Consider the following 144179-nt stretch of genomic DNA (forward strand, 5'->3'; position numbering starts at 1 on the left):
AATGTCTATGCATGCAACTTGTATTGAGACTTTTCAGATTCTGCCCTCTGCTTAAGGTAGTTGAACATTTTTGACAGATGACTTTGCGCTGATCAATTGGATGTTGTTTAAAAAAATGCCAGACTGCACTCTTTCTAGCATCGGATACCTTTTCAGGCATTGCAGACTGAGCTTTAACCGGATGGCCACGCTGTCCTCCAACAGGTTTTGACTTTGCCACGCGTTTTGGGCAAGATACGGGCCCGGCAGATGGAACCTGTTGCGATGTTGATGCCTGCTGCGGCCCCTCCTCCTCCGCTTCAGAACTGCTGCCGCCTGCACCCTGTTCCCCCAATGGCTGCCAATCGGGGTCAAGAACTGGGTCATCTATTACCTCTTCTTGTAGCTCGTGTGCAACTTCGTCTGTGTCACCGTGTTGGTCGGTGGTATAGCGTTCGTGATGGGCAACATAGTCTCATCAGGGTCTGATACTTGATCAGCACCCTGCGAGGGCAATGTTGTGGTCTGAGTCAAAGGACCAGCATAGTAGTCTGGCTGTGGCTGTGCATCAGTGCACTCCATGTCAGATTCAACTTGTAATGGGCATGGACTGTTAACTGCTTCACTTTCTAAGCCAGGGACGGTATGTGTAAAGAGCTCCATGGAGTAACCCGTTGTGTCGCCTGCTGCATTCTTGAACAAAACATAGAAAAATGTTTTGGCGTTTTGTTCATGTTACTTTACAGACCAGGTTTTGCACCCTATTTTCTGATCTGTGCAGAGGTGCACCCCTTATATATATATTTTCATCGCCTGCTGCATTCTTCTCTGTTGTTGTTTTTGCTGAAGAGGACAAGGAAGCGACTTGTCCCTGACCGTGAACATCCACTAACGACGCGCTGCTTTACTTTTACCAGTTTCACGAGAGGAGGCAAAAGAGCTAGAGGCTGAGTCAGCAAGATAAGCCAAAACTTGCTCTTGCTGCTCCGGCTTTAAAAGCGGTTTTCCTACTCCCAGAAAAGGGAGCGTTCGAGGCCTTGTGTAGCCAGACGACGAACCTGGCTCCACAGCTCCAGACTTAGGTGCAATTTTTTTTTCCCACGACCACCTGATGCTCCACCACTACCACTACCCTCATTACCAGCTGACAATGAACGCCCCCGGCCACGACCTCTTCCACCAGACTTCCTCATTGTTTTAAAAACGTTACCAAACTAACGGTATTTGTTGCTGTCACACAACTTACACGGTGAGCTATAACTTCAGTACGATTTAGCTACCCCTTTACAGGTGGGTGAGACCACAACGAAAATCAGGCACAATGTTACACACTCTGTTGTTGGTGGCAACAAATGAGAGAGATGCCACACACGCAGGACTGTCACTGAAGCGCAAATGTAAATATTAATCTCCCACTGATTTGTTTGTTTTTTTTTAAGGGAGACTTTAGAAAAAAAAAATAATAAAAAAAAATGATTTTTTAAGGAAGAATTTATAAACCAAATAAAATGAAATGATTGTTTCTGGGAGAATTTAGAAAACAAATGAAAAAAAAATAGGCTTTCTACGGCCCACTGAGTGAGAGAGGACGCACACAGGAGTCAGGAGTGGCACACAAGCCCAGAGGCCAATATTTATCTCCCACTGATTGATTTAGTGATTTTTTCAGGTAGATTTTGGAACCCAAATCAAGCAAAAAAATTAATAGGCTTTCTATGGCCCACAATTGGAGAGAGAGAGATGGCACACCCAGGAGTCAAGACTGGCACACAAGCAGAAAGGGCAATATTAATCTCCCACTGATTTGATTTTTTTTTTTTTTTCAGGGAGACTTTACAAAAAAAAAATACAAAAAAATGAATTTTTCAGGAAGAATTTAGAAACCAAATAAAATAAAATGATTGATTCAGGGAGAATTTAGAAAACAAATTGAAAAAAAAATAGGCTTTGTAGGGCCCACTGAGTGAGAGAGGACGCACACAGGAGTCAGGAGTGGCACACAAGCCCAGAGGCCAATATTTATCTCCCACTGATTGATTTAGTGATTTTTTCAGGTAGATTTTGGAACCCAAATCAAGCAACAAAATAAATAGCCTTTCTATGGCCCACAATTGGAGAGAGAGAGAGAGATGGCACACCCAGGAGTCAAGACTGGCACACAAGCAGAAAGGGCAATATTAATCTCCCACTGATTTGATTTTTTTTTTTTCAGGGAGACTTTAGAAAAAAAAAATACAAAAAAATGAATTTTTCAGGAAGAATTTAGAAACCAAATAAAATAAAATGATTGTTTCAGGGAGAATTTAGAAAACAAATTAAAAAAAAATAGGCTTTGTAGGGCCCACTGAGTGAGAGAGGACGCACACAGGAGTCAGGAGTGGCACACAAGCCCAGAGGCCAATATTTATCTCCCACTGATTGATTTAGTGATTTTTTCAGGTAGATTTTGGAACCCAAATCAAGCAAAAAAATTAATAGGCTTTCTATGGCCCACAATTGGAGAGAGAGAGAGATGGCACACCCAGGATTCAAGACTGGCACACAAGCAGAAAGGGCAATATTAATCTCCCACTGATTTGATTTTTTTTTTTTTTCAGGGAGACTTTAGAAAAAAAAAATACAAAGAAATGAATTTTTCAGGAAGAATTTAGAAACCAAATAAAATAAAATGATTGTTTCAGGGAGAATTTAGAAAACAAATAAAAAAAAAATAGGCTTTGTAGGGCCCACTGAGTGAGAGAGGACGCACACAGGAGTCAGGAGTGGCACACAAGCCCAGAGGCCAATATTTATCTCCCACTGATTGATTTAGTGATTTTTTCAGGTAGAATTTGGAACCCAAATCAACCAAAAAAATAAATAGGCTTTCTATGGCCCACTATTTGTGAGAGAGATGGCACGCTCAGGACTGGCACACAAGCCCAGAGGCCAATATTAATCTCCCACTTTTTTTTTTTCCAGGGAAAATTTATAAACCCAATAAAAAAAATAATAAATACGCTTTCTATGGCCCACTATCTGAGAGAGAGAGATGGCACACTTAGGACTGGCACACAAGCCCAAAGGCCAATATTAATCTCCCACTGATTGATTTATTGATTTTTTCAGGTAGAATTTAGAACCCAAATCAAGCAAAAAAATTAATAGGCTTTCTATGGCCCACTGAGTGAGAGATGGCACACACAGGAGTCAGGAGTGGCACACAAGCCCTGAGGCCAATATTTTTCTCCCACTGATTGATGTTGTGATTTTTTCAGGTAGATTTTGGAACCCAAATCAAGCAAAAAAATAAATAGGCTTTCTATGGCCCACTGAGTGAGAGATGGCACACACAGGAGTAAGGAGTGGCACACAAGCCCTGAGGCCAATATTTTTCTCCCACTGATTGATGTAGTGATTTTTTCAGGTAGATTTTAGAACCCAAATCAAGCAAAAAAATAAATAGGCTTTCTATGGCCCACTGAGTGAGAGATGACACAGACAGGGATGGCACTCTAGCAGAAATGCCAATCTTAATCTCCCACAAAAAAAAAAAAAAAAAGGAACTGTCCTTCAATTGCTATCTCCCTGCAGTAATCTCAGCCAGGTATGGCAGGCAGCAATAAGGAGTGGACTGATGCACAAATTAAATAAAAAGTGTGGACAAACAAACAAGATAGCTGTGCAGAAAGGAAGGAACAAGAGGATTTGTGCTTTGAAAAAAGCAGTTGGTTTGCACAGCGGCGTACACACAGCAATGCAGCTATCAGGGAGCCTTCTAGGGCAGCCTAATGAGCTACAGCGCTGAGGAAAAAAAAAAATGTAGCTTCCACTGTCCCTGCACACCGAAGGTGGTGTTGGGCAGTGGAAATCGCTACAGCACAAGCGGTTTGGTGGTTAATGGACCCTGCCTAACGCTATCCCTGCTTCTGACGAAGCGGCAGCAACCTCTCCCTAAGCTCAGATCAGCAGCAGTAACATGGCGGTCGGCGGGAACGCCCCTTTATAGCCCCTGTGACGCCGCGGACAGCAAGCCAATCACTGCAATGCCCTGCTCTAAGATGGTGGGGACCAGGACCTATGTCATCACGCTGCCCACACTCTGCGTTTACCTTCATTGGCTGAGAAATGGCGCTTTTCGCGTCATTGAAACGCGACTTTGGCGCGAAAGTCGCGTACCGCATGGCCGACCCCGCTCAGGGGTCGGATTGGGTTTCATGAAAGCCGACTTTGTCAAAAGTCGGCGACTTTTGAAAATGTTCAACCCGTTTCACTCAACCCTAGTGGTGAGCACTTTGAACCCCCAACTGTTTCACTAAAGTTTAAGCAGAGATGTGAAAATAAAAAATCTTTTTTTTTCCACAAAAATGATTTTTTTAGCCCCCAGTTTTGTATTTTCCCATGGGTAACAGGATAAATTGGACCACAAAAGTTATTGTCCAATTCGTTCTGATATCCCAAATGTTGGGGTAAACCACTGTTTGGGAAATCGGCATAGCTCGGAAGGGAAGGAGCACCATTTTACTTTTTCAACGCAGAATTGTATGGATTGAGATCGGATGTCATGTTGCGTGTGCAGAGCCCCTGATGTGCCTAAACAGTGGAAACCTCCCAATTCTAACTCCAACCCTAACCCCAACACACCCTTAAGCCTAATCCCAGCCCTAATCACATCCCTATCCCCAACACACCCCTAACCCTAATCCCAACCCCAACACACCCCTAACCCAAACACACCCCTAACCCTAATTCCAACCCTAACCATACCCCTAACCCTGACACACCCCTAACCCAACCGTAAACGTACTCCAAACCCTAACCGCAACTTTAGCCCCAACCCTAACTTTAGCCCCAAACCTAACTTTAGCCCCAACCCTAACCCTAACATTAGCCCCAACCCCAACTTTAGCCCCAACCCTAACCCAACCCAAACCCCAACCCCTAACTGTAGCCCCAACCCTAATCCTAAGTTTAGCCCCAACCCTAAGTTTAGCCCCAACCCTAACTTTAGCCCCAACCCTAACCCTAACTGTAGCCCCAACCCTAACTTTAGCCCCAACCCTAACCCTAACTGTAGCCCCAACCCTAACTTTAGCCCCAACCCTAACCCTAACTTTAGCCCCAACCCTAATTCTAACTTTAGCCCCAACCCTAACCCTAACTGTAGCCCCAACCCTAACTTTAGCCCCAACCTTAACCCTAACTGTCGCCCCAACCCTAACTTTAGCCCCAACCCTAACCCTAATCGGAAAATGGAAATAAATACATTTTTTTATTTTATTATGTTTCCCTAACTAAGGTGGTGATAATGTAGGCTTGATTTACTATTTACAGCGGGTTTTTATGTTTGGCAGCTGTCACACACTAAAAGACTTTTTTCATTGCAAAAAATATTTTTTGTGTTACCACATTCTGAGAGCTATAATTTTTCCATATTTTGGTCAACAGAGTCATGTGAGTTCTTTTTTTTGCGGGAGGAGTTGACGTTTTTATTGGTATAATTTTCGGGCACAAGACATTTTTTATTCCGATTTTTGTTAGGCAGAATGAAAAAAAACAGCAATTTGTGATTTTTTTTTGGGGGGGGCGTTTATACCGTTCTGCATTTGGTAAAATTGATGAAGCAGTTTTATTCCTCGGGTCAGTACGATTACAGCTACACCTCATTTATATCATCTTTTTATGCTTTGGCGCTTTTATACAATAAAAACTATTTTATAGAAAAAATAATTATTTTTGCATCGCTTTATTCTGAGGGTTATAACTTTTTACATTTTCCGTTAATTATGCTGTATGGCAGCTATTTTTTTGCGGGACAAGATGACGTTTTTGGTGGTGCAATGTTTATATCTGTCTGTTTGATTGCGTGTTATTCCACTTTTTGTACAGTGGTATGATGATAAAGCATTGTTTTTTGCCTAGGTTTTTTTTCTATGGTGTTCACTGAAGGGGTTAACTAATGGGACAGTTTTATAGGTCGGGTCGTTACGGACGCGACGATACTAAATATGTGTACTTTTTTTTTTTTATTTACATTAAGAAATGTATTTATTGTAACAATATGTTTTTATTTATTTATTTAGGATTTTTTTTTTGCACATGTACATATTTTTTTTTTACTTTGTCCCAGTGCAATGCGCTGTGTCAGATTAGCGATCTTACAGGCATTGCAGGAGGCTTGCCGGCGCCTGCTCTGCAAGCCACCTCCCTGCAGGAACCGGAAGGAGCCCCACAGCCATCTTGGATCCAGGGCCTGCAGGAAAAAGGAGGGAGGAGATGCTCGGAGCAACATGATCACATCGCGCAGGGAGCCTCCTCCCTGCGCGATGCTTCCTTATGCTGCCAAAACGCTGCGATCATGTTTGATCGCAGTATTCCGGGGATTGATGTGCCAGAAACGGTCTGTAATCACTCCTGGCATATAGTGCCGGATGTCAGCTGTGATAGTCAGCTGACACTTGGCTGCGATCAGCCGCGACCCTCCTTGAGCGCTGCTGATCGCGTTAGACGTACTATTCCGTCCATTGGAATTAGGGCCCGGGTCACATGGATGGAACAGTACATCTAATGGCAGAAAGGGGTTAAAATACCATTTTGCTCCTACAATCTGATTAAAGAGTTCCAGGATCAGAGAAAGAGCGGATACGGATCCCGGACCGCGATCTGATTGAGTCTCGTTCTCTCCTTCTGAGTACACTTACCTAATGCTGCTATTTGTGCCCAGACATTTCATAGATGATTACTACATCTCAAACCACGAAGGATTTATGGTGACACCTACTGGTATTATGCTGCACTAGCACTTTAATTATTTATTTATTCAAAAACACTTTGCACTTTTTTGCTACATTTTGTGCTATATATACTTTCTGTGGTTTACACATCCCCTTGATTTATTCATTTTTTATACCTCTTCATATTAATTTCTGTGCATTATTTATCTAATATATGTACCTACTGACTTTGTTAAAATTTGGCACTTTAACATCTAGTTGCATTTGTTCGGGGTGTGCGTATTTGTTTTCATTAATTTTATTCTGTTACCAGCATTGTTTTTTCTGAATTTTTTAGCCGATTATATATAATCAAATACATTAACTTAATTTTTTACCACGATACTTTGTACTATATGGTTGGTTTTTCCTCCTCTGTTTTGACTTTCTTGCATATTCTCTGACTGTCCATATTTTCACTCTGGTCTGGATTCATGGTCACAGGTCATTACTGTTTCTTAATAAGCTAATTTAATTTTGAAGTACACTGATACCCTGCCATCATCATTCATTCCTTTGTTTCTGTTTTTCTGATTGACTTTGCAGAGATGTAGGCACCCTCCTGCAATCGTGGATGAGCATGGTCTGATATGACCCTTTGCCAAACTTTCCCGATACAGTCCTTCAGGGCCTGACTCTCTTGACCAGAGATATTATATAGTCGGCTTTATAGCAGCTTGGACCCAGGGGTTAGATTAATAGCACCATCATAAGGATGATGGGTTGGAAGTTCTTGGCACCCGTGCTCCTAAAACACATCCCCAAAGTCAGACATGTAATTAGGCATAGACTGGGTACTGGTCCTTGCAAGCCGGGTGTCCAAGCAGTGGCCTTGACAATACTCACTCCCCGTTACCACCACCTGAGATTGTCAGTCTACTACAGGGTTGTGCAGAGTGAGCCAAGGAAGTCCAAGAACCACAAGAGAGCACAGACCCTCTAGCACAAAACAGTCAAATACCTTGTGAGTGCATGGCCCCTACCAGTAGATATAACCCTGGGTCGGCTTAATGTAAAAGCTGTTGATTTTCACAGATAGAATATGTACTCATTAGAGTCTATGGGACTTCATGTCTGGGGGTTTTTTATGGGCCGTGTATTTGAGCAAAAATCACGGAAGCATGGTTGTTTTTTTATTGGCATTAGGGATGAAAAGTACCAATGCAAAATCTTGGGAGGAAACTCTTCATAGATTTTTCTTTAGATGTGTGAAAAAGAAAAAGCTTTAACCCCTTTCTGACATGTGACGTACTATCCCGTCGAGGTGGGGTGGGCCCGTATGCCCACCGACGGGATAGTACGTCATAGCGATCGCGGCCGGGTGTCAGCAGACTATTGCAGCTGACATCTGGCACAATTTGCCAGGAGTGGTCACGGGCCGCCCCCGGCACATTAACCCCCCCACACACTGCGATCAAACATGATCGCAATGTTCCGGCGGTATAGGAAAGCATCGCGCAGGGAGGGGGCTCCCTGCGTGCTTCCCTGAGACCCCCGGAGCAACGTTATGTGATCGCGTTGCTGCGAGGGTCTCTTATCTCCTCCTCCCTGCAGCAGGCCCGAATCCAAGATGGCCGCGGGGCTGCATCGGGGTCCTGCAGGGAGGTGGCATACCAGCGCTTGCTCTAAGCCTGCAGAGTGCACATCAGATCGCTGATCTGACACAGTTCACAGCAAAGTTTCAGATCGATCTTACACTATAACATGATGCCCCCCCCGGGGCAATGTTATAGTGTGAAAAAAATATTCACATGTGTAAAAAAATTAAAATAAAAATTCAAAAATAAAAAAATATATTTTTCCTATAAATGCATTTCTTTATCTAAATAAATAAAAAAACAATAAAAGCACACATATTTATTATCGCCGCGTCCGAAACGACCCCACCTATAAAACTGTCCCACTAGTTAACCCCTTCAGTGAACACGGTAAAAAAAAAAACGAGGCAAAAAACAACGCTTTATTATCATACCACCAAACAAAAACTGGAATAACACGCGATCAAAAAGACGGATATACTGTAAATAACCATGGTACCTCTGAAAACTTCATCTTATCCCGCAAAAAACGAGCTGCCACACAGCATCATCAGCGAAAAAATAAAAAATTTATAGTCCTCAGAATAAAGCGATGCAAAAATAATTATTTTTTCAATGAAATAGTTTTTATTGTATAAAAGCGCTAAAACATAAAAAAAGATATAAATGAGGCATCGCTGTAATCGTACTGACCCGAAGAATAAAACTGTGTTATCCATTTTACCAAAAGCGGAATGGTATAAACGCCTCCCCCAAAAGAAATTCATGAATAGCTGGTTTTTGGTCATTCTGCCTCACAAAAATCGGAATAAAAAGCGATCAAAACTTGTCATGTGCCCAAAAATGGTGCCAATAAAAATGTCAACACGTGCCACAAAAAACAAGACCTCACATGACTCTGTGGACCAAAATATGGAAAAATTATAGCTCTCAAAATGTGGTAATGCAAAAAATATTTTTTGCAATAAAAAGTGTCTTAGAGTGTGTGACGGCTGCCAATCATAAAAATCCGTTAAAAAACTGCTATAAAATAAATCAAACCCCCCTTCTTCACCCCCTTAGTTAGGGAAAAATTAAAAAAAATTATTTATTTCCATTTTCCCTTTAGGGTTAGGGTTAGGATTAGGGTTAGGGCTAGGGTTAGTGCTAGGGTTAGGGCTAGGGTAAGGGTTAGGGTTAGGGCTAGGGTTAGGGCTAGGGTTAGGGCTAGGGCTGGGGTTAGGGCTAGAGTTAGGGCTAGGGTTAGGGTTGGGGCTAGGGTTAGGGCTAGGGTTAGGGCTAGGATTAGGGTTAGGGCTGGGGTTAGGGCTAGGGTTAGGGCTAGGGTTAGGGTTGGGGCTAGGGTTAAGGCTACAGTTAGGGTTGGGGCTAATGTTAGGGTTAGGGTTGGGGATAAAGTTTGGGTTAGGGTTTGGAATACATTTATGGTAGGGAATAGGGTTGGGATTAGGTTTAGGGGTGTGTCAGGGTTAGGGGTGTGGTTATGGTTACCGTTGGGATGAGGGGTGTGTTTGGATTAGGGTTTCAGTTATAATTGGGGAGTTTCCACTGCTTGGGCACATCAGGGGCTCTCCAAACGCGACATGGTGTCTGATCTCAATTCCAGCTAATTCTGCGTTGAAAAAGTAAAACAGTGCTCCTTCCCTTCCGAGCTCTCCTGTGCGCCCAAACAGGGGTGTACCCCAACATATGGGGTATCAGTGTACTCAGGACGCATTGGACAACAACTTTTGAAGTTCAATTTCTCCTGGTACCCTTGGGAAAATACAAAACTGGGGGCTAAAATAATTTTTGTGGAAAAAAAAAGATTTTTTATTTTCACGGCTCTGCGTTATAAACTGTAGTGAAACCCTAGGGGGTTCAAAGTTCTCACAACATCTAGATAAGTTCCTTGGGGGGTCTTGTTTCCAATATGGGGTCACTTGTGGGGGGTTTCTACTGTTTAGGTACATTAGGGGATCTGCAAACGCAATGTGACGCCTGTAGACCATTCCATCTAAGTCTGCATTCCAAATGACGTTCTTTCCCTTCCGAGCTATGCCATGCGCCCAAACGGTAATTCACCCCACATATGGGGTATCAGCGTTCTCAGGACAAATTGGAAAGCAACTTTTGGGGTCCTATTTCTCCTGTTACCCTTGGGAAAATGCAAAACTGGGGGCTAAAATATAATTTTTGTCGGAAAAAAAGAATTTTTATTTTTATGGCTCTGCGTTATAAGCTGTAGTGAAACACTTGGGGGTTCAAAGCTCTCATAACAAACCTAGATGAGTCCCATAGGGGGTCTACTTTCCACACTGTTGTCACTTGTGGGGGTTTCAATGTTTAAACATATCAGTGGCTTTCTAAACGCAACATGGCGTCCCATCTCAATTCCAGTCAATTTAGCATCAAAAAGTCAAATGGCGCTCCTTCCCTTCCGAGCTCTTCCATGCGCCCAAACAGTGGTTTACCCCCACTTACAGGGTATCAGCATACTCAGGATAAATTGTACAACAATGTTTGGGGTCCAATTTCTTCTCTTACCCTTGGGAAAATAAAAAAATTGGGGGCGAAAATATTATTTTTGTGAAAAAATATGATTTTTTATTTTTACGGCTCTGCATTATAAACTTCTGTGAATCACTTAATGCGTCAAAGTGCTCACCACACATCTAGATAAGTTCGATAGGAGGTCTACTTTCCAAAATGGTGTCACTTGTGGGGGGTTTCAATGTTTAGGCACATCAGGGGTTCTCCAAACGCAACATGGCGTCCCATCTCAATTCCAGTCAATTTTGCATTTAAAAGTCAAATGGCGCTCCTTCCCTTCCGAGCTCTGTCATGCGCCCAAACAGTGGTTTACCCCTACATATGGGGTATCAGCGTACTCAAGACAAATTGTACAACAACTTTTGCAGTCCATTTTCTCCTGTTACCCTTGGTAAAATAGAACAAATTGAAGCTGAAGTACATTTTTTGTGAAAAAAAGTTAAACGTTCATTTTTATTTAAACATTCCAAAAATTCCTGTGAAATAATAAACTTCTTTAATGTGGTTTTGAGCACCTTGAAGGGTGCAGTTTTTAGAATGGTGTCACATTGGTTATTTTCTATCATGTAGACCCCTCAAAATGACTTCAAATGTGATATGGTCCCTAAAAAAACGGTGTTGTAAAAATGAGAAATTGCTGGTCAATTTTAACCCTTTTAACTCCCTAACAAAAAAAAAATTTGGTTCCAAAATTGTGCTGATGTAAAGTAGACATGTGGGAAATGTTACTTATTAAGTTTTTTGTGTGACATATCTCTGTGATTTAATTGCATAAAAATTCAAATTTGGAAAATTGCAAAATTTTTAAAATTTTCGCCAAATTTCCATTTTGTTCACAAATAAACGCAGGTAAAAATCAAAGAAATGTTACCACTATCATGAAGTACAATATGTCATGAGAAAATAATATCAGAATCCCCAGGATTCGTTGAAGCGTTCCAGAGTTACACCCTCATAAAGGGACAGTGGTGAGAATTGTAAAAATTGGCCCGGTCATTAACGTGCAAACCACCCTTGGGGGTAAAGGGGTTAAAAGGTTGGAATTTTTTAATGCAGCAAGATGTTTTGCAAAAAAAATATGCAACTTCTGGTGTCTTCACGCCATTCTCGACCCTGCTCCAACAAAGTGGATGGAGCTGGGGTGGGACAGGGGCATGAGGAGGACAACACTTATCAAATTGATGACGAACAGTGGCTTTTGCTATGGCCCAAATCTTACTCCATCAGAGGTGCACAACGCCAATAAATACCTCCCCTAATTCAATAAGAGCGGTGAGAGAATCAAATAGCATCTGTACTCAGTGCATAATTAACATCGATGATAAAATCTGACACTGACCAAACACTGATGAAATTCAGACTGTTGTTTCTTGTGTATATAAAAAAACATAGATGTCTGAATGAGACCTTGTATAGGGGACTATATGATGAGGCTCATAACACTGTATAAAGGACTATATTATGGGACCCATAATACTGTAAAAAGGACTATATCATGGGACTCATAATACTGTAAAGAGGACTATCTTATGGGACCCATAATGCTATATATAGAACTATATTATAGGGCCCATAATACTGTATAGAGATCTATATGAGGTCTATAATACTGTATGGAGGACTATGTGATGCCCATAATATTGTATGGAAGACTATGTGGTGCCCATAATACTGTATGGAGGGCTATATGGTGCTTGCAATACTGTATGGAGAGCTATGTGGTGCTCGTAATACTGTATGGGGGGTTATGTGGTGCTCGTAATACTGTATGGAGGGCTGTGTAGTGCCAATTATACTGTATGGAGAACTATGTGGTGCATGTAATACTGCATGAAGGACTATTTGGTGCCCATAATACTGAATGGAGGACTATGTGGTGCCCATAATACTGTATGGAGGGCTATGTGGTGCTCGTAATACTGTATGCAGGGTTCTGTAGTGCGCGCAATTCTGTATGCAGGTCTGTGTGGAGGGGGAATTTATACTGTGTGCAGGGCTTTATCGGGACCATCATAATGTTTGGAAGGCAATTTGGGAGCCATTAAACTCTATGAAAGCAATTATACAGTGTGAAGGTTTTTATGGAGTCCATAATACTGTGTAGAGGGTTGTGATGGGATCAGTATGCTGTTTAGAGGGCTAAGTGGGGGCCATTATACTATTTGGAAGGGTAGTGGAGGCTATTATACAAAGTGGATGGTTGTAAAGAGGCCATCATACTGAGTGGAGGGTTGTGGAAGCCATTATACTGTATGGTGGCCTATTATATTGTAAGAAGGGCTGTGTGGCGATTACAGTTTGGGCATCATACTGTGTTGGGAGTCACCATTTTTTGCTGGGGGAGGGTTGTACAGTAATGTCATCATACCGTGTGTGTGGAGGGTACTGTAGAAGAATTTATTGTGGGGGCATCATACTGTGTTTTGGGGGACACTATTGTTGACATCATACTTTAAGGGGTCAATTATATGGCTATCTAGGTGCTTCAAAAGAAGGAAAAATATTTTTGTAAGGGCTGCAAAGTTGTGAGATATACTCTTCTGCGACCCAACCAAATATTAAGGTATTTTGGAACTTCTGCTAAGGGGCTCCATGATTCCTATGTACGCCCCTGCCTTTCAGTAGTTCATTTAGAATTGAGTATTGAAGGAGAAGGTAAGACCAGCATTTGGGTGTGTGTACTGTAGAGAAAATATCATACGCAGGTAGCAATCCAGCAACTGATTCAGGAAGTGGCAGGAAGAGCTACAACAGCAAGCAAGTTGAGGTGCCTATAAAGGAAGAAGAATAATAACTAGAATGCAATGTGTTGGCCAGACCTGAGAGCCTTGGTGAAAAATTTCTACTGTAGACTTGCCAGTAGGTATAAGCGAATCCGAACTGTAAACTGGAAACATTGGTTTCCTTATCGGAAAGCTAGTGTCCAATACTGTAGCCTGAACACGGACTTTTAACAGGATATCTGGTTTTCTGTTAGGGGTCAGATGCCTAAATAAGTTTCTTCAGAAGTGCTTTTATGCTATAAGCACTTCTGAAGCCATCACAGTGATTCCAAGTATTGGCGTGGCTGTGATTGGCCAGCACACCACGTGACCCGGCCTGTATAAATGTTGGATCACGAGTGTCACCACCGTTCTGCTCTAATTAGTGTAGGAACGAGATACAGCTGGAGTGATGGAAAGATTTCCACTGCACACTGTGCAAGAAAGCCACTCTGTGTACTCTGCACTTGTCTCAGTGGGAGTACTGTGCCAAAAATCGGCTGTGTGTCCTGTGCAACCCCGCTTGTGGGAGTACTGTTCCAAAAAGCCACTGGGTTATTCTGCAACCCCAGCCTGTGAGAGTACTGTGCCAAAGCCGTGGGAGTATTGAGCCAAAATGCCGCTGTGTGTACTCTGCAAGCCTGACTGCGGTGGAGTCTAACAATGGCTGGGTGCGGCTGATATACTTCTATATTCAGCCATAAAGTACAAGTCCTGTGAGATCCATGCCTGGTTCATTTTAAAGAATGTGAGCTCACCCACATGGTTTGTGGACTGGCGCATCCGCGTTTCTATGATCACACGACCTGCTGCAGTAAGCACACGTTCCAACAGTACACTTTTTGCAGGGCAGACCAGCACTTTCAAGGTGTAAAAGGACAAGCTCAGGCCATGTGTTTAAAGGGACACTGTCACCTGAATTTGGAGGGAACAATCTTCAGCCATTGAGGCGGGGTTTTTGTGTTTTTGATTCACCCTTTCCTTACCCGCTGGCTGCATGCTGGCTGCAATATTGGATTGAAGTTCATTCTCTGTCCCCCGTAGTACACGCCTGCACAAGGTGCAATCTTGCCTTGCGCAGGCGTGTACTATGGAGGACAGAGAATGAACTTCAATCCAATATTGCAGCCAGCATGCAGCCAGCGGGTAAGGAAAGGGTGAATCAAACACACAAAAACCCCGCCTCCATTGTTGAAGATTGTTCCCTCCAAATTCAGGTGACAGTGTCCCTTTAATTGGAGACCCATAATCCACCATGTTGTTGAAACTGTCTAGCTCATAGATTTGATCCCTTGAGTTTGTGTTTTTTGGTTGACTTCTCTTTCTACCAAGCTACAGGAGACGCACCTTTTCTCTGGGTGCTTGGGTTTTGTTTTCTGGCTGCAGTCTGCCTAGCTTAACACAGCTGTTTTTATTTGTCCACCTATCATCTTTTGGGTGCAGCTTTATGTTCTGTCCTTTAGTGGGCGTTCCCTGCTGGTGATAGTGGAACGCCTGCCAGGGCCGTGTGGTACTTGGTACCAGGTCCGGTACTTAAAGGGATGTGTCACGGTGGCTGCGACCCGGTCCGTGGCCCTGGGAGCCCAAGTAAAAGGGATAGTCTTTTAAGGGGTTTTGTGAATAAAGTTTGTTCATGACGCCACCTGTGGTATTCGGTCAGGGATGACCGATGTTGCTTAAAGGGGTCTGCCGGGGTGATGTTTTGGCAGCTAAGATGGTATAACTTCCCTCTGGTGAAGCTGGGTCCCCAGGACTTTGGTGTGGTGGACAAGGATGGTGTAGCAAGAAATGGAAGACACAGGTTTGCAGACTTTTTACCTGGTTTACTGATGAATTTAGGCAGCCACAGTCCAGGGTACAGATCACGGATGGTGGTGTGGTCCGGCCGGCTTGGAAGCGAGTTGGGAATCCCCCTTACCAGGTGGGGTTAGAAGCCTTCCTTCTAGTGTTGTGGTGTAGTCACTTGCTGCCTTAGGCCTCTCACAAGGTCCTCATATATTCTCTCTGTCCTCCTTGCAGGTAGGACACTACCCGTACGATAGGTAGCTCCAGCCTTTTTACAGGATCTCTACCATGACCCTGGCTCTATGCGCTACTGTGTCCTAAGGATTCAGTGGCGGACAGGTGACTTGTAATCCAGCTGTCCTGCGGTTTCTGCTGTGAGACGTAGAGTCCTTCACAACCCCGGTCTTCCGGCTACCGGTATCTGCGCTCAGTAGGGAGGTAGCTTGGTGACAGCTAACCCCCCAGCTCTTCACTCTAATGCGCTTCTCTTCCCCTTCATGCTCTCTACAGCTTATTCTGCTTTCTTGTCTATCTCTTTTCAGGAGCTGCAGCACTCTCATGGCTGCACAGCCCCTCTTGTCCTCTCTCCTCTGTTCCTCTGACAGACTGCCTGACTTCAGTTCCTGTCTCTGGCAGACTGACTCTCTTTCCCTCCCGACCAGAATATATATAGAGGAGCCATCCACAAGCTGGATCAGAGCTCCCCTTCTGGCCTGGAGTATGAAAATGTTGCATGCTTGAGAATACCTGATAAAAGAGATTCTTCCTCGCTTCCAAGCATGACATCACTCTCCCCAAGAGGAAAGCAATGCCTCTGCAACAACCAGGAGCCTGGGGTGTTACAATAGATTTACTTACATGTTCTGATATTGCATTGATGTTTGGAGCCAGTCTGTGAGCTTTGAGAGAAGGATTTTCACATTTGTTTTTTCTTTGCTATACTTTTCACCAAAATTCTGTTTATGTCTAGCAAGTAGGCTGTATATTTGTTAACAGTAAATTCTATATTCTTTGGTATTTCATTATTTACTTTACTCACTGTAACATTTCTCCTTTCTTCAGCACATTTCTCCTATGGTAGTTAATTCACACTCTGCTCTGCCCTCTAATTCTTTAGGAGGAACTTGAAGCAACTCAACGGCCGCTTAGGTGTAAGTTGCCATCTAAGAGTTCTTTAGTTAGGGCTATCTACCCACAGACACCACTAGGGACTGTGGTCTCAGGAAATCTAGTATGTACAGGAACCGGCAGGCTCTGTTACATTTTTTAGTGTGTAACCCATTAATCCCGAGTGAGTTGCTACACAGGCATAACCTAAACCAGGGGTGTCAAACCGCATTCCTCGAGGGCTGCAAACAGGTCATGTTTTCAGGATTTCCTTGTACTGCACAGGTGATAATTTAATCACCTACACAAATAATGAGTTGGTGATTAAATTATCACCTTTGCAGAACAAGGAAATCCTGAAAACATGACCTGTTTGCAGCCCTCGAGGAATGCAGTTTGACTCCCCTGACCTAAACGCTGCCCCTGCAAATACAGACCATTTCCGACGAGGTGGTAGATGTTGCGATGTTCTGAGTAAGGTTTGTAACATTTCTGCCATGCTAACCCTCCCTTGTGGGGGGGTACTGGTGCCCTAGCTGCATTGGCGACTTCCTACTCCCCTGCCTTGTGCTTCCACTGAGCCCCCGCTGTCAAATGAGGACACCATCAGTACAGTGTCTATCAGCGTTCACTTGTATTCCCAAATTTTTCAATCACTTAACAAAACTAAAGATGGCACATTGTGCTTGTAGTTGGGATCCAGGAGGATGGCCACACAATAATCAGTACTTGTAACAATCCAGGCAACTTGACAATCATTGCACAGACACAGCATGCATTGCCTCATATGTGCCAGGTTGTCAAGAGGCAACAACAAGCATTCCTTGGTGGGAGATGTATTGTCCGGTTCATCCGTATCCTCTGTATCCCCCCATCCAAGCTCCAGTGATGTCCGTGAATTGCTTAGATTGCCACTCTAATGTGAACATGGTAGATACTCATCCTCCCAAATTGTCCCCTGGCTGGACGCTTGTGTACTCGGCTGCTGTTTGTACAGGAACCCATCATCTAAGACTTGTGTGGATGACTGGCCTGATAATAATGTGAATGGTCCCTGTTCCTCCTTCTCTTCTTCCTCCTGTACCACCTCCTCATCCATCACTGTGTGAACCTTCTTTTTCTAGTAGGCATAGAAGTTGGATAGTAAAGCTGATCATGGTGTCATTACTAGGCGCTGGCCATGTTTGTAGAGTACTCGAAGCAGCGCAACACGGCCCTCATGTTCCGCATGGAGGTCCACTCATTGGTTGTGAAGTCGTGTTGTTCTGCAGAGCGGCTCATCCATGCGTGCTGAAGCTGAAACGCCACTATCGCCTGCTGCTGTACATACAGTCTCTCCAGCATGTGAAAGGTGGCGTTCCACCCAGTGGGTACTTCACGTATGATGTGGTAAGAGGGAAGGCAGAAGTTGATATACTGTGTAGCTGTCACTGTGAAATGTACATAATATAATAATATTATTTTTTAAAGGAAGAATCCAGGTAAAACTACTAGGCTGTGCAATGCCTAGTGCTTTGTCTGAGGGATAAAGCATGACATAAGGATTTAACTAATAGTTACACTGTATGCCTTTAATGATAGGGACAAAACATTATGTTTTTCTTTCATTACTCCGACTATTCAAAGTTGCTGTTTGCTTTACAGGTAGACACAGTTTGACCGCTTTACCCAGAGCTGTTATTTCCTAATATCTTATCATGTCAACTTTCATCTACAGGCTAAACGAGGGTCAACTATTACCTGTCTATCTGTATTACACAATCCGCTCGGCGTCTACAGTATATTCATTATCACAAAGATCTCCAGCCTCCGCGATCTACACTGTTATTGCTGGGATGTAACTACTGTTTATACCGCAACAGAAATAAAAAAGAAATGCACGACTCCAGTAAAAAGGATCAAGGTTTTCTTCACTCCCAAAGGGAACGTTCTTTACACTTTATAATGGGCCTGATCTCGAATCTGTGGAATCTCCGTTGATCCTGAGAATGAAAGAGATTTAGCCCTAGTTGCCTACTGCTTCTATTTATTTTCCCTCTACACAGCTGTCCTCATCCGCTGTGCAGGGAACTGCAAGGCTGCAGTGCCAACCACTGAGCTGCCCTGTTGGATCTTAGAAGTCAGACTCCCAGAAACCATGAAGTGATGGCATATCTCAGCAAATCACTTTTTAAATTATTGAAAATAATATATTTTTATTGTGGTTGTTAAACCAAGTATCAGTAATAGAAATATTCAGCACTGACAATTCCCCTTCTTTTAGTCTTCATTCCTTTTCTGTTTCAACACTTCTGTCCCACCTTTCAAAGACACCGAGGCACAAGAAACCTTCTTGCATTGCCTATTTACTTTTTTTCCGTGAAGGTATGAATATGACCTGGTCAAAGCATGTAGAGTTTCTGACCACTTTCTTTCATTGCACGAAAAGAAGAACCGTGCCATCTGTAGTAAAATCATCTTCTTGTATGACCATCTCATGCTGCATAGAAGACCTCTGAGTCATTGATTGCTATGTGCATAAACGGAGAGAAACTCATGGGGTGGCCACCATCTTCACCTGACCTCAACCCTACTGAGAACCTTTGGAATATCCTCAATTAAAAGATCTATGAGGGTAGGAGGCCGTTTCCATCAAAACAACAATTTTGATGCTAAGCAATTGTAACAATTCCATCTCTCAATCATAATGACTCTATATAAATCAATGTGGAGACATAAATCTTTTTTAGAGGCTCTTGGCATGGAAATGGACTAATGCAATCCAAGCAGGTACAGTACAGCAAAAACAGTGTTACAGTTTGCTTACCAGACGTTGTCTACCATGGAAAAACTCAGCTTATCTACTCTTAGTTTTTGGGAAACAATTATGCCACATCTTACATAGTCTTACTATTGCCGTGCAACATTTGTTCTGGAGGCACACTGTTCATCCCCAATTTGTAGCAGGCCATAGTATCTCCTGGCTGTCTCAGACCACAGAAACCTAACTGATGGGCCACTTGTCAGTCTATATCTCCGGCCTTTTGAAGAGCTTGTCACTGATAGCAACAGCTCAGTTCATCCCACTGTCTCGGGTTGTAATTAGTGATGAGAGAATATACTCGTTACTCGAGATTTCTCGAGCATTCTCGGGGGTCCTCCGAGTATTTTTATGTGCTCGGAGATTTAGTTTTTCTTGCCACAGCTGAATGATTTACCTCTGTTATCCAGCATAAGTACATGTGGGGATTCCCTAGCAGCCAGGCAACCCCCACATGTACTTATGCTGGCTAACATATGTAAATCATTCAGCTGCGGCAAGAAAATCTAAATCTCCGAGCACTAAAAAATACTCGGAGGACCCCGGAGCATGCTCGAGAAATCTCGAGTAACGAGTATCTTCGCTCATCACTAGTTGTAATACTACTGAGCCTCAAGGTCTCTCTATCTCTATCCATTAACACTAGTGGCCAAAACTGTTGATACACTTGAAGTTTTAAATCATTTTCGAGGCTTCTGGAACTTTCTGTGATCTTACTTGCTTGATTACATAACTATGTTTAAATCCCAGGCACGCAATCTGTTACTAAATTTATCGGGAGACTTGTTTTTGATCTTTTGTCGATAGTTTTTATAATTTTGACAAGAAATACTGGACTTCATTCTCTGTGTGTAAAATTCATACATTTTTAGTTATATATTAACTTTTCTGAATGCCCGCATTAAATTAAAAATAGTGTTTAAAAGCTACAGTCATCAATAGATTATTCCAGTATAGGTCATACAGGCTTTAATTTCTTTAGAAACTATTAAGAATTTTTATTTCTTGTATTTTATTAATATTTAAATTAAATTTTTCAACTGAATAATTATAAATGTCTATTTTGAGCTCACAAACTCCTGAATGATTGTTTTTTTTTTTACATTTCAATCATGCCAGCCATAAAGAAGTCTGGTTGGTCTCCAAAAAAGAGAGCTATGGCTATTGTTTTGAGGAAGGAGGGATACAGTTTCAGAGGAATTTCTAGGAAGATGGGGGGCGAAGTCACTGCTTCTGGAGTGTAAAAGCTGTGTTCACATTTTGCTGATAGTTGCAGCATCAAAACTAAGAGTGGAATAGGAAGGAAACAGGCAACAACTCCAAAAACAGACAGAAGAATTGTTGGGTTAGCCATGCTACACAGAAGACAATCAGCCAAGGAAGTCAACCAGTTCTTGCACAATGGAGGAGTTTCGTTGTCGGATAGAACAGTATGTCGCCGATTACTTGATGCCGGTCTTAAAGCACGAACACGAAGGAAAAAAACATAACTAAATCATAAACAGAGAAGTCAGAGAATTTCCTGGGCCATAGAACATGTTAGCTGAACAACTGAGGATTGGAAGAAAGTAATCTGAAGCGATGAAATTAGAATATCAATTTTTGGTAGCGACGGAGTGCGTTATGTTCAGAAAAGGCCACAGGAAGACTGTCTTCAATAGTGTATTGATTGCAGCTGTTATCAGTTCCTGGTGCCATGTTATAACCGCAGAGAACCTGAGAAGTCTTGTTGCATCAATGCCAAGCTGAAGCAAAGTTGTTATTGATGCGAAAGGATACCCTACACGCTACTAAAGAAAGAATACATAGGGATAGCATGAAATTAACATATTAGGACTAGTGATGAGCGAATGTGACCACTAGTCGTAACTCGCCAGAGTATCACTATGCTCGGTGTACTCGGCAGACACCGAGCATTTCCGGGATTACTCGGCGGTAACTGGTGTCTCCACCCAGCATTTTTGGCGGACTTTAGAGACCCAATCACGGTGCAGGGATTGTCAGCCAGGCCATGAAATGCCGCAGCCATCTTTGTTGTGGTCGTGCAGTGATTGGCTTGGCCGCACAGCATCATCCCGAATATAAGAGACCTGGCGCCACCCTGCTCGCCGCATTGTGCTCCGGATTCAGCAAGAGTAGGGAGATCTGTTGCCGAGATAAGGTCAGAATCGTGGTTTTTAGAGTTAGTGTAGGTCTGCAACTCTTACATCCACAACTCATGAGAAACCAACAGTCCCTTTTAGGGTTAATTCGTGGGTCCCGATATTGCAGCACTAGGCAGGCAGGGCACAGCATATCCACATCAGTGCAAGGCCTGCAGGCACTGTATGTGCATCCATTGGTCCCACTGCATCCCTCCAAAAGCTCCATAACTGTCTGCTGTTGCTGCTGCTGATTTAATATACCGTATTTTTTGGACTAAAAGACGCACTTTTTCCCCCCAAAAAAAGGGGGGAAAATGGGGGGTGCGTCTAATAGTCGCAATGCAGGCTTACCTAGGTGGCAGAGGTGCGGTGGCAGAGGTCCGGTGGCAGAGGTGCGGTTGCGGGGGTGTGGCGGCAGAGGAGGCGCAGTAAGCGGGGTCCCTTTCCCCGGTATGGTGATGTAGCAGGCCCGGTATGCAGCAGAGCCGGGTGAATCTTCTTGTTATCGGTGGTGGCGGCCATTTTCCGGTGGCCGCGCGTGCGCAGATGGAGCGCTCTGCTTCCCGGGGCTTCAGGAAAATGGCCGCCGCGATCTCCATCTGCGCACGCGCGGCCTCCCGCGGCCATTTTCCTGAAGCCCCGGGAGCAGAGCGCTTCATCTGCACACGCGCGGCCTCAGGAAGATGGCCGCGCCCACCGATAACAAGAGGATTCACCCGGCTCTGCTGCATACCGGGCCTGCTGCATCACCATACCGGGGAAAGGGACCCCGCTTCCTGCGCCTCCTCTGCTGCCACACCCCCGCCACCGCACCTCTGCCACCGGACCTCTGCCACCGCACCTCTGCCACCTAGGTAAGCCTGCATGGTACGCCAGGGACCCCTCTCACGCCATACCTCTCACTGCACCTCCTGATCCCAGCACCTCCTGATCCCAGCACCTCCTCATCCCAGCACCTCCTGATCCCAGCACCTTCTCATCCCAGCACCTCCTGATCCCAGCACCTCCTGATCCCAGCACCTCCTGATCCCAGCACCTCCTGATCCCAGCACCTCCTGATCCCAGCACCTTCTCATCCCAGCACCTCCTGATCCCAGCACCTCCTGATCCCAGCACCTCCTGATCCCAGCACCTCCTGATCCCAGCACCTCCTGATCCCAGCACCTTCTCATCCCAGCACCTCCTGATTCCAGCACCTCCTGATCCCAGCACCTCCTGATCCCAGCACCTTCTCATCCCAGCACCTTCTCATCCCAGCACCTTCTCATCCCAGCACCTCCTCATCCCAGCATCACCCCACCTTGCCTCCTGTGACCCTGCTCTGCCACCGCCATAAGATACTGTAAATTCGGACAATAAGACGGACCCCCATGTTATAAAAAATCTTTTTTTCTGCAATTTTCACCCCAAATTTGGGGTGCGTCTTATGGTCCGGTGCGTCTTATAGTCCGAAAAATACGTATATCTAGCTGCAGTTTTCTTTTTTTCTCTTTTTCTCTTTTTTTTTTTTCCCAAAATTCACCCCCCCAAAATTTTTTTATACAGTCTGTTGTGTCAGACTGACGCCTGGTGTATGTGTTTGTCAGGCATACGTAGCATAGTTGTGTGTGCTAGCCTTGTTCTATTCTTTTTTTTTTTTTTAAATTCAGCCAAAAGCAAAAAAAAAAAATGTAATACAGTCTGTTAGGTCAGGCTGAGGCCTGTTGTATCGGTGTTGGAAAAATCGTCACTTGACAGGCATAAGTTTCATTGGTCTGTCTGCTAGCCTTGTTCTTTTTTTTATTACTTTAAAAATTCTACAAAACCCTAAAAAAATTAATATATTACATTACATTGCATTCCCAGTCCTCCTTCCAAGCTGATATAGACGCTTATCATGAACATTGTCTGTTGGATCCTCTGGTCCCTAAGGCTCCCTTGAGGTTAGATAGATAGATAGATAGATAGATAGATAGATAGATAGATAGATAGATAGATAATAGATAGATAGATAATAGATAGATAGATAGATAGATAGATAGATAGATAGATAGATAGATAGATACTTGCTATGCGCAAACTTTTTCCCCGTTCTCTTGAGCGGGGTGCACATAATTGTTGTGTATATTAATAATATCAATAATTTATTTTCATCTATATTTTGGTTTATTACAACATTCATGTCCACTATAATAATACGTGTATGGCTAATTAATTTATACCATCCTTGCCTGAAATAGTTGCATGTCCCTTAAGTCTCATTGGTTAAGCGGTATGGTGATGCTTTACCTATGACCTTATCGGTTTGCGTTCCATTGTTAAATGCTTTTTTTTACCAAAAACTGCTATTCATCATCCGCTCCTATACGGACAGGCAGCGCAGCATTGGATACTGACATGCGCAGTGCTGTGTCCGCATTACATCGCGTTCGCGATTACCCGCTTCCTGTCATGTGCGGTTGGGTCAGGAAGTGTATCTGCGGCTCAGCTGACACGCACGCCGACCATACTTGAGGCTCAACAGCGGGTTAAGGTATGTCTACCAACGAGGGACTATTAATCTCTAAAGGCGCAAACGAAAGCGCATGAGGGGGGCTTAAAATGGACGCAGCGTCTAATACTGTTTGACCATTCCGGCCCCATTTTAATGGCTACTACAATTTACCTCTACCATTTGAAGGAAGTACTTCCCCCTGGGCTCAGGGGTAATCTATATATTTAGGGAAACATGGGTGGTTCCAGGCAGCATCCACATATCTGAGCCTCCTGATGATCCGAATAGGTGAAATGCGTTGAGGCGTGTCTGGACAACAAACATGATGAGTGTCTTTCCTCACTTGCTGGTATCATATTTATGACATAATATGTAATACCAGTCTTTAATCAGTGCTGTATGTTGTTTGTTTTCAAAATCTGCTTTTCTTGTACAATATGGCCACCCACTTGGAGCTTATCATATGACATGTTTTCAATGATATTACTCGATCTGCAGGGTTTCCAAGGGTGAGCCATCGCGGAGTGGGGGCGCCATATCCGCTGAACAGTAGGGTGCCAACTCCCACAGCCAGGCAGGTTTGTGTATCAGTAGGGAACAGTATAGTGAGGCATTATATGTTTACAATCACTATTGCACTTGGTCCTTGTGTTTTTCACCCGGTCACGTTTATTTAGTATTGCCATAAGCCATTCAACATCCTTTATTGGCAATCCCTATTTTTTTTCCATTTTTTCTGGTGATGTGTAAAGGGTGGCCCACCTGTGACACCAGTCTAGGGCGCACCCAAGAGAGCCACCGAGGAGCGGGGGTGCCAGTCTCGTACTGAGTGTTAGGGTGCCAACCTCCGCTGACAGGCAGTGTTTATCATGCTACAGTGGTAGGGTTATTTAGTCAGCACGGTTGTGTGTTATGTTGATTGTGGCTGTACTGATGTGGCACACGCATGCCGCACGTGTGTCGCAAGTATTACACATATGGACACTGACATCTCCGGTACCGGAAATATCAGGACGTGTGAAAGAGGCCTTATAGCGGGTTTTTATGTATGGCAGCTGTCACACACTAGACGCTTTTTATTGCAAAAAATAGCTTTTGCATCACCACGTTTTAAGAGCTATAATTTTTCCATATTTTGGCCCACAGAGTCAAGTGAGATCTTGTTTTTTGCGGGTCGAGCTGACATTTTTATTTGTATCATTTTCGGGAACATGACATTTTTTGATCGCTTTCTATTCCGATTTTTGGGAAGCAGAATGAATAAAAACAAGCAAATCCATGAATTTCCTTTTTTGGGGTGAGGGGGTGTTTATACCGTTCCACGTTTGGTATAATTAATAAGGCAGTTTTATTGTTCGGGTCAGTACGATTACAGCGATACCTCATTTATATAGTTTTTTTTTATGTTTTGGTGCTTTTATGGAATAAAAACTATTTTATAGAAAAAAAAAAACTATTTTTTGCATCATTTTATTCTGAGAGCTAGAACTTTTTTATTTTTCTGCTGATTGAGCTGTATGGTGGCTTACTTTTTGCAGGACAGGATGACGTTTGCAGTGGTACCCTGTTTAATTATATCGGCTTTTTTGATCGTGTTTTATTTTACTTTTTGTTCAGCGGTATGATGATAAAGCATTGTTTTTCACCTTGTTTTTTTATTTTTTGTGGTGTTCACTAAAGGGGTTAAATAGTGGGACAATTTTATAGGTCGGGTCGTTGTGGATGCAGCAATACCAAATATGTGTACTTTTATTGTTTAGATTTTTTTTTCATTCAAATATTTATATAGTGATAGAAGATATATTTTTTTTTTTAGAATTATGATTTTTTTAAAAATAGTTTTACGATTATTTAAAAAAAAAATGTTTTTACTTTTTTCTAACTTTTTTATTTTGCCTCACTATGGGACAATCACTTTTTGCGGGCTGATCGCTTCGATAGCATGCAGATGATGCAGAATCTCCATGCTATGGAAACTGTCAGCGCTGCACTGACAGGGAGACTTGCTGATCATGCGCTGCGCATGACCAACAAGTTTCCTTGCTCTGGTGACCTGGAAGTAGTTATGACGACATCCACTCACCATGACATTGATCGGGACTCCGCATCACGCCGTGGAGTCTCTGATCCAAGGGCAGAGGGGCTACCAGCCCTGTGTCGGCTTCCGGAATGCTGCAATCGTGTTCAATTGCAGTATTTCGGTGGTTAAATTGCCGGGAGCGGTCTGTGACCGCTCCTGGCACCTAGTGTCGGGTGTCAGCTGTCACAATCAGCTGACACCTGGCGGCAATCATCTGTGCACCACCTTTGAGCGCGGCCAATCGCTGAGACATAATATTCCCTTCATGGTCAAATAGTCCCAGGTCACATGGATGGAATATTACGTCTGATGTCAGAAAGGGGTTATTGAAATAACATGCAATTTAACTATTTAAAAATCATACAATGTGATTCTCTTTGTTTTTTCAGTGTATCAAATACTTATTTTCCCCGCTGTATATGTATGTGGATATGCACAGCTCTGACAAAAATTAAGAGACCACCACATCGAAACCCTGTCGTGGGCAGCCCAATCTCCAGACCTGAACCCCATTGAAAACCTCTGGAATGTAATTAAGAGGATGATGGATAGTCACAAGTCATCAAACAAAGAAGAACCGCTTACATTTTTGCGCCAGAAGCAGTGTGAAAGAAAGGTGGAAAGCATGCCAAGACGCAGGAAAGCTGTGATTAATAATCATGGTTATTCCACAAAATATTGATTTCTGCTCTTCCTGAGATAAAACATTAGTATTGTTGCTTCTACATGATTATGAACTTGTTTTCTTTGCATTATTTGAGGTCTGGTTATTTTTCTTTATTTTGACCATTTCTCCTTTTCAGAAAAAAATACAAAATTTTTTGCTTGGAAATTCGGAGACATGTTGTCAGAAGTTTATAGAATAAAAGAACAATTTACATTTTACTCAAAAATACACTTATAGTAAAGAGAAAAATCAGACAAACTGAACATTTTGCAGTGGTCTCTTAATTTTTGCCAGAGCTGTGTACATACATACACTGCATATGACGTGATGGAGCAGGTGGGGTTTATCTGCCAGTTCAACAGAGATGCACATAAGCAGATGTGCGATGCCTAAACGGCAATGTTCAATCTTACTTGCACCTTGTCCTTTCTCGGGCACATAACCACTGAGATCTGGGTCAACAGACTGGACCAGGGGCAAGAACTGGCACAGTTTGCACTGTCGTGCCCAGCCTCCAGTATCATATCAGAAAGGGTGTTCACTATTTGGACAACCCTTTCTTAAAGGTAACTTGTCACCCCCAAAATCAAAGGTGAGCTAAGGCCACCAGCATCAGGGGCTTATCTATGGCATTCTGTAATGCTGTAGATTAGCCCCCAATGTATCCTGAAAGATGAGAAAAAGAGGTTAGATTATACTCACCCAGGGGCAGTCCCGCTGCGGTCCAGGGCCTCCCATCTTCTTATGATGATGTCCTCATCTTGTATTCATGCTGAGGCACGGGCGCAGGCGTACTTTATCTGCCCTGTTGAGGACAGAGAAAAGTACTGCAGTGTGCAGGCGCCAGGAAAGGTCAGAGAGGCCCAGCACCTGCGCACTGCAGTACTTTGCTCTGCCTCAACAGGACAGGTAAAGTACGCCTGCGCCGGAGCCGGAGTGTGAAGAAAAGAAGAGGACGTCATCCTTTGAAGATGGGAGGCGCCAGACCGGACCGCGACGCCCATCGGACTGGACTGGGACCGCCCCTGGGTGAGTATAATATAAACTCTTTTTGTCATCTTTCAGGATACATTGGGGGCTCATCTACAGCATTACAGAATGCTGTAGATAAGCTCCAGATGCCAGTGGGCTTAGCTCACCTTCAATTTTGGCGTGTGACAGGTTCCCTTTAAATACTATATTCTTATGTAAAAGCATAATAATCTCAGCACCCATACCGGCATCAATCCAACAATATCAACGACAGGTATACCAATTCTTATGTGACATAATAATGTCATGTGGGATCCAGCAACGACATCACATGGATTGTACCCATGTAGGAGATGAGCATAAGGCCTTTTTATTTCACAGGGGAAATGTAGTATTTAAGAAGGGGATGCCTGAGTAGTGAAAAACCCTTTCTAACGCAACTTTTTTTTTCACTCTTTATTTCAGTCTTCTTAGGGGACTTGAGCAAGAAATACATTTTTATATTTTTTTATACGTTGTTTTTATTTATTAATTTTTTTATTATTTTTTTAGGAAACTAAAACCTGCAGTCATCTGATTGCTTATGTACTGTAATTCTACACTTTAACAGTGTATAGTAAAAATCATAATCTCCTTTGAATCCCTGTTGCTCGAGTAGAATCCGATCATATTATGATCATAGCGCAGGTTAACCAACCAGCCAAAAATTCCAAGGATCGTAACAGGACTCTTTTTTTCCCATGTCCATAACAAAAAAAAAAAAATATTCCATCATTTTTTGAGGCTTAGGAAACTTATACAAATTATTTTTACTGTAATTATCACTTTACAGTTAACAGTGAATGCAGATAATGCTCTGATATCAGAATTATTGGCTGCGGACATGTTTCACTTATAAGCATAATGATTGTTTATGGTTCTCCAATGTGTCGATATAAAAAACATTGCCTATGATTTTTGGTAAGCTGCCTAGAAAAAAAATAAAAAGTCAAGTTGTCAACCATGTCATCGCGTTCAAATTCGACTGCGCTCTTTTAGATAATCGCATAAGTTGAGCTGTAGAATTCTTGGGAGCATTTGGATGTGCTTACATGAATTCTTTTTCCTTTGTTCGCTTAAAATTTTTAGGAGCAAAATCAACGAAAACAATAAAATACATTTAATTTTTACAAACATTTATTATAAAAAAAAATAATTTCAGAATATACAGTTCATTTAAATAATTTTTAATATTCACATTCAGTGACATTCTCCGCTTCAGGATCTACAGGGATCACCAGAAAACCAGCATGGACTTTAAAAAATTAGACAAACTTATTTTTAATTTATAACATATTTTGCTCTTTCACTACTGTCTTAAAATTTTACACAACCTCTTCACCTGTGAGTCTACCTGCAGCCACCACTGGAGGAAGAATTTTGTACGCTGTAAGCTCCTTAGCTCCCTCTAGAGGCAGTTGTAGACAGTCAGAACTTTATATTATAACTAGTGTTGAGCATTCCGATACCGCAAGTATCGGAATTCCGATACCGAGATCCGATACTTTTGTGGTATCGGGTATCAGTATCGGATCCATAGTGAGGTGCAAAATAAAGAATTAAAATAAAAAATATTGATATATTCACCTCTCCGGCGGCCCCTGGACATTACCGTGGGTAACCGGCAGGCTTCTTTGTTTAAAATGAGCGCGTTTAGGACCTGAGGAATGACGTCGCGGCTTCTGATTGGTCGCGTGCCACCCATGTGACCGCCACGCGACCAATCAGAAGCCGCGACGTCATTCTCAGGCACTAAACTCCTCATTCTAGGAATTTAGGACCTGAGGAATGACGTCGCGGCTTCTGATTGGTCGCGTGGCGGTCACATGGGCGGCACGCGACCAATCAGAAGCCGCGACATCATTCCTCAGGTCCTAAACGCGCTCATTTTAAACAAAGAAGCCTGCCGGTTACCCGCGGTAATGTCCAGGGGCCGCCGGAGAGGTGAATATATCAATATTTTTTATCTTAATTCTTTATTTTACACATTAATATGGATCCCAGGGCCTGAAGGAGAGTTTCCTCTCCTTCAGACCCTGGGAACCATCAGGATACATTCCGATACTTGGTGTCCCATTGACTTGTATTGGTATCGGATATCGGTATCGGCGATATCCGATACTTTTCGGGTATCGGCCGATACTATCCGATACCGATACTTTCAAGTATCGGACGGTATCGCTCAACACTAATTGTAACTCCATATTTATGCAGGAGATTTAGAACTCTGTACCGAAAATGTTTTCTATCTGTAATTCCAGAAGAAGTAGTAGAGCGGAACAGTCAGCCGCTCTCCAGCTTAAAATGACAAATGACGAAGAGCAATCGATTCCAATTCTATTCACGGCACATGCAGACCAGATACAGTAGATTTTCATTAAAATAATTAGTGTAATACATGCAGCATGTCTCATGTTAGCAGTAAGAAAGTGTAGTCTATTTGCGATATATGGCACAGATCTCAAAGGGTTTGGGGGCATTTGTAGCCCCAAGTGCAGGGGTGAGGTCCAGTTTGGCTCCAGGTATGGGCTTGAAAGTGAAATTTTGTAATAATGTTGTAAAGAACAGGAACAGCTCCATTTTAGCCAAGGTTTCCCCAGCACAGCTTCGCTTACCTGTGAGAAAGAACAGACAACATTAAAAAAAAAAATGGTCGAGGACTTGAGACCACAACTAGAAAGTAATAACATTTTATAAATATTTGTTTTTTGGCTTTGGGGCTTTGATCTGTTGCGATTAATACTTTGCTTCTATTTGGAAACCCTACTAAAATTACACTTTTTTTGCCCCAATTGGTATCACCGACCTCTCAATAACATCTCACCATAATTCCTGAATTTCCATATTCTGTAAGGGGAGCCTGAGGTACAAACATGAATTTTAACAGAGCATCATTAAATGTTCCTGTATTGTATGCCACAGTTTAGTTGTGGTCATGTTGCATTTGTGCCTATGGGAAGGGGTTCAGGAAGGATCGCTCCAAGTTCTCTCTCCATCTTATGATGCTTGAGGCAGAAGGGAACTGGCTGTGTCTCTGGCTAGAAACACCAACTATGTCCTTCTCTCAACTCCAGTCTCTGACATCATCTTGCAGCCAAGCCCTGGCATCTATAAGACCCTGCGGTATTAGGAGCTTGGAATATATTACTTAAACAATAAGAGACAAACTTTACTTTTGGCTAAGAAAAATACCATCTCACCTAGGGATATTATGAACCACCATACGAAGGCCTCAAATGCCCCAATAACAGTGCATCAGTCACGACTTCCATGAATTGTAGTATCAGCCTCCTCGTAATACTGTGTCAACCACAGCTTCCCAAATAATATCAGACCATAATATCAGGCATCAGCCATAACATTACATGTGAAATTATGGCGCTATATAATTAAATAAAATAAATAAACCTCAGATACCCAAATAACATTTTGTCAGAGGGCCCCGTGTATAGTTCTAACCCCTGCACACTAGGACACAGGGGTCTCACCTCCTGTCTGCCAGTCATAAACTCTGCTTTATGAGCACATCCATGGTGGGCTGATAGGGGAAAAAGAACAAGTGTCTTCTGTACCACTGAGTCATATTTTGGAGTAGGAAGCTGAGAAGAGGACTGTGGACAAGTCTGACAATTACAGCCTTTGCTCAAAAATTTGGAAGATTTTTTAACAAAATAAAGCTTATTTTATGTTAAATGAGTTGTTCACTACTTGAAAACCCCCTTCTTAATCTGAATGTTTGATCTCAGTAAAATAACTCTTATGTTCATCTCCTGTGCCTGCACTGTTCCAGCCATGTCGGCACTGGCTTTCGCAGGGCTCACGTGAGATTATGTCATGTGATCCCTGAGGCCAATCACCACTAGTTTGACTCTCCCTTCGCTCGGACGTAGCAGACCCTAAGAGGAAGTAATTGGCCGAACGCAACACTGATTTCCTCCTGATGTCTCAAGAAGTAGAGTAAAGCCAGCAGTGATTGGCCAAAGGGATCATGTGAGCCCCGGGAGAGCCAGTGCAGACACCGTTGGAATGGCACTGGCACAGGAGATATTTAGAAATCCAGGGTCACATGGCCGTATGTTCTCTCATGTGAAAGAATTGGGACAATTATGCTAATGTCACTCTGATCAAACCTTAGTTGGTCCTATTTTCTCTCATGAGAAAATCATATCACAGTTTCAGAGAAGACAGAGAATGTAATATCTCTATCTTCTCCATTGCCTATGTCTGCGGTAATTGGACAGTCAATGCTTCACATCCACCTCTTGAGTTGTGTGGGTGCATGGTCCAAATATCAGAGTCACTTGTAGCATGCCACAATTTTTTTCTGATGCCGAATCGGCATAAGAGGAAAGGTGCGGATCAGCACTACCCCACAGTACTCTTCCGAGTACTATCTGATAAAACATCAGATAGCTCTCGGCCTCGATTTACGCTTTTGTAAGCAAGCCCTAAGTGTTATTTTTACTGGGGGGAAACATGCGGATTTAAACAGGGTTGTCCCCAATTATGCAGGTATCAGCACATTGTGCATGTACAGGTACCCCAGTTTTGGCATCTGTCTTAGTCATGTTTCTCTGGTCTTATATAGTGATTTACACTATGAAGTAACTCTAGTTTCACCCACACCTTCAAGTGGCCAGCTTTCAAGGTTGTATGAAACTGAGATATCATGGAGTCATCAGACCAGGGGCTGTAAACCCCTAGAATAGAAAAGCCACAAGGATTTAGATCAAACCACCACAGGCAGAGTTTCAGTAATCCTTAATGTTTTACATTGACAAACTGCACACATATAGAGGCTTAGAACTGTTTGTGAAGTGAATAAACAAACATTTCTCAAGATTGTGTCACAATGAGCATTGTCTGTCACATCTGTAAATGTTTTACAAGAAATGCAGCTATGTGATTTTCTGAATGCATTCGGTATAGAGTATTTTAATCTGGATTCCAAATCGCCATTTGTATATTCACCATTTGTACATTTGAGGCAGCCAAAGTTATGACTCTCAAGGAGAGAAACTAATATAGTCACCAAATAAATATTTGTAATGAACTACTGAGCCAAACTAACAGCATTGATTTACAAATTTATATGAAGTGTATTGTGTCCAATGTGAGCAACCAGGCAACACAAAAAGGAGCTTTTCAAGTGAGATCTTTAAGGTACACAAATGTTATGAAGTCTTTGCCCACAAGGATGTGGTTTCCCCAATGGGGGGTACCTTTTTAAAAAAAATATACTATTGCCATCACAGCCCCCCTTGCTCAAAATTATGGGGCCTATAAAAGTACAGAACACATTCACCCAGGTCATGTCGTCAGAGTTAAGGAAGAGACATTGCAGGAAACAGAGTTAAGAAGTAGGCCCAATGTAGGGGTGTGGGTCTCTAAGACTTGTAATGGAGGGCATGAGCTGACAAACAATTCCCCAATGTGGGGTCCTTTCTTTGCTAAATAAAATAGTGCCATCACAGCCGCCTTGCCCAAAATGCACCGTACAGAGCATATTCACCCTGGTGATCTAGTGGCAGTTAAAGGACACATTGCAGGAGACAGAGTTAAGAAGTAGGCCCCCCTGTATTATCATGCCCAATTCCCCAATAGGGAGTCCTTTCTTGACTAAATAAAGTAGTGCCATCACAGCCCCCTTCCCCAAAATGCACCAGCCTATAACAGTACAGAGTACGTTCACCCTGGTCATCTAGTGGTTCTGGATGATGAGGATGAGGATGACGATAAGGAGGAGGATAACAACAAAGGGACCAAATCTGGAAGCATATACCCATGTGTGGTTGTGAAGAGGTGCATGAGAATACACCTCCCCAAAACAGAGAATGTATTTGAGGCTATGTTTCACTGTTTTCACTTGGTGGTGTACAGAAATCTTTCCCAATCCAGCCCTTGTTCATTTTTATAAGAGTTAGACTGTCAACATTTTCAGTTGACAGGCGGATGGACTTATCTCTTATAATTCAACCAGCAGCACTAAAACCCCGCTCTGACAGAATACTAGCAGCAGGTCAGGCCAGCACCTCCAAGGCGTAGAGAGCCAGTTCATGCCACCTGTCCAGCTTGGATACCCAATAATTAAATGGCACAGAGGAATCACGGAGGAAGTTTGCACGATCTGCAAAGTACTCCCTCACCATCTTCCCAAACATTGCACTTCTTGTGACAGCACCCCATGCCTCTGTGCTGTCATGATTGGAAGGTCTGAGAAAACGGTCCCAGGACTTTGCCATTGTTCCGCTGCCTGAGCTGGATTGTACTTCTGTCTCTCTCGCTTGGACTCCTTGGTTGTACAACAAACTCTGACGTCTGATGCCAGCATTCTCACATGGGAATTTTCTAAGTAATTCTGCTACAAGGGCCCTCTGGTACTGCAAAATTTTAGTACATCTCTCTGCCTCTGGTAGAAGAGATTGAAAGTTCTCCTTGTAGAGTGGGTCTAGAAGTGTCACCAACTAGTAATGAATGTCACCCAAAATTTTTATAATGCAAGGGTCAAGTGAAACGCAGCGCAACATAAAGTAAGCCATGCGTGCAAGACTGCTAACAGGCAAGACTTTTGTGTCCTAACCAACAGGATGACTAACCATGCTGTCCTCCTCATTCTCCTCCTCCCCGTCCTCAGGCCATCCCCACTGAACAGACGATATGACAGCTGTGTTTGTAGTACTGTCTATAGTGCATGAAAGTAGTTCCTGTTCTTCCTCCTCCTCTTCCTCCTCATTGCCTACCAATCCACGTTGAGAAGACATGAAGCTAGGCTGAGTGTAATCCCCCATATGGTTCCTTGCTCCATGTCCTCGTGCTCTGCCTGCAATGCATCCTCTATAATTGTGAGCAGAGAGGTTTTCAGAATGCTGAGAAGCTAAATGGTGATGCTAATTATGGCATCATCGCCGCTCACCATCTTGGTGCTGTCCTCAAAGTTTTGGAGGATGGTACATATGTCAGACATCATGTCCAATCCTGAGGTCTTATGTGTGGAGTCTGAACTGAATATCGACGGCAACTGCCCTCTTCTGCTCACAAATCCTTTCCAACATAAGCAGCATTGAGTTCCAGCACGTGGGGACATCACACACCAGCCGGTGAGCTGGAAGCTGCAAGCGTTGCTGAAGCATGGCAATGGCGGCTGAAGCTGTAGCTGACTTTCTAAAATGGGCAGACAGATGGCATACTTCCACTAGCAGATTCGGCAGCTCCGGGTAGCTTTTCAGAAAGTGTTGAACCACGAGGTAAAGCACATGGGCCAAGCAAGGTACGTGTGTGAGCTCACCTTGCCTCAGAGCCGTCACCAGGTTATGGACATTGTCACACACGACCATGCCTGGCTGTGGATTCAGCAGTGTCATCCAAACATCTCACTGCTCTTTCAGCGCTGTCCACAACTCTTCTGCGTTCTGCAGTTTGTCACCTATGCAGATTAGCTTCAGTACAGCCTGTTGCTGCTTGGCTGAGGCAGTGCATCCAGCTTCTGACTGATGTGTTGATTTCAGAGATGGAGGATGAAGAGGAGGAGGAGGTACAGGAGATGTAGACTTTGGGGGCAACCCTGATTGACGTAGGGCCAGCAATCCTCGGCGTGGGGAGGATGTGTTCCATCCCAAGGTCCGACTGTGTCCCGAAAGCCACTATGTTAACCCAGTGTGCCATCAGTGAGATGTACCATCCCTGCCCACAAGCACTTGTCCATTTGTCCGTGGTTAGGTCTACTTTCCCTGTAACAGCATTGCTGAGGGCACTGGTAATGTTGTGGGACACATGCTGGTGTAATGCCAGTACGGCACACCGGGAGAAATAGTGGCGACTGGGGACCGAGTATCTTGGACGGCCGCCGCCATCAGGTTGCAGAAAGCTTCCATCTCAACAAGCCTAAAAGGCAGCATTTCTAGCACAAGCAGAAGAGAAAGATTAGAATTTAGGACTCTGGCCTGTGGGGCGTTGGCTGGGAATTTCTGCTTGCGTTCCAAAGACTGGGTTATAGACAACTGTAGGCTGTGCTGGGACAAGGATGTGAACGGGCTTGATGATGGTGCTGCTTGACTGTGAGCCACAATAAGTGCAGGGATAGCGGCATCTTCTCGTGCATGGTGTACTGGGGATTGGTTTCTACGCAAAACAGTGGAAGAAGCAGTGGTGTGACCTGCAGACAGTGGTCCTGGAGCCTGGGGTTCGGCCCACAAAGTTGGGTGCTTTGCTGCCATGTGCCTGATCATGCTGGTGGTGGTCAGACTAGTTGCTTTGCTACCCCTGCTGATGCAGGCATGGCAGGTGCTGCAAATGGCCTGTTTAAGGTTATTGACAGAGTCTTTAAAAAATAACCAGACTCCGGAAAATCTAACAGTTGGAATGGCAACTTCCCTCATGTTGGTGTTACGGGGAACGGATGCACACCTTCTATCTCTGACCACCACACTGCTTCTTCATGCCTGTTGGGGGGATATGCCTCCTTCCTATGTGTGCTGCTGCCCTCGCTCTGCATATCCTCCTGCCAGGTTAGGTCAGTCACATAGTCATCCACCACCTCATCTCCCACATTCGCACCCTGCTCCTCTTCCTGACTTTCTGGCAATTGTGTCTCATCATCGTAGACCTCTTGTGACACTTTCCCACCATCACCTTCGAGTGACCGGGGCTGGTCAAAGCTTTGGGCATCTCTACATGCAATCTCATCTGTCCCCACTTCAAGTTAACCAGCCGAGAGTTCAGAATCTTGAAATGGAAAACTGAACAGCTCTTCAGAGTGTCAAAGTGTGGGATCAGTTGTCTCAGGGCACTCGGCATGATGGGAGGAAGGAGGATCAGGGTGAGGAATATCAGGGCCACACTCATGGCTACTCAGACTTGACCGTGTGGAAACCATGGTGGTGGTGGTGGTGGTGGCTAAGTGACTGGAAGCATTATCCGCTATCCAACCAAAAACCATTTCACACTGCTCTGGCTTCAATAGTGGTGTGCTGCGATCTCCTAGAAACTGGGACATGAAGGTCGAGCGAGAAGATGTGGGTCTTTGTTGTTGCCCACTTTCACCTAGGCCACAGCCTCGTCCTCTGCATGCACCATCATCATCACGTCCACTTCCCCATCCCTTGCCTTGGCCATTTTAAATGGACTAATACTGTTTCAAATGCTCAACATTTTATTAGTAGCAAAATAATATCTGATCAGTATGCCTGCATATCTACGATTTTTCAAACCCAAACACCAGGCAGGCCTCAGCCTGACATAACACACTGTATTCAATTTTGGGGGGCTTTTTTGTGAAGTTAATTTATGCAAAATAGTGCTGTATATAAGTAGAGTAACAAACAGCAAAAAAGGGGTCCACCGGTCTACAATGCACAAACTTGGAGCTCGCAGATATATGAGGGCTTGTACAAAAGAAAAAGAGAAAAGAAGCGCAATAAATGTGCACACTCAGCTGCAATTTAGAAAATGTGAACAATGCTTTATTGAGGCCGAAAAACACAGTGCCTATACATATAAAAACATTTAAAACAGCATGTAAAAACATACCCAAACATGTTACTACCGTACCCTCTGGATAAAGGAATACGGTCAGAAAGGGGGTTTTCTGCTTTTATATATCTCGCCGCTCTGTTACAATCTGGAGGAACAGCCCCACTTCACAGCGCATGTGCCCCTAGCTGCACTAGGTAGGTTATCTAGACACCTGCGGTAAGAGTAGAGCGCACGCGCGGCACCATAGAATCACGGCACATCCTGTGGAATCCAGCACAGCGCAGGTGCTTGGAACAGCATTTCAGGCTGGAATGGATTATTTCAACAGCTCTGAGTACTAGCGGCGGCGATGGGGGCGTGTCGCTTAGCAGCGGCCGCTGCTCACGCTGGCACATGCACGTGGGTCAGTCACCGCTGATAGGGGGATAGGACATTGCAAGTTTTTTATCTGTCCTCTGACCGCCATACTGGGACTTTCATTACATCATGTGGATTCCCCTGATTCATTCTGACAGACTGCTCTCATAGGTCAATGTCTGCCGGACGCAGGTGCCGGCAGTCAATTGACTAATCACATAAGTGCACTTATGACATATATACCTAACGGGACTGACAGTCCATCACTTCCCCTGACGAAGCTACCGTGAGTAGCGATACGCGTAGGGAGCCAGTGGATTCCATACAGACTAGGGAGTATCACCATTTATGCTGTCATTATGTTAATGTGCTGCAGGCACTCTGGTGGGGCTATTCCCAGCAGTGTCACGGCTTTGTTAAAACTTCAGCTTCATTGTTTAGTCAGCTGAGCCTCCATTCAGTGAATCATCCACTAGCTGTGGCAGTGTGTTATTTTATTATATTTTCTCTATTGGAAAGCCCTGATCCTTATGCCTTGCAAGCATTGTGTGTGCACTGCCTATTACAACGTTGTTTTTTTTTTTCTTTTCTCATACACTCACCATTTAGTCTTGGGAGCCATTGGGCCCCATTCAGACTAGTGAGCATTATTATTCACGCTGTCATTTTGTTATTGTGCTGCTAACATTGTGCACACGATATGCTGTAGGCATTGTGGCGGGGCAATTCCCAGCAGCGTCACAGCTTTGTAAAGCTCTTGCTTTACTCACTAAGTCAACTTAGCTTCCATCTAGTGAATCCGACACCAGCTGTGACAGCGCTTTATTTCATCATATCTTTTACCATTGAGAAGCCTTGATTTTCATGCCCTGCAGCATTTTGTGTGCCCCATTTATTAAAACATCTTTTCTATATACTCACCATCTAGTCTTGAGGGATTATTTCTCCCTATGGGGTCTGCTTTTTGACTGTATTGCTTTATCCAGAGGGTACGGTAGTGATATGTTTGGGTATGTTTTTACATGCTGTTTTAAATGTTTTTATATGTATAGGCACTGTGTTTTTCGGCCTCAATAAAGCATTGTTCACATTTTCTAAATTACAGATGAGTGTGCACATTTATTGCGCTTCTTTTCTCTTTTTCGTTTGTACAAGTATTTATTAGCGCATATGTAGCACCTGGCATCTATCATAGACGTTATTTCAGTGGTGCCCGCTCACATATTCTTTTTTTCGATATATGAGGGCTGTCACGGAAATAACACACCAGCAAATAGGTGGCCTTTTTATGTTTTTTATGCTAAATAGTTAGTGCTGTATATAATTACAGTAACAGACAGTAAAAAAAAAAATTGGTCCACCGGCCTACAATGATCAAACTTGGAACATTCAGATATATGAGGGCTGTCACGGAAATAACACACTGCCAAATATGTGGCCTTTTTATTTTTTTATGCTAAATAGTGCTGTATATAACTAGAATAACAGACAGCAAAAAAAATGGTACACCGGCCTACAATGACCAAACTTGGAGCACGCCGATATATGAGGGCTGTCACGGAAATACCAAACTGGCAAATATATGGCCTGTTTTTTTTTTTAAAGCAAAATAGTGCTGTATATAATCAGAGTAACAGACAGCTAAAATAATGGCAAAACGGCCTAAAATGCCAAAACTTGGAGCACGCAGTTATATGAAGCTTTTTTGGTGAATTTAAAACACCAAAAAAAAAAAAAGAAGTGTCACAACAAGGCTAGAACACACAACTATGCTACGTATGCCTGACAAACTAAGAAACCACCGGAGACTAGACGGAGGTGGACATGACTTGGGGATGGGTGGACTGAGAACTCCTGCAGCCTTTGTTTGTATTGCAGTGTAGATTTTAAACAAGAGTGTTGTTGCTTTAAGAGGAAGGAGTTTAGATGTTTGTGCCTGGTGTATTACTGTGAGGAGGGTGGGGCTTATATAGGGGAGGCAACTCTGGCTCTCCCTCTTTCTCTCACACGATGGACAGGAGGAAACATTGGAGGAAACATGTCTGCAGTTTCAGGGAGTATAATACTGGGATTATCACCTCACATTATAGCTGATAGGAGCGCATTCACATCACACATCATGTATTAGTGTAGTATCAGCTCCTACATCCTATATGGGATCAATTTTACCTCAGAAATTCATGTAGCCGCCATGTTCCCTCATGTGTACCTCCCTGCAGACATGGCTGATATACTACTCCACATTCATCATGTATTAGTGTAGTCTCAGCTCTTACATCTTATTTGGGAGCAATATTACCTCAGAGATTCATGTAGCTGCCATGTTCCCTCATGGGTCTGTTACAAGTTGCCTCACACACTGCAGAGACAGCTCCTGTGTGACCTCCTTACAGACATGGCTGTTGTGTCTTATTTCTGCTGTATTATACAGAGTCTTCATGAGCTTTGGGTATCTGTGTAGTGGGTCAGAGCATTGGCACATACAGTGTCTGCTATTGGTAGCGTGGAGCTGGGCAGTTACAGGGAATAGTCACTGGTGAGAGGGAGCAGTAGTAAAGGGATGGTATATATATACCTTATATATATGAGGGTAAGCGGCTTCATGTCTGTGCATTGCATGCTGCTTTCTGCTGATTCCTCCCTCTCCATTTATGGAGTCTGGTGACCTGTATGTGACCTCATCTCTGCTGCAGTACAGTCTGATGATGCTGGGTGAAAACCAGGTTACTCTCACTATCTAGATGTGATATATGAGTAAAGGCTCCATCTCCGCAGTATGCTTATCATGTATACAGACTTTGAGTACATGTTAGATCACGGGTCTCCAGGTTATTTTCCTTGCTGCACATATAATCTGTACATGACTTCCAAATCCGTGCTTTATTTCTGGAGATATGGCAGCCTTTAGTCCTATTATGTTGCATGCTGTCCTGCCTGATATATCCACCCCTTTTTCTGTATATACTTATGGCTGCAGGCAGCTTATCACAAGCCTGAGTGGATTACCTGGAGCCTTGCTACATATATTTTATCAGGTGTCAATAATTATTCAGGGAGTAATTCAGCACAAGGTGGGGTGGAGAGTGGGCACTAATAACTCAGCACATGGCGGGGGCAGTGAGTGGGCACTAATAACTCATCACATGGCGGGCAGTGAGTGGGCACTAATAGCTCAGCACATGGTGGTATGGTGAGTGGGCACTAATAACTCAGCACATGGCGGGCAGTGAGTGGGCACTAATAACTCAGCACATGGCGGGCAGTGAGTGGGCACTAATAACTCAGCACATGGCGGGCAGTGAGTGGGCACTCCTAGTGTGATGCTGCACCTTGCTCTGGAGAACACATCATGGGCCCAGTTTTCAGCCCTGTCTCTCGTCTAGTGTATGTAGGTAGTGTGACTGACTGGGGACACAGACCTTGCAGTTTTCTGCACATACACTTATGGCTGCAGGCATCTTATACTAGACCTACATATTATATTTTCTTACGATGTATGTGCAGCTGGTGATTAGAGAGCCTGTCTGTAACTGCTGTAGAGGAGCAGGCGGCTTCTTTATTGTTACAGCATATAACAGCATTGCCCATCATCGAATGTATCTGACCTTATGATGGGACATTTTCCAGGATCAACTTGTAATATGCCTTGGTTGTAAACTTACATGGTGTTTTCATCTTCACTTATCCCACATCTTGTGCAGTTGGGGGGCGGTCCTTGAAGTTGGTTATAAATTGGTTTGGGGGATCCATTGGGATATGGATTCCTCTTTTTGGAATTTAATTTGGTTCTTGATCTGGTGAATGGTAGAGGGCATTTTCAGCAAGGGTTTGTTGAATCCTCAGGAAGTTCAAGTGAACATTGGAAACCTGTGGTTATGGTGCTCCCGAGCTAGTGGGGTAACGGCTGGGAGTAATTGCTGGTACATTTTATGTTCACTTTTTGTTTGGTAATCACCAGATCTTATGAGCTTCAAGGACTCCTCCCAGCATGTTAATGATGTTCTTTATGCTTTGATGTTTTATTGTATGCTGTTTTAATTCTTATATTGTCTCCTTCATATATTTGCAGGAATGGTGTATATCCACTGAGTGCTTAATTTTATATTACCTAAGATGGTGGATAGCACAGACTAAGTGGATTACCTGGAGTCGGGCAGTTGGGGGGGGTCCTTGAAGTTGGTTACAAATTGGTCTGGGGGATCCATTGGGATATGGATTCTTCCTTTTGGTATTAAATATGATTCTGATCTGGTGAAATGTGGATGGGAGTTTCGGCAAAGGTTTGTCGGATCCTCAGGAAGTTCAAGTGAACATTGGAACCTTGTGGTTATGGTGCTCCTGAGCCAGTGGGGTAACGGCTGGGAGTAATTGTTGGTACTTTTTATGTTCACTTTATGCTTGGTAATCTCCAGATCTTATGAGCTTCAAGGACTCCTCCCAGCTAGCTAAGGTTATTTATGCTTTGTTGGGTTATTTTATGTTTGTATTAATAAAGGTGTGTATTAAAAAAAAAAAAAAGCACTGATTTGTTTCTATTTTAGTGGGTCCTTGAAGCTACTTATAATTTGGTCAGTAGGGGTAACTATCTCAGGTATGGACCCTCTGTTTAGGGGGGGTGTTCATCATAGTATCACCCCTTGTGTGGAGGAGTAAACATCTCGGGTGTGGCCCCTGGATGAAGGGGTGTACATCATAGTATGACCCCCTGGAATGGAGGGGTAATCATCTTTGTTATGGCCCCCTGCTGTGGAGGAGTGACCATCACGGTATGGCCCCCTGGTCTCCAGAAGCATTTATATCTTACAAGACCCTGTTAGGGTAAAGTCCCTGTGGTCATGGCAATCATATTCTACATGCATGCAAACTGGGTGTTGGACAAGGTCCTGTATAGTACCTGGACAGGTTATATGCCTGGGGTGTTGGACAAGGTCCTGAATAGTACCTGGGCAGGTCATATGCCTGGGGTGTTGGACTACGTTCTGAATAGCACCTGGACAGGTTATATGCCTGGGGTATTGGACTGACATCGTGAATAGCACCTGGACAGGTTATATGCCTGGGGTATTGGACTGACGTCCTGAATAGCACCTGGACAGGTCATATGCCTGGGATGTTGGACTGATGTCCTGAAGCACCTGGACAGGTCATATGCCTGGGGTGTTGGACGAGGTCCTGAATAGTACCTGTGACTTGAAAATGCTGAGGCACAGATTTTGACTGTTTATATTGACCAACTCCTATTTCTTTCAAGGTTGTTGTCTGGACAATGCAGTAATCTGGGGCATTAACCTGAAGAGCAATGTACCTAATATGGGTGCCCTGGAGTCAGTGGGAGTGACTAAGAGAAAAGTAATAAAGTACATCCCGATGCCCTTGAGCCAGTGGGAGCGGCTAGGGGTGAAGACATCAAGTGCATTAACACGAAGGTCAATGTGCCGATTCCCAATGCCTTTGTCCCAGTTGGAGAAGGTTAATGGTATATGTTATCAAGTGCCTGTAAAGCAATTAACAATGGCGTGGCAAGGTTATTAATAGTGTCTTTGTAGACTTTTCTGCTATAGGCTTATTTCATTTACTATGTCCAAATATTGCAGAAATTATTTAAATTATTTAATGATCGGTTATATTGTCGATATTATATTGTGTATGGCTTTTAATTACTCCTTGTTTATAGTATCTTTCACTTTTATATACACTCATCACTTTTTTGGTAGTAATAGTAAGTGGGTTTAGGAATTGGTTACTGCGCAGCCCAGCTACTGTATGTAATGGTGGTTTCTTGAACTGAAATCTGTGAATTAGTGAGTTATTAGAGCGGGCTACAATACATGCAGTATAATAGTTTTTGAGGCATCACAGATGTCATTATACAGGTAGTCAGACTGTGGCTACCCCTTTGTTATGGTTTAGTTTCTGCATTCCCTATTATAGGATCCACATTGCAGGATGTTTAGCGGCTGGTATTTTGCTGTAGTTACCATATTATCGATCATAATTTGGTAGTGTTGCATTGTTAAAATTAATCTGTTGTAGTCCTGGAATTTTGTTCCTTATATACACAGTCTTTCCATAGCATGCAGATCTGGTTGATGACTTTATTAGGCATGGGTGATGGGGGTCGAGTCCATTCAAGGTGTCAAATGGCCTCGCTGGTGGCGGTTTAGGAGTCAGGTGGAAGTTGCAGACAAGTTAAGGTGGACTCATTTTAACTAATAGAGGATGTAAAACCTCATGGTGGTGAGCAGGCTCGGCTTTGGTGGCCAGCCTCAAGGACGTTGTAATGGTAACATCAATCAGGGGCGGGCACAGTGGTTAAGCACAGGAGTGAGGATAATAGGGTCATTGGTGCCCTGAAAGTTTACTGGCTCTGCTTGAATGGCAAGCCAGTGCATGCCGCCCCTTTATGGCTGTCTGTCCTGGTGCTGTATGTCAGACAGCTGGGGATATCGCAGTACTTGTGAATCCCAATGTACTAGCACTCCACCTGACTCCTACTGTGATTATTTAATCCTGTGATTTGAATAAAAGCTGTGGCCATTTTGACAACCAAAATAATGTGTGTTGTGTATTTATTTTAGTACCTAGGTTTACAGTAGTTATGGTGGTTTTAAGAAGGAGTGGGGTCCATCCCATATCCAAAAGTCATGATTTTTAAGCAGGCCTCAGTCTGACAGAACATACTGTATATTTTTTTTTTTAGGGGGGATGAATGTTTGGGAAAAAAAATGCAACTAGGTATATAGTAAAGAAGCTGCAGCAGCAGACAGTTATGGAGCTTTGGGAAGGAATCAGTGGGAGCAATGGACGCCCATATAGTGCCTGCAGGCCTTGCACTGATGTGGATATGCTGTGCCCTGCCCACCTAGCGCTGCAATATTGGGACCCACAAATTAGCCCTAAAAAGGACTGTTGGTTTCTCATGAGTTGTGGATTAAAGAGTTGCAGACCTACACTAACTCTAAAAACCACGATTCTGACCCTATCTCGGCACCAGCTCTCCCTACTCCCACTGAATCCGGATATGAATGCGGCGAGCAGGGTGGCGCCAGGTCTCTTATACTTGGGATGATGCTGTGCAGCCGAGCCAATCACTGCACGACCACAACAAAGATGGCTGCGGCGTTTCTTAGCCTGGCAGGCAATCCCTGCAGCGTGATTGGGTCTCTAAGGTCCGCCTAAAATGCTGGATGGAAACACCAGTTACCGCTGAATAATCCCGGAAATGCTCTGTGCTCGCCAAGTACACTGAGTACACTGATATTCGGGCAAGTAACGAGTAGTGGCGAGCACGTTCGCTCATCACTAGTGTTGAGCATTCCGATACCGCAAGTATCGGGTATCGGCCGATACTTGCGGTATCGGAATTCCGATACCGAGATCCGATACTTTTGTGGTATCGGGTATCGGTATCGGATCCATAGTGAGGTGTAAAATAAAGAATTAAAATAAAAAATATTGATATATTCACCTCTCCGGCGGCCCCTGGACATCACGCTGGTAACCGGCAGGCTTCTTTGTTTAAAATGAGCGCGTTTAGGACCTGAGGAATGACGTCGCGGCTTCTGATTGGTCGCATGCCGATCAGAAGCCGCGACGTCATTCCTCAGGTCCTAAACGCGCTAATTTTAAACAAAGAAGCCTGCCGGTTACCAGCGTGATGTCCAGGGGCCGCCGGAGAGGTGAATATATCAATATTTTTTATTTTAATTCTTTATTTTACACATTAATATGGATCCCAGGGCCTGAAGGAGAGTTTCCTCTCATTCAGACCCTGGGAACCATCAGGATACCTTCCGATACTTGGTGTCCCATTGATTTGTATTGGTATCGGATATCGGTATCGGCGATATCCGATACTTTTCGGGTATCGGCCGATACTATCCGATACCGATACTTTCAAGTATCGGACGGTATCACTCAACACTACTCATTACTAGTGTGGACCTTCATATAATACTTTATTAATAGCGAGGGCTGGTGAGTATTGGTGCTAAAGCACTTCAATTTACTTTGAAGCTCTGACTAGGGTTCTCTTTTGGGTATAAATTGCTTCATATTTTATAACCATATTCTGGTCAGAGTTTTGTTAAGTGCCTTGCATTAATGGATGGGTTGTTTTTGGCAATAACTACAGCATAAGAATGTTTATACAGTAGTTTCCTGATTATTACTATTGTTGATTTATTTTGTGCAAGATCTTTAAAATTTTCCCATATTTTAATCTATTTATTATTGATCTAAAATATTTATTACTCTTTTTGCCTTGATCACTGCCTTTCATTTTTCGTTGATGATAAGAGCTTACACTTCACTGCAGAGAGAGAGAACCACGCTGGCCTTAAGAGCTTACACTCTACAGGAGAGATAGGACCTTGCTGATTATAAAAGCGTACACTCTACGAGATAGAGGACCACACTAATCTTAAGAGCTTACACTCTACATGAGAGAGAAGACCCTTCTGACCATAAGAGCTTACACTCTACAGGAGAGAGAGGACCCCACTGACCATAAGAGCTTACACTCTACAGGAGAGAGAGAACCCCGCTGACCATGAGAGCTGACACTCTACAGGAGAGAGAGGACCCCGCTGACCATAAGCGCTTACACGCTACAGGTGAGAGAAGACCTCGATGACCATGATAGCTTACACGTTACAGGAGAGAGAGGAACCCTTCTGAACATAAGAGCTTACACTGTACAGGAGAGAAAGGAACCCTCCTGAACTTAAGAGCTTACATTCTACAGGAGAACGAGAACGCACTGTTTATAAGAGCTTATGGTCTACAGGAAAACAAGGACATGCGGAACACAAGAGCTTACACTCTACAGGAGAGAGAGATCCCACTGACCATAAGAGCTTACACTCTACAGGAGAGAGAGAACCCCATTGACCATAAGAGTTTGCACTGCACAGTTGAGAGAAGACCTTGATGACCATGATAGCTTACACTTTACATGAGAGAGAGGAACCCTTCTGAACATAAGAGCTTACACTCTACCGGAGAGAGAGGACCCAGCTGACCAAAAGAGCTTACACTGTACAGGAGAGAAAGGAACCCTCCTGAACTTAAGAGCTTACATTCTACAGGAGAACGAGAACCCACTGATTATAAGAGCTTATGGTCTACAGGAAAACAAGGACATGCGGAACACAAGAGCTTACACTCTACAGGAGAGAGAGGACCTCACTGACCATAAGAGCTTACACTCTACAGGAGAGAGAGGACCTCACTGACCATAACAGATTACATTCTAAAGGAGAGAGAGGACTGCTTTGTCAATAAACGTTTACGCTCCACAGAAGAAAGAGACTTATCCCAGTGACACAGGAAATGTCTCTGTCATTCATAATGCGCTACACTGGGGACCACTGATCTGAGATGTCCAAGGTACTGGCCACCATTGTACACTGTGACAAAACACTCTGGGATCGCCTTTGCTGGTGTCAAAGGTCACGTGGTTTGTGCATTGAATCTGAGGCGTACAGCAGGTTTCTGAGCAGGCTGACCTCAGGTCAGATTTATTAACGTGAAAGCAACATGAACAAAACAAAACATAAAAATAAATCCTAGCCTGTCCGGCACTAACTAAACAAATACGTTGCAATCTCAACAACTGGGGGGCTTCTCCCACCCAGCTAACAACACACAGATCTTGAGCACAGCTCTTCACTCACGTTTGTCTCACACAGGCAGGCAATCTGTGTGCCCCAGGCTGACGCTGGAAACCCCCAGCTGGTCATCTTTTATTCCTGCACTTATTAACCCATTAGCACCCTGAAGATACTGAGTGGCCTAATTCACATAGGACAAATACCTGGGCGAGATATACCTGCCTCCAACTACCACACCAGCACGAGTCTTACATATCCCCCCCCCTTGCTCAGACCACTCCGGTCGAGCAAGAACACTCTTGAAACAGTGCACTCGGGATAGGGCATCGGCGTTCCCCATCTGCACCCCAGGTCGGTGCTCCACCGTAAAAGAGTAAGCCTGCAGGGCAAGGAACCACCGGGTTACCCGACTATTACGGTCTTTGTGGAGGTGCATCCACTTGAGAGGGGCATGGTCTGTGACCAGCCTAAACTTCCTACCGGCCAGGTAATACTTGAGGGAGTCGAGAGCCCATTTAATGGCTAGGCACTCTTTTTCAACCACCGCATACCTCTGCTCATGTACATTCAGTTTCCGACTGAGGTAGAGGCCCGGGTGTTCGACTCCGTCCCTCACCTGGGAAAGTACAGCTCCGACACCAGTATCAGAGGCATCAGTTTGTACCACAAACTCGCTGCTGAAATCAGGAGTCACTAGTACGGTCTGAGAGCACAAAGCCCGTTTCAGGCTGTGGAAGGCCTCTTCAGCAGCTGAGGTCCATTTTACCATGACGGAACCCTTCCCCTTGGTAAGATCCGTCAAGGGAGTAGCCATGGCTGCAAAATTGGGTATGAACCGGCGATAATAGCCGGCAATCCCCAGGAAAGCCTGTACTTGTTTTTTGTTCACTGGTTGTGGCCAGCCCTGAATTGCCTGTATTTTGTCGATCTGGGGTTTAACCACTCCTCTGCCAATCACGTAGCCCAAGTATCGGGCTTCTTCAAGCCCGATGTGGCATTTTTTGGGGTTTGCCGTTAAGCCTGCATCTCGCAGGTCATCAATCACCGCTTGTACCTTCTGGAGATGAGTTTCCCAGTCCATGCTGTGAATTACGATGTCATCCAGGTAGGCAGAAGCGTACTGTCTGTGAGGCCTCAAGACTCGATCCATCAATCTCTGGAACGTTGCGGGAGCTCTGTGAAGTCCAAACGGCATATAGACATACTGGAACAGACCTTCCGGTGTAGCAAATGCCGTCTTCTCTCTGGCCGCCTCGGCCAGAGGAATCTGCCAGTATTTGTTAAATCCAGGGTCGTAATGTATTGGGCTTTACCAAGCCGGTCGATCAACTCATCGACCCGGGGCATAGGGTACGCATCAAATTTAGAAACTGCATTCAGTTTCCTAAAGTCATTACAAAACCGGATGGAGCCATCCGGTTTAGGTATCAACACAATTGGACTGGACCAGGCGCTGTGCAACTCCTCAATGACTCCTAAGTCCAACATTGCCATCACTTCCCGGGAGATGGCTTTCCGGCGGGCTTCCGGAATTCGGTAGGGCTTCACATGAACAGTGACGCCAGGCTCTGTGACAATCTCATGTTTCACCAACTTAGTCCGGCCAGGTTTTTCGGAGAAAAACTGTCGGTTCTGTAACAAAAATTGCTTAACATCAGATTTTTGTCGTTCTGAGAGTGTCTCGGCAACCTGCACCTCCGGTACGGTAGGTGAACAAACCGGACGGGGCAGATCCGCCGTTAGGGCAGAGCGGTCTTTCCAGGATTTTATCAGATTCACATGATAAATCTGTTCCGGTTTTCTCTTACCCGGCTGGTACACTTTATAGTTCACTTCACCAACTCTTTCTCGGACCTCAAATGGGCCCTGCCATTTCGCCAGGAATTTACTATCCACCGTAGGGATTAGGACCAACACCCTATCGCCGGGTGCAAATGTACGGACCTTAGCGCCTCTATCATAACTTTGCCTCTGGGCTCCCTGGGCCTGTAACATATGGTCCCTAACAATGGGCATGACAGCGGCAATACGATCCTGCATTTGTGTTACATGGTTGATCACCGTTTTAAAGGGAGTGACTTGACCATCCCAGGTTTCTTTTGCGACGTCCAGCAGTCCCCGGGGACGACGGGCGTACAACAGTTCGAAAGGCGAAAACCCTGTGGAAGACTGGGGAACTTCCCTAATGGCAAACAGCAAATAGGGTAACAAGTAATCTCAGTTCTTCCCATCTTTGTCTATCGCCTTCCGGAGCCTCTGTTTTAAGGTTTTGTTGAAGCGCTCAACCAGGCCATCTGTTTGAGGGTGATAGACAGACGTACGCAATGGGTCTATTTGTAAGAGCCTGCATAGCTCCTTCATTACCCTCGAAATAAAGGGAGTCCCCTGGTCGGTGAGTATCTGTTTTGGAATTCCCACCCGACTAAACACTTGTACCAATTCCTTGGCGATCGTCTTGGTAGCTGTGTTACGCAAAGGGACGGCCTCCGGGTAATGAGTGGCATAGTCCACGATGACGAGGATATGTTGGTGCGGATCGGGGAAGGGGCCCAACCAAATCCATCCCAACTCTCTCAAAAGGGACCCCAATGATAGGAAGGGGTACAAAAGGGCTACGGAACCGAGATTTTGGAGCCGCGATTTGGCACTCTGGACAGGACTCACAATAGTTACGCACATCATAATGTATTCCAGGCCACACAAAACAATGCAATATCCTTTCCGTGGTTTTCTGTACCCCCAGATGTCCCCCCATTATATGTCCGTGGGCCAAATCCAGTACCTTCCGTCGATAAGGTTTGGGTACCACTAACCGTTGCACTGTGTCTTCCCCTTTTTTCTCTACCTGGTAGAGCAAATCATTTTCAAGAACCATATACGGGTACGTTAGCCTAGTGTCAGGTTCTACGGGTACCCCATCTATCATTTATACATTTTTCCTAGCCGGAATCAGGGTAGGATCTTTCATTTGCTCGCTGTGGAAGTCATCCACCTGGACCCCCAAATCTGGCAGGCAGGGTGCCGGATGGCTATCTGCCACCGCCTCTCGCTGGGGTTCCTCAGTTTCCTCCGTTTCGCCCGCCATGACGGAAAAGGGGTACGGAAGGTTAGATTCACTAACCTCCCCAGCAACATCTTCCTGTGGGGTCTCCTCTAGGGACTCGGGACCTCCAGATGGCATGGGAGAAGATTCACGGGTACAGCTACCGTGAAGGAGCAACTGATTCTCCCACAACTGCCAGAAGTAGGGAAAATCCCTGCCCAGGATTACATCCTGTAACAATGCGGGAACGAGTCCCACTTTGTGCTGCACTGACCCATAGGGAGTGGAAATCCATATGACCGCTGTTAAGTACAAGCAGGTGTCACCATGCACACACGTTACAGAAAACTTGTCAGACGGACCAGATGGAAGTGCCACCAGACTAGCTTTCACCAGAGTCACCACACTTCCAGAGTCTAGTAATGCCACAACATTTTTCCCATCAACAGATAATTCACACAGGTGTTTCGCTGTATCATTTTGACCCGCATTCACACTCACTAGCTGTGTAACCAAAGACATGCGTTTTTTAGAGTCTATAACGTCGCACTGCATGGGTTCAGCGGTAACAGGACAGTTCGCAGAAACATGACCCTTCTCATGGCAGCGGAAACACCTAACAGGTCCCCTACTGAGACCACCGTCCAATACTCTTGGTCTCTGAGTGCGAGCAGTCCCGGGCTCCTCCCCCACAGTTTTAAGTGATTTTTTCCTTCACCCGTAGTCCCTTTAACAGTCTTACCCGTTCCACGAGGAGGAGGCACAGACCGGGGGTTGGCAGTGTCGTCGGGAAGTCCTTCTGCCACGGAATAACGCTCGACCAACTCCACAAGTTGATCCGCTGTCGTGGGATTTCCTTGGCTTACCCACCTTTTCAGCGCTGGGGGTAGTACTCTCAGGTACTTGTCCAGGACAACCCGCTAGATTATTTCGGGTATTGTCAGTACCTCGGGTTGCAGCCATTTCTTTGTCAAGTAGTTCAGGTCGAACATCTGAGACCGCGCCGGTTTATCTTGCAGGTATGTCCACTGATTTACCCTCTGTGCCCGGACAGCCGTCGTAACACCGAGCCGGGCCAGGATCTCAGCTTTCAGCTTCTCTAAGTCCTGAGCGACCTCTGGGTCCAAATCATGGTAAGCTTTTTGGGCCTTGCCAGAGAGAAACGGGGCAATCAAATCGGCCCACCGTGCCTTCGGCCACTTCTCTCTCAATGCCGTCCGCTCAAACGTTGTCAGGTATGCCTCGACGTCATCTTCTGCAGTCAGCTTTTGCCAGTATCGACTCACATGGATCCTTCTGGACTCGGCTTCCGGGTCAGCGTCAGGCATGCTCGCCAGACGCTGCGCCACCTGTTGGAGAAGTTGGCGGTCTGCAACTGTCATGTCTACTATCTCTTTCAGCTGTGCGGCCATCAAGCGATTAGCTTCGTGCTGTGCGGCAGTGGCCTGCTGCTGTACGGCAGTGGACTGTACTAAGGCTTTCACCACGTCTTCCATGCTGTCGCCTGTGCCACGGTATGCCCGCGTTCTCCACCACAATGTGACAAAACACTCTGGGATCGCCTTTGCTGGGGTCAAAGGTCACGTGGTTTGTGCATTGAATCTGAGGCGTACAGCAGGTTTCTGAGCAGGCTGACCTCAGGTCAGATTTATTAACGTGAAAGCAACATGAACAAAACAAAACATAAAAATAAATCCTAGCCTGTCCGGCACTAACTAAACAAATACGTTGCAATCTCAACAACTGGGGGGCTTCTCCTACCCAGCTAACAACACACAGATCTTGAGCACAGCTCTTCACTCACGTTTGTCTCACACAGGCAGGCAATTTGTGTGCCCCAGGCAGACGCTGGAAACCCCCATCTGGTCATCTTTTATTCCTGCACTTATTAACCCATTAGCACCCTGAAGATACTGAGTGGCCTAATTCACATAGGACAAATACCTGGGCGAGATATACCTGCCTCCAACTACCACACCAGCATGAGTCTTACAACACTGTATGATAATCCGTAACATGTCATTGCTGCAGGGAATTATGGAGAGGCCACGAAAAAAGAAATTAGGCCGCTCTCTGATGATTCAAAAGTGTCAGAAATGACAATTTCTTACGAACACAAGGTAAAAAGAATTTCCTAAAATGTGTGGTTTCATGCAAATTCAAACACACTTGATCCCCCACAGAAAGATCAGCTCATCTCTCTTGTAACACAGATTTATCTCCAAAGGGATGCAGTTGTCTGGACATCCATGATATCAATCCTTATGAGAAAAAAATAGTTTATTATAAATGTTACCTATTGAGAATGGGATGAAGGACTCATTCTTTTTGAAATTTCCTTTAGAGTCAAGAAAGTGTTCTGGATAAAACTCATCTGGCTTCTCAAAGTAATCTTTATCTCTGAGTATGGAGTGTAGCAGTGGGAAAACAACAGTGCCCTGAGAAAACAAAATGAGTTATGAGGTATAAATCACATTGCAAAAAAAAAATTATGCAAATGATAGGCACATGAAACAATAGCTTATAAAAGATAACAATTGTCCTTCTGCACATTAGGATTGAAATTGCATTGTAAACATCCAAACCTAGAACTCCATATGGAGAAAAGGTGCTTGCGTCTTTAAAATTATCTGTCAACTCTCCTGTGTGGTGTAGAATATAGAGGGACTGTCAGCTCTCCTGTGTGGTGTAGAATATAGAGGGACTGTCAGCTCTCCTGTGTGGTGTAGTATATAGAGGATCTGTCAGCTCTCCTGTGTGGTGTAGTATATAGAGGATCTGTCAGCTCTCCTGTGTGGTGTAGTATATAGAGGATCTGTCAGCTCTCCTGTGTGGTGTAGTAAATAGAGGATCTGTCAGCTCTCCTGTGTGGTGTAGTATATAGAGGATCTGTCAGCTCTCTTGTGTGGTGTAGTATATAGAGGATCTGACAGCTCTCCTGTGTGGTGTAGTATATAGAGGATCTGTCAGCTCTCCTGTGTGGTGTAGTATATAGAGGATCTGTCGGCTCTCCTGTGTGGTGTAGTATATAGAGGATCTGTCGGCTCTCCTGTGTGGTGTAGTATATAGAGGATCTGTCGGCTCTCCTGTGTGGTGTAGTATATAGAGGATCTGTCAGCTCTCCTGTGTGGTGTAGTATATAGAGGATCTGTCAGCTCTCCTGTGTGGTGTAGTATATAGAGGATCTGTCAGCTGTCCTGTGTGGTGTAGTATATAGAGGATCTGTCAGTTCTCCTGTGTGGTGTAGTAAATAGAGGATCTGTCAGCTCTCCTATGTGGTGTAGTATATAGAGGATCTGTCAGCTCTCCTGTGTGGTGTAGTGTATAGAGGATCTGTCAGCTCTCCTGTGTGGTGTAGTGTATAGAGGATCTGTCAGCTCTCCTGTGTGGTATAGTATATAGAGGATCTGTCAGCTCTCCTGTGTGGTGTAATATATAGAGGATCTGTCAGCTCTCCTGTGTGGTGTAGTGTATAGAGGATCTGTCTGTTCTCCTGTGTGGTATATTGTATAGAGGATCTGTCAGTTCTCCTGTGTGGTGTAGTATATAGAGGATCTGTCTGCTCTCCTGTGTGGTATAGTATATAGAGGATCTGTCAGTTCTCCTGTGTGGTGTAGTATATAGAGGATCTGTCAGCTCTCCTGTGTGGTGTAGTATATAGAGGATCTGTCAGCTCTCCTGTGTGGTGTAGTGTATAGAGTATCTGTCAGCTCTCCTGTGTGGTATAGTATATAGAGGATCTGTCAGTTCTCCTGTGTGGTGTAGTATATAGAGGATCTGTCTGCTCTCCTGTGTGGTGTAGTATATAGAGGATCTGTCAGCTCTCCTGTGTGGTGTAGTATATAGAGGATCTGTCTGCTCTCCTCTGTGGTGTAGTATATAGAGGATCTGTCAGCTCTCCTGTGTGGTGTAGTATATAGAGGATCTGTCAGCTCTCCTGTGTGGTGTAGTATACAGAGGATCTGTCAGCTCTCCTGTGTTGTGTATTATATAGAGGATCTGTCAGCTCTCCTGTGTGGTGTATTATATAGATGGTCTGTCAGCTCTCCTGTGTGGTGTAGTATATAGAGGGTCTTTCAGCTCTCCTGTGTGGTGTAGTATATAGAGGATCTGTCAGCTTTCCTGTGTGGTGTAGTGTATAGAGGATCTGTCAGCTCTCCTGTGTGGTGTAGTGTTGTGAATTCGGATGTCGGGCTCCCTCCTGTGGTCATGAATGGTACTTCGGCTGGTTCTGTCCATGGACTTCTTCTGGTGGGTGTTTCTGAGTTTCACAGGTGACGAGGTTAATTCTTTAGCTGCTGCTCTATTTAACTCCACTTAGATCTTTGCTCCATGCCACCTGTCAATGTTCCAGTATTGGTCTAGTTCACTCCTGGATCGTTCTTGTGACCTGTCTTCCCATCAGAAGCTAAGTTCCAGCTTGAATTTCTTTGGTTTGCTATTTTTCTGTCCAGCTTGCTATTTAATTTGTTGTCTTGCTTGCTGGAAGCTCTGGGACGCAGAGGGAGCGCCTCCGCACCATGAGTCGGTGCGGAGGGTCTTTTTGTGCCCTCTGCGTGGTCTTTTTGTAGGTTTTCGTGCTGACCGCAAAGTAACCTTTCCTATCCTCGGTCTGTTCAGTAAGTCGGGCCTCACTTTGCTAAATCTATTTCATCTCTGTGTTTGTATTTTCATCTTTACTCACAGTCATTATATGTGGGGGGCTGCTTTTTCCTTTGGGGAATTTCTCTGAGGCAAGGTAGGCCTTATTTTTCTATCTTCAGGGCTAGCTAGTTTCTTAGGCTGTGCCGAGTTGCATAGGGAGCGTTAGGCGCAATCCACGGCTATTTCTAGTGTGTTTGATAGGTTTAGGGATTGCGGTTAGCAGAGTTCCCACGTCCCACAGCTCGTCCTTATTATCAGTAACTATCAGGTCATTCCGTGTGCTCTTAACCACCAGGTCCATTATTGTCCTGACCACCAGGTCATAACAGTACAGGTGGCCCAAAGTAGTAATGCATCTCAATAGAGGGATAAGTGTCATGATCCCAATGGCAGGGGATCAAAAAAGGACAAGCACAAAAAACAAAACAAGCTCTAGGGTGATGGAAACTGAGCTGACCGCGATCCTGAACCTCAACACACAACTAGATGTAGCCGGGGAACGTGCCTACGATGATTCTAGACGTCTCGCGCCAGCCGAAGAACTAACTTTCCCTATTAGAAGAAACACAGACCTCTCTTGCCTCCAGAGAAACACCCCACAGAAATAGCAGCCCCCCACATGTAATGACGGTGAAATGAGAGGAAAGCACATACGTAGTTATGAAAACAGATTCAGCAAAATGACGCCCGCTAAAACTAGATAGCAGAGGATACAAAAGTGATCTGCGCGGTCAGCGAAAAACCCTACAAAAAAACATCCTGAAATTACTTGAACTCATGTTCCAACTCATGGAACATGAGGAGTAATATCAGCCCACTAGAGCAACCAACAAAAAGGAATCACATATCTGCAAGCTGGACTAAGACAAAAATTAAGCAAAACGTGGAACAGGAAAATCAAACACTTAGCTTGTCCTAAAGAATACAGAAGCGGGAAGCAAAGGTAACAAGACACACTGATTACATTGATAGCCGGCGAGGAAATGACAAGAAAGCCAGGTTAAATAGGAAACTCCCAATCCTGATAGAACAGGTGGACACCAGAGACCGCAGAGAACACAAGTCACCCAGTACCATCTGTAACCACCAGAGGGAGCCCAAAAACAGAATCCACAACAGTACCCCCCCCTTGAGGAGGGGTCACCAAACCCTCACGAGAACCACCAGGGCGATCAGGATGAGCCCTATGAAAAGCACGGACCAAATCAGCAGCATGAACATCAGAGGCAACCACCCAAGAATTATCCTCCTGACCATAACCCTTCCACTTGACCAAATATTGGAGTTTCCGTCTGGAAACACGAGAATCCAAGATCTTCTCCACAACATACTCCAATTCTCCCTCCACCAGCACCGGAGCAGGAGGCTCAAGCGAAGGAACAACAGGTACCTCATACTTCCGCAATAACGGCCGATGGAACACATTATGAATAGCAAATGATGCCGGGAGATCCAAACGAAACGACACAGGGTTAAGAATTTCCAAGATCCTATAGGGACCGATGAACCGAGGCTTGAACTTAGGAGAAGAGACTTTCATAGGAACAAAACGAGAAGACAACCACACCAAGTCCCCAACACGAAGTCGAGGACCCACGCGGCGACGGCGATTAGCAAACTGCTGAGCCCTCTCCTGGGACAACTTCAAATTGTCCATCACATGACTCCAAATCTGATGCAACCTATCCACCACCATGTCCACTCCAGGACAATCAGAAGGCTCCACCTGACCAGAGGAAAAACGAGGATGAATCCCAGAATTACAAAAGAAAGGAGAAACCAAGGTAGCAGAACTAGCCTGATTATTAAGGGCAAATTCGGCAAGCGGCAAAAAGGTAACCCAGTCATCTTGATCAGCAGAAACAAAACACCTTAAATAAGTTTCCAAGGTCTGATTAGTTCGTTCCGTCTGGCCATTCGTCTGAGGATGGAATGCAGACGAAAAGGACAAATCAATGCCCATCTTAGCACAGAACGTCCGCCAAAATCTAGACACAAAATGGGATCCCCTGTCAGAAACGATGTTCTCCGGAATCCCTTGCAAACGAACCACGTTCTGAAAAAACAGAGGGACCAACTCAGAGGAGGAAGGTAACTTAGGCAAGGGTAGCAGATGAACCATCTTAGAAAAGCGGTCACACACAACCCAGATGACGGACATTTTTTGAGAGACAGGGAGATCCGAAATAAAGTCCATGGAAATGTGCGTCCAAGGCCTCTTCGGGATAGGCAAAGGTGACAACAATCCACTGGCCCGAGAACAGCAAGGCTTAGCCCGAGCGCAAACTTCACAAGACTGCACAAAAGAACACACATCCCTCGACAAGGAAGGCCACCAAAAAGACCTGGCCACCAAGTCTCTAGTACCAAATATTCCAGGATGACCTGCCAACGCAGAAGAATGGACCTCGGAGATGACTCTACTGGTCCAATTATCCGGAACAAACAGTCTTTCAGGCGGACAACGATCAGGTTTATCCGCCTGAAACTCCTGCAAAGCACGTCGCAAGTCTGGGGAGACAGCCGACAAAATCACCCCATCCCTAAGGATACCAGTGGGCTCAGAATTTCCAGGGGAGTCAGGCACAAAACTCCTAGAAAGAGCATCCGCCTTCACATTCTTTGAACCTGGCAGGTATGAAACCACAAAATCGAAACGGGAGAAAAACAGTGACCAACGAGCCTGTCTAGGATTCAGACGCTTGGCAGACTCAAGGTAAATCAGATTTTTGTGATCAGTCAAGACCACCACACGATGTCTAGCACCCTCAAGCCAATGACGCCACTCCTCAAATGCCCACTTCATGGCCAAAAGCTCCCGATTACCAACATCATAATTCCGCTCAGTGGGCGAAAACTTTCTAGAAAAGAATGCACATGGCTTCATCACTGAGCAATCGGAGCTTCTCTGTGACAAAACCGCCCCCGCTCCAATCTCGGAAGCATCAACCTCAACCTGAAAAGGAAGCGAAACATCTGGCTGACGCAACACAGGAGCAGAAGAAAACCGGCGCTTAAGTTCCTGAAAGGCCTCCACAGCCGCAGGAGACCAATCAGCAACATCAGCACCCTTCTTAGTCAAATCCGTCAAAGGCTTAACAACACTAGAAAAATTAGTTATGAAACGACGATAACAATTAGCAAAGCCCAAGAACTTCTGTAGACTCTTAAGAGATGTAGGCTGCGTCCAGTCACAAATAGCCTGAACCTTGACGGGATCCATCTCAATAGTAGAAGGGGAAAAAATATACCCCAAAAAAGAAATCTTCTGGACTCCAAAGAGACACTTTGAACCTTTTACAAACAAAGAATTGGCCCGCAGGACCTGATACACCTTCCTGACCTGCTGAACATGGGACTCCTAGTCATCCGAAAAAACCAAAACATCATCCAAATACACAATCATAAATTTATCCAGATATTCACGGAAAATATCGTGCATAAAGGACTGGAAGACAGAAGGAGCATTAGAAAGTCCAAAAGGCATCACCAAATACTCAAAATGGCCCTCAGGCGTATTAAATGCGGTTTTCCACTCATCACCCTGCTTTATCCGCACAAGATTACACGCACCCCGAAGATCAATCTTAGTGAACCATTTAGCCCCCTTAATGCGAGCGAACAAATCAGTCAACAATGGCAAAGGATACTGATATTTAACTGTAATCTTATTCAAAAGACGGTAATCTATACAAGGCCTCAAGGAACCATCTTTTTTGGCCACAAAAAAAAAACCTGCTCCCACAGGGGACGAAGATGGACGGATATGTCCCTTTTCCAAGGACTCCTTAACATAATCCCGCATAGCAGTATGCTCTGGCACTGACAGATTGAACAAACGAACTTTAGGAAATTTACTGCCAGGAATCAAATCTATAGCACAATCGCAATCCCTGTGAGGAGGAAGCGAATTGAGCTTAGGCTCCTCAAAAACATCCCGATAATCAGACAAAAATACCGGAACCTCAGAAGGAGTAGATGAAGCGATAGAAATCGGAGGTGCATCATCATGAACCCCCTGACATCCCCAGCTTAACACAGACATCGTTTTCCAGTCCAAGACTGGGTTATGAGTTTGTAACCATGGCAGACCAAGCACTAAGACATCATGTAAATTATACAGTACCAGGAAGCGAATCACCTCCTGATGAACGGGAGTCATACGCATGGTCACTTGTGTCCAGTACTGAGGTTTATTCATAGCCAAAGGTGTAGAGTCAATTCCTTTCAAAGGAATAGGGACTTCCAGAGGCTCCAGACTAAACCCACAGCGGTTGGCAAATGACCAATCCATAAGACTCAGGGCAGCGCCTGAATCCACATAGGCATCGACGGAAATGGCTGATAATGAACAAATCAGAGTCACAGACAGAATGAACTTAGACTGTAAAGTACTAATGGCAACAGACTTATCAACCGTTTTTGTGCGTTTAGAGCATGCTGATATAACATGAGCTGAATCACCACAATAAAAACACAACCCATTTTTCCGCCTATAGTTTTGCCGTTCACTTCTGGACTGAATTCTATCACATTGCATTGTCTCAGGTGCCTGTTCAGAAGACACCTCCAAATGGTGCACAGGTTTGCGCTCCTGTAAACGCCGATCAATCTGAATAGCCATAGTCATAGACTCATTCAGACCTGTAGGCGCAGGGAACCCCACCATGACATCTTTAATGGCCTCAGAAAGGCCATCTCTGAATCTTGCAGCCAGGGCGCACTCATTCCACTGAGTAAGCACCGACCATTTCCGAAATTTCTGACAATATATTTCTGCTTCATCTTGCCCCTGAGAGAGAGCCAATAAAGCTTTTTCAGCCTGAATCTCTAGGTTAGGTTCCTCATAGAGCAAACCCAATGCCAGAAAAAACGCATCCACATTGAGCAACGCAGGATCCCCTGGTGCCAATGCAAATGCCCAATTCTGAGGGTCACCCCGCAGGAAAGATATAACAATCTTGACTTGCTGAGCAGGGTCTCCAGAAGAGCGAGATTTCAAAGAAAGAAACAACTTGCAATTGTTCCTAAAATTCAGAAAACTAGATCTATCTCCAGAAAAAAACTCTGGGATAGGAATTCTAGGTTCAGCCATAGGAGCATGTAAAACAAAATCTTGTATATTTTGAACCTTAGCAGCAAGATTATTCAGGCTGGAAGCCAAACTCTGGACGTCCATGATAAACAGCTGAGGTCAGAGCCATTCAAGGATTAAGAGGAGGTAAGACGCAGCCAGGCTGCAATTAAGGCTAAGCAGCAAACTCTGAGGGGAAAAAAAAAAAAAAACTTCCTCAGACTACTTTTCCTCGTACTTCAGCCAATACGATTACCACTTTTCGGCCGGCTATACTGTCATGATCCCAATGGCAGGGGATCACAAAAGGACAAGCACAAAAAACAAAACAAGCTCTAGGGTGATGGAAACTGAGCTGACCGCGATCCTGAACCTCAACACACAACTAGCTGTAGCCGGGGAACGTGCCTACGATGATTCCTAGACGTCTCGCACCAGCCGAAGAACTAACTTTCCCTATTAGAAGAAACACAGACCTCTCTTGCCTCCAGAGAAACACCCCACAGAAATAGCAGCCCCCCACATGTAATGACGGTGAAATGAGAGGAAAGCACATACGTAGTTATGAAAACAGATTCAGCAAAATGAGGCCCGCTAAAACTAGATAGCAGAGGATACAAAAGTGAACTGCGCGGTCAGCGAAAAACCCTACAAAAACCATCCTGAAATGACTTGAACTCATGGAACATGAGGAGTAATATCAGCCCACTAGAGCAACCAGCAAAAAGGAATCACATATCTGCAAGCTGGACTAAGACAAAAATTAAGCAAAACGTGGAACAGGAAAATCAAACACTTAGCTTGTCCTGAAGAATACAGAAGCGGGAAGCAAAGGTAACAAGACACACTGATTACATTGATAGCCGGCGAGGAAATGACAAGAAAGCCAGGTTAAATAGGAAACTCCCAATCCTGATAGAACAGGTGGACACCAGAGACCGCAGAGAACACAAGTCACCCAGTACCATCTGTAACCACCAGAGGGAGCACAAAAACAGAATCCACAACAGATAAGAGAAGTTCTGAGATCATTTTTTTTTCTTTGCAGTGTGTTTTGTCTCTATTTTCCCCTTTACCTCTGGGTGGTTCAGGACACTGGTGTAAACATGGACATTCAAGGTCTGTCCTCTTGGATGGATAATCTCACTACAAAGATACAAAACATTCAAGATTTTGTGGTTCAGAATCCGATGTCAGAGCCTAGGATTCCAATTCCTGATTTGTTTTTTGGTGATAGATCTAAGTTCTTGCATTTCAAAAATAATTGTAAATTGTTTCTTGCCTTGAAACCTCGCACCTCAGGTGACCCTGTTCAACAAGTAAAGATCATTATTTCTTTGTTACGTGGTGACCCTCAAGACTGGGCATTTTCCCTTGCGCCAGGAGATCCGGCATTGCGTGATGTTGATGCGTTTTTCCTGGCGCTTGGATTGCTTTATGACGAACCTAATTCAGTGGATCAGGCAGAAAAAATCTTGCTGGCTCTGTGTCAGGGTCAGGATGAAGCGGAGATATATTGTCAGAAGTTTAGAAAGTGGTCTGTGCTCACTCAGGGGAATGAATGTGCCCTGGCAGCAATCTTCAGAAAGGGTCTCTCTGAAGCCCTTAAGGATGTCATGGTGGGGTTTCCCATGCCTGCTGGTCTGAATAAGTATATGTCCTTGGCCATTCAGATCGATCGACGCTTGCGTGAGCGTAAAGCTGTGCACCATTTGGCGGTACTATCTGAACATGGGCCTGAGCCTATGCAATGTGATAGGACTTTGACCAGAGCTGAACGGCAAGAACACAGACATCGGAATGGGCTATGTTTTTACTGTGGTGATTCCACTCATGCTATCTCCGATTGTCCTAAGCGGTTCGCTAGGTCTGCCACCATTGGTACGGTACAGTCTAAATTTCTATTGTCTGTTACTCTGATTTGCTCTTTGTCATCCTATTCTATTATGGCATTTGTGGATTCAGGCGCTGCCCTGAATTTGATGGACTTGGAGTATGCTAGGCGCTGTGGTTTTTTCTTGGAGCCCTTGCATTATGTAATGACCAGAGGTCCGAATAAGATCCAGTGAGTCACAAACCAAGACCAAGGCAGAAATCTCCAACGGTATTTACTCAAAAGCAAAATAATAAAGGTAATATGGAGAATATTAAGGCAGATGCACCCCAAAGATACACTAGCTCAGCAGCAGCTGAAATCACTGTGCCACTCCAAGGTCTCCTGAGAACTGTTTCTATAACAGACTAGTAAGAAATTTACCTAACAGAGCAACTAAAAACAGGAAACAAGTGTAAATTGAATGTAGTGTTATCAAGGGAGCCCCTGGAACGGCACACTGAGTATAACTTACACAACTCTAATATAAGATACACCTCTAAAGTAACAATTAAAAACTCAGAGCAGAGATACCCGGGTATCTATATCTATGGTACCGTATCCTGAGATGGATTTCCTCTCAGGCAGGAATCCGCACAGGCTGCAGCCAGTCCATATCTTCAGCGCCAATAAGTTACAGCAAGCTCCTCTTGTCTTGTCGGCCGATGCCGAGCCCAAATGCCGGGGACTTAGTTAGTGGTCTCACGATGTTGTCTCTGCTTCTGTAGCTCCTAGGAATGCTTCCACGACAACCCGTCCGTCTCTGTATCAGCAGTCTGCCCAGACTGGTTTCTCCACTCAATGCACAGGGAATCCACAGACTTCCAAATATGTACTGGGTTTTAGTAAAGTCTCAGTCTTTTCTTAGATCAAGGGTTAGCTCTTCTCCAGGAAACGTTAGCAACAAAAGTCTCTCAAAAGCTTCTTTTCCTCCAGACACACTCGCAGTAAATCCACACACAGTCTCTTTTTAAGATATCACAGCAGCTTCTGCCTTTTCTTCCAGCCTTTTTCTCTCAGCTCTCACTTCCTTGTTTTACTTTACACACAAGACACCAGACCCCACCCCCCAGCACACATTGTCTCCGGGAGTTTTGCAGGGTCTGTCCTCTGCTGCAGCAGGCAAAAACCACAGGGTCCTAGTGCCCTCTCAGTGGGAATACAGTTCACTCTCTTACACAGTATCCTATTCCATTGAGAGGAATTGATGCTACGCCTTTGGCCAAGAATAAGCCTCAGTATTGGACCCAATTGACCATGTGCATGGCTCCTGCACATCAGGAGCATATCCGCTTTCTGGTGTTGCATAATCTGCATGATGTGGTCGTTTTGGGGTTGCCATGGCTACAGGTTCATAATCCAGTATTGGACTGGAAATCTCTGTCTGTGTCCAGCTGGGGTTGCCAGGGGGTACATGGTGATGTTCCATTTTTGTCTATTTCGTCTTCCACTCCTTCTGAAGTTACAGAGTTTTTGTCAGATTATCAGGATGTATTTGATGAGCCCAAAGCCAGTGCCCTACCTCCTCATAGGGATTGCGATTGTGCAATTAATTTTATTCCTGGTAGTAAGTTTCCTACGGGCCGATTGTTCAATTTATCTGTGCCAAAACATGCCGCTATGCGGAGTTATATAAAGGAATCCTTGGAGAAAGGCCATATTCGCCCGTCGTCATCACCGTTAGGAGCAGGGTTCTTTTTTGTGGCCACGAAGGATGGTTCTTTGAGACCTTGTATTGATTACCGCCTTCTTAATAAAATTACTGTCAAATTTCAGTATCCTTTGCTGTTGCTGTCTGATTTGTTTGCTCGTATTAAAGGGGCTAGTTGGTTCACCAAGATAGATCTTCGAGGGGCGTATAATCTTGTGCGTATTAAACAAGGCGATGAATGGAAAACAGCATTTAATACGCCCGAGGGCCATTTTGAGTACCTGGTTATGCCATTCGGGCTTTCCAATGCTCCATCAGTATTTCAGTCCTTTATGCATGACATCTTCCGAGAGTACCTGGATAAATTCCTGATTGTGTATTTGGATGATATTTTGGTCTTTTCGGATGATTGGGAGTCTCATGTGAAGCAGGTCAGAATGGTGTTCCAGGTCCTTCGTGCGAATTCCTTGTTTGTGAAGGGGTCAAAGTGTCTCTTTGGAGTTCAGAAGGTTTCATTTTTGGGTTTCATTTTTTCCCCTTCTACTATCGAGATGGACCCTGTTAAAGTCCAGGCCATTTACGATTGGACTCAGCCGACATCTGTGAAGAGCCTGCAAGAGTTCCTGGGCTTTGCTAATTTTTATCGGCGCTTCATCGCTAATTTTTCTACTGTTGCTAAACCGTTGACTGATTTGACCAAGAAGGGTGCTGATGTGGTCAATTGGTCTTCTGCGGCTGTAGAGGCTTTTCAGGAGTTGAAGCGTCGTTTTTCTTCTGCCCCTGTGTTGTGCCAGCCAGATGTTTCGCTTCCATTTCAGGTTGAGGTTGATGCTTCTGAGATTGGAGCAGGGGCTGTTTTGTCGCAGAGAAGTTCTGATGGCTCGGTGATGAAGCCATGTGCTTTCTTTTCTAGAAAGTTTTCGCCTGCTGAGCGTAACTATGATGTTGGTAATCGTGAATTGTTGGCCATGAAGTGGGCATTCGAGGAGTGGCGTCATTGGCTGGAAGGAGCCAAGCATCGCGTGGTGGTCTTGACAGATTACAAGAATTTGACTTATCTTGAGTCTGCCAAACAGTTGAATCCGAGACAGGCTCGATGGTCGTTATTTTTCTCCCGTTTTGATTTTGTGGTTTCGTACCTTCCGGGCTCTAAGAATGTGAAGGCTGATGCCCTGTCAAGGAGTTTTGTGCCTGAGGAGTTTTGTGCCTGGGTGGTTTGTGATCGCTTTTCTAAGATGGTCCATTTGGTACCTTTGTCTAAATTGCCTTCCTCCTCTGATTTGGTGCCATTATTTTTCCAGCATGTGGTTCGTTTACATGGTATCCCGGAGAACATCGTTTCTGACAGAGGTTCCCAGTTTGTTTCAAGGTTTTGGCGATCCTTTTGTGCTAGGATGGGCATTGATTTGTCTTTTTCCTCGGCTTTCCATCCTCAGACAAATGGCCAAACCGAACGAACTAATTAAACTTTGGAAACATATATGAGATGCTTTGTTTCTGCTGATCAGGATGATTGGGTGTTCTTTTGGCCGTTGGCTGAGTTCGCCCTTAATAATCGGGCCAGCTCTGCTACTTTGGTTTCGCCGTTTTTCTGCAATTCTGGTTTCCATCCTCGTTTCTCTTCAGGGCAGGTTGAGTCTTCAGACTGTCCTGGTGTAGAAACTGTGGTGGATAGGTTGCAGCAGATTTGGAATCATGTGGTGGACAATTTGACATTGTCCCAGGAGAAGGCTCAACGTTTTGCTAACCGCCGGCGCTGTGTGGGTCCCCGACTTCGTGTTGGGGATTTGGTTTGGTTGTCGTCTCGTTATGTTCCTATGAAGGTTTCCTCTCCTAAGTTTAAGCCTCATTTCATTGGTCCGTATAAGATTTCTGAGGTTATCAATCCTGTGTCATTTCGTTTGGCCCTTCCTGCTTCTTTTGCCATCCATGATGTGTTCCATAGGTCGTTATTGCGTAGATACGTGGCGCCTGTGGTTCCATCCGTTGATCCTCCTGCCCCGGTGTTAGTTGAGGGGGAGTTGGAGTATGTGGTGGAGAAGATTTTGGATTCTCGTGTTTCGAGACGGAAACTCCAGTACCTGGTCAAGTGGAAGGGTTATGGTCAGGAAGATAATTCCTGGGTTTTTGCCTCTGATGTTCATGCTGCCGATCTGGTTCGTGCCTTTTATTTGGCTCATCCTGGTCGGCCTGGGGGCTCTGGTGAGGCCTCCTCAAGGGGGAAGTACTGTTGTGAATTCGTTTGTCGGGCTCCCTCCTGTGGTCATGAATGGTATTTCGGCTGGTTCTGTCCATGGACTTCCTCTGGTGGGTGTTTCTGAGTTTCACAGGTGACGAGGTTAATTCGTTAGCTGCTGCTCTATTTAACTCCACTTAGATCTTTGCTCCATGCCACCTGTCAATGTTCCAGTATCGGTCTAGTTCACTCCTGGATCGTTCTTGTGACCTTTCTTCCCATCAGAAGCTAAGTTCCAGCTTGTATTTCTTTGGTTTGCTATTTTTCTGTCCAGCTTGCTATTTAATTTGTTGTCTTGCTTGCTGGAAGCTCTGGGACGCAGAGGGAGCGCCTCCGCACCGTGAGTCGGTGCGGAGGGTCTTTTTGCGCCCTCTGCGTGGTCTTTTTGTAGGTTTTTGTGCTGACCACAAAGTAACCTTTCCTATCCTCAGTCTGTTCAGTAAGTCGGGCCTCACTTTGCTAAATCTATTTAATCTCTGTGTTTGTATTTTCATCTTTACTCACAGTCATTATATGTGGGGGGCTGCTTTTTCCTTTGGGGAATTTCTCTGAGGCAAAGTAGGCTTTATTTTTCTATCTTCAGGGCTAGCTAGTTTCTTAGGCTGTGCCGAGTTGCATAGGGAGCGTTAGGCGCAATCCACGGCTATTTCTAGTGTGTTTGATAGGTTTAGGGATTGCGGTCAGCAGAGTTCCCACGTCCCAGAGCTCGTCCTTATTATCAGTAACTATCAGGTCATTCCGTGTGCTCTTAACCACCAGGTCCATTATTGTCCTAACCACCAGGTCATAACAATGTTATATATAGAGGATCTGTCAGCTCTCCTGTGTGGTGTATTATATAGATGGTCTGTCAGCTCTCCTGTGTGGTGTAGTATATAGAGTATCTGTCAGCTCTCCTGTGTGGTGTAGTATATAGAGGATCTGTCAGCTCTCCTGTGTGGTGTGTTATGACCTAGTGGTTAGGAGCACCCGGAATGACCTGATAGTTAAAACTCACACAGGACAAGCTCTGGGATGTGGGAGCTCTGCTGACCGCAATCCCTAATCCTATCACACACACTAAAAATAGCCGTGGAGCGCTCCTGACGCTCCCTATGTGCCTCGTCACAGCCTAAGAGCTAGCTAGCCCTAGAGATAGAAATTAAAGCCTACCTTGCCTCCGAGAAATTCCCCAAAGGAAAAGGCAGCCCCCTACATATATTGACTGTGAGTAAAGATGAAAGTCACAAACGCAGAAATGAAACAGGTTTCAGCAAAAGTAGGCCAGACTTACTAAATAGACAGAGGATAGGAAAGGTAGCTTTGCAATCAGCACAAAAAACTACAAAAACCACGCAGAGTGTGCAAAAAAGACCTCCGCACCGACTAACGGTGCGGAGATGCCACTCTGCATCCCAGAGCTTCCAGCTAGCAAGACAAAATCATGATATCCAGCTGGACAAGAAAACAATGAACAAATTAGATACTATCAGGAACTTAGCTTCTGCTGGAGTAGACAGGTCACCAGAAAGATCCAAGAGCGAACTGAAGCAATGCAGAAACATAGACAGCTGGCATGGAGTAACGATCTAAGTGGAGTTAAATAGAGCAGCCAACCAAAGGATAAACCACGTCACCTGTGTAAGGAACCTCAGAAGCAGCAGCTCCACTCACAGCCACCAGAGGGAGCCCACGGACAGAACTCACCGAAGTACCATTCATGACCACAGGAGGGAGCTCGACAACAGAATTCACAACAGTACCCCCCCTTGAGGAGGGGTCACCGAACCCTCACCAGAGCCCCCAGGCCGATCAGGATGAGCCAAATGAAAGGCACGAACTAGATCGGCAGCATGAACATCAGAGGCAAAAACCCAGGAATTATCCTCCTGACCATAACCCTTCCACTTGACCAGGTACTGGAGTTTCCGTCTTGAAACACGAGAATCCAAAATCTTCTCCACCACATACTCCAACTCCCCCTCGACCAACACCGGGGCAGGAGGATCTACGGATGGAACCATAGGCGCCACGTATCTCCGCAACAACGACCTATGGAACACATTATACAGGTCCTTCTCAAAAAATTAGCATATAGTGTTAAATTTCATTATTTACCATAATGTAATGATTACAATTAAACTTTCATATATTATAGATTCATTATCCACCAACTGAAATTTGTCAGGTCTTTTATTGTTTTAATACTGATGATTTTGGCATACAACTCCTGATAACCCAAAAAACCTGTCTCAATAAATTAGCATATTTCACCCATCCAATCAACAAACAAACAAAAAAACCATCAAATAATAATGTTCAGTTATGCACTCAATACTTGGTCGGGAATCCTTTGGCAGAAATGACTGCTTCAATGCGGCGTGGCATGGAGGCAATCAGCCTGTGACACTGCTGAGATGTTATGGAGGCCCAGGATGCTTCAATAGCGGCCTTAAGCTCATCCAGAGTGTTGGGTCTTGCGTCTCTCAACTTTCTCTTCACAATATCCCACAGATTCTCTATGGGGTTCAGGTCAGGAGAGTTGGCAGGCCAATTGAGCACAGTAATACCATGGTCAGTAAACCATTTACCAGTGGTTTTGGCACTGTGAGCAGGTGCCAGGTCGTGCTGAAAAATGAAATCTTCATCTCCATAAAGCATTTCAGCCGATGGAAGCATGAAGTGCTCCAAAATCTCCTGATAGCTAGCTGCATTGACCCTGCCCTTGATGAAACACAGTGGACCAACACCAGCAGCTGACATGGCACCCCACACCATCACTGACTGTGGGTACTTGACACTGGACTTCAGGCATTTTGGCATTTCCTTCTCCCCAGTCTTCCTCCAGACTCTGGCACCTTGATTTCCGAATGACATGCAAAATTTGCTTTCATCAGAAAAAAGTACTTGGGACCACTTAGCAACAGTCCAGTGCTGCTTCTCTGTAGCCCAGGTCAGGCGCCTCTGCCGCTGTTTATGGTTCAAAAGTGGCTTTACCTGGGGAATGCGGCACCTGTAGCCCATTTCCTGCACACGCCTGTGCACGGTGGCTCTGGATGTTTCCACTTCTCCACAATCTTCCTCAGGGTCCGGTCTCCTCTTCTCGTTGTACAGCGTTTTCTGCCACATTGTTTCCTTCCAACAGACTTACCATTGAGGTGCCTTGATACAGCACTCTGGGAACAGCCTATTTGTTGAGAAATTTCTTTCTGGGTCTTACCCTCTTGCTTGAGGGTGTCAATGATGGCCTTCTTGACATCTGTCAGGTCGCTAGTCTTACCCATGATGGGGGTTTTGAGTAATGAACCAGGCAGGGAGTTTATAAAAGCCTCAGGTATCTTTTGCATGTGTTTAGAGTTAATTAGTTGATTCAGAAGATTAGGGTAATAGGTCGTTTAGAGAACCTTTTCTTGATATGCTAATTTATTGAGACAGGTTTTTTGGGTTATTAGGAGTTGTATGCCAAAATCATCAGTATTAAAACAATAAAAGACCTGACAAATTTCAGTTGGTGGATAATGAATCTATAATATATGAAAGTTTAATTGTAATCATTACATTATGGTAAATAATGAAATTTAACACTATATGCTAATTTTTTGAGAAGGACCTGTAGATGGCAAAAGAAGCTGGAAGGTCCAAACGAAATTACACAGGATTAAGAATTTCAGAAATCTTATATGACCCAATGAAACGAGGCTTAAACTAAGGAGAGGAAACCTTCATAGGAACATGACGAGATGACAACCAAACCAAATCCCCAACCCGAAGTCGGGGACCAACACAGCGCCGGCGGTTAGCGAAACGTTGAGCCTTCTCCTGGGACAATGTCAAATTGTCCACCACATGATTCCAAATCTGCTGCAACCTGTCCACCACAGTATCCACACCAGGACAGTCCGAAGGCTCAACCTGCCCTGAAGAGAAACGAGGATGGAAACCAGAATTGCAGAAAAAAGGAGAAACCAAAGTAGCCGAGCTGGCCCGATTATTAAGGGCGAACTCAGCCAAAGGCAAGAAGGACACCCAATCATCCTGATCAGCAGAAACAAAGCATCTCAGATATGTTTCCAAAGTTTGATTAGTTTGTTCGGTTTGGCCATTAGTCTGAGGATGGAAAGCCGAAGAAAAAGACAAATCAATGCCCATCTTAGCACAAAAGGACCCCCAAAACCTTGAAACAAACTGGGAACCTCTGTCCGAGACGATGTTCTCCGGAATGCCATGCAAACGAACCACATGCTGGAAAAACAATGGCACCAAATCAGAGGAGGAAGGCAATTTAGACAAGGGTACCAAATGGACCATCTTAGAGAAGCGATCACAAACAACCCAAATGACCGACATCCTTTGAGGAACAGGGAGATCAGAAATAAAATCCATGGAAATATGCGTCCAGGGCCTCTTCGGGACCGGCAAGGGCAAAAGCAACCCACTGGCACGAGAACAGCAGGGCTTAGCCCGAGCACAAGTCCCACAGGACTGCAAAAAAGAACGCACATCCCGTGACAAAGAAGGCCACCAAAAGGATCTAGCCACCAAATCTCTGGTACCAAAGATTCCAGGATGACCAGAAAACACCGAACAATGAATCTCAGAGATAACTCTACTAGTCCATCTATCAGGGACAAACAGTTTCTCCGTTGGACAACGGTCAGGTCTATCAGCCTGAAACTTCTGCAGCACGCGCCGCAAATCAGGGGAGATGGCAGACAAAATTACCCCCTCTTTAAGAATACCCGCCGGCTCCGGAACACCCGGAGAGTCAGGCACAAAACTCCTTGACAGGGCATCAGCCTTCACATTCTTAGATCCCGGAAGGTATGAAACCACAAAATCAAAATGGGAGAAAAAGAGCGACCATCGAGCCTGTCTAGGATTCAACCGTTTGGCAGACTCGAGATAAGTTAAATTCTTGTGATCCGTCAAGACCACCACGCGATGTTTAGCTCCTTCAAGCCAATGTCGCCACTCCTCGAATGCCCACTTCATGGCCAACAACTCTCGATTGCCAACATCATAATTGCGCTAGTGTATAGAGGATCTGTCAGCTCTCCTGTGTGGTGTAGTATATAGAGAATCTGTCAGCTCTCCTGTGTGGTGTAGTATATAGAGGATCTGTCAGCTCTCCTGTGTGGTGCAGTATGTAGAGGATCTGTCAGCTCTCCTGTGTGGTGTAGTATATAGAGGATATGTCAGCTCTCTTGTGTGCTGTAGTATATAGAGGATATGTCAGCTCTCCTGTGTGGTGTAGTGTATAGAGCAGGGGTCCCCAACTACAGGCTTCGAGGGCCGCCAACAGTGCAGGTTTTCAGGATTTCTTTAGTATTGCATCGGTGGTAATGTGATCATCTGCACAGGTGATGATTTCAACCCCTGTGCAATACTAAGGAAATCCTGAAAACCTGCACTGTTGGCGGCCCTCGAGGCCTGGAGTTGGGGACCACTGGTATAGAGTATCTGTCAGCTCTCCTGTGTGGTGTAGTATATAGAGGATCTGTCAGCTCTCCTGTGTGGTGTAGTATATAGAGGATCTGTCAGTTCTCCTGTGTGGTGTAGTATATAGAGGATCTGTCAGCTCTCCTCTGTGGTGTAGTATATAGAGGATCTGTCAGCTCTACTGTGTGGTGTAGTATATAGAGGATCTGTCAGCTCTCCTGTGTGGTGTAGAATATTGAGGCTCTGTCATCTCTCCTGTGTGGTGTAGTGTATAGAGGATCTGTCAGCTCTCCTGTGTGGTGCAGTATATAGAGGATCTATCAGCTCTCCTTTATGGTGTAGTATATAGAGGATCTGTCAGCTCTCCCGTGTGGTGTAGTATATAGAGGATCTGTCAGCTCTCCTGTGTGGTGTAGTATATAGAGGATCTGTCAGTTCTCCTGTGTGGTGTACTATATAGAGTATCTGTCAGCTCCCCTGTGTGGTGCAGTATATAGAGGATCTGTCAGCTCTCCTGTGTGGTGTAGTATATAGAGGATCTGTCAGCACTCCTGTGTGGTGTACTATATAGAGGATCTGGTATATCTCTTGTATGTTACAATATATAAGGAATCTGTCATATGTTCTATACTACAATATCCAGGAGATTTGTCAGTTCACAACACAAGAAAGTTGTGATGTAGGATGTTGTACGAAACGCGCGTCGGGGTGTGTGTTGTGCATACACAGTTAGCCATCCAGGTAATATCACTTTAATGTATGGATTTATCAATGCTATTTTCAATGCAGGTCCAAGGCCATGGGTACCATGCTGCTTTTTCTCCTATACAAACTGCTGATTTACATGTGTATTTAGTTTTAGCATGTATCCCCTGGCTTCCCACACATGTTTATTTATGTGCTGCTATTATACTTATACTTTAGCACTCTACCACTTTAGTCTGTGAGTTTTGGATAACCTGACTTGTGTCATATAATTGTTCATTTTGATTTATTGTCTGGCTTTCACTCTTTTATCCAACTCTTTATATCTACCAATTTTTTCCTTTAAATGACGTAATTTATTGTATAACTTCAAATATTTAATTTCCTTGCTGCTCGTATTTTAGGCACCCCTTGTTAGCTGTGCCTCTACTTCACCATCTTAATATATACTTACCTTGTAATATCTTCACATCCTGTTCTCACCAGGTCCCAGAATTAACAAAAGAACCACTCAAAGCAAATAGTATCAGGATCCTAGAGAACAACCAAAAAACCAAAACGCAACAAGGATCCTTAAAATATAACTTTTAATATTTAAAGCTAAAAAAGTTTGTTCCAATATATGCAACAAAGGTATTACAAGTTATAACCCATGAAAGTCAGATACAAACTACCTTACCCTGTCTGGTAGCCTATTCTCAATCACTACCTGACAGCGGAGGTTGGCACCCTAAGTTTCTGCGGTAGGCGCCCCCGCTCCTCGACGACTGGCCCTAATAGCCCTAAATAGACCCTATATTCCCTAAAAAAGACGTGCCAAATCTATCCACCCCAGAAAAAATGAAAGAAATATAAAAAATTAAAACACTACACAAATGAAAATAGAAAAAAATCAAAAAAAATAAACATAGCAAAAAAACAGAAAAAAATTTTTTTCTTGATCCGTCGAATCAGAGAGTCCCTTAAATAGGGATATTTGGAAATGTCACTGCGAAAGGGGTAGAAATAACACCCATGTCTCTTTAATCCAGAAAGATATCAGCGGGCCACTCCATCCCATATATATACTTCAGGGTGATCATGTGCTTCTGTACATTCAATGATGTTTCCCAAAAAGGGACATATCCAGTATAAATACCCCCCAAAAAATGAAAGAAATATAAAAAAATCAAAAAAACTACAAAAATAAAAATAAAAAATGAAAAAAATAAACACAGCAAAAAAACACAAAATTGTTGTCTGCCAGAGGAAAAAAGTCCCTTAAAGGGAAATAGTCCAAAATCACATCCCAATAAGTACAAATACCAATGTCTCGTTTATCCATAAAATATCAGCGAGCCACTCCATCCCGTATATTTTTACTTGCAAGAAAAAAATAATAATAAGTATAGTCCAGAAAATAAATCCAAAATCAGTCCAATGACTCCCAAATAAATGGATTTCACAAGAGGACAGTGGCCCACCTCATACCAGAGACATCCCAGCAAAAAGAAAAAACAGAGGACCATCAAAGCTGGTTGAAAAAGTTGTCCCAAAGACACCCCATAGTTCAATACTGTATCCAACGCTTCTACTCATCTGCGTCCCAGAGGCGTTGTGGGTGGTGATGCGATCATCCAGCTCCGTTAAGACTCCTGCCTGGATGTCCTCCCTATTCTGCCCTGTTTTTTCTTTTTGCTGGGATGTCTCTGGTATGAGGTGGGCCACTGTCCTCTTGTGAAATCCATTTATTTGGGAGTCATTGGACTGATTTTGGATTTATTTTCTGGACTATACTTATTATTATTTTTTTCTTGCAAGTAAAAATATACGGGATGGAGTGGCTCGCTGATATTTTATGGATAAACGAGACATTGGTATTTGTACTTATTGGGATGTGATTTTGGACTATTTCCCTTTAAGGGACTTTTTTCCTCTGGCAGACAACAATTTTGTGTTTTTTTGCTGTGTTTATTTTTTTCATTTTTTATTTTTATTTTTGTAGTTTTTTTTATTTTTTATATTTCTTTATATGTCCCTTTTTGGGAAACATCATTGAATGTACAGAAGCACATGATCACCCTGAAGTATATATACAGTGGGGCAAAAAAGTATTTAGTCAGTCAGCAATAGTGCAAGTTCCACCACTTAAAAAGATGAGTGGCGTCTGTAATTTACATCATAGGTAGACCTCAACTATGGGAGACAAACTGAGAAAAAAAAATCCAGAAAATCACATTGTCTGTTGTTTTAACATTTTATTTGCATATTATGGTGGAAAATAAGTATTTGGTCAGAAACAAACAATCAAGATTTCTGGCTCTCACAGACCTGTAACTTCTTCTTTAAGAGTCTCCTCTTTCCTCCACTCATTACCTGTAGTAATGGCACCTGTTTAAACTTGTTATCAGTATAAAAAGACACCTGTGCACACCCTCAAACAGTCTGACTCCAAACTCCACTATGGTGAAGACCAAAGAGCTGTCAAAGGACACCAGAAATTAAATTGTAGCCCTGCACCAGGCTGGGAAGACTGAATCTGCAATAGCCAACCAGCTTGGAGTGAAGAAATCAACAGTGGGAGCAATAATTAGAAAATGGAAGACATACAAGACCACTGATAATCTCCCTCGATCTGGGGCTCCACGCAAAATCCCACCCCGTGGGTTCAGAATGATCACAAGAACGGTGAGCAAAAATCCCAGAACCACGCGGGGGGACCTAGTGAATGAACTGCAGAGAGCTGGGACCAATGTAACAAGGCCTACCATAAGTAACACACTACGCCACCATGGACTCAGATCCTGCAGTGCCAGACGTGTCCCACTGCTTAAGCCAGTACATGTCCGGGCCCGTCTGAAGTTTGCTAGAGAGCATTTGGATGATCCAGAGGAGTTTTGGGAGAATGTGCTGTGGTCTGATGAAACCAAACTGGAACTGTTTGGTAGAAACACAACTTGTCATGTTTGGAGGAAAAAGAATACTGAGTTGCTTCCATCAAACACCATACCTACTGTAAAGCATGGTGGTGGAAACATCATGCTTTGGGGCTGTTTCTCTGCAAAGGGGCCAGGACAACTGATCCGGGTACATGAAAGAATGAATGGGGCCATGTATCGTGAGATTTTGAGTGCAAACCTCCTTCCATCAGCAAGGGCATTGAAGATGAAACGTGGCTGGGTCTTTCAACATGACAATGATCCAAAGCACACCGCCAGGGCAATGAAGGAGTGGCTTCGTAAGAAGCATTTCAAGGTCCTGGAGTGGCCTAGCCAGTCTCCAGATCTCAACCCTATAGAAAACCTTTGTACGGAGTTGAAAGTCCGTGTTGCCAAGCGAAAAGCCAAAAACATCACTGCTCTAGAGGAGATCTGCATGGAGAAATGGGCCAACATACCAACAACAGTGTGTGGCAACCTTGTGAAGACTTACAGAAAACGTTTGACCTCTGTCATTGCCAACAAAGGATATATTACAAAGTATTGAGATGAAATTTTGTTTCTGACCAAATACTTATTTTCCACCATAATATGCAAATAAAATGTTAAAAAAACAGACAATGATTTTCTGGATTTTTTTTTTCTCAGTTTGTCTCCCATAGTTGAGGTCTACCTATGATGTAAATTACAGACGCCTCTCATCTTTTTAAGTGGTGGAACTTGCACTATTGCTGACTGACTAAATACTTTTTTGCCCCACTGTATGGGATGGAGTGGCCCGCTGATATCTTTCTGGATTAAAGAGACATGGGTGTTATTTCTACCCCTTTGGCAGTGACATTTCCAAATATCCCTATTTAAGGGACTCTCTGATTCGACGGATCAAGAAAAAAAATTTTTTCTGTTTTTCTGCTATGTTTATTTTTTTTGATTTTTTTTCTATTTTCATTTGTGTAGTGTTTTAATTTTTTATATTTCTTTCATTTTTTCTGGGGTGGATAGATTTGGCACGTCTTTTTTAGGGAATATAGGGTCTATTTAGGGCTATTAGGGCCAGTCGTCGAGGAGCGGGGGCGCCTACCGCAGAAACTTAGGGTGCCAACCTCCGCTGTCAGGTAGTGATTGAGAATAGGCTACCAGACAGGGTAAGGTAGTTTGTATCTGACTTTCATGGGTTATAACTTGTAATACCTTTGTTGCATATATTGGAACAAACTTTTTTAGCTTTAAATATTAAAAGTTATATTTTAAGGATCCTTGTTGCGTTTTGGTTTTTTGGCAGGTCCCAGAATTCCAAGTGGCGGAAGTTTATCGACCGCCATATTGGGACATCCAATTGATGAATGTCTCAATATGGAAACTGCTGGCGGTACCAACCTCTTGTGCGATACCACCAACGGAACAATGTCACACCACACACACACATACACACAAACACACACCGTATATGCCGTACACATCACACACACACTGTATACGCCGTACGCACCACACACACACACACACACTGTATATGCCGTATGTAGCCTCTTGCGTGGTACCACTAGCGGAACACCGTTGTGAACACACCACTGCCAGCATCTGCCGAATGATTCACTGACCGCCTCCATCTTTGTACAGGAGTAGCGCATGCGCATTTTTAATGTGACCGCCGCTATCTGTATGCACAAAGATGGCGGCGGTCTGATTTACTGCACCTGCGCGAATTCCGCACAGGCGCAGTGAATCATTCGACTGATCCCGGGGGACCTGTCTACAGGAAGAGGAAGCCGGTCACATTAAAGGGGTTTTCCCATGAATGAAAGTTCATTTTAAAAAGTGTCTGTGTCTGACTGTGTACGGAGCATAGCACATCTCCTGGGCAGGGGAGGAAGCAAAGGGCATTACTGACATTACAGCAGGGGATCACAGATTTCTATTGTCAGGTAAAATATTTCACTGACTGTTTTTAAACAATATTTTACCTCACAAAATGTATCCTCTGCGAACTCCTGCTGTAATGTCAGTATTGTCTTATGCTTCCTCCCTTGCACAGGTGCTGTGGTATGTTCTGTACTTGGTCAGACACAGAAAAGTTTTAAAATGAACTTTCGTTCATGGGAAAACTCATTTAAAAAGCAAATATCAATGCCAACATGGCTCCTCTTAAAAAGTACGCCAATGACAATGAAAGTAAGCAGCAAAGGTACAACGTTGAAAATGACAATGGGCAAATGAGACTCTTGAAGAGCAACAGCATCGCTGGGAGAAAAACAATACATATCAGTCCCCTGATGCAAAAGTCATTAGATTATCAAAGGATGCCGTTAGGCAACAACAGCGCCGTGAACAGAAATATGCAGTCTTAAAAGCAATACCATCCTCACAAGATGACCCATTGGAACCGTCACACCACACTGCCGCCACAACTTCAAAGTGTATGAGGTTAACTAAGAAGGCATTTTCCCAATGCAAGCTACTTCAGGAACAATGTCCATTGGCCACAGCAAGAAGACTGTCACACGATGCAGAAACACACCGTCTACAGCGTCAAGCTAAAACAGAAAGCCAGATAGAAGTGCGACTACTACAGCTGAGTGTCCTATTCCAATTTTTGTTTTGCCCATTCTACAAATTCAGCGTGCCGATCTGGCATCAGTCGAACATCCCTTTGGTGGATATTAGCTACTCACAAATGGCACCCTTACAAAATCCAGCTGCTGCAGCATGTCAACGAGGATGACCCAGATCAGGGCGCTGAATTTGCAGAATGGGCAAAACAAAAATTGGAACATGACCTTCAGTTTACACAGAACATTATGTTCAGTGATGAGGCAAACTTTTTTGGGTGGGCCATTTATATGGATACACCTAAATAAAATGGGAACGGTGACAGTTTTTTTGCGTAGCGTGTCTAGCATTGAAATCTGCTGCAATCATCCGGGTACTGCGTTCAACAGACATCAACACAATTTCTATCCGCTCCTCATATGTTACCCTCTGTGACATGTCAATGGCTGTAAACAAAGATAAACTTGGAAATAACTCATGAAAGAATAAAGTTGCGTTAAAATCAAGAACACCATTGTTTTTCTCGTGAAATTCTCAATAAGTTTGATGTGTCATATGACCCTCTTCCCATCCAAAATGGCTGACTTCAAAATGGCTGCCAAGGTCACCACCCATCTTCAAAAGTTTTCCCCCTTCCATATACTAATGTGCCACAAACAGGAAGTTGATATCACCAACCATTCCCATTTTATTTAGGTGTATACATATACATGGCCCACCCTGTACTTGTTGCAGAAGCAGGAGGAGGAGGTGATTTCCTGAACAAAATGGTTTTGGATGGTAAGGGATAGACGTTAAGACAACTTCACACAAAAAAACACAATTGGGCTGCATTTTCATTACATTGCGGTCATCCATAGGGATTACAAAGTCGGGGGAAATCCAGCCCTCATTCAATTTTAGAATAGTCAGCCTGTCTAAATTTTCCATTGACAGGCATTCGCCCCTATCTGTTATGATAGCACTGGCCAAACTAAAAACCCACTCAGACAAAACACTTGCGGCAAGGCACAGTAGCACCTCCAAGGCTGACAGGGGGAGGGGTCGGCCAAGTGTGCAGTTTGGACAAGCAATAGTTAAACGGCAACAAAGAATCAGGAAGGATGCTGCTTTGGTCAAATAACTAGTCTTTCACCATCTTGGTCAACTTCTCCCTCCTCATTATAGTTATACCTACAGATAGCCCATGCTGATGTACTGGTCTCATGAAAACGGCCAATTTGGTGGACATTTTCCCACCAACTGTGTTGCACCTGGTGTGTGTGGCCCTCCCCTGTAATCCTTGTGGGCGAAAAGAGCCGGTACCTCTGCCTGCAGCGTTTTCTGAGGGTAATTTTTTTAGCAAGTCTTCCACAATGGCCCTCTGGCATGCATGCACTGAAAATGGCATGTCTGCCTCCGACATGAGAGAAGCAAATTTCTCCTTGTATAGTGGGTCAAGAAAGGTTCTCAGCCAGTATTTCATGTTGAACAAAATGTGTTTCATGCGAGTATCTTGGGAAATGCATCAGGACATGAACTCTGCCATGTGTGGCAGACTACAAGAATCAAATGTTCAGTGTCCTCATCAGGAAGAACACTAACCATCCTCTCCTCCTCCTCACAATGCATAGCCTCCTCTTCCTCCTCTTCAGGCCATCCATGATGGACAGGCATGAAGCTGGGATTGGGAGTCCCCTCTGTAGCGCAGACCAAAAACTCCTGTTCATCCTCATCCTCCTCCTTTTTCTGTTCCTGGTCATCACCCAATGTAGCCTGAAAATATTGTGTGAGGATGGGCTGTGTGGTATCAACCACTGTAAAATCTTGCTCCATAGCCACCTTCTCAGCATTCAACCTTCCTCTTTCAGATACTGCAGCAAAAATTTTAATAGACAGAGCAGTGTGATGGTTACACTGAAAATAGCATCAACACTCACCATCTTGGTGCAGTACTCAAAGATTTGAAGAGCCTCACATATGTTAGTGATCCTTACCCACTCGGCAGTTGTTATCTGTGAAGGTGGAGTGTTACTCCTGCGGGCACTGAGAATTTGGATTTCAGACACTGCTCTCTGCTACTCACTAAGCCTTGCCAACATATGAAATCAGCGCTGCTATAGCAAAGCTAGACCGGTTAAAGCCTGAGATGACTTTCAGAAAAGTGCACTGACATGGTATACCTTGGCAAGTAGGTCTGACAAGTCAGGATATGTTTTTAAAAACCGCTGTACTGCCAAGTTCAGCATGTGGGCCATGCATAGAAAGTATAGCAGCTTGCTGATCTTTAAAGCCGCAACCATGTTACGCCCATTATCGCATACAACCAGACCTGGTTGGAGGTTCAGTGGGGAGAGTCACTTATCGGCCTATTCTTTCATCCCTTTCAACAGCTTGGCTGCGTTCTGAACTTTATCACCTAAACAGATGAGCTTCAGTAGAGCGTGCTGCTGCTTCACCTGTTGTGAATTCTGCTCTTGGGTTCCCTCCAGTGGTGGTAGGTGGGAATGCAGTTGTCTCTGAGTCACAGTTCTGGCCAGGTGTATCTGCTAATTGCTGTTCTGACTGGGATATTTAAGTGTGCAGGATTTATTAGCCCTTGCCTGTTTTCAATGTTTCTTTGGAAGTATTGGATCTCTGCCTGGCCTCACCTGCTTAGCTGCCAATTTCAGCAAAGATAGTGTTTTGTTTTTTGTATCTGTGGCACACTGTTGTGTGCTTGTTTCAGTTTACTCCTGCTCTGTTTGTAGGATTCACTGGAGTTGCAGATATACGCTCCTAAATCTTTACTTGGATGTAGGAAGTTTTTTGTATATTCTGCTGTGGATTTTTTGAAGGGTTTTAATACTGACCGCACAGAACTCCGTCCTATCCTGTCCTATCTAGCTGGAGTGGCCTCCTGTGCTAAATCCTGTTTTTTCTGCCTGTGTGTGTTTTTCCTCTCCGAATCACCGCCAATATTTGTGGGGGGCTGTCTATCCTTTGGGGATTTTCTCTGAGGCAAGATAGTATTCCTATTTCCTTCTTTAGGGGAATTTAGTCCTCCGGCTGTGACGAGGTGTCTAGGTGTGTTAGGTACACAACACGGCTACTTCTAGTTGCGGTGTTAAGTTCAGGGTTACAGTCAGTACAGTGGCCACTTTCTCAAGTGAACATTCTCATGCAGCTCCAAGGTCACCGGATCATAACATTCGCCAAGGCAGTGCTGCAGACTTCTCTACTGGGGAGTGATGGGGAAGCTAGTTCTGCTGAGGATGAGAAGGAGGTGGGGGAGAGACAGGAATTAGACTATGAGGAGACTGAAAATCTGATGGAATTCGGTTCCGCTTTTCTTGGTGTGATGTTCCAGCCTCTGATCTGTCCCAGACTCCACCAGGTTAACCCAGTTTGCCGTCAGGGAAATCTATCATTCCTATGCACAAGATCTTGTCCATGTATCTGTGGTTACATGGCCTTTCCCTGAGACTATGTTGGCCAAAGCATGGCTGATATTGTGCAACATGTGCTTATGTAATGCAGGAACTGCACACCAGGAAAAACAATGGGGCTGGGAATCGGGTACCAAGGAGCTGACACCACCAAGAGGTTGCAGAAAGACTCAGTTCTCACAAGTTGAAATAGCAACATTTCCAATCTAGCAATGTGGGTGTTTAGTTTATGGGCTGGTGGGTTGCTGGATATTACTGCTTTCTGGTAAACGTCTGGGACCGAGAAAACTGAACGCTGCACTGGGACAACGAACCAGACGTTTTTATTGACTGTTGTGTGTGTGCAACTGCAGGTTGTGGGCAGGTGGCATCAGATCCTGCTTCATGGTAAGCAGATTGGGAAGGCCATAACACAGGGAAAGGGGCAGTGGTTTCACCCTCAGACACAGATTTTGTACACAGACATTCTGCCCACCTACTGAGATGTTTGGCTGCCATGTTCTTTTGCATGCTAGATGTACTCAGTTTGGCAGTGTCCTTGCCTAATTTTAGCTTGGTTTGGCGGATGCTGCAAATTACAGTTGTTTTGTCTGAAGGAATTTCAGAAAAAAAACTGCCATACAGGGGAACAACGCATTATTGGCCTGTTATCTAGCCAATTGGAAGTGTGGGCGGGGCTCTGTAGAAAAGTTGACCGAGTTCTTCCTCTGGTCAAACCACTACCTCTTCTTGTCTGTTTTCGTGCTTCAGATCCATTCCTCTCTGCACTGCTGTGCTCGCTAGGTGTGCCACCGTGCCAGGCTGGATCAGTGGCATCATCATCGAGCACATCATCTTCCAATTCCTCAATCTGATCCTCCTTCTAAGTTGCAATTTGAGGCTGGCCTGATGGCAACTGTGCATCATGATTATACTCCACCTCCTCAGACATGATTTGACCTTACGCGATGTGGCTTTCTCCTGGCCGTGGCTGCTCAAATGTATGGGCAACACTGCACTCCACCGCCTCATGACCCACTTTAATGATGCATGATGAGAGGTCTGACAAACTACAATGAAACGTAAACAGTTCCTCAGAGTGGAAATCACACACCCCATGATGAAGCTTGGGTGAAACGCACATTGGGGCTGGAGATCAAAAACCTAGACCTTTCATTTGACTACTAAAACACTACCTGATGTAAGTACCATGCCTGCTGTTTTAATGCTTCTTTTTCACTTGCAGGTTCCATTTTATCCAGCTACAGATGTGAGGTGTAGGCAGAAACACTATGGTTTAGGCACTGAACTTCTATGTAGATTTATTCTGTGGTCTAGTTTTATCACCCACATTTTGGTTCTCAGCCTTGTTTGAATCATTTTATGCATTGTTTTAATATATTTCAATAAACTGTATGTTTTTATGAGACCCATATAGCCCTTTTTTGTGCTGGTATTTTGATTTTAGTTTCTCTGAGTGGCCAGTGTTGGGGTCATATGTCTCCTGGGGCTCTTGATGGTGGGAGGAAAGAGGACCAGGTTGAGGATTCAGAGGCCCAGCCTCTTGGCTACTGAGACTGGACAATGTGGAAGACTTTGTGGTGCTGCTTGTCAACATACTGGAGCCTTTGTCTGCCATTCAACCCACAACATCCTCACACTTGTCTGGGTTCATTAGTGGTGTAGCGCATTGACCAAATTTCAACAGGAAGCTATGACGAGATACAGTCACCGTCGGATCTGTCACACGGCCTTGGCAGAAACCACCATATCCACATCCCTTATTGTCACCCTTTCTCATATTGAATATGTTATGCTTATGAAAAAAAATGGTTTTATTTTTCTCAGGTACCTTCAGAAAGGTCTTATGTACATGATGGGCCATTTATATGGATACACCTGGGTGGGTCATTTATAAAGTTACATCCAAAATGGCCGACTACAAAATGACCGCCATGGTCACCACCCATCTTGATAAGTTTCCCCCCTCCCATACACTAATGTGCCACTAACCGGAAGTTGATATCTCCAACCATTCCCATTTTATTTAGGTGTATCCATATACATGGCCCACCCAGGTTTATCCCATATGGTCCACCCTGTACAAATTCACTGTGTCTAGCAATGTGTGGAAATATTATTTAGCAATTAGCTTTTAAAATGGATGTTACTATATGCTGGCACTAAGGAATACTACTTTGCTTTAAAAAAAACCTAAAGGCTGCTACACAGAAATATTATGCAGCTCGAAAGAAAAATGGTTATGCTGATACTGTATTATTTGCCTCTACAAATAGCTGATTTGTATATTTTGGTAGCGGATGAAACCCTCCCTATTACACCCTAATCCCAAAGTTTGTTCCTAATTATAAACTATACAACACAATGGAAAATAGCAGAGATCTGCAGCATGCACTTGCATGTGCTTGCCTTTTACTCTCCCTCCTACTAAAACTCGCACTACGCTTTCTCCACCTAACAAAGAACTAATCTTCCACTCTTAAAAGAGCTTTATGGAATGAATAACTCTCCATATACATTCGTATCACTCTTCCAACACTCACAGTATGCTCTCCCTTTGCTGCTTTTGACTGCAATGTGCTCAAGATTGTGCCGGCAGCTATTAAATATCCCCTATGATGCTGTAAGGCCAACCAATCACAGTAATGCCACAACAATGATGGCGCCAGCATTACTGTGATTGGCAAGCCAGCCCAGCATGTAATTGGCTGAAAATAAAGCTCCAAACATGCTGGGGAAGTCACTCGAATATACCGAGGCGAATACCTAATTACTCGCCGCATAACAAATAGCCCGAATAGCGCACTGTTCTTGCGAGTAATGAATAGTGTTGAATGTATTTGCTCATCGCTATTTTTACCTTCGGAAGAAAATATCCTCTGAATGTGACATCCTCAGTAGTTGCATGTGGAACATTATGAGGTGCAATATCCCCAAACCGCTGAATCTCATGAATGACGGCATCTGTATATGGCATTTGTTTCCGATGCTCCATTTGAGGTTGGGCTGATCCGATCACTTGCTCAATTTCAATGTGAACTTTCTCTATCAAGGAAAGGATAACATACTACTTATTATTCATGTCTACATGGTATAGACCACAAAATACCTTTAATCATTTACCCATCTTATATTTACTATTTGAAGTTGCAGCAACCAATTAAGTCTACTGACCAACATTTCGCACCTCTACATGGCAATGCTACATGCTGACAACCATAATAAAACATCAGGTAAACACATTTTCAAGGATTGCAGGTAAAATCTGTCCATCCCATAGAGGCCAAAAGAATAAATGAATAAAACCACTATAAAATTATTTATTATCCAGAAAGCATTCCTTGTCTTCTTTAAATGATGGAGAGGTAGAATCAGCAAGCACTGTAAAGCCAAATAGAAGAAACATTGATCTGAAATACTTTCAAAAAGTTGTAAGATTTTTTTCACCATAATATCACTTCAAGTGAAAAATAGATTTCTTACGTTGAATTTCTGGGTATTTTATCATCAGTAGAAGTCCCCATCTCAATGTGGTTGAAGTGGTCTCCATTCCTGCTCCGAACAAGTTTCCTACCAGAACCGTTAAATTTTCATTGTGGAAATACTCTTTGGATTCAGGTTTTCCCTGAACAGCAGAAAAAAAAACAAAATCCTACTAAATACTGAAAGGTAATTTGTCCTTTGCGGTCTCTCACAAAATATGTCCACATTTACAATGTAGAATTGTAAAAATATTATTACTTATTTTAAAAAAAAAGCTAAAGTTCTGTCCACATGTTGTGCTCTGTGTCACAGTTCAGTCTCAATATGTAGGGATGGAAAAACCCAAATAGTAAAGTTCGGAATCTTTATCAAACACCCAGTGTCCGTGCACAGACCTGGAACACGGACTTCTCGCATGGACCCCGAACATGAACTTCTCCAGGAAGTCCATTCTACTATTCTTGTTTGTCAGCCTGAAAAGTTTTGTTGAAAGACTGAAGTGCAGCCAATGGACAAGCTTTTCCAGTGTGGACACTTCCAGCTCAATCACAGCCATGACTAGTATTGGCGTGGCTGTGATTGGCCAGGGCAAAGAGCGTAAAAAAAAAAATTACATGTGGTCCAATATATTTGTGCTAACCAGCTCAAGTAAAGCTGATAGCTGTGGGTTGCAGCCCCCAGCTGTCAGCTTTAGCTTGGCTGTTTTTCAAAAGTCAAGAGGTCCCACACCTTTTTTAACCCCTTTACCCCCAAGGGTGGTTTGCACGTTAATGACTGGGCCAATTTTTACAATTCTGACCACTGTCCCTTTATGAGGTTATAACTCTGGAATGCTTCCACAGATCTTGGCGATTCTGACATTCTCGTGACATATTGTGCTTCATGATAAAGGTAAAGTTTATTCGATATAACTTGCGTTTATTTGTGAAAAAAATGGAAATATGGCGAAAATTTTGAAAATTTCAAACTTTCAATTTTTGTGCTCTTAAACCAGAGAGCTACAGTATGTGACACAAAATAGTTAATAAATAACATTGCCCACATGTCTACTTTACATAAGCACAATTTTGGAAACATTTTTTTTTGTTCGGGAGTTATAAGGGTTAAAAGTTGACCAGCAATTTCTCATTTTTACAACAAAATTTACAAAACCATTTTTTTTAGGGACCACCTCACATTTGAAGTCACTTTGAGGGGTCTATATGGCAGAAAATACCTAAAAGTGACACCATTCTGAAAACTCCACCCATCAAGGTACTCAAAACCACGTTCAAGAAGTTTATTAACCCTTCAGGTGTTTCCCACCAGGTGAAGCAACATGGTAGGAAAAAATTAACATTTAACTTTTTAGTCACAAAAAAGATCTTTCAGCAATAATTTTTTTTCCCAAGGGTAAAAAGAGAAAATGGACCTGAAATGTTGTTGTCCAATTTGTCTTAAGTACGATAATACCCGATATGTGAGGGGGAACCACTTTTTGGGTGCACGGCAGGGCTCAGAAGGAAAGGAGCGCCGTTTGACATTTTCAAGCTAAAATTGGCTGGAATTTAGATTGGACGCCATGTCACGTTTGGTGAGCCCCTGATGTACCTAAACAGTGGAAACCCCCAACAAGTGACCCCATTTTGGAAACTAGACCCCATAAGGAACTTATCGAGGTGTGTGTTGAGCACTTTGAACCCCCAAGTGCTTCACAGAAGTTTACAACGCTCGGACGTGAAAATAAAACATCCTATTTTTTCCACATGATCGACAAAAAATATCTTTCAGTCCCCAATTTGTTATTTTCCCAAGGGTAACAGGAGAAATTGGACCCAAAAAGTTGTTGTCCAATTTGTCCTGAGAACGCTGGTACCCCATATGTGGGAGAAAACTACTGTTTGGGCACACTTCAGGGCTCAGAAGGGAAGTAGTGACGTTTTGGAATGCAGACTTTGATGGAATGGTCTGCGGGCATCATGTTCTATTTGGTGAGCCCCTGATGTGCCTAAACAGTAGAAACTCCCCACTAGTGACCCCATTTTGGAAACTTAACCCCCTAGGGAACTTATCTAGGTGTGTGGTGAGAATTTTGAACCCCCAAGTGCTTCACTAAAGTTTATGACGCCCGGCGTGAAAATAAATTCTATTTTATTCCCACAAAAATTATCTTTCAGTCCCCAATTTATAATTTTCCCAAGGGTAACAAATTGGACCCCAAAAGTTGCTGTCTAAATTGTTCTGAGTACGCTGGTACCCCATATGTGGGAAAAAAACTGTTTGAGCACTTCAGGACTCAGAAGGGAAGCAGTGACGATTTGGAATGCAGACTTTGATGGACTGGTCTGAGGGCGTCATGTTCCGTTTGCAGAGCCCCTGATGTGCCGAAACAGTAAAAAAAAACCCACAGGTGACATCATTTTGGAACCTAGACCCCCAAGGAACTTACTTAGATGTGCCCCCTCTTTGGAACTAATCTACTGGTTCCTGTAAAGTAAATTAGTAGTGCATGGAGGTGTGGTACAATTTGAAGCAATCCTTCATACACAGGCCAAGTTTGTCGGGGCAGGTGTCGCATTGATAGATGGTGTCCTTGTGTATTCCTCTTTTGTAGCACACTCGGCACCTTTTTTGTGGCTTACCTTTTCTATCAGTTGGTGGGACCACCCCTGGAAAATGCTAACCTGGTACGATACAAGCACCCTCAGTTCTGGAAGTACTGGTGCCCGCTCCTTCCCTCGTGCCAAACATCAGGGCCTTAACCACTACCTCTTGGAACTGAAGGTACGACATATCGGTGTGGCGTGCACATCGTGACAGCCGGAAAGCGTTGAGCATTGCCATTTGTACGATGTACACGGACAGCTTTTTGTACCTCACCTTGGCCTTTCTCAAAGCACTGTATGGTTGGAGGAGTTGATCAGAGAGATCAATGCCCCCCATGTTTTTGTTGTACCCCAGTACACAGTCCGGTTTGCTGACCTGTGTAGAGGTACCCCGTACACTGCTGAGGGCACTGCCATCACCGTGTATGGTGGTCAAGAGAAGGACATCGCTCTTGTCCTTGTACTGGACCACCAGCAGGTGGTCGCTACATTGGGCTTTGCTCTCACCTTTTCTGAGCATCTACCAAGTAGCGTCTTCGGGAGGCCTCTCTGAGTTTTGCGGACAGTACCACAGGCTGCAGTGCCTCACGCAGAGAGGGATTTGTAGAGTGGGTTGCCGGAATAAAAGTTATCGGTGTAGAGGTGATAACCTTTATCCAGCAGTGGGTGCACCAAATCCCACACAATTTTGCCCCTCACTCCCAGGATGGAAGGACACTCAGGTGGTTCAATCCTACTGTCCTTCCCTTCGTACACTCTAAAGCTGTAGGTGTACCCTGAGGTACTCTCACACAGCTTGTAGAGATTGATTCCGTACCTGGCCCTCTTGTTGGGCAGGTATTGACGGAATCTGAGCCGCCCCTTAAAATGAAGGAATCATCCACGCAGATGTCCTTTTTGGGCACGTACACTTCAGCAAACTTTTTGCTGAAGTGTTCGATGACCGGCCGAACTTTGAACAGACGGTCAAAATTGGGGTAATCTCATGCGGGACACCATGCATTATCGTTGTAATGCAGGAACTTATGGATGGCCTCAAAACACGATCCGAACCATGACCATTCAGAACACTGGAGTATTATATAAAATATCTACACTCCAATAATGCCGAATTTCTGGCTTCTTCACGATCCCCATGTGGAAGACCAGGCCCCAAAACTGCATCATTTCAACTGCATCTACAGGAGACCAGTTAGAAAATGATGAACTGGGGTTTTGCTCCAAAAATTGCCAAGCATACAAATTAGTTTGCTCCACCATGAGGTTAACAAAATCCTCAGAGAAAAATACTTAAAAAATGTCTATTTCTGTGAGGCCGGTGGTGCCAAACTTGATTCCTGATTCTGCCACAAAGTCAGGAATCAGTGGCTTGTAATTTTAGGGGGGCGAAGTCCATATGGGGTCCGAAGAGGGGTGCACTGGTTCATCTTCAGGAGTGGGCGCTGCCTCATTTTCTGTCCTGGGGCATCTGCGTGGTGGATCCGCAGGACCCGAGAAGGAAGATGAGGAGGAGGAGGAAGAGGATGAAGAATCTGAAGAGTATAGGAATGTGGGATCCTCTCCCTCGCTATTAGTGTCGGAGGCAAGGAAAGAATATGCCTCCTCCGCTGAATAGCGCTGCTGGGGCGAACGGGACGAACGGGACATTTTGTGTGAGTATGGTGCTTGGGTGTACTTTATTAGTAACTATGTGTACGGGTGGGGGGGATAGTGTTTGGTGCAAACTATTCTGAAAAGAAAAAGCTAAAGGAAAAAAAAGCAAATAGGGAGAAAAGAATACCTGTGAAAGGAAAAGTCTAAAACAGCAGGCCCTAGCTCTGATAAGTGAACTGCGTCACTTATCAAAGTTCGGCGACTGCTGGGTGTGTGAACGGGGGTGTGAAAAAAAAACGGCAGGCACAAGAGCTCTGATAAGTGAACCGCGTCACTTATCAAAGTTCGGCTGTGGTGGCTGGGTGCGCGCAAGGGGATGTGAAAAAAAAAAAGAAACAAAAGGCACGGGTTCAGATGCAGTGGCTGGGTGCGCGCAAGGGGATGCGGAAAAAAAATAAATGAAAGGCACGGGTTTAGACGCAGTGGCTGGGTGCGCGCAAGGGGATGTGAAAAAAGAAAAGAAAGGCACGGGTTTAGACGCAGCGGCTGGGTGCGCGCAAGGGGATGCGGAAAAAAAAAGAAATGAAATGCACGGATTTAGACGCAGCGGCCGGGTGCGCGCAAGGGGATGTGAAAAAAAAAAGAAACAAAAGGCACGGGTTCAGACGCAGCGGCTGGGTGTACACACGGGGATGTGAAAAAAAAAACAAACGAAAGGCACGGGTTCAGACGCAGCGGCTGGGTGCGTGCAAGGGGATGCGGAAAAAAAAAAGAAACGATAGGCATGGGTTCAGACACAGCGGCTGGGTGCGTGCAAGGGGATGCGGAAAAAAAAAAGAAACGATAGGCATGGGTTCAGACACAGCGGCTGGGTGCACGCAAGGGGATGTGAAAAAAAAAAGAAACGAAAGGCACGGGTTCAGATGCAGCGGCTTGGTGCGCGCAAGGAGATGTGAAAAAAAAAAAAAAACGAAAGCCACGGGTTCAGACGCAGCAGCTGGGTGCCCGCAAGGGGATGCTGAAAAAAAAAAGAAATGAAAGGCACGGGTTTAGACGCAGCGGCTGGGTGTGCGCAAGGGGATGCGGAAAAAAAAAAGAAACGAAAGCACGGATTCAGACGGAGCGGCTGGGAGCGCGCAAGGGGATGTGAGAAAAAAAAGAAATGAAAGGCACGGGTTCAGACGCAGCGGCTGGGTGCGCGCAAAAGGATGTGAAAAAAAAAAGAAACGAAAGGCACGGGTTCAGACGTAGCGGCTGGGTGCGTGCAAGGGGATGTGAAAAAAAAAAAGAAACGAAAGGCACGGGTTCAGACGCAGCGGCTGTGTGCGCGCAAGGGGATGTGAAAAAAAAAAAGAAACGAAAGGCACGGGTTCAGACGCAGCGGCTGGGTGCGCGCAAGGGGATGCGGGAAAAAAAAGAAACTAAAGGCACGGGCTTAGACGCAGCGGCTGGGTGTGCGCAGGGGATGCGAAAAAAAGAAATGAAAGGCACAGGTTTAGATGCAGTGGCTGGGTGCGCGCAAGGGGATGTGGGAAAGAAAAGTGAGCACGAGTGTTGATCGGTGAACTGCATAACCAATCAACGCTCGGCGGCTGCTAAATTTAGGCACGGACGGACACGGCGCAAAGTGGGGTGGAGGGGGGAGGAATAAGGAGGGGTAAGGGGAAGGGGGGGTGAAGTAAGATCGGGCCAGGATCGGGGATGAACACTTACGTTTGTAGTCTCTGTTCTTACTTCTCTCTTTTCTTCTGTCTTCTTTCTTTTTTCTTTAGCAAGAATTGTGGTGTCACAGGCTACTGTGGCACCACAAGTCTCAGCACAGGAGGGGATCTTTCAGCGTGGCCGCTCTGCAGGAATCCTTACCAAGTGTAAGGATTCCTGCAGAGCTGTCAGACAGGTCAGGGGCAGGTGAGACAGGTCACAGAGCGGTCACACCGCTGCTGTGACCTGTGATTGGTGGGATCGATGATTACATCGATCCCACCAATCAGAGGAGGCCCTGGTGATGCCGGTGTTGCTAGGCACCAGCCTATGATCGGAGCTCACAGCTCCGATCATAGGCAGGTCACCGGCAGGTCACCAGGAGGTGACCGGTAGGTCACCAGCAGGGAGCAGCACAGTCACACCGCTGCTGTGCCCTGTGATTGGCGTGATCAACGATCACATCGATCGCGCCAATCAGAGCTGCAGGTTCCAGAGCAGGGGACAGAAGCAGGGCACAGGAGGCAGGCACCCTAAAGGCTCCGGAGCAGGTAGTTACCGGCAGGGCACAGCACGGTAACACCGCCGCTGTGCCCTGCGATTGAGGCGATCGATGTGATTGTCGATCGCGCCAATCCGGGGGGTTTTGGCCGATGCCTGGTGTTGCCAGGCACCGGCCCCAGGATCGAATACATCCGTACTCGAACCTAGCCTGGGACCTCACTGTTTCAGCCAATCTGCTTGGCTGAAACAATGAGAAAGGCTGCAATTGGCTATTCAGAATTGAACAGCCAATCACAGCGATCGGGGGGGCGGTGCCATACTCCAAGATGCCGAGGCCATCTTCTGTAAGGTAAGATGGTGTCGGAATTTTAATGCGACCACCGCGACTTAAGTCGCGGTGTCGCATTAATGGGCATGACATACTGTCCCGTCGATGGTCATACAGGCCCGCCCAACCTCGATGGGATAGTACGTCCAATGTCAGAAAGGGGTTAAAATTATTTAAATAAATAATTTTAAAAAATGATGTGTGGTCCTCGTCATTTTTGACAACAAGCCAAGCTAAAGCAGACAGATGGGGGCTATGATTCTCAGACTGGGTAGAGACTATCAATATTGGTCCTCCATAGCCTTAAATTAGCAGCCCACAGCTGCCCCAAAAAAGACTTATCTATCTTGCCTGGGAGTGTTACTTTCAAATAAATGAGTCTGTATTTTTATTTCAAATAAGGGAATTTAGTCTTTATGTGTTTTTATTTCTTTTAGTTACTGGTTTAGTAATGAGGGCATCTGATAGGTGCCTCTCCATTACTACCCTGTCGGCTTGATGTCAGCTGATATTACAAAGCTGGCATCAACCCCACAAATATTACCCCACTTGCCCCCACACCAGGGCAAGTGAGAAGAGCCAGCCAACAAGGTAGTATTAGTAAATTTAATAGTTGCGACTTTTCTGGGGCAGCTATCTGATGTTATTTTTAGTCTGGGGAGGGCCAGTATCAATGGCCCCTTCCCAGTCTGTGAATACCAACCCTCAGTTGTCTCATTTAGCTTGGCTGGTTGTCAAAAATGGAGGGGACCCCACATCATTTTTTAAATTATTCATTTAAATAATTAAAAAAATGGAATGACACCTCTCTATTTTTGATTACCAGATGTTATAAAGATGGCAACTGAGGGCTGCATCTTGGAACTGACAGATTTACTTGCACTGATTAACAAAAATAGAGGACTGCATGTCATTTTTTAAAACAATATTTATTTATTGCACATGTGTCAACTGGTGAATATTTTATCAGCCTTTTCGTGCTCTCCCTGCTATCAAAGAGACCAGACGTATGCTCATGAGTGTAGTACTCTCATCAGCTCTTGCTGGTCAGAGCTGCTGGAAACTGCAGTGCTCTGCCTGGCGGTAACGAACTTACTGCCAATCAAAGCTGGTTTTTCCCGCCCTGTCACACAGATGACAGCATGGAAAGCGTCAGATGTTTGGTCACCTCATTCATTGTGGTACCTGAATCAAACTTTTTCAAAATGTTTGGCCGAACCCGCTGGGCCCAAATATCCACAGATCTGCTCATCACTATCAGTAACCTGAATTGAGCTAAGTTAGGCTATGTTCACACGTTGCATTTTTGCTACTTCTTTTTTTTCTGCAGCCAAACGATGATCTCTTGGCAGTAAAAAAAAAATCAACTTTTTTATGCATTTTTGCTGCATTTTTGGGTGAAAATTATATGTGTCAGCTGTCTACAGTACATGTTTAATAAAGTCAGTTTCACTCACAAAAAAAACAGCTAAAAAGAAGCAAAAACTCTTGGTTGCAAATTTCAACATTTTGAGGTTTCAGAAAAAGCAGTCGTTTTACAGTTCATTCAGGAAAAAAAAAACAATTGTGTGCATGAGATTTCTGAAATGTCATAGATTTTGCTGTTACATGTAAAATGCAGTTTTAATTTGCATAAAAACACACAAAAAAAACTGCAAAAGCACAATGTGTGACCATAGTCTTACAAAACTGGATATCATATAAATACAAAAATGCATTTTTGGATAAAAATTTGTTATTATAATTTGCTATAATTGCCGAAATTAGAAATGTTTTTCAAAAATATGCTCGTTACTTGAGTTTTCCAGAGCATGCTCGGGTGTTCTCTGAATATTTGGGCGTGCTTGGAGATTTAGTTTTTTTCACCATAGCTGCATGATTTGCGTGGGGATTCCCTAACAAACAGGCAATCCCTGCATGTGTTCAGGCTGTCTAACAGCTGCAAACAATGCAGCCACAGTGACAAAAACTAAATCTCCACGCACACCAAATGACTTGGAGAACACCCAAGTGTGCTCGGGAAAACTTGAGTAATGAGCATACTCGCTCATCACTACTAATAGCAAATATGAAGGGATTCTGCCGTGTCCCCAAATACTATTAACCTGAAGATAGGGGGTTTAATTGCAGGTTAATAGCTTCCTAAAGCGGTATAGCTACCCTCCTGAAAGTGCAGCTACTGAGAGACAAAGAACTTTTTGACTGAAAGCTAGTTGCTCTCAGGAGAAAAAAATGAGTGTGCACGAAGAGGCTACAGTCACCACTCACAGCTTTGTAAGCAGCAGCTGTATATACACTGTGCGCTGCAAGGGTTTTCCGGTTTCTGAGCCAGGAATGGCGGTGATGCATGTGATATGCATACTCCTGGGCAGAACCCGTCTAGTGAGCGTGGTTGCTTGCCCCATACAAGTGTATGGAGTGAAGGCATGGTCATCTAGTGGGCACGGCTGTTCAGTGGATGCAGCCATCTAGTTGGCTTGGCCTTGTTCAATACACTTGTATGCAGTGAGGCCTTGCCCACTATACGGCTTCTGCTCGGGAGTATGCATATCACATACATACAGTTACGTCCATATATATTTGGACAGATACAACATTTTTCTAATTTTGGTTATAGACATTACCACAATGAATTTTAAACAAAATAATTCAGATGCAGTTGAAGTTCAGACTTTCGGATTTCATTTGAGGGTATCCACATTAAAATTGGCTGAAGGGTTTAGGAGTTTCAACTCCTTAACATGTGCCACCCTGTTTATAAAGGAACCAACAGTAATTAGACAATTGACTTCAAGGCTATTTCATGGACAGGTGTGGGCAATCCCTTCGTTATGTCATTCTCTATTAAGCAGATAAAAGGCCTGGAGTTGATTTGAGGTGTGGTGCTGCATTTGGAAGGTTTTGGCTGTGAAGTAAACATGCGGTCAAAGGAGCTCTTCATGCATGTCAAGCAAGCCATCCTTAACCCCTTACCGGCATCGGACGTACTATACCGTCCGATGCCGGCTCCCCTGCTTTGATGCAGGGCTCCGCGGTGAGCCCGCACCAAAGCCGGGACATGTCAGCTGTTTTGAACAGCTGACATGTGCCCGTAATAGGCGCGGGCAGAATCGCGATCTGCCCGCACCTATTAACTAGTTAAATGCCGCTGTCAAACGCAGACAGCGGCATTTAACTACCGCTTCCGGCCGGGCGGCCGGAAATGACGTCATCGCCGACCCCCGTCACATGTCCGGGGGTCGGCGATGCGTCTCCATTGTAGCCATAGAGGTCCTTGAGACTTCTATGGTTACTGATTGCCCGTCGCTGTGAGCGCCACCCTGTGGTCGGCGCTCACTGCACACGTGCAATTCTGCTACATAGCAGCGATCAGCAGATCGCTGCTATGTAGCAGAGCCGATCGTGCTGTCCCTGCTTCTAGCCTCCCATGGAGGCTATTGAAGCATGGCAAAAGTTAAAAAAAAAAGTTTAAAAAAAATGTGAAAAAAATAAAAAAAACATAAAAGTTTAAATCACCCCCCTTTCGCCCCAATCAAAATAAATCAATAAAAAAAATATCAAATCTACGCATATTTGGTATCGCCGCGCTCAGAATTGCCCGATCTATCAAATAAAAAAAAGTATTAACCTGATCGCTAAACAGCGTAGCGGGAAAAAAACTCGAAACGCCAGAATTACGTTTTTTTGGTCGCCGCGACATTGCATTAAAATGCAATAACGGGCGATCAAAAGAACGTATCTGCACCGAAATGCTATCATTAAAAACGTCATCTCGGCACGCAAAAAATAAGCCCTCAACCGACCCCAGATCACGAAAAATGGAGACGCTACGAGTATCGGAAAATGGCGCAATTTTTTTTTTTTTTTTTTAGCAAAGTTTGGAATTTTTTTTCACCACTTAGATAAAAAATAACCTAGTCATGTTTGGTGTCTATGAACTCGTAATGACCTGGAGAATCATAATGGCAGGTCATTTTTAGCATTTAGTGAACCTAGCAAAAAAGCCAAACAAAAAACCAATGTGGGATTGCACTTTTTTTGCAATTTCACCGCACTTGGAATTTTTTTCCCGTTTTCTAGTACACGACATGCTAAAACCAATGATGTCGTTCAAAAGTACAACTCGTCCCGCAAAAAATAAGCCCTCACATGGCCAAATTGACGGAAAAATAAAAAAGTTATGGCTCTGGGAAGGAGGGGAGCGAAAAACGAACACGGAAAAACGAAAAATCCCCTGGTCATGAAGGGGTTAAGCTGTGAAAACAGAAAAAACCCATCCGAGAAATTGCTACAATATTAGGAGTGGCAAAATCTACAGTTTGGTACATCCTGAGAAAGAAAGAAAGCACTGGTGAACTCATCAATGCAAAAAGACCTGGGCGCCCACGGAAGACAACAGTGGTGGATGATCGCAGAATAATCTCCCTGGTGGAGAGAAACCCCTTCACAACAGCCAACCAAGTGAACAACACTCTCCAGGAGGTCGGCGTATCAATATCCAAATCTACCATAAAGAGAAGACTGCATGAAAGTAAATACAGAGGGTTCACTGCACGGTGCAGCCACTCATAAGCATCAAGAATAAAAAGGCTAGACTGGACTTTGCTAAAAAACATCTAAAAAAGCCAGCACAGTTCTGGAAGAACATTCTTTGGACAGATGAAACCAAGATCAACCTCTACCAGAATGATGGACAGAGAAGAGTATGGTGAAGGTGTGGTACAGCTCATGATCCAAAGCATACCACATCATCTGTAAAACACGACGGAATCAGTTTGATGGCTTGGGCATGCATGGCTGCCAGTGGCACTGGGTCACTAGTGTTTATTGATGATGTGACACAGGACAGAAGCAGCCGAATGAATTCTGAGGTCTTCAGAGCCATACTGTGTGCTCAAACCCAGCCAAATGCAGCCAAACTGATTGGTCGTCGTTTCATACTACAGATGGACAATGACCCAAAACATAAAGCCAAAGCAACCCAGGAGTTTATTAAAGCAAAGAAGTGGAATATTCTTGAATGGCCAAGTCAGTCACCTGATCTCAACCCAATTGAGCAGCATTTCACTTGTTAAAGACTAAACTTCAGACAGAAAGGCCCACAAACAAACAACAACTTAAAAGCACCACAGTGAAGGCCTGGCCGAGCATCAAAAGGAGGAAACACAGCGTCTAGTGATGTCCATGAGTTCAAGACTTCAGGCAGTCATTGCCAACACAAGGTTTTCAACCAAGTACTAAAAATGAACATTTTATTTAAAATTATTGTATCTGTCCAATTAATTTTGGTCCCTTTAAAAACAGGGTGGCACATGTTAAAGGGACACTGTCACCTGAATTTGGAGGGAACAATCTTCAGCCATGGAGGCGGGGTTTTTGGGTGTTTGATTCACCCTTTCCTTACACGCTGGCTGCATGCTGGCTGCAATATTGGATTGAAGTTCATTCTCTGTCCTCCATAGTACACGCCTGTGCAAGGCAAGATTGCACTGTGCAGGCATGTACTACGGAGGACAGAGAATGAACTTCAATCCAATATTGCAGCCAGTATGCAGCTCGCGGGTAAGGAAAGGGTGAATCAAACACCCAAAAACCCCGCCTCCATGGCTGAAGATTGTTCCCTCCAAATTCAGGTGACAGTGTCCCTTTAAGGAGCTGAAACTCCTAAACCCTTCATCCAATTTTAATGTGGATACCCTCAAATGAAAGATGAAAGTCTGAACTTCAACTGCATCTGAATTATTTTGTTTAAAATTCATTGTGGTAATGTCTATAACCAAAATTAGAAAAATGTTGTCTCAGTCCAAATATATATGGACGTAACTGTAACCGCCATTCCCAGCTCAGACACCAGCGAATCCTTGTAGTGCACACAAAGTGACTACAGACTTTTCATTTTAGACCACACAACCCCGTTAATTGAAAAGACCAACCACTTTAATAGACAGTAGTGAGTTTGTACTGAGGGAGAGTGTGCAACTCTTTTCTCTGTATTTTTCTGAGCTCCTTTCAGCTAATTTAAAACAATATCAAAGCTGAGCTGAACTTTGTTATAAAGCAGCTGAGAAGAGCTCAGAAAAAGACAAATAAGAGTTGCACACTCTCCGTGAGTGAAAAATTAATAATTAATCAATTCTGCAGGCAGCATTCTGCAAAGAGACAAAGGGTCTGTAAAATCCCATCTTTTAAAAATCCCTACTGCAAATTAATTGTAACCCAATATACAGAAATCAAAGAAACGTATTGCATTCAAAAATATCCGTATAGCTGTAGAACTTATATTAATGTGTACTATAGAAACAAGTACCAAATTATCTGATTTTCTCTATTATACCTTCCATTTGCAAATATATGCATTTTTATGCTTAATAATTACTAACAATTATCATCATGTCAATCATACCTCTTGTTGCTTGGCCAGGAAGGCATCAATGAGGTTCCTCTGGTCATTTATGTCCAATTCTTTCTTCTGTTTTGTAAATTTTGCTCTTAGGAAATTATAAAATTCTCTGACATTCCCAAAAATTGTCCTGTGAGGTCCAGGAAGCAAATCCATCAACGTCGGGAAACTGTCATACAGCTAAACAAATATAAAAGTAATAATTATTATTAACACTATCAAAAGTGTGATAGAACAGCTCATCTTTACACTTGAGAAAGACGTCAGTCCGGTGTGAAAATGTGACCTTGCATCAAGGATCTTCTTCATATCAGTTAGTGCAGCCCAAAACCATGATTTGTCCTTTCCTTCAAAGCATCCTGGTGCTGTTCTATGGCTGGGGAATGGACAGTAGTAACCATGAATGAGCTTTCACAGGAGCTGTGCCTACTCAATCCACTCTGGAGAGCACATTACCAGGACCTATTATACCTTTTTATAATGGAATCACCATGTGATCTGGTTTGCTAGGTTTCCCTGCAATTCTTACCTAAAAGTGTGATAGTGGAAGCAATTACCACTACTATTCATGTGAGCATTTAACTCCATTTCTGTCCTCTTTAAAGGCGTTGTCTTATTGGTCAGAACCCACATTTGTCTCAAGAACAGGGACCTGTTGTCCTCTGTCTGGAATGGAAAGATGGACGCTAGAGATGACCTAATCAATTGAATGCGCAAATTTGTATACATTTTTTCGAAATTCCCTGAACCTCTTTGATAGGGAGGCGACCAATAATATCATGCAGAAGAGAAACTGCAGCTTGTCTTTCCTTGAGATGCCCATTGGCACGTGATGAGGACTCGTGTTGCTTACTAAAGCCCTTCGAAGAGACTACAAAATTAGATGGTAGGGTCAATTTTGTCATCAGCGATGTCGTTCCCCTCTTAATTTTATTGAAAAAAATTCTAACAAAAATGGAGAAAAGAGGAAGAAGAATATCGACTTCCAAACTTATCCCGTTGCCTTGCATCTCTTAAAGTTCTTTGGTGCTCCCCATTGCTTTCTCGTCGTATTTTAAGGAGCTCATATTCTGTTATAAACATTGTTAATACTTCCTTTCTTTAGGCTTTGGTTGGCAATAAAATCTAACATTTTTAAAGTATTTTATTCCTTATCAAAAAAAATCTACAGATTTAAAAGAAAAAGCATTTGCTTTCATCAATATATACCATATTTTTCGGACTATAAGACGCACCAGACTATAAGGCGCACCCAGGTTTTAGAGGTGGAAAATAGGGAAAAAAAATATTTGAAGCTAAAAAATGTGGTAAAATATTTAATAACATAAATGACATACTATTATATGTGGTGTTATTATATATAATGGTATGTGAATATGTTGGAAGCTGTGGGACCAGTGCGGTGTCTGTAAAGCATTATATGAAGATGCTGGAGGGTGAGTAAAAGAATGGGGGCACAGGGCTTATATTTAAAGCACCACTCCAGCACTGCAAAATAACACTGGAGTGCTGCTTTAAAATCCCATGGGAGAACTATAACTCCCAACATGTCCTGCAGATCCTATGACATACTGGGAGTTATAGTTCACCAAAGGAGTGGCAGAGTGCTTTAGTGTGTTTTGTAAAGACTAACCTCTTAAATGTGGCAGTTAGCCACACTGTGGTGAGGTTAAAGCTGGAGCATTCCATGACTGCTTTCCTTTCCACAGCACAGGTTATGAGGAAGCTGCAGATTCTAGTGGAGACTGGAGAGCCTGAAGGACCTGTGATGATGTCAGGAAGAGGGAGGGCTCTGAGCTGCCATGTGATGCTCCAGCCCGCTAACTCCTGACATCATCACATGTCCTCCTGCACAGAACTCAGCGTCCAGCCCAGGCATGGCAGGCAGGTATGCAGCCATCTCCTCTCTCCCTTGGCCCCTGCTGCTGCCTCCTCTCCCCCAGACACACAGACCTGCCCAGCTGCTGCAGGAATCAGCGCTGGAGAAGCCATGTGTGTCCCTGCTTAAGCATTTGCTGCTCCCGCCTCACTGCTCAGCTGATAGGTGGGCGGGGAGCCGCTAATGAATATTCACTGCACTTAATCATCGGGAGCACATGGTTTCTCTAGCTCTGATTCTGGGCAGCAGGGACATCCTGAAATAGGATAACAGTGCGATCCCACTCACTGCTGCCCCCCTCCCCACATGCTACATCCGTACCATAAGACGCACCCACACTTTCCTCCCAAATTTGGAGGAAAAAAAGTGCGTCTTATGGTCGGAAAAATACGGTACTTTCCACAATTAGAATTTTTGGTTAAAATGTGTGCTTTATTTGACAGAACTGTCAGCACAATCACAAAAAAGGGGATCATTTTTTGACCTTCTTGAACTGTCGGTGATAATTTTACTTAATCCCCGTTGTTCATATTTTTTGTCAAGGACATTAATTGTAATCCAAAATAGCACTGAAAATTGCAAAATATAATAATTTTTCATTTTTTACTTACCCGGATCCAGGGGCTTCCCATGAGTCTTACATTTTCATTAGCTAAGGCAATAAGTTTCAAAATGGTTGGATCTTCATACTCAAATCTATGGCTAAGCAGTATGGCCACGATTATATTGGTCACGGCCGCATTAATACTCATCAAGTTATCAAAGGGCCTTCCTAAAAAGATAGAATATTTGTTTTTTTTAAACAAACAATATTTCTAACCATCTGTACAGAGTTTAATGTTGCCCATAACCAAAAATCAAAATATGTGTGTTTCATAAAGGACATATTCAGTTATCTATTGAAAGGGAAGTATGAATTTAATTTCTCCATGAATGGGAGTCCCGACCATCTGTTGTTTGCCATGCTGTAAGAACGTGTTATTGCAATAATTTTCTGGGAGAAATACTTCATTTTTTGGAAGAATTTCGAGGGTGACAACACTTTCAGTCAAGATTGTAAATTGTAGAAAACCTTTAAGGGAAAATTACGATATTGTATCTTTTAATGTAGAAATTTCTGAGTCTCAAAATAATTTTCAATCATCTGAATAGTGTTATCTCAAATGTATGGGATGGTTAAAGGACTTTTTGCTATACAATTTGCAACACATGCAAAAGTTGCACTAATTTTTAAGAATTATAATACATTTTTTCTATAAAAAAAAAATCCTGTAGCAATTTTGCAACTTTTTTCATTTGTTTTTCTTTTTGCTGGAAGGTTTGTTTTTAAAATGTTCACAGTGTGGTATAAATGACATGCTAACCTTTTTTTCCAGGTTATTACAAATATGACAATATCATTTTGTTTGGCACTACTACTTTCGCACAATATAAATATATAGATAAAATATTAATTTGTTTGCATTTTTTTCCAGGATGAGTTGTCATTTTCAGTGGCACCACTTTAAGGTAAATAAGACTGTTCAATCACTGTGCGGGTTATGTAATGTTATTGTTTGTATTTCGGATATTTATGGTTATGCCAATACCAATTACATACATTACCAGTCAAAAGTTTGGACACACCTCTACATGTGGTAGTTTTCTTTGATTTTATGGGAAACTACAAGTTGTAGATATAGACTAAGGGCAGGAAAACCAGGAAGGAATATATATGGGAACGAGTAGCAAAGAAGCGTGTGAAAAGCTCAGAATATGTGTTAAACCACAGATTCGTCAAATTAATCTTTTCTCTGATGATAGTTCGACAACCTCTTGGCAGAATCTCCAGCAACTTCACTACAAAAGACTTAAAGCTGTCATTGATGTTAGAGGGGTCAATACACGGTATTAAGAATTGGGGTATGTGAACTTTGATCAGTGCCATTTGGATGTTTTGGGTTGCCATTAGTGATGAGCGAGTATACTCGTTGCTCGGGTTTTCAAGAGCACGCTCAGGTGGTCTCCGAGTATTTATGACTGCTCGGAGATTTCGTTTTCCTTGCCACAGCTGGATGATTTTTGGATACTAGACAGCTTGATTACATGTGGGGATTCCGTAGCAACCAGGCAACCCCCACATGTAATCAAGCTGTCTAGCAGCCGTGAATCATCCAGCTGTGGCAAGTAAAACTAAATCTCCGAGCAGTCATAAATACTCGGAGATCACCCAAGCGTGCTCGGGAAAACCCAAACAACGAGTACACTCGCTCATCACTAGTTGTCATTATGATTTAACCCCTTAACCCCGGAGGTATTTTCGGTTTTGGGATTTTATTTTTTGCTCACCTTCTTCCCAGAGCCATAACTTTTTAATATGCCATCAATAAAGCCATTTGAGGGCTTGTTTTTTGTACTTTTGAACGACACTATTGGTTTTACCGTGTCGTATACTAGAAAACAGGAAAAAAATTCCAAGTGCGGTGAAATTGCAAAAAAAGTGCAATTCCACAATTGTTTTTTGTTTGGCTGTTTTTGCTAGGTTCACTAAATGCTAAAACTGACCTGTTATTATGATTCTCCAGGTCATTACGGGTTCATAGACACCAAACATGTCTAGGTTATTTTTTATCTAAGTGGTGAAAAAAGATTTCAGACTTTGTTTAAAAAAAAAAAACTGCCATTTTCCGATACCTGTAGCGTCTCCATTTTTCGTGATCCCGGGTTGGGTGAGAGATTATATTTTGTATGCCAGGCTGACGTTTTTAATGATACCATTTTGGTGCAGATGCGTTCTTTTGATCGCCCATTATTGCATTTTAATGCAATGTCGCCGCGACCAAAAAAACATTATTCTGGCATCTTTTTTTTCTCACTACGCCATTTAGCAATCAGATTAGTCCTTTTTTTATTGATAGATGGGGCGATTCTGAACACGGCGATACCAAATATGTGGATGTTTGATTTTATTTTTATTGTTTTAATTTGAATGAGGCGAAAGGTGGGTGATTTGAACTTTTATTTTTTTTTTATATATTTTTAAAAACTTTTTTTTTACTTTCGACATGCATCAATAGTTTCCATGGGAGGCTAGAAGCTGCTACAACCCAATCAGCTCTGCTACATAGAGGAGAGGATCAGGTCGCCTCTATGTTGTAGAACTGCACCACAAGTTTTAGGGTCAATTTTCTCCTGTAACCATTTTGAAAATAAAAAAAAAATGAGGTATAACATAAACTCTGAAGTTTCAAGTTAAATGTAAATTTTTTACTTTTCACATTTCATTACGTCTTATGAAGCACCTAAAGTGTTATTAAACTTCTTGAATGTGGTTGTGAACACTTTGAGGGATGCAGTTTTTAGAATCTTGTCACTTTCGGGTAATTTCTTGTCATATAGAGCCCTAAAAGTCACTTCAAATGTAATGTGGTCCTTAAAAAATTTAAAAAAAAATTTTGTTGGAAAAATGAAAAATTGCTGGTCAACTGTTAACCCTTATAATTTCCTAACAAAATTTTTTTTTCAGTTGAGTGATTTCTAGCAGTCATTTCTTTCTATCACAAAGTACTAAATAATACAAAGTATAAATAATAATAATAAGTACAGAAGTTGCTGGCAATTCTAAACTTTGAAGCTTAAAAGAACCCAAAAGGTCCCTTTATTTTGGGCTCTGTAAGATTTTGCACTGAGGCCCAGGAGACCATAATTATCACTTTCTCTGCTTTCATACAGTATTTTCATCAGTCCTCCATCATTACACTATTATAGAAATGATCCTCTCACCTCCATATGATTTCAGCTTCTGAACTAAACACTCGGCCTCCTCGATGATCTTGTCTTCTATGGTTTTCTTCCCCATTCCATAATCTCGCAGTGTGGAGAGTGCAAATCTTCTCATCACTTTCCAGTTCTCTCCATTCGAGAAGACAACACCTGAATGCAATGAATTCATGTTATTTCCATATGTGATATTAGCGAAGACATTTTCCTGTATGAACAAGATTTTTGCTATAAAACAGAACCCCAAATTATGAGATAACCAAAAGGAACCTATCTGAGATGTCAATGACTCTACAATGGACTTCCTGTCCATTCACCATCAAGCCTGCAATGGTCACTTTTTTGAGCAACCACCTACTCTACTCATTCCACAGGCTCTCTTTAATTACACAAAGCCTGATCGGAGATCTTTTGGGACATTCATGAAGGGAATTTGATGATTTTTTTAAAAGAACCCCTTTTAAGGGATCTCTTTTTTATTTCTTCAATAATCAGATATCTCAAGAGCTTTATTCTCTACTGTAGCTAAAAATCAACCCTATGAAAATTTGTTTTATTTTCCCCTTCTTTACCATAAATGTATATTGTTTCTGTATTTTGCTAATAGCTTATTTATTATAGAAAATGATGCTGTTCAAAGCATATTTAGTTTAAGATAAACAGCGCTGGCAAAAATTGTAGAGAGGTTAGCCAATCTATAAAAATATGTAGGCAAAGCCAATAAACCACCTATTGGGACACAATGAAATATAAAGCTCCTCATTCTTTACCCCAGCTGCCGCTCAACAGAATAAAGCCAAAGCAACCGCATCCGTAGCGCACATGATGGCGGTGGTCATGTGCGTTATTCATGCTACCACTTATTTTGATGTCTCGTGCTGCATTCTCTACTGCACAAACTTTAAAGACTAATTAAATATATTGAGCATATATGCAGAAAAGGATACAGCTGGGGAAAGCTGAGAAAGTGGACACATCAGTAAATCCCAAGATCACTGGCGCTGGGGCTCTCTACTGTTTATTCAGTCCACAAATAGGCAGCTGGGGGCCATATATTGGGCAGCTAAGGCAACGTATGAGAATCAACAAAAAGTTAAAGGACATCCCATACACTCATTGAACATCTGCAGTATCTCACTAATGGGACCTTCATCCAACTTGAAATCAAGGTACTGAGGTATGCCGTTGTCATAAGAGAGATGATCAGATTTTCCATGCATTTTGTATATGATTTATGTGCATCTTTGCACTGAAAACAGTGTGCGAAGGGGCTTTTTTTTTTCTCGAGACAGATGTGGGTTCGATTAGTGATGCAAATATACTGTATATTTATGGCATATGATGTGGTAAAGAGCCATAAAGGACATGGATAACAGGTCAAGGGGCCATACAGTATCCTTGCGTATTGCCAATTGCCATTCAATTGTCATGCTCCATTATGCTCTTGGGGAGACTTTTGTAATATGGCATCATCCATATCCACCATTTGGTGACAGAAGATAATCCTATTAGAAATGTCTTGGTAAGCCATCATCTCCTCTTGACCTTGGGTAAATAGCAGGAGCTCCCTACTCCAGTTGAACTTCTTAAATGCCGTAGTTGTTATTGCCTGAGGCACTGAAGGTGTGATTAGACTTTTTTTGAGAGCCATCAGTCTCTGGGAAAGGCACAGCTCCATACCTCAACTTTTTGAGAGAGCTTAAGACATAATTTAAGGAAAACCTGCTTACCATAATTTTTAAAAGCTTTTGTAGTCACTGGAGCCAGAGGTCTGTCAGCAAATACATCACCATGGGTAATGAGCGCATCCTTGACAGTTTCATAACCACATAGCACAACTGATTTGGTCATGCCTATCTGGACACTGAAGATCGGACCGTACGTCTTAGAAAGCTGTGGACACAAGATAAGCGATGATTAACTCTGTGCACTACTCCTGACATGTCCATTTAAAAAAAAAATACTTGCATCCCGCATGCAGTACCCATTCTGGAGCAGCTGGAATTAAAATAGGGACGCATGACCAACTAGTAACATCCGGTAGGCAATTTATTCAAAGATTTAAACTACTGCTACAAAATCAAGTTCTAGATGCAACAAATTTGGGAGAACATGTGTTTACTGAATCAGACAAGCCAACATATGACATGTCCACCAAATTAACTTTAATTAACTTTATACAAGCAAAAAATGTCTTAGCTAGATTTCAATAGCTCAATTTTCAGAAACAAGAGCTCCAAAAAGTAATAACATAAATATAATGTGAATTTGTCAGAAAAATGTAGTTATAAAACCACTACTGGCATGCTGTATGGTTTATAGATGTCTTACTAGCGGAGAAGTAGGAGAGGGAGGTGAAAAGCTAATTGATGTATGGAAACCAATGGGCTGAAGAAAGGTGGTAGGAAAATTAGGAGTTAACATCTCTCCTGTAACCTAAGTGCTGCACATATTCGGTCAGTGTCTGGGTAGACACAGGTTGCTGAGCTTTGTGAAAACCAGCTGTACACTATGAAAGATAAAAGCTTTCACATCAAAAGAATGACAGAAGATAGATAAAGCAAGTTAGGTAATTGCAAACTTGCTTATTTTCATGCTAAGTAATTAGAGCAATTTAGTGACATGAGAATGCTCCTATAAAAGTGGTGACCATAAAGGCTGTCCTTGATCATTACTGTGGATGTTTTATGAGCTGCATTGTTCAGGAGACAGAGACCAGTGAGAAGGAAGTGCTGCTGAGGTGTGTACCATCAAACTGTTGCATGTAGCAGCAAATTATTGACAAAGCATTCAAACCATCAAGCCTGCTGCTGCTTAAACCAACTCACCAATCATCAAATTGTAGCCTCCCAGTAAGTAAAATTTTCTCGAACTGTTGCTGATGTCTATCTCCATACTTTTTACTAGCCTTGGATGTATACATCATTATGAGTGTAATTTTAAGGGAATCTGTCACCATGAAAAGGAGTCCACTCAGCAGGCAACATGTCATAAATCAGGAGGAGCTGAGCAAATTTTATATAGCTAAGTGAGAAAATATTCAGTACAACTTGTGTTTTAATCATTGAATCCTCTGCTCTTATTTCACCGATTTTTGGTCCAGTGGGCAGTCCTATCAGTGACTGTTATCTCTGTATACACACTTATACAAGGAAGACTGTCAGTCACTGATGGGACGGCCCACTGAACTTAAAATCCCAAAAAGTGGTGGTTTAAATGACTGAAACATAAATTATACTGAGTATTTTCTCAAAAAAACTATATTTAAATCTTCTCAGCTCTCCCTGCTCTACAACATGGTGCCTGCAGATTGACTTCATGGTGCCAGGTATTGAGTTATAATTTTCTGCAGGTGGGAGGAAGCCAGAGAACCTGTAGGAAACCCATGCAAACAATAGGAGAGCATACAAACTCATTAGATATTGTCCTAGGTGGGATTTGAACCCAGAACCCCAGTGTTGCAAAGAGACAATGCTAACCACTGAACAACCATAATTAAAACAGTATTCCCGTTGAGGGTCACAATAAGGGATCTGAAGACTAAAAGGAGATATTCTTCTCAGAATCCCACTGCTCAGAAGTTAATGACATATTCTGTCAATGTACCATAAATGTCTCAGATAATAATACCTCTGCGTTTTATGCAGCTCCTATCATGGTACATTCTTAAAATGTGACCAGAAATCATAGTGCACACCAGATTTATATAATAGTTTCATTATTACCTCCATGAACGTTTTGTAAGGTTTTGACATGTCCATCGTTAGAATATTCCCGATGATCGGTAAAGGTTTTGGTCCAGGTGGGAAATTTTTGTAATTTCCTTGTTTCTGGTTTTTAAAGGCATTGGCCAAAAATAAGATGACAACGATGGAGAGCAGAACAGTGACTGGGTCCATGGTGAATTCGAGCTCTGTAAAACCTAGAAAAGGAACAGAAGACATGGATGAATCTTGTGTACACATATTTAAAGGAGGACTGTTGCCCTGGCATCCACAAAATTTGCAAAAAGATGAAAGAATTCCTAAAATTTTCCTTTAATTTTCAACACTTTGATATTAAAGGTGTGCGCACATTTGCCATGTTTGTTTATTGCTCCAATGTACTTAAATTAAATTAAGCAAATTTGCTAAATATTGATCAGCCAGTATCCTTGAATGTTATATCTGTAGCTCCTATGCAGGCCTATGCATCGCTATCTTCCTTTCTCCATTCCTTGAGGGCAGAGGATAGTACTGCAGTGCGCAGGCACCGGAAAGGTCAGAGGCCCGGTGCCTGCGCACTGCAGTACTATCCTCTGCCCTCAACAGGGCGGAGCAAAGTACGCCTGCGCCGGAGCCATGGCTGAAGATCAGAAGAGGATGTCTTGTAATGAAGATGGGAGGCGCCGCAGCGGACCGGAGACGCCCATCCGACCTGACCAGCAGCGGGACCGCCCCTGGGTGAGTATAATATAACATCTTTTTCTCCTCTTTCAGGTAACATTGGGGGCTTATCTACAGCATTACAGAATGCTGTAGATAAGCCCCTGATGCCGGTGGGCTTACCTCACCCGCGATTTTCGGGGTGACAGGTTCCCTTTAAACTCTGTGTTTCCTGAACTGGAGTCATTATGTGTTATTCTGTTCTATCTGCTCCTTTTTTGTTGATTGATGACATACGTATTTAAAGGTGTTGTCTCATCTTCTTGTTCAGGGCAGGAACACACCACTCCCCCGACTCCTGCTTGCTGGGGCAACAGTGCTCCTGTTTGTTTCAAAGTTTGGACAAGTGGAATCATTGCACTGCTGGTAAAAAATGTGTCATCTCTGATACTGCCATATGAGGCTTTACCTCTTCAGTAATGGAGGAGCCAGTGGTACTGAAGCTGTCCAGGGTAGAGAGATAACAGTGGTCATATTGGAAAGAGTTTGTAAGCATTGCGCATGTTTGGTCACTGCTGCTAAACTGAGGTAGTGACTAAAAGCCCTTGCAAGCCTCCATGAGCATAAAAACAAGAAAAGAGTCATAGACCTGAGAATATGGCAACAGAAATCATTTTTTTTACAAAGTTCTGAATTTGTTTTGAAATTCTTAAGTAGAAAAAAATTATATAAGTTTGTCAGGCGTTTTTTTGTAACATAAACTGAATGCTGTACAATTGGATCCCAGAAAACAATGGCAGAATTGTATTTTTTTAACATTTCACCAAAGTCAGAATTCTCTAGAATTTTAGCGCATTATGTGGTAAAATGTAAAAGTAAGGCTGGGAACACACAATCACATGTTGTCTCATGCGATTGAACTGGGTAGATTATGGTAAGGACACTCAGCTTAAGCGGTGTCGGATTTTGATCTGAGGGTCATCAGAGTGTGATCAGATTCTTCTCACACATGAGAGAAACGCACCACAGGTGTGGAGAATGTTAGGAATAGCGGAACGCACCGAGTATGGGAAGGAAACAACAAGGTGTCTTCGCAGCCCGGGGTCCGCCGTGCAGAGATATCTGCTGCAAAGTAATTGGCGGCACTATATGCCGGTATAAGCGAACTCTGTTAACTTCACAGAATCATACAGATATGAAAATGCTGTGCCCTGCTAATCTCACAGAGGATCACAGCTACCTAACTGAGCAAAGCAAAGAGTGGTCATGCAGACAGCATAGCATACAAACAACTCCCCAACAGAGGTGCCGGTATTCTAGAGGCTTATTTCAGCCGGGCCCTGAATCCAAGCATACAAAGCTCCTCACCAGAGGTGCCGGTATTCTAGGGGCTTATTTCAGCCAACCCTGACCACATGTAGACATGATTGCCAAGTAGCAAAGCTCATAACATAGGTTAGTACTAGCGCATGGCCGTGCGGCCATGCGAACCTTATATAGCTGCAGCAGACAAGGACGTTCCTAGTGGTCCAATTGGAGCTGCTACAGGAAGTAAGCGTGTGACCCCTGACCTCCAAAGATAGGTCCTCCCATGGGCATGCTCAGTGTGTGCAAAGCAGAACTTAGTCCCAGAAAAGCCTGCTCACTGCTGACCAGTGCTGGCTACAAAAGCAGAGTATCAGGCTGAGCGAGACGCTGGGACCGACGTCTCCACTGCGGCTGATGCAAAATGGGAGACCGCAGCAGACATGGCTCGAGATTCCCCCTGTGCAGTGGCGGGAACTCGACCCCTAACAGAGAAGACATAAAAATTAATTTGTCCATTGTCTCCATATAAAATATATTAAACCGATTAGCATTGCACTCCCCTCTCCCCATGACAAGAAGGCGGTGGGATAGCTGTGTGGAATGAACTCCATGTGTGCTGAATCCCTAAAACCACTTATGACAAATATAGTATCCAAATATGTCTGTAGTCTGCTAGGGGTGTAGTAACTTGGGAGTCAACAGGGCATTGCTCCTTTCCAAGCTGCGTTGCTTCCCACATGCCACTAGTTGGGTGGATAGGTTGGTGTACAATTGTGCATCGTTCCAGTGGGACCATACAAAATTAATCTAAAGCCATATTGCATATTTCCTGGAGTTAATTACCCCATCTCCTATGTACATTCTGTCACTCCATTCCTGCTGTTTTTGGAGTACTCAATTCTCCACCATTGCAGGTTACTAGTGATGAGTGAATATACTCGTTACTCGAGATTTCCCGAGCACGCTCGGCGGTTCTCCGAGAATTTTTTACCGCTCAGAGATTTAGTTTTTCTTGCCACAGCTGAATGTTTTACATCTGTTAGCCAACATAAGTACATGTGGGGATTCCCTAGCAACCAGGCAACCCCCACATGTACTTATGCTGGCTAACAGATGTAAATCATTCAGCTGCGGCAAGAAAATCTAAATCTCCGAGCACTAAAAAATGCTCAGAGGACCCCCGAGCATGCTCGAGAAATCTCAAGCAACGAGTATATTCGCTCATCACTACAGGTTACCTATTTTTTCCTACTTGCTGGAAACCTTGAGAAGGAATCATCCACAGCTTACCAAGTAAGAAATACGATATTTCATACACACATATAGATTTCAAGGGGTGAATTGATCCAATTATTCAAATTACTCGCAGCATGCTGCGATTGTTTTCTCATGACGTATTGGCATGAGAACATAATCGCGAATCTGCACTGACGTGTAGTAAAACATTCGGCCAAGTGCTATCCGATAAAATATTGGATAGCATTTGGCTGTGTTATATGACAGTGTGATCGAACCCTAAAATTGCAACTCTTCCAACAAAAAGCAAGTTCTCATATGACTATGTCAACAGAGAAATAAAAGTATAGCTCTATGGGAGAAGGGTGGAAAATACAAAAATTGACCTTATCCGGAAGGGGTTAATATTTTTGGATGACATTTCGTTGTCAAACTAGCATTTCAAGAGACAGCTAAGAAGGGAATTAACTCAATGTTGGAAAATGTAAGGAAATATATTAACTTGCAGAATGAAGAACGGAAATATTATTATGCCCTAAACTTTATGGTCTCTGCTAGAACTATTGAAGATCAGAAACACCTTCAAAAACGCTAATAGATGTTCCCATCATAAAATATATCAACTTTTCAAAGCTGGAACACCACAGTTTAAGAGAACAGGGATCTGAAATCACGCGTTGGTACGAAGCAGGGGTTTGCATACGTGCCACACATGCTACAACTTTGTTTCAGCTCACCTCCTCCGCTGGTTAATATGTCCTCCAGGCTGCACGGATGCACTGGGTGAAGGTTGATATGCATCAAATAGTTGACATCCAGCGCCTCTTTGGACGAATGATCCCAGGAAATCAAAAGTTTTCTAAAACATCTATTTAATTCTTGATATTAAAAACAGGTGACAAAAAAAGGTCAGGCAGTTTGGATACACTCATTCTATGCCTTTTTATAAATCATGAATGTATCCAAACTGCCTGACCTTTTTTTGTTACCTGTTTTTAATATCAAGAATTAAATAGATGTTTTAAGAAACGTTGGATTTCCTGGGATCATTCGTCCAAAGAGGCGATGGATGTCAACTATTTGATATATAACTGGTTTGTAATCTACAGAAGAGAACTGTTACGTATCTGCCTCAACTTGGCAAGGCTTCATCACCTTCCCCTATGTCAACAGCCCTATGCTGTGCTCCACGTTTGGTTTTATGAGTGGCCTAGTGTGTTCCCATGTCATCATCTGTCTAGGCCTATATAAGGCCCACTGAGACACAGACCTGCGTCTTGGGATTAAGACTCTTGGTTCTATTTGTTTTACTGTGCACTACTATCAGCTTCTGACCTGCTTCTGCCTGCATTGTCTTGAACTTCAAGTACTTGTTTCATGAATGCTCTCCTTTCTCCTGACTGTCTCTGACTTTCCGTGATCGACGTTCTCACTGCCCACATGCCTTCCTGCTACTGCAACAATGCTCAATATTCATGTGCACACCTGGACCTGGGCTTAAAGGATCCACCTCATAAGGTGAGCCCTTTGCAAGGATGCAAAAGTTAGAGGGCTAGTTACAGAAGGAAGAATTTCATGGAGGACAGGAAGAAGAGACTCGTAGACTGGAAACAGATTAGCGCATAGCAACCGATGAGAAAGCATTGGATGCGATATGCTAATGACCCTTGGCTCAAGGTCTGCTGCGAGCGGGAACGGAGTGTCATGCTACTGTGCTCCCATCCTTTCAGATAAGAGAATCACAGCAAAGGTGCGGAGGAGACAAAGAAAGTATTTTCTCCATCTCCTCCATTATCAGACTGCACTAGGAATGCAGCCCGATGTTTCACTCGCACTCAGACTTTTATGTGTGCGAGTGACACGATTCTAGCTGCCAATCGCAGCATGCTGTGATGTCTCTCATGCCGAAATTTGCCTAAGAAAATAATCTCACATGTGAGCTGCCCCATATAATAACACTGGTCCGAATGATATGAGATGCTTCATCTCTTAGCACTGGGACGTCTTATATGGTAGTTTGATGAATAGGGTTGAGCGACTTTTACTTTTTTAAGGTCGAGTCGGGTTTCGCGAAACCCGACTATCTCAAAAGTCGTGTCGAGTGAAATCGGCCGATTATCGCGAAAAGTCGGGGTCGGGGATAGACCGAAACACGAAACCCAATGCAAGTCAATGGGAAATATGTAATCCGTATGGCATCCGTACTGTGAGATTTTCTCGCAGGCTTGCAAAACCGACATACGGACATACAATGGATCCATGTGCTCAAAAAATTATAAAAACATATATACTGTCTATATATATATATATATATATATATATATATATATATATGTCATTGAGACATATATATATATATATATATATATATATATATATATATATATATATATATATATATATTATATTTACTTCAGCGCGATATAGCAGAAAAGCCGGTAATTCAATTGCCGGCTTTTCATTTCTCCTTCCTAAACCCGACATGATATGAGACATGGTTACATACAGTAAACCATCTCATATTCCCATTTTTTTTGCATATTCCACACTACTAATGTTAGTAGTGTGTATGTGCAAAATTTGGGCGCTGTAGTTATTAAATTTAAGGCTTAAATCGCAGGAAAAATTGGCTCCCGCGCAATTTTCTCCACCAGAGTGGTAAAGCCAGTGACTGAGGGCAGATATTAATAGCCTGGAGAGGGTCCACGGTTATTGGCCCCCCCCTGGATAAAAACATCTGCCCCCAGCCACCCCAGAAAAGGCACATCTGGATTCTAAATGGATTGTGTCTGGATTATCAGCTTGATGTTTTATTTTTTCTGGAAAGTATATAACAACAAATAACGGACAGACTATATTTTTTACAGACACGTTTGGAAAACCGTAATAAATCGTTATAATTAATGCTCCACGTCTACAGCCCTTAATTCTGAAATGAAGATATCCAGTGAACTGCAAAATGATGATTAAAGTCATAATAATTTGAAGACGTTTCTTCAGCTTCAAAAAAATCAAGGACCCCTTACATTTTTTTACAGACAGGGGAAAAAAGTGCGGAATATTTTGGACTCTCACTCTTTCTGGATAGTTGTCAACCCTGGATGGTATCTGCAATCTCAACTGGGTCTCCAGACCTGAGATCTGAGCTTAAAAATCGTCATTCAAAAAATATTAATTTACTCATTGTTCTATGTAGAGAGCACTCGTGCTCCCCTCAAAAAATTGCAGTCTAATATGCGATCTGTTAATGATTGTTAAGTATTCCTCAATTAGCATGCTCTGCTCGTGCAAATAGGCGATCAAACCAAACAAATTAAATATTTACCAATCAGTGGTCATTTAGTGCCGGCAGTCGGTTTATATAAATACAGTATATCCTTAAACAGCGCATGACCATTGCAGCCAATCATTGGGTTTAGCGGTTTTGCCCAACCTTCCACGGCGTCACCAAAGAGCTTAGCGATTGGCTGCATCAGTCATGTGCTGTAATCACCAAGGAGTCAAGTTTGCTTTAAAAAAAAAAAAGGAAGAACTTTAGACCAGTTTGACAAACATAAATTAGGATTTACTAATTTGTGCACCGATTGATCTGCTTTTATAATTAATATGTTTTTAAAAAATCACAACATTTTTATATAATGTAATTTCACACAGATGCTTCATCTCTTAGCACTGGGACGTCTTATATGGTAGTTTGATGAATAGGGTTGAGCGACTTTTACTTTTTTAAGGTCGAGTCGGGTTTCGCGAAACCCGACTTTCTCAGGGAGTAATCAAAAATCACATTTTCAGGTTCCTTATCTTAATTAATGCCAAATTTAGCAAAAAGCACACATCTTTGTGATACATTTTACCCAAAGATAATGAGCGAAAAACATTAGAATGGAACTTAGATGCTCCATTATTGATAAACGAGCCCTTCGGGTCTTACTTTGTGCAGCGTCCAGGGTCCAGCAGATACTTTTCTAGCTGCAGTCTCCGGTCTTCTCTCCTCACATGGTGAAACCGCTGCTTTTAAACCCTTGGAGAATAATTAAACCACGATTACAACACATGTAGATATTAAAAACGTGGAAAACCTACTTTACCCCACAACAATAAATTCCAGGAAACTCGAAAGGAAATCTACCGGTGATAACAGCAATATTTCACAGTGATTTCATGTAGCTTAACCCTTTATATGCTCAGCAAACCTTTTGTTCTTTTCTGTTGTTTTTCTACATTCTAGCAATCTAAAACTTTTTTTCTATTGGTTTATTTCTTTCTATTAAGGGGTAGGAAAGTTTATTTTTCTTACCAGTCAGTTTTCAAAATAAAATAAAAAAGTGCATATTTTAAGTATATTCTACAGGGAATAACAATGAGTATTTTCATACCTTTTATTTGGTTAAAATAGAAAAAAAAAATGGAGAATGGCTATATATATTTTTTTCTTTTACTTTTCTATGATATAATTTTTTTTTGTTACTTTTTTGTAATAAATGCATTGGAATATTGCGGAATGTAAGAGATGGCTGAGATAAATGCATGGAGTCTTGCGAGCACATATTGTCCCTTTAACCCCTTCAAGTCGCGGCCCTTTTTCATTTTTGCGTTTTCGTTTTTCACTTCCCTCCTTCCCTGAGCCATAACTTTTTTATTTTTCCGTCAATATGGTCATGTGAGGGCTTATTTTTTGCGGGACAAGTAGTACTTTTAAAGGACACCATTGGATTTACCATGTATTTTACTAGAAAACAGGAAAAAAATTCCAAGTGCGGTGAAATTGCAAAAAAAGTGCAATCCCACACTTGTTTTTTGTTTGGTTTTTTTGCTAGGTTCACTAAATGCTAAAACTAACCTGCCATTATGATTCTCCAGGTCAGTACGAGTTCATAGACACCTAACATGACTAGGTTATTTTTTATCTAAGTGGTGAAAAAAAATTCCAAACTTTGCTAAAAAAAAAAAAAAAAAAAAAAGTGCCATTTTCCGATACCCGTAGCGTCTCCATTTTTCGTGATCTGGGGTCGGGTGAGGGCTTATTTTTTGCGTGCCGAGCTGATGTTTTTAATGATACCATTTTTGCACAGATACGTTCTTTTGATCGCCCGTTATTGCATTTTAATGCAATGTCGTGGCGACCAAAAAAACGTAATTCTGGCGTTTCAGATTTTTTTCTCGCTACGCCGTTTAGCGATCAGGTTAATGCTTTTTTTTTAATTGATAGATCGGGCGATTCTGAACACGGCAATACCAAATATGTGTATGTTTGATTTTTTTTTATTGTTTTATTTAGGATGGTGCGAAAGGGGGGTGATTTAAACTTTTATATTTTTTATATTTTTTTCATATTTTTAAAAACATTTTTTTTTTACTTGTGCCATGCTTCAATAGCCTCCATGGGAGGCTAGAAGCTGGCATAGCCTGATCGGCTCTGCTACATAGCAGCGATCATCAGATCGCTGCTATGTAGCAGAAATGCAGGTGTGCTGTGAGCGCCGACCACAGGGGGCGCTCACAGCAGACCTGCATCAGTAACCATAGAGGTCTCAAGGACCTCTATGGTTACCTTCCTGATGCATCGCCGACCCCCGATCATGTGACAGGGGGTCGGCGATGACGTCATATCCGGCCGCCCGGCCGGATGCGGTAGTTAAATGCCGCTGTCTGTGTTTGACAGTGGCATTTAACAGGTTAATAGCGGCGGGTGAATAGCGATTTCACCCGCCGCTATTGCGCGCACATGTCAGCTGTACAAAACAGTCTTTTTTATCTACTTCCGCTTTGATGATACTTTAATTAAGAATTCCCAGTGGGATACTCAAGTGAAGCATCATAAGTTGGCAGAGGCTGTGGTCATAGCTGCAGCCTCTCTCCCCTCCCTCAAATGAAGTGTCATCAGTGATGTCCATTCCAGGGGCTGGGCTAGCCCCTGCACGATATGCACTATGTGATGTGCACAATGACAGCTCTCTCTCTCTGTTTACGACTCTGTGTCTGTATTACACTCCCTGCCATGATACTATACACCTTATATCATTGTCCACAATGTGATCCAAGTTGGGTTATAGTGGACAGATTGGATAGAGTATGCTGGATTTCTAAAATAGCTTATTGTTTATAGATAAGGGTTATATTTTATCATATTAATCCACCTTTGTCAGTGATAGTATTTTAAATAAGTGGACTTTTCGAGTTGTTTGGATCCTCACTCAGTGAATTTTCCATTTGAGAATCCCAGTACATGCTTGCATACTCAAATGAATAGCAATCAATCAGTGGATAGAGGTATCGCTCCCTGCTCCCCAGTGATTCTCATTTCAGGGGTTGGGCTAGTCCCAGTGTGATGTGCACAATGACAGCTCACTCTCTGTTGTCAGCTCAGAATAGCAGTAATGAGCTGGCCCCAGAGCGCACTATTAGTGTGTGTACTAAGACTATTCAGTAGATGTTTCTTGCAAGAGCAGTGCTGTTCTCTGCATGCCTTAGAACACACACTAACCATGCTCTCTTGTGCTAGCTCATTACTGCTGATCTGAGCCGGCAACAGAGAGCGAGCTGTCATTGTGCACATCACACATGGACTAGTCCAATCCCTGAAATGAGCATCACTGATAACACTTTTTTTCAGGGAGGGGACAGAGGCTGCGGCAGGGAGCAATGCTTCTATCCACTGATGGCACTTCGTTTGAGTATCCAAGCATATACTGGGATTCTCAAATGAAAAATTCTCTGAGTAAGGATCTGTGTGGGGTCGGCCATGAGGTCGGCGATCTTCTGATCTGGAATCGGAATTCCGATACCGAGTTCCGATATGTTTAAGATATCGGGAATCGGTATCAGAATTCATATTTAAGTGTAAAATAAAGAATAAAAAAAAAATATTGATATACTCACCCTCGGACGCGCCCTGGTTCTCACCGGCAGCCTTCCTTCCTAAGAATCAGCGTCTGAAGGGCCTTCGATGACGTCGCGGCTTGTGATTGGTCGCGTGAGCGGTCACATGGGCGTCACGCGACCAATCACAAGCTGCGATGTCATCTAAGGTCCTTCAGGCGCTAATTCTTAGGAAGGAAGCGTCCAAGGGCGCGTCCGAGGGTGAGTATATTCCTAATAGGTATATACTCACCCTCGGACACGCCCTGGTTCTAACCCGCAGCCTTCCTTCCTAAGAATCAGCGCCTGAAGGACCTTAGATGACGTCGCGGCTTGTGATTGGTCGCGTGACCACCCATGTGACCGCTCACGCGACCAATCACAAGCCGCGACGTCATCGAAGGTCCTTCAGGCGCTCATTCTTAGGAAGGAAGTCTGCCGGTGAGAACCAGGGCACGTCCGAGGGTAAGTATATCAATATTTTTTATTTTGATTCTTTTTTTTACACTTAAATATGAATCCCAGGGCCTGAAGGAGAGTTTCCTCTCCTTCAGACCCTGGGAACCATTAGAAACCCAATGCACTGCATTGTTTCGGCAGACCCCGACCCCGACTTTTCTATAGGATCGGCCGATTTCACTCGACCTGACTTTTGAAAAAGTCGGGTTTCGTGAAACCCGACCCGATCCTATAAAAAGAAAAGTCGCTCAACCCTACCGCTGACAATATACAGTATCCATGTGTTAGCCCACAATAATAATAGAATTTAGTTTCCTTATGTGCCAACCCAATAGACTGTAAGGATGAAACATGTTGATCCAATATACATTCTAGTGGCAGAGGCATAGAATAATGGGATTATATATATATATATATATATATATATATATATATATAGTACAGAGCAAAAGTTTGGACACACTTTCTCATTTAAAGATTTTTCTGTATTTTCATGACTATGAAAATTGTATATTCACACTGAAGGCATCAAAACTATGAATTAACACATGTGGAATTATATACTTAACAAAAAAGTGTGAAACAACTGAAATTATGTCTTATATTCTAGGTTCTTCAAAGTAGCCACCTTTTGCTTGGATGACTGCTTTTTACACTCTTGGCATTCTCTTGATGAGCTTCAAGAGGTAGTCACCGGGAATGGTTTCACTTCACAGGTGTGCCCTGTCAGGTTTAAGAAGTGGGATTTCTTGCCTTATAAATGGGGTTGGGACCATCAGTTGTGTTGTGCAGAAGTCTGGTGGATACACAGCTGATAGTCCTACTGAATAGACTGTTAGAATTTGTATTATGGCAAGAAAAAAGCAGCTAAGTAAAGAAAAACGAGTGGCCATCAATACTTTAAGAAATGAATATCAGTCAGTCCAAAAAATTGGGAAAACTCTGAAAGTGTCCCCAAGTGCAGTTGCAAAAACCATCAAGCGCTACAAAGAAACTGGCTCACATGAGGGCCGCCTCTGTAAAGGAAGACCAAGAGTCACCTCTGCTTCTGAGGATAAGTTTATCCGAGTCACCAGCCTCAGAAATCGCAGGTTAACAGCAGCTCAGATTAGGGACCAGGTCAATGCCACACAGAGTTCTAGCAGCAGACACATCTCTACAACAACTGTTAAGAGGAGACTTTGTGCAGCATGCCTTCATGGTAAAATAGCTGCTAGGAAACCACTGCTAAGGACAGGCAACAAGCAGAAGAGACTTGTTTGGGCCAAAGAACACAAGGAATGGACATTAGACCAGTGGAAATCTGTGCTTTGGTCGGATGAGTCCAAATTTGAGATCTTTTGTTCCAACCACCGTGTCTTTGTGCCACGTACAAAAGGTGAACGGATGGACTCTACATGCCTGGTTCCCACCGTGAAGCATGCAGGAGGTGTGATGGTGTGGGGGGGCTTTGCTGGTGACACTGTTGGGGATTTATTCAAAATTGAAGGCATATTGAATCAGCATGGCTACCACAGCATCTTGCAGTGGCATGCTATTCCATCCGGTTTGCGTTTAATTGGACCATCATTTATTTTTCAAGAGAACAATGACCCCAAACACACCTCCAGGCTGTGTAAGGGCTATTAGACCACGAAGGAGAGTGATGGGGTGCCACGCCGGATGACCTGGCCTCCACAGGCACCAGACCTGAACCCAATTGAGATGGTTTGGGGTGAGCTGGACTGCAGAGTGAAGGCAAAAGGGCCAACAAGTGCTAAGCATCTCTGGGAACTCCTTCAAGATTGTTGGAAGACCATTTCTGGTGACTACCTCTTGAAGCTCATCAAGAGAATGCCAAGAGTGTGCAAAGCAGTCATCAAAGCACAAGATGGCTACTTTGAAGAACCTAGAATATAAGACATAATTTCAGTTGTTTCACACTTTTTTGTTAAATATATAATTCCACATGTGTTAATTCATAATTTTTATGCCTTCAGTGTAAATTTGCAATTTTCATAGTCATGAAAATACAGAAAAATCTTTAAATGAGAAGGTGTGTCTAAACTTTTGGTCTGTACTGTGTATATATATATATATATATATATATATATATATATATATATATATATATATATATATATATATATATATATATATATATATATATATATATATATATATTTGTATATACAGCTCTGGCAAAAATTGAAAGACCACCACATCAAAACCCTGTCATGGGCAGCCCAATCTCCAGACCTGAACCCCATTGAAAACCTCTGGAATGTAATCAGGAGGATGATGGATAGTCACAAGCCATGAAACAAAGAACTGCTTAATTTTTGCACCAGAAGCAGTGTGAAAGACTGGTGGAAAGCATGCTAAGATGCATGAAAGCTGTGATTAAAAGTCATTATTCAACAAAATATTGATTTCTGAACTCTTCCGGAGTTAAAACATTTGTATTGTGTTTCTAGATGATTATGAGCTTGTTTACTTAGCATTTTTGAGGTCTGAAAGCACTGGACTTTTTTCATTTTGAACATTTTCCTTTGCCAGAAAAAAAAACAGTTATATGGAAAAGTTTGGGCAGCCCTATTAATCTTAAACTTAATGTTTTATAAAAATAGTTTTTTTTGCAACAGCTATTTCAGTTTCATATATCTAATAACTGTTGGACTCAGTAATGTTTCTGCCTTGAAGGAGGTTTATTGTACTAACAGAAAATGTGCAATCTGCATTCAAACTAAATTTGACAGGTGCATATGTATGGGCACCCCACCAGAAAAGTGACATTATTATATACATATTTAGTAGATCCTCCTTTTGCAAAAATAACAGCCTCTAGTCGCTTCCTGTAGCTTTTAATAAGTTCCTGGATACTGGATGAAGGTATTTTTGACCATTGCTCTTTACAAAACAATTCCAGTTCAGTTAAGTTTGATGGTCTCCGAGCATGGACAGCCCTCTTCAAATGATCCCACAGATGTTCAATGATATTCAGGTCTGGGGACTGGGATGGCCATTCCAGAACAGTGTAATTGTTCCTCTGCATGAATGCCTGAGTAGATTTGGAGCGGTATTTTGGATCATTGTCTTGCTGAAAGATCCATCCCCTGCGTAACTTCAACTTTGTCACTGATTCATGAACATTATTGTCAAGAATCTGCTGATACTGAGAGGAATCCATGCGTCCCTCAACTTTAACAAGATTCCCGATGCCGGCATTGGCCACACAGCCCCAAAGCATGATGGAACCTCCACTAAATTTTACTGTGGGTAGCAAGTGTTTTTATTGGAATGCTGTGTTTTTTGGCCACCATGCATAACGCCTTTTTGTATGACCAAACAACTCAATCTTGGTTTCACCAGTCCACAGGACCTTCTTCCAAAATGAAATTGGCTTCTCCAAATGTGCTTTTGCATACCTCAGCCGACTCTGTTTGTGGCGTGTTTGCAGAAACGGCTTCTTTCGCATCACTCTCCAATACAGCTTCTCCTTGTGCAAAGTGCGTTGTATAGTTGACCGATGCACAGTGACACCATCTGCAGCAAGTTGATGCTGCAGCTCTCTGGAGGTGGTCTGAGGATTGTCCTTGACTGATCTCACCATTCTTCTTCTCTGCCTTTCTGATGATTTTCTTTGCTTGCCACTTCTGGCCTTAACAAGAACTGTACCTGTGTTCTTCCATTTCCTTACTATGTTCCTCACAGTGGAAATTGACAGGTTAAATCTCTGAGACAGCTTTTTGTATCATTCCCCTGAACAACTACGTTGAATAATCTTTGTTTTCAGATCATTAGACAGTTGTTTTGAGGAGCCCATGATGCCACTCTTCAGAGGAGATTCAAACAGGAGAACAACTTGCAAGTGGCCACTTTAAGTAGCTTTTCTCATGATTGCATACACCTGGCTGTGAAGTTCAAAGCTCAATGAGGTTAGAAAACCAAAAAAAAATGCTTTAGTAAGTCAGTAAAAAGTAGGTAGGAGTATTTAAAACAAGAAAATGATAAGGGTGCCCATACTTTAGAGCAGGGGTCCCCAACTCCAGTCCTCAAGGCCCACCAACAGGTCATGTTTTCAGGATTTCCTTTGCATTGCACAGGTGATGCAATTATTACCTGGGCAAGACTAAGGAAATCCTGAAAACATGACATGTTGGTGGGCCTTGAGGACTGGAGTTGGGGACCCCTGCTTTAGAGGACCACTATCAAACAATGAATCAGCATAGTAATCCTGAAGGAATATAGTTTTAAAATATATAATGGAGCATTGTTAAAAATGAGTGCATAGGGCCTAATTTTCTAAGAGGAATGAGATAGGGTATTACCTTATATATAACTATATACAGTTGACCAATTTTCTAATACGCAATTCATCGTTATATTCAATAGATGTATTCATATTAAAAGAGGATAATAAGTGACAGAGGCATATAAAAGATGATAGCATACGTATGTATTCACTTTATATCCTTGTCCACAACATGCTCCAAGTTAGGTTGTACTGGGCACACTGGATTGAGCGCGATGGCCTTGGAAAATAGGTTTCTACAGATTATAAATTAAGGTTAGATTTTATCATGTTAGTCTATTTTAGTCAGTGATAGTATTCATTATTAAAGGAGGAAGGGAAAAAGAGAGAAATGCAGTTAGATAAAGTTGTTAGGGAATGATATGGAATTTTTAATTTAAATGAGTGTTCCCATCTCCTAGATACTTTCCCAATATGGAGTAGGTATAATAATTATAGTAGCAAATACTTCCAATTAGAAATGTAGTGTAGTTTTTTCTGATTTATTTATGCACTTTCCTCATTCACTTTCTGTCTGCTGAAATTCCCACCATCATCATGGGTGACTTCAACATCCCCATTGACACCCACCAGTCAGCAGCCTCCAAACTCCTGCCCCTTACTTCATCCTTTGGACTTACTCAGTGGTCCTCCTCAGCCACCCACACAGACGGACACACATTAGACCTGGTCTTCATCCGTTTATGCTCCCTATCTAACTTCACAACCTCCCCTATCCCTCTATCTGACCACCATCTACTCACTTTCTCTTCCCTGTTCTCCTCACCTGTCACCCATGTCCAGCACCATGCGCACCCACGCAGGAACCTCGCACACCTAGACACCAACTCACTCTCTGACTCTATCCTACCACGGTCCTCTATATCCTCACTCCACGACACAGGCACTGCCACTGCTTTCTACAATGCCACTCTTGCGTCAGCTATTGACACGGTCACCCCTGTCATGTATAGCAGAGTGCGATGAACCAATAGACAACCCTGGCACAATAACATCACTAAAAAGCTTCAGAAAGCATCCAGGATTGCAGAATGGCATTGTAAGAAAACGCATTCACAAGATGATTTCACTGCACTCAAACAAGCAACACTGGCATTCAAATCAGCTCTCACCTCTGCTAAACAGGCCTATTTCACAACCCTCGTATCTTCCTTATCCCACAACCCCAAACAGTTGTTCAACACTTTTAACTCCCTCCTCCGCCCACCACTGCCCCCTCCGAGTTCCCTAATCATTGCCGAGGACTTTGCCACGCACTTCAAAAATAAGATAGACCAAACAAGTCAAGTCTTTGTTGTCCAACCACCACAGCCCCTTTGTATGAGAGACCAATGCCCAAACCCCATAACTTCAATCTCCAAAATCTCTGAAGGGGAGCTTGCTCATCTTCTCTCCAAATCACATCTCACCCACCTCTCTGTTGGAGTCCCCCAAGGCTCTGTCCTAGGACCCTTACTCTTCTTAATCTATACACTCGGCCTGGGACAATTCATAAGGTCCTATGGCTTCCAGTACCATCTATATGCCGATGACACTCAGATGTACCTCTCTGGCCCAGATATCACCTCTCCAGAATCCCAGAGTGTCTATCGGCCATATCCTCCTTCTTCTCCTCTCACTTCCTCAAGCTCATTGTGGACAAATCAGAACTCATTATCTTTTCTCCATCACGCATATCTTCCCTACCTGATCTATCTATCAAAATAAACGAAATCACACTTTCCTCTGTCCCCAAAATCTGCTGCCTCGGAGTAACCCTTAACTCTGCCTTGTCCTTCAAACCGTACATCCAAGCTCTCGCCACCTCCTGTCGCCTCCAGCTCAAAAAAATTTCCAGAATCCGATCTTTTCTCAACCCACACTCTACCAAAATGCTTGTGCATGCCCTAATCATCTCCAGCCTAGACTACTGCAACAAACTCCTCTGTGGCCCACCTTTTAACACTCTCGCACCCCTCCAGTCCATCCTTAACTCTGCTGCCCGACTAATTAATCTCTCTCCTCGCTACACTCCTGCTTCACCTCTTTGCAAATCCCTTCACTGGCTCCCATTTTCCCAGCGTATCCAGTTTAAATTACTAACACTGACCTATAAAGCCATCCATAACCTTTCTCCTCCATATATTTCCACACTAATCTCACAATATCTTCCCTCATGGAATCTCCGGTCCTCCCAAGACCTCCTCCTCTCCTCCACGCTTATTCGCTCCTCACTCAATCGCCTCCAAGACTTCTCCCGAATATCACCCATCCTCTGGAATTCAGTGCCCCAACACATCCGGTTATCCACTACTTTTGGATCCTTCAAAAGAAACCTGAAAACCCATCTCTTCAAGGAAGCTTACAGCCTGTATGACCACATGGCCACCTCAACACCATCGGAGCTACTGCAACCCTCGACCTACTGTCTCCTTCCCCATAATCCTGTAGAATGTAAGCCTCCAAGGGCAGGGTCCTCGCCCCTCTGTACCAGTCTGTCATTGTTAGTCTTGTTTACTGTAAGTGATATTTGTATTTTAATGTAACCCCTTCTCATGTACAGCACCATGGAATTAATGGTGCTATATAAATAATAATAATAATAATAATAATAATAATGTCCAGACATTGCAGAACTTTAGGTATCCATGATTATGACCATTGATATAGTCATAACCATGGATTCCTAAGGTCCTGAAATGCCTGGACATGAGGAAAGAGAATTACTAATCAGAAAAACTACACTACATTTCTAATTGGAAGTATATGTTATTATTATTATTATTATTATTATTATTATTATTATTATTATTATTCCTACTACATATTGGGATAGGATCTTTGAGGTGGAAATACCCCTTTATGTATATCAGAAATTAGTTTACATTATGGTAATAAATAGATAGTGATTAAGGTGGAAAATTACTTTCTATGTTGGTACACGCCTTTTAGCTTTCTTGTCATTACTATGATAATTGGAAGCATCCATTTACTTTCTCTTAATGTTATGATTGCTTCAACTTTCCTCTACCCAACCCTGTTATTAATTAATATCTTATCATGTCAACTTTCGTCTAGAAGATAGTCCTGGCTCACCTTTTACCTGTGTAATTGTTCACGGATTCTCATCTCATCTGTTTCACTGCAAAAACTGTAGTCACTTCTTTCTTCTTATGTAATTTCAGAAAAAAGGCTACCCCTGTTAAACACTTTGTAACCTTGCTCACCGAGGCACCTGTATGTCTTAGTTCTTTCATTAAATCTAATGTTACCTACAGCAATTCTGGGGCATCCTCTGGTACGATACCCGTTGCACATGTCATCCAATATTTCTATGCATTTGCATGTCTTTGCCATGTTTCTACCGACACTGAATTCCATACTAAACTGACAAGTTTGTCTCTACTATGCTCCAAAAGAAATGGGCAAGGCCGACCCACAAGATTTGCTTATGGATGAAAATCTCTAAAGACCTGCATTTGAGAATGGGATAGAACATCAGCGACAATGTTCTGCAGTCCCGGGACATGCTTGGCCCTCAACCTAATGTTTCGTTGAAGACACCTAATCACTAAATGCCATAATAATGCTAAATCAGGAGAAGATGCTGAGGCTTGTTTATTGATACCACCGCTGTGTTGTCTTTCCAGCAACAAATCCTTTTGCTGATAATCATTTTGCCTTACAATTCCAATGCTACAACTATTGGGAATAACTCAAGGACTATCATCTTTTTGGTCAGACCCGCCTCTATCCAATACTGCGGCAATAGCCCCCTACACCACAGCCAAACACTGCTGCAAATCCATCACTTGCAGCTGAACCAGTAGATAGGCTAAGGTCATCACTAGACACCTCCTCATGAATCAGAGCCCTTCCATTGAAGGTATGTAGAAATTCTTTCCAAACTATTAGGTCATCCTTCATGTTCCTTGTCACCCTGATGAAATGGTGCAGTTGCAAAATACCTCCGGTTGCTAAAGATAGTCTCTCGGCAAAAATTCTACTCACCGGAGTCACTTTACATGGGAAATTCAGCAGACTAAACAAAACCTGTAACTGGTGTAAAGTGACTTTCTTAGCACTATTAACTTGAATCACACTATGCCGTAATTTCCCGACTTTACGTGCAGCCTGAAAACCATTTGATCTGTATCAATCTCTATACCTAAAACATCAAACATCTCACTAAGTTTTTTTTCTTCTGAAAGGGGGATGCCCAACTCCCGCATCAATGAATGAAAAGTATGCTAGAAATACTGACCAACCTGTGGATGACCTGGACATACAAACAGAAAACCATCAAGATTATGTGTTGATGACGATATACCAGTCTCCCATTTCAGTAACAATTCCAAAAACAACTAAATCTTTCAAAGTAAAATCAAGAAACAGAACACCCCATTGGCAGGCACGTGTCCACGAAATATTTGTCCTCCAAATGACAACCTTACAAATGGAAACATTGAACATGTATCGGCAGAAGCATGAGGCAACTTCTATATCTTACTTTGCTAACAGCACCTCTACCTGCTTTGCCACATCCATGATTCGTACTGTCCCAACCCTCTGAAGCTCGACTTCCCCTTGCTGAATCATCTCTCCTCTCCAGTCTTGATGTGTCCAAACAGCAATAGTTAATTGGGCATTTTGTGACTTAACCCTCCTTGCTCCATAAATGCTGCTTGTGTGTGCCCCCAATTTCCACCGCTACAGGATTACAGCAGGAGAACCCCATGCCTCGTTCAGACAGCAGCTCATTATGCTTAATACCTCCAGCAGTATTGCTCTCCTACTGTATCTTTGGTGTTGCTGCCGCTGAAGGTCCTTGCATCTCCCTGGCTGTGTCACGACCCATTCGCTGAGCCGCACAATGCCTTGTGACATCATTGATGCACGCTCAACATATTAGAGTCCTCAGCACAGAGCTGGGACTCAAGCATGATGGAGGCCTTGCACATTGTCGCAGGCGACCTCGGGGAGCTCTTCTCTGTACATCTCCTGCAAACGCTGGGGGAGGGGTCCGACAAAAGGCTTTGCAGAAATCCTATGCCCTCCAGAGTGATTTTCTCCTGCAGCTGCTCTTCAAAGCCGGACATCTCTTTTTCCTTAGTTAAACTGGTCGAATGGCGCCCTTTCTCCCTGTTATAACCTCTTTATAACACACCCCTTTAGCATAGGGCAGTCCCATTATTTCCCACATTTTTATATTAACCTTTAAGGGCCAAACCAACTCCCTCACAATTCTAGGCCCTTTCCTCATTCAGATTAGGGCCCTCTAAAACAGTTGAGTAGGAATCGCTCATGTCTGCGTGAATTGTGTATGGGAGACTTCATAATAGGGAGACTTCATAATAGGGAGACTTCACACACTAGCTTTGAGACAACCGAGAGAGATCCTACAGAGGAGAAAACGGATAAAAAATGCAGGATACAAGTCATGTGGTTTCCCCAAACAGTGGTATTACCTAAAAGTCACCTGAAATTAGATATATGCTTTAGATATAAGAACATTATGCATTGCAGTCCTAACGAGGAGAAGCGGAAACCGCTATTTGCTTTCGATGTAAACAAAGTCTGAATGTTTCACCTTTCCTCTACCCAAAGCTGTTATGACCTCACTGACATCTCGTGTGATCTTTCCTCTAGCAGATAATCCTCGCTCACCTTCTATATGTCAATTTGTACATTATTACTCCATTTTCTTTCCGCCTATCAACCTCATCACAGAGACCTCCACCCTCTTCTCTGTGCCAGACATTCCCATTTATATCTGCTGAGCTGTCGCTTTTTATGCTACAAGAGAAGAAAAGTAAAACATATTTTCCTTCAGCAAAGAAAAAAGACAGATTCACATATTTTAAAAATATATATTTTTTAGATTATAAATGCTTAATTAGTATAACATTTAGAGATGTTGGGATCGAAGTGCAGAGAAGACTTTGGGCAGAATTTTGCAGGTCACCGCAAATTCAAACAAGCTGCAATTCATGAGGACCTGGAGAAAAACAGCACCATTTCACACCTTGCTGACAGTGGGCTAATGACGTCAGGCACGGCCAGGTGGGCTTGATACCCTGAAGTTATCACATCACATGGTGATAATAACCTCTTAAAGGGACAGTGGTCAGAATTGTAAAAATTGGCCCGGTCCATAACGTGCAAACCACCCTTGGGGGTAAAGGGGTTAAATTACTAACACTGACCTATAAAGCCATCCATAACCTTTCTGCTCCGTATATTTCCACACTAATCTCTCAATATCTTCCCTCATGGAATCTCCGGTCCTCCCAAGACCTCCTTCTCTCCTCCACGCTTATTCGCTCCTCACTCAATCGCCTCCAAGACTTCTCCCGAATATCACCCATCCTCTGGAATTCAGTGCCCCAACACATCCGGTTATCCACTACTTTTGGATCCTTCAAAAGAAACCTGAAAACCCATCTCTTCAAGGAAGCTTACAGCCTGTATGACCACATGGCCACCTCAACATCATCGGAGCTACTGCAACCCTCGACCTACTATCTCCTTCCCCATAATCCTGTAGAATGTAAGCCTCCATGGGCAGGGTCCTCTTCGCTCTGTACCAGTCTGTCATTGTTAGTCTTGTTTACTGTAAGTGATATTTGTATTTTAATGTAACCCCTTCTCATGTACAGCACCATGGAATTAATGGTGCTATATAAATAATAATAATAATAATAATAATGTCCAGACATTGCAGAACTTTAGGTATCCATGATTATGACCATTGATATAGTCATAACCATGGATTCCTAAGGTCCTGAAATGCCTGGACATGAGGAAAGAGAATTACTAATCAGAAAAACTACACTACATTTCTAATTGGAAGTATATGTTATTATTATTATTATTATTATTATTATTATTATTCCTACTACATATTGGGATAGGATCTTTGAGGTGGAAGTACCCCTTTAAATATATCAGAAATTAGTTTACATTATGGTAATAAATAGATAGTGATTAAGGTGGAAAATTACTTTCTATGTTGGTACACGCCTTTTAGCTTTCTTGTCATTACTATGATAATTGGAAGCATCCATTTACTTTCTCTTAACATTATGATTGCTTCAACTTTCCTCTACCCAACCCTGTTATTAATTAATATCTTATCATGTCAACTTTCGTCTAGAAGATAGTCCTGGCTCACCTTTTACCTGTGTATTTGTTCACGGATTCTCATCTCATCTGTTTCACTGCAAAAACTGTAGTCACTTCTTTCTTCTTATGTAATTTCAGAGAAAATGTTACCCCTGCTAAACACTTTGTAACCTTGCTCACCGAGGCACCTGTATGTCTTAGTTCTTTCATTAAATCTAATGTTACCTACAGCAATTCTGGGGCATCCTCTGGTGCGATACCCGTTGCACATGTCATCCAATTTTTCCATGCATTTGCATGTCTTTGCCATGTTTCTACCGACACTGAATTCCATACTAAACTGACAAGTTTGTCTCTACTATGCTCCAAAAGAAATATGGGCAAGGCCGACCCACAAGATTTGCTTATGGATGAAAATCTCTAAAGACCTGCATTTGAGAATGGGATAGAACATCAGCGACAATGTTCTGCAGTCCCGGGACATGCTTGGCCCTCAACCTAATGTTATTGTTGAAGACACCTAAGCACTAAATGCCATAATAATGCTAAATCAGGAGAAGATGCTGAGGCTTGTTTATTGATACCACCGCTGTGTTGTCTTTCCAGCAACAAATCCTTTTGCTGATAATCATTTTGCCTTACAATTCCAATGCTACAACTATTGGGAATAACTCAAGGACTATCATCTTTTTGGTCAGACCCGCCTCTATCCAATACTGCGGCAATAGCCCCCTACACCACAGCCAAACACTGCTGCAAATCCATCACTTGCAGCTGAACCAGTAGATAGGCTAAGGTCATCACGAGACACCTCCTCTTGAATCAGAGCCCTTCCATTGAAGGCATGTATAAATTCTTTCCAAACTATTAGGTCATCCTTCATGTTCCTTGTCACCCTGATGAAATGGTGCAGTTGCAAAATACCTCCGGTTGCTAAAGATAGTCTCTTGGCAAAAATTCTACTCACTGGAGTCACTTTACATGGGAAATTCAGCAGACTAAACAAAACCTGTAACTGGTGTAAAGTGACTTTCTTAGCACTATTAACTTGAATCACACTATGCTGTAATTTCCCGACTTTACGTGCAGCCTGAAAACCATTTGATCTGTATCAATCTCTATACCTAAAACATCAAACATCTCACTAAGTTTTTTTCTTCTGAAAGGGGGATGCCCAACTCCTGCATCAATGAATGAAAAGTATGCTAGAAATACTGACCAACCTGTGGATGACCTGGACATACAAACAGAAAACCATCAAGATTATGTGTTGATGACGATATACCAGTCTCCCATTTCAGTAACAATTCCAAAAACAACTAAATCTTTCAAAGTAAAATCAAGAAACAGAACACCCCATTGGCAGGCACGTTTCCACGAAATATTTGTCCTCCAAATGACAACCTTACAAATGGAAACATTGAACATGTATCGGCAGAAGCATGAGGCAACTTCTATGTCTTACTTTGCTAACAGCACCTCTACCTGCTTTGCCACATCCATGATTCGCACTGTCCCAACCCTCTGAAGCTCGACTTCCCCTTGCTAAATCCTCTCTCCTCTCCAGTCTTGATGTGTCCAAACAGCAATAGTTAATTGGGCATTTTGTGACTTACCCCTCCTTGCTCCATAAATGCTGCTTGTGTATGCCCCCAATTTCCACCGCTACAGGATTACAGCAGGAGAACCCCATGCCTCGTTCAGACAGCAGCTCATTATGCTTAATACCTCCAGCAGTATTGCTCTCCTACTGTATCTTTGGTGTTGCTGCCGCTGAAGGTCCTTGCATCTCCCTGGCTGTGTCACGACCCATTCGCTGAGCCGCACAATGCCTTGTGACATCATTGATGCACGCTCAACATATTAGAGTCCTCAGCACAGAGCTGGGACTCAAGCGTGATGGAGGCCTTGCACATTGTCGCAGGCGACCTCGGGGAGCTCTTCTCTGTACATCTCCTGCAAACGCTGGGGGAGGGGTCCGACAAAAGGCTTTGCAGAAATCCTATGCCCTCCAGAGTGATTTTCTCCTGCAGCTGCTCTTCAAAGCCGGACATCTCTTTTTCCTTAGTTAAACTGGTCGAATGGCGCCCTTTCTCCCTGTTATAACCTCTTTATAACACACCCCTTTAGCATAGGGCAGTCCCATTATTACCCACATTTTTATATTAACCTTTAAGGGCCAAACCAACTCCTTCAAAATTCTAGGCCCTTTCCTCATTCAGATTAGGGCCCTCTAAAACAGTTGAGTAGGAATCGCTCATGTCTGCGTGAATTGTGTATGGGAGACTTCATAATAGGGAGACTTCACACACTAGCTTTGAGACAACCGAGAGAGAGCCTACAGAGGAGAAAACTGATTAAAAATGCAGGATACAAGTCACATGGTTTCCCCAAACAGTGGTATTACCTAAAAGTCACCTGAAATTAGATATATGCTTTAGATATAAGAACATTATGCTTTGTAGTCCTAACGAGGAGAAGCGGAAACCGCTATTTGCTTTCGATGTAAACAAAGTCTGAATGTTTCACCTTTCCTCTACCCAAAGCGGTTATGACCTCACTGACATCTCGTGTGATCTTTCCTCTAGCAGATAATCCTCGCTCACCTTCTATATGTCAATTTGTACATTATTACTCCATTTTCTTTCCGCCTATCAACTTCATCACAGAGACCTCCACCCTCTTCTCTGTGCCAGACATTCCCATTTATATCTGCTGAGCTGTAACTTTTTATGCTACAAGAGAAAAAAAATAAAACATATTTTCCTACAGCACAGAAAAAAGACAGATTCACATATTTTAAAAATATATATTATTTTAGATTATAAATGCTTAATTAGTATAACATTTAGAGATGTTGGGATCGAAGTGCAGAGAAGAATTTGGGCAGAATTTTGCAGGTCACCGCAAATTCAAACAAGCTGCAATTCATGAGGACCTGGAAAAAAACAGCACCATTTCACACCTTGCTGACAGTGGGCTAATGACGTCAGGCACGGCCAGGTGGGCTTGATACCCTGAAGTTATCACATCACATGGTGTACATAGTGCAACCAATGAGGGCGGCTATCATCTATGTATATAATTGTCTAAGGGTCAATTCCGTCTGTTTGTCTGTCCTTCTATTACGGTTATTCATTCGCTGATTGGTCTCGGCTATGGTTGAGCGAATTTTACTTTTTTAGGGTCGAGTCGGGTTTCGCGAAACCCGACTATCTCAAAAGTCGAGTCGAGTAAAATCGGCCGATTATCACGAAAAGTCGGGGATCGACCGAAACACGAAACCCAATGCAAGTCAATGGGGAAGCATAGTAGGCAGTGAGTGGAGGCCAGGAAAACACCTACAGTGCCCATTTTAATGGCAAAAACATCCATTCTTGGTACTGAAGCTTGTCAATCTTAATTTACCTTATAATAATAGTTAGGCATTGGACATTGGGGGTCATTTGGCTAAAGTTGTGGGGGGTAGGGCTGGGTCAAGTATTTAGTGGGCCCAGGAAACCTGGACCACGTCACGGCAGTGGAGCAGGGAGAGGTAAGTATTTCAACTTTGCAAGTGCTGTTATCCTGAGCAAGCAGGGGGGGCCCACTCGTTTGCATTGGCACTGGCACAGGGCCCCTCAAAGTACGGCGGTGTGTTTGCACGGCGGGGGCACCTCCCACCAGCAGCAACACTTTTGCGTACTATGAGGGGCCCAGTGCCAGTGACGTCGCCAACAAGTATTCCCCCCCCTGATGAAGGAACCTGCACTTTCATCTGCACCTTCCTCTTTGTCCCCGTGTAAGGTGGTATAGTATGTGGGAAGGGGAACCTCACTTTCAGCAGGGTCAGATTCTGGCTGTGTAGAGTGCACGGGGAATGTAGTGGTCTGGGTCAATGTACCAGCAGAGTCATCTAGCAGTGGCTGGGCAATGGGCAGGATGAAGAGGAAACACAGATATAGGCCCAAATAATAAAGTGGGCTAAATGAATTTCAAAATTGGTAACAGGACTAACCAGGCGGCATTGCTTTGTTCAGTGGAGGACAACTGTAATGAGAGGCTGACACAGTGAGTAGGCCCAAATCAGTAAGTAATCTAAATGCAGTTCAAAATTGGTAACAGTAGTAAACCGGCGGCACTGGTTTGTTCAGTGGAGGAGAACAGCAAGGAGCGGCAGACACCGTTAGTAGGCCCCAACCACACTAGTAGGCCAAATGCAGTGTAATATTAACAACTATTTAACGAGAGCCTGAAAATTTCCAAACTGGCTTTTAATATTATAGCAGCTGGAAAATATCTAATTCCCACCCTCTGGAAGTCTACTCTTATTCCCACTAAAAACAAGTTCTAGGCAAAATAGATCTATTATACTATACGGCTGAGTTAGTTGCTAATACTCAGGAGTAGAGTTGAGCGACCTTGACCTTTTTAGAGTCGAGCCGCGTTTCGCGAAACCCGACTATCTCAAAAGTCGGGTCGAGTGAAATCGGTCGATTATGACGTAAAGTCGGGATCGACCGAAACACGAAACCCTATGCAAGTCAATGGGGCAGCATAGTCGGCAGTGATTGGGGGCCAGGAAAACACCTAGAGTGCCCATTTTAATGTCAAAACCATCCATTCTTCTTAATGAAGCTTGTCAAGCGTAATTTACCTTATAATAATTGGAAGGCATTTGAAATTGGGGGTCATTTGGCTAAGGTTGTGGTGGGTAGGGCTGGTTCAAGTAATTAGTGGGCCCAGGAAATCTGGCCACGTCACGGCAGTGGAGCAGGGAGAGGTAAGTATTTCAACTTTGCAAGTGCTGTGAACCTGAGCAAGCAGGGGGGGCCCACTCGTTGGCATTGGCACTGGCACAGGGCCCCTCAAAGTACAGCGGTGTGTTTGCACGGCGGGGGCGCCTCCCACCGGCAGCAACACTTTTGCGTACTATGAGAGGCCCTGTGCCAGTGACGTCGCCAACTAGTATTCCTCCCCCCACCTGATGAAGGAACCTGCACTTTCATCTGCACCTTCCTCTTTGTCCCCGTGTAGGGTGGTATGGTATGCGGGAAGAGCAACCTGACTTTCAGCAGGGTCACAATGTTGTTGTGTAGCGTGCACGGGGCAGCACGGTGGCGCAGTGGTTAGCACAGCAGCCTTGCAGCGCTGGGGTCCTGGGTTCTAATCCCACCCAGGACAACATCTGCAAAGAGTTTGTATGTTCTCTCCGTGTTTGCGTGGGTTTCCTCCGGGCACTCCGGTTTCCTCCCACATTCCAAAGACATACTGATAGGGATTCTAGATTGTGAGCCCCATCGGGGACAGTGGTGATTATGTGTGCAAAACTGTAAAGCGCTGCGGAATATGTTAGCGCTATATAAAAATAAAGATTATTATTATTATTAATGTTGCGTTATGGGTCAATGTACCAGCAGACTCATCTATCACTGGCTGGGCAATGGGCAGGATGAGGAGGAAACACAGATATAGGCCCAAATAATAAAGTGGGCTAAATGCAGTTCAAAATTGGTAACACAGGAATAACCAGGGGGCATTGCAGTGGAGGACAACTGGAATGAGAGGCTGACACAGAGAGTAGGCCCAAATCAGTAAGTAGTCGAAATGCAGTTCAAAATTGGCAACCGTTAGTGTTGAGCATTCCGATACCGCAAGTATCGGGTATCGGCCGATACTTGCGGTATCGGAATTCCGATACCGAGATCCGATATTTTTGTGATATCGGGTATCGGTATCGGAAGTGTAAAATAAAGAATTAAAATAAAAAATATTGTTATATTCACCTCTCCGGCGGCCCCTGGACATCAGCGGGAGGATCCGGCGTCCGGCACGGCTTCTTTCTTCAAAATGCGCGCCTTTAGGACCTGTGGTATGACGTCCCGGCTTCTGATTGGTCGCGTGCCGCCACGCGACCAATCAGAAGCCGCGACGTCATTCCTCAGCTAAAGTCCTAGAATGAGCGCCTTCTAGGACCTGAGGAATGACGTCGCGGCTTCTGATTGGTCGCGTGGCGGTCACATGGGCGGCACGCGACCAATCAGAAGCCGGGACGTCATTCCACAGGTCCTAAAGGCGCGCATTTTGAAGAAAGAAGCCGTGCCGGACGCCGGATCCTCCCGCTGATGTCCAGGGGCCGCCGGAGAGGTGAATATAACAATATTTTTTATTTTAATTCTTTATTTTACACTTTAATATGGATCCCAGGGCCTGAAGGAGAGTTTCCTCTCCTTCAGACCCTGGGATCCATGAGGATACATTCCGATACTTGATGTCCCATTGACTTGTATTGGTATCGGATATCGGTATCGGCGATATCCGATATTTTTCGGGTATCGGCCGATACTATCCGATACCGATACTTTCAAGTATCGGACGGTATCGCTCAACACTAGCAACCGTAGTAAACAGGCGGCACAGCTTTGTTCAGTGGAGGAGAACAGCAAGGAGTGGCAGACACCGATAGTAGGCCCCAACCCAACTAGTAGGCCAAATGCAGTCTAACATTAACAACTACTTAACGAGCGCCTGAAAACGGAATTTCAGGACAGGAAACCAGGAGAACAGCAAGGAGCGGCAGACACTGTTAGTAGGCCCCAAACAAACTAGTACGCCAAATGTAGTTGTTCCATTTAACCACAATTTAACGAGAGCCTGAAGATAGAAGCTCAGGAAAGGCAACCTGGAGAACACCTTGGAGTGGAACACACCATCTCTCTCCACCCCATACCCATTTTGTAGGCCTAATGCTGTGTAGTTTTCTACAACTACTAAACGAGAGTCGGAAGACCGAAGCAATGGCAAGGCAACCTGGGGAACACCTTGGAGTGTAACACACCATCTCTCTCCACCCGATACCCATTTTGTAGGCCTAATGCAGTGTAGTTTTCTACAACTACTAAACGAGAGTCGGAAGACCGAAGCAATGGCGAGGAAACCTGGAGAACACCTTGGAGTGTAACACACCATCTCTCTCCACCCCATACCCATTTTGTAGGCCTAATGCAGTGTAGTTTTCTACAACTACTAAACGAGAGTCGGAAGATCGAAGCAATGGCGAGGAAACCTGGAGAACACCTTGGAGTGTAACACACCATCTCTCTCCACCCCATACCCATTTTGTAGGCCTAATGCTGTGTAGTTTTCTACAACTACTAAACGAGAGTCGGAAGACCGAAGCAATGGCAAGGCAACCTGGGGAACACCTTGGAGTGTAACACACCATCTCTCTCCACCCGATACCCATTTTGTAGGCCTAATGCAGTGTAGTTTTCTACAACTACTAAACGAGAGTCGGAAGACCGAAGCAATGGCAAGGCAACCTGGGGAACACCTTGGAGTGTAACACACCATCTCTCTCCACCCGATACCCATTTTGTAGGCCTAATGCAGTGTAGTTTTCTACAACTACTAAACGAGAGTCGGAAGATCGAAGCAATGGCGAGGAAACCTGGAGAACACCTTGGAGTGTAACACACCATCTCTCTCCACCCCATACCCATTTTGTAGGCCTAATGCTGTGTAGTTTTCTACAACTACTAAACGAGAGTCGGAAGACCGAAGAAATGGCAAGGCAACCTGGGGAACACCTTGGAGTGTAACACACCATCTCTCTCCACCCGATACCCATTTTGTAGGCCTAATGCAGTGTAGTTTTCTACAACTACTAAACGAGAGTCGGAAGATCGAAGCAATGGTGAGGAAACCTGGGGAACACCTTGGAGTGTAACACACCATCTCTTTCCACCCGATACCCATTTTGTAGGCCTAATGCAGTGTAGTTTTCTACAACTACTAAACGAGAGTCGGAAGATCGAAGCAATGGCGAGGAAACCTGGAGAACACCTTGGAGTGTAACACACCATCTCTCTCCACCCCATATCCATTTTGTAGGCCTAATGCAGCCTACTTTCCGACAACTACTAAACGAGAGCATGAAGATCGAAGCTCAGGAAAGGCAACCTGGGGAACACCTTGGAGTGTAACACACCCTCTCTCTACACCACGGAAGGGCTGATTCTTAGGAAGGAAGGCTGTCGGAAAGAAGCAGGGCGCGTCCGAGGGTGATTATATTCTTATTAGGTATATACTCACCCTCGGACGCGCCCTGCTTCTTTATTTGTAGTGAATGTTTATTTGCAATGTGGTTTTGACTTACTCTATTTTTTTGGTAAATAATGATTTTATTATTTTCATTGTTTTGCATCTTCTTGGCAATAATATAAAGAAGACGCGACAGGACAACACTCGGTGGATGCCATATCTGTGTTTTAAATTGAAAAAAACTTTCAGTTAACTACTTGCAGGAGAAAGTTATTGTAGCTGGTGGCCATTTTTAGTACTGTACCAGATTTTTGTTGTATGTGTTTGTTTTTAATGTTAAAATGTCTGCATTTGATATCTCTCCAGTATTTTCTTTTTTATAAGCAAAATACTTATTTTTATATTTTCTGATGTTGGTTCAAGGGGTACACGGGCAGCAGTAGACAGGTCAGTGGAGGCCTAGTGGAAGGAGGGACCGCAGACAGGCTTCGAAGCCCTAACATAACAAATTGGGCTGGCTGTAGGCAATTTAAAATTGGTTCCAGGGGAACACGGGCGGCAGTAGACAGGTCAGTGGAGTCCTAGTGGAAGGAGGGACCGCAGACAGGCTTCGAAGCCCTAACATAATAAATTGGGCTGGCTGTAGGCAATTTAAAATTGGTTCCAGGGGAACACGGGCAGCAGTAGACAGGTCAGTGGAGGCCTAGTGGAAGGAGGGACCGCAGACAGGCTTCGAAGCCCTAACATAATAAATTGGGCTGGCTGTAGGCAATTTAATATTGGTTCCAGGGGAACCCGGGCAGCAGTAGACAGGTCAGTGGAGGCCTAGTGGAAGGAGGGACCGCAGACAGGCTTCGAAGCCCTAACATAATAAATTGGGCTGGCTGTAGGCAATTTAAAATTGGTTCCATGGGAACACGGGCAGCAGTAGACAGGTCAGTGGAGGCCTAGTGGAAGGAGGGACCGCAGACAGGCTTTGAAGCCCTAACATAATAAATTGGGCTGGCTGTAGGCAATTTAAAATTGGTTCCAGGGGAACCCGGGCAGCAGTAGACAGGTCAGTGGAGGCCTAGTGAAAGGAGGGACCGCAGACAGGCTTCGAAGCCCTAACATAATAAATTGGGCTGGCTGTAGGCAATTTAAAATTGGTTCCAGGGGAACACGGGCAGCAGTAGACAGGTCAGTGGAGGCCTAGTGGAAGGAGGGACCGCAGACAGGCTTCGAAGCCCTAACATAATAAATTGGGCTGGCTGTAGGCAATTTAAAAATGGTTCCAGGGGAACACGGGCGGCAGTAGACAGGTCAGTGGAGGCCTAGTGGAAGGAGGGACCGCAGACAGGCTTCGAAGCCCTAACATAATAAATTGGGCTGGCTGTAGGCAATTTAAAATTGGTTCCAGGGGAACCCGGGCAGCAGTAGACAGGTCAGTGGAGGCCTAGTGGAAGGAGGGACCGCAGACAGGCTTCGAAGCCCTAACATAATAAATTGGGCAGGCTGTAGGCAATTTAAAATTGGTTCCAGGGGAACACGGGCGGCAGTAGACAGGTCAGTGGAGGCCTAGTGGAAGGAGGGACCGCAGACAGGCTTTGAAGCCCTAACATAATAAATTGGGCTGGCTGTAGGCAATTTAAAATTGGTTCCAGGGGAACCCGGGCAGCAGTAGACAGGTCAGTGGAGGCCTAGTGGAAGGAGGGACCGCAGACAGGCTTCGAAGCCCTAACATAATAAATTGGGCTGGCTGTAGGCAATTTAAAATTGGTTCCAGGGGAACACGGGCAGCAGTAGACAGGTCAGTGGAGGCCTAGTGGAAGGAGGCACCGCAGACAGGCTTCGAAGCCCTAACATAATAAATTGGGCTGGCTGTAGGCAATTTAAAATTGGTTCCAGGGGAACCCGGGCAGCAGTAGACAGGTCAGTGGAGGCCTAGTGGAAGGAGGGACCGCAGACAGGCTTCGAAGCCCTAACATAATAAATTGGGCTGGCTGTAGGCAATTTAAAATTGGTTCCAGGGGAACACGGGCAGCAGTAGACAGGTCAGTGGAGGCCTAGTGGAAGGAGGGACCGCAGACAGGCTTCGAAGCCCTAACATAATAAATTGGGCTGGCTGTAGGCAATTTAAAATTGGTTCCAGGGGAACACGGGCGGCAGTAGACAGGTCAGTGGAGGCCTAGTGGAAGGAGGGACCGCAGACAGGCTTCGAAGCCCTAACATAATAAATTGGGCTGGCTGTAGGCAATTTAAAATTGGTTCCAGGGGAACCCGGGCAGCAGTAGACAGGTCAGTGGAGGCCTAGTGGAAGGAGGGACCGCAGACAGGCTTCGAAGCCCTAACATAATAAATTGGGCTGGCTGTAGGCAATTTAAAATTGGTTCCAGGGGAACACGGGCAGCAGTAGACAGGTCAGTGGAGGCCTAGTGGAAGGAGGGACCGCAGACAGGCTTTGAAGCCCTAACATAATAAATTGGGCTGGCTGTAGGCAATTTAAAATTGGTTCCAGGGGAACCCGGGCAGCAGTAGACAGGTCAGTGGAGGCCTAGTGGAAGGAGGGACCGCAGACAGGCTTCGAAGCCCTAACATAATAAATTGGGCTGGCTGTAGGCAATTTAAAATTGGTTCCAGGGGAACACGGGCAGCAGTAGACAGGTCAGTGGAGGCCTAGTGGAAGGAGGGACTGCAGACAGGCTTCGAAGCCCTAACATAATAAATTGGGCTGGCTGTAGGCAATTTAAAATTGGTTCCATGGGAACCCGGGCAGCAGTAGACAGGTCAGTGGAGGCCTAGTGGAAGGAGAGACCGCAGACAGGCTTCGAAGCCCTAACATAATAAATTGGGCTGGCTGTAGGCAATTTAAAATTGGTTCCAGGGGAACACGGGCAGCAGTAGACAGGTCAGTGGAGGCCTAGTGGAAGGAGTGACCGGAGACAGGCTTCGAAGGCCCAACATAAGAAAAATGTCAATACAATGGTATTGACAGTGCCAGGCATTGAAGGATGTCAGCGCATAGACTAAACATTGGTGGAGCTGTGAGAGAAAATTTTGCAAGTGGTAGAGCACTGTTTGACCCCGGGGGGGGGGACTGTCTTGTGGCCGGCGGTACAGGCCCAGGGCCCCTCATATTACAACGGTGTGTCTGACGTTGGGTGTGCACCACCACCGCCAGACACTTTATTGTACTATGAGGGACCTAGTGGCAGTGCCGTCGACCAAAAGCGGGCACACCCACCTCTTCAGACAAACGCAAAGTGGCGATACCACGGCCCCGTGTGGAGACTTTGGCCATTTAGGGAGGTGTTAACATGTCGGATGCTGGACAATCAGGTGCTGCAAATTACGAGATTGGAAAAGTCGTTCAGAATAGTCCACAGGCAAGACCTTTACATAGGAAAGCTAGGTGTCAGCCGGGCAAGGTGGGGCAAAAGATTTCGAAATCCAGTTGTGGTTCATTTTAATGAAGGTTAGATCATCTACATTTTGGGTAGCCAGACGAGTCCTTTTTTCTGTTAGTATTGAACCTGCAGCACTGAATACTCTTTCTGATAGGACACTAGCTGCCGGGCAAGCAAGCTCCTGCAATGCATATTCTGCCAATTCTGGCCAGGTGTCTAATTTTGATGCCCAGTAATCAAATGGGAATGACGGTTGAGGGAGAACGTCGATAAGGGATGAAAAATAGTTAGTAACCATACTGGACAAATGTTGTCTCCTGTCACTTTGAATTGATGCTGCAGTACCTGTCCTGTCTGCGGTCATAGCAAAATCACTCCACAACCTGGTCAGAAAACCCCTCTGGCCAACGACACTTCTGATTTCTGACCTTCTAACACCTCTGGTCTGCTGGCCCCTGCAGCTCGTGTTAGAACGATCACGGGCGCTGTGTGCAGGGAATGCCAGAAGCAAACGGTCAACAAGAGTTGATTGTTTGGTTGCTAATATTAGTTCCAAGTTCTCATGTGGCATTATATTTTGCAATTTGCCTTTATAGCGAGGATCAAGGAGGCAGGCCAACCAGTAATCGTCATCGTTCATCATTTTTGTTATGCGTGTGTCCCTTTTGAGGATACGTAAGGCATAATCCGCCATGTGGGCCAAAGTTCCAGTTCTCAAATCTATGGTTGTGCTTGGTTGAGGGGCAGTTTCAGGCAAATCCACGTCACTTGTGTCCCTCCAAAAACCAGAACCCGGCCTTGCCGCGCCAACAATTTCCACTGGCCCCGGAAAAGCTTCCTCATTAAAAATATAATCATCCCCATCATCCTCCTCGTCCTCCTCCTCCTCTTCGCCCGCTACCTCGTCCTGTACACTGCCCTGGCCAGACAATGGCTGACTGTCATCAAGGCTTTCCTCTTCCTCAGCTGCAGACGCCTGATCCTTTATGTGCGTCAAACTTTGCATCAGCAGACGCATTAGGGGGATGCTCATGCTTATTATGGCGTTGTCTGCACTAACCAGCCGTGTGCATTCCTCAAAACACTGAAGGACTTGACACATGTCTTGAATCTTCGACCACTGCACACCTGACAACTCCATGTCTGCCATCCTACTGCCTGCCCGTGTATGTGTATCCTCCCACAAAAACATAACAGCCCGCCTCTGTTCACACAGTCTCTGAAACATGTGCAGTGTTGAGTTCCACCTTGTTGCAACGTCTATGATTAGGCGATGCTGGGGAAGGTTCAAAGAACGCTGATAGGTCTGCATACGGCTGGAGTGTACGGGCGAACGGCGGATATGTGAGCAAAGTCCACGCACTTTGAGGAGCAGGTCGGATAACCCCGGATAACTTTTCAGGAAGCACTGCACCACCAGGTTTAAGGTGTGAGCCAGGCAAGGAATGTGTTTCAGTTGGGAAATGGAGATGGCAGCCATGAAATTCCTTCCGTTATCACTCACTACCTTGCCTGCCTCAAGATCTACAGTGCCCAGCCACGACTGCGTTTCTTTCTGCAAGAACTTGGACAGAACTTCAGCGGTGTGTCTGTTGTCGCCCAAACACTTCATAGCCAATACAGCCTGCTGACGTTTGCCAGTAGCTGCCCCATAATGGGAGACCTGGTGTGCAACAGTGGCAGCTGCAGATGGAGTGGTTGTGCGACTGCGGTCTGTGGACGAGGTCTCGCTTCTGCAGGAGGACGAGGAGGAGGAGGAGGGGGTGCGAATGGCTACAGCCAACTGTTTCCTAGACCGTGGGCTAGGCAGAACTGTCCCAAACTTGCTGTCCCCTGTGGACCCTGCATCCACCACATTTACCCAGTGTGCCGTGATGGACACGTAACGTCCCTGGCCATGCCTACTGGTCCATGCATCTGTTGTCAGGTGCACCTTTGTGCTCACAGATTGCCTGAGTGCATGGACGATGCGCTCTTTAACATGCTGGTGGAGGGCTGGGATGGCTTTTCTGGAAAAAAAGTGTCGACTGGGTAGCTCGTAGCGTGGTACAGCGTAGTCCATCAGGGCTTTGAAAGCTTTGCTTTCAACTAACCGGTAGGGCATCATCTCTAACGAGATTAGTCTAGCTATGTGGGCGTTCAAACCCTGTGTACGCGGATGCGAGGCTAAGTACTTCCTTTTTCTAACCATAGTCTCATGTAGGGTGAGCTGGACTGGAGAGCTGGAGATCGTGGAACTAGCGGGGGTGCCGGTGGACATGGCAGACTGAGAGACGGTGGGAGATGGTATTGTTGCCGCCGGTGCCCTAGATGCAGTGTTTCCTACTACGAAACTGGTGATTCCCTGACCCTGACTGCTTTGGCCAGGCAAAGAAACCTGCACAGATACTGCAGGTGGTGCAGAAAATGGTGGCCCTACACTGCCGGAAGGGATGTTGCGTTGATGACTAGCTTCATTGGCCGAGGGTGCTACAACCTTAAGGGACGTTTGGTAGTTAGTCCAAGCTTGCAAATGCATGGTGGTTAAATGTCTATGCATGTAACTTGTATTGAGACTTTTCAGATTCTGCCCTCTGCTTAAGGTAGTTGAACATTTTTGACAGATGACTTTGCGCTGATCAATTGGATGTTGTTTAAAAAAATGCCAGACTGCACTCTTTCTAGCATCGGATACCTTTTCAGGCATTGCAGACTGAGCTTTAACCGGATGGCCACGCTGTCCTCCAACAGGTTTTGACTTTGCCACGCGTTTTGGGCAAGATACGGGCCCGGCAGATGGAACCTGTTGCGATGTTGATACCTGCTGCGGCCCCTCCTCCTCCGCTTCAGAACTGCTGCCGCCTGCACCCTGTTCCCCCAATGGCTGCCAATCGGGGTCAAGAATTGGGTCATCTATTACCTCTTCTTGTAGCTCGTGTGCAACTTCGTCTGTGTCACCTTGTCGGTCGGTGGTATAGCGTTCGTGATGGGGCAACATAGTCTCATCAGGGTCTGATTCTTGATCAGCACCCTGCGAGGACAATGTTGTGGTCTGAGTCAAAGGACCAGCATAGTAGTCTGGCTGTGGCTGTGCATCAGTGCACTCCATGTCAGATTCAACTTGTAATGGGCATGGACTGTTAACTGCTTCACTTTCTAAGCCAGGGACGGTATGTGTAAAGAGCTCCATGGAGTAACCCGTTGTGTCGCCTGCTGCATTCTTCTCTGTTGTTGTTTTTGCTGAAGAGGACAAGGAAGCGACTTGTCCCTGACCGTGAACATCCACTAACGACGCGCTGCTTTTACTTTTACCAGTTTCACGAGAGGAGGCAAAAGAGCTAGAGGCTGAGTCAGCAAGATAAGCCAAAACTTGCTCTTGCTGCTCCGGCTTTAAAAGCGGTTTTCCTACTCCCAGAAAAGGGAGCGTTCGAGGCCTTGTGTAGCCAGACGACGAACCTGGCTCCACAGCTCCAGACTTAGGTGCAATATTTTTTTTCCCACGACCACCTGATGCTCCACCACTACCACTACCCTCATTACCAGCTGACAATGAACGCCCCCGGCCACGACCTCTTCCACCAGACTTCCTCATTGTTTTAAAAACGTTACCAAACTAACGGTATTTGTTGCTGTCACACAACTTACACGGTGAGCTATAACTTCAGTATGATTTAGCTACCCCTTTACAGGTGGGTGAGACCACAACGAAAATCAGGCACAATGTTACACACTCTGTTGTTGGTGGCAACAAATGAGAGAGATGCCACACACGCAGGACTGTCACTGAAGCGCAAATGTAAATAGTAATCTCCCACTGATTTGTGTTTTTTTTTTTAAAAAGGAGACTTTAGAAAAAAAAAAAAAAATGATTTTTTAAGGAAGAATTTATAAACCAAATAAAATGAAATGATTTTTTCAGGGAGAATTTAGAAAACAAATAAAACATAAAATAGCCTTTCTAGGGCCCAGTGAGTGAGAGAGGACGCACACAGGAGTCAGGAGTGGCACACAAGCCCAGAGGCCAATATTTATCTCCCACTGATTGATTTAGTGATTTTTTCAGGTAGATTTTGGAACCCAAATCAAGCAAAAAAATTAATAGGCTTTCTATGGCCCACAATTGGAGAGAGAGAGATGGCACACCCAGGAGTCAAGACTGGCACACAAGCAGAAAGGGCAATATTAATCTCCCACTGATTTGATTTTTTTTTTTTTTCAGGGAGACTTTAGAAAAAAAAATACAAGAAAATGAATTTTTCAGGAAAAATTTAGAAACAAAATAAAATAAAATGATTGTTTCAGGGAGAATTTAGAAAACAAATAAAAAAAAAAAAAGCCTTGTAGGG

General features: G+C 43.8%; 1 protein-coding gene across 1 annotated transcript; it reads right to left on the bottom strand.

Moving 5' to 3' along the window:
- Window positions 1–29615: 29615 nt before the first annotated feature.
- On the bottom strand, window positions 29616–113729 carry LOC138638763 (cytochrome P450 2C14-like). Its single transcript, XM_069728324.1, has 10 exons — window positions 113663–113729; window positions 106549–106745; window positions 104554–104716; window positions 102827–102976; window positions 99676–99836; window positions 97189–97365; window positions 84075–84216; window positions 83452–83636; window positions 52412–52553; window positions 29616–30245 (listed from the first exon to the last, which is right to left on the bottom strand). Exons 2-10 carry the CDS (start codon window positions 106720–106722, stop codon window positions 30067–30069), a joined length of 1473 nt encoding a protein of 490 aa, XP_069584425.1. The 5' UTR covers window positions 106723–106745; window positions 113663–113729; the 3' UTR covers window positions 29616–30066.
- Window positions 113730–144179: the final 30450 nt, after the last annotated feature.

Source organism: Ranitomeya imitator, chromosome 5, assembly GCF_032444005.1.
Source record: "Ranitomeya imitator isolate aRanImi1 chromosome 5, aRanImi1.pri, whole genome shotgun sequence".
Classification (NCBI taxonomy): Eukaryota; Metazoa; Chordata; class Amphibia; order Anura; family Dendrobatidae; genus Ranitomeya; species Ranitomeya imitator.

Coding starts and splice junctions, on each gene's coding strand:
- LOC138638763 (XM_069728324.1), bottom strand. CDS start 106,722: ATGGACCCAGTCACTGTTCTGCTCTCCATCGTTGTCATCTTATTTTTG. Junction 102,977..104,553: donor AAAAGCTTTTAAAAATTATG/GTAAGCAGGTTT, acceptor CATTGCATTCAG/GTGTTGTCTTCTCGAATGGA. Junction 30,246..52,411: donor CTTCATCCCATTCTCAATAG/GTAACATTTATA, acceptor TCTTTCTCACAG/GTAAGCGAAGCTGTGCTGGG.